The sequence below is a fragment of the Lepisma saccharinum genome, chromosome 1 (genome assembly GCF_977018435.1).
Source record: "Lepisma saccharinum chromosome 1, izLepSacc3.1, whole genome shotgun sequence".
In the NCBI taxonomy this organism is placed as follows: domain Eukaryota; kingdom Metazoa; phylum Arthropoda; class Insecta; order Zygentoma; family Lepismatidae; genus Lepisma; species Lepisma saccharinum.
Genome location: NC_139229.1, coordinates 174244382 through 174366277, shown reverse-complemented (window position 1 = coordinate 174366277; position 121896 = coordinate 174244382). Strand labels below are relative to the sequence as shown.

The 121896-nt window shown below is 39.4% G+C and overlaps 6 protein-coding genes across 7 annotated transcripts; 4 read left to right on the top strand and 2 right to left on the bottom strand.

Moving 5' to 3' along the window:
* Positions 1 to 1292: 1292 nt before the first annotated feature.
* LOC146004265 (venom protease-like) lies at positions 1293 to 10918 on the bottom strand. Its single transcript, XM_083142965.1, has 7 exons — positions 10780 to 10918; positions 7157 to 7330; positions 6597 to 6739; positions 6025 to 6134; positions 5576 to 5835; positions 1733 to 1899; positions 1293 to 1517 (listed from the first exon to the last, which is right to left on the bottom strand). The coding sequence occupies exons 1-7, from the start codon at positions 10832 to 10834 to the stop codon at positions 1350 to 1352; spliced, it is 1077 nt and encodes a 358-aa protein (XP_082999091.1). The 5' UTR covers positions 10835 to 10918; the 3' UTR covers positions 1293 to 1349.
* A 678-nt stretch (positions 10919 to 11596) lies between these two features.
* LOC145987252 (uncharacterized) lies at positions 11597 to 38425 on the top strand. Its single transcript, XM_083121772.1, has 8 exons — positions 11597 to 11723; positions 12948 to 13025; positions 14189 to 14827; positions 15390 to 15481; positions 16067 to 16176; positions 17051 to 17310; positions 36104 to 36267; positions 37980 to 38425. The coding sequence occupies exons 1-8, from the start codon at positions 11597 to 11599 to the stop codon at positions 38142 to 38144; spliced, it is 1635 nt and encodes a 544-aa protein (XP_082977898.1). The 3' UTR covers positions 38145 to 38425.
* Positions 38426 to 48892: 10467 nt separating this feature from the next.
* LOC145990216 (venom protease-like) lies at positions 48893 to 60343 on the top strand. The gene is made up of 7 exons (XM_083125892.1): positions 48893 to 49258; positions 51243 to 51473; positions 52650 to 52741; positions 54562 to 54671; positions 55855 to 56114; positions 57260 to 57423; positions 59166 to 60343. The coding sequence occupies exons 1-7, from the start codon at positions 49168 to 49170 to the stop codon at positions 59334 to 59336; spliced, it is 1119 nt and encodes a 372-aa protein (XP_082982018.1). The 5' UTR covers positions 48893 to 49167; the 3' UTR covers positions 59337 to 60343.
* Positions 60344 to 62676: 2333 nt separating this feature from the next.
* On the top strand, positions 62677 to 78476 carry LOC145987241 (venom protease-like). Its single transcript, XM_083121763.1, has 7 exons — positions 62677 to 62815; positions 66522 to 66776; positions 68861 to 68955; positions 69840 to 69949; positions 71562 to 71821; positions 76799 to 76962; positions 78312 to 78476. Exons 1-7 carry the CDS (start codon positions 62677 to 62679, stop codon positions 78474 to 78476), a joined length of 1188 nt encoding a protein of 395 aa, XP_082977889.1.
* Positions 78477 to 80947: 2471 nt separating this feature from the next.
* On the top strand, positions 80948 to 101768 carry LOC145990203 (venom protease-like). 2 transcript variants are annotated; one of them, XM_083125871.1, is made up of 8 exons: positions 80948 to 81122; positions 87886 to 88134; positions 90671 to 90762; positions 92331 to 92440; positions 94334 to 94372; positions 98862 to 99121; positions 100356 to 100519; positions 101346 to 101768. In XM_083125871.1, exons 1-8 carry the CDS (start codon positions 81038 to 81040, stop codon positions 101511 to 101513), a joined length of 1167 nt encoding a protein of 388 aa, XP_082981997.1. In that variant the 5' UTR covers positions 80948 to 81037; the 3' UTR covers positions 101514 to 101768. The 2 variants fall into 2 exon arrangements, with proteins under 2 accessions (XP_082981997.1, XP_082982006.1); XM_083125880.1 differs by lacking the exon at positions 94334 to 94372.
* Positions 101769 to 102582: 814 nt separating this feature from the next.
* Positions 102583 to 117784, bottom strand: LOC146004252 (melanization protease 1-like). The gene is made up of 7 exons (XM_083142938.1): positions 117641 to 117784; positions 115498 to 116289; positions 113710 to 113870; positions 107847 to 107953; positions 105785 to 106044; positions 104880 to 105040; positions 102583 to 102890 (listed from the first exon to the last, which is right to left on the bottom strand). Exons 1-7 carry the CDS (start codon positions 117780 to 117782, stop codon positions 102726 to 102728), a joined length of 1788 nt encoding a protein of 595 aa, XP_082999064.1. The 5' UTR covers positions 117783 to 117784; the 3' UTR covers positions 102583 to 102725.
* Between the last annotated feature and the right edge of the window lie 4112 nt (positions 117785 to 121896).

Genomic DNA, 121896 nt, shown 5'->3' with positions numbered 1-121896 from the left:
TTTTTTCATTTTTACTTTGGTGTAGTTATGTAATGTACTACACAATGTTTCTTCTTTTTTGTTATGATGTACTTAACTAATTATTATTTCATTATGTATCTTGACGTTTTCCATGCCCTTTTAAACAAGGGTCAACGGAAGAAAAATAAAATTCAAATTCAATCTTAGCATTCCATGCATGTAGGTCGGCCAGAGTTTCTAGGAAATAAACGCGACCATCAAAATTTCACCTTTACCACTTTTTTTAAAAAAAAAATAGAATTGATGTTTAAATCTGGCGTGGGACGGACAAGTTGTTTAACTTTCAATTGGATATCGTATAGTACCTTGGAAAACTGTGTATGTAATCATGCTCTAATCTGACTCATCTTCACTCACTACCCTTCCTTTCACACACCATCGGACACTTTCACTTCACTAAAAGGAAAAACACTGAACAATTAGAGACACTGAGTTGAACATGGTATGTTCGCCTTGCTTTGTTTGCAACCTCAGCACGGTAGACGGTACATCAACAATCGGTGTAACTAACAACTAAAATATGATTATCTGCTAAATGAACTGTGGGTCTACAATTTTAAAAATTCAATACAATAAATTGCATTATATCTCCAAGTGAAACTCTTATACTGATAGATTTCTGTAAAAAATCCCCTGGTGATGTGAATTCCCTTTGATATTTAGACAATTCCTTTTTACAGAAAATGTATTCAATATTGTCCATGTCAGTTGCAACACGTGTGTGTCTGTGGGCGTGAGAGCAAGGGATCTTAAGGAAGAAATCGATAACAAAAAAGTCTGGATGGCTCTTTAGACGCATCTATCTAAATGGTGATATAAATTTGGGAAGATATTATGTTCATTCTTTCCAAGTAGGCAGGATAGTATCTTTCTCGCAAATTACTTCTCTCTGAAGTTCGCATCTATGACAACACAATCCAAAAGCTCTCGCATTGTGCCAGCCAAAAATGGGCACGGCTAGTTGTCTTATGGCTACCACCTCCTTTCCCATTTCCTACAGAGACTTTTTCATGCCTCCGCGCAAGCCTCTGCTAATGGGCCACACTGTGTTGGCTCGGATAGCTCGGAGCAAGTGAGAGAACAGCTGGAGATGTGGCACAGGGATTGAGGTGACCATAAGCTTGATGCGAGATTTGAATCTTCTTGTTCGTAAATGTATTAATTTAACTATATTTTGGCGAAGCAAGTGCTTTTTCTGAGTGTAGAGCCATGGCACGGCGGCTGGACTAAATCAAAAGTGGATGGAAAATATTTTTCAGGTAATAACTACAGATGCATTAGAATGTGTTTATTTCCAGTAAAAGATACATTCATAGGTGACCTTCAGATTATCCCCATACAATGTTTTCTATCCAAGGAAGGTAATTGGACACTCGAGTGTAAATTGCTGGGGAGTTCTTGAAGCCGCAGAACTTTCCAAAAGATGTCACGCCAATGATACTGTACATACAGTATGGCTCTCTGAGAACATATTGTAGAGGGCCTCCTGAGTCACCCTAAGAAAAATTAAACAAATATTGAATTTTCTCTAAATATTACAATCAAATATAGTGAAAACAAAAAAAATTGAAATGCTAATACTGATCTTGGAGATGTAATTTATTTAATATGTATATTTCAACAAAATTTTGGATTTGCAGTTGTTGATAGATGATCAAAATTATAGTTGTGTTCTACTAATGCAGATTACTTGGAACCGTTGTTATCTTACCTGACATGTGTCTTTTCCTCCTGATAATTCCCCAGCACACAACATAGTAGGCTCTATTCCTTTTGGGAGTCTGGATGTCTCCTGGTCATCCTTGTATGCTTCGCTACATTGATCAGGAGGAATGTGGCTCAGTTGAACCTTCAGCAAATGTTCACTGGTATCACTTGCTGGAAGAAATAAATTGACACTGTAACGAGTGCACTCACGGTCCCCGAAATGACGTGTCAATCATACCCCGGCACGGGGCCAAACGTCGTTATGTGTACGGGAGACCGGTCGTGACTCTCGGTCCAGGTTTTCAAGTTCGGTACTGAGACGGTCGTTTATTGTCATACTATTGCGAGGCGGAGATTAATACCTTGAAATGTTACACTGTTTTGTTTACCTTTGATATGTAGATTCGAACAATCATAAAACACTAATAGCATAATATCTGGTACCTGAAAAACGTCAAATAACAACACTGACGAACAGTAAAAAAGTGAATATATATTGTAACAACAAAAAAATATTGCGATCAACAACTGTTTACAAAGCCTCATCACTCTCACAACATTCACTCTATCTCTCTTTCACACACATGAGGTATTTTTACATGTGAAGTATGGATACAAATCATGGATCTCAGTAACATATCATTCCGTTTAATTTTTAAACCTTTATGTGAATTTAGGGCATTTGTCTGCCAGCTCCTGTGCTCTTTTAAATTAACTTAAGTGCCAGCCCTCGGAAAGCGGTTAACTAAGACAATTGGGTCGGCGTGGTTAAATCTTTCGTTCGAATGAACGTATGCATCGAGTCGTAAGCACAACATTATACAAGTTTCTCGGACGGGGGTATTACACACAAGCCTCTCTCGTCCAATGAGAACAACTACTCAATTACATAGTGATGCAAAATCTTAATTGGCTCCAGCTGCCGGAATACACTAATCAATCGTCGGCGCAAGCAAAAATTACCTTAAAAACCACTATGCAACAAATAATACTATTTCACGCACACGACCTTGAAATAAAAACAACTACGCTTTCCACAATTAAAAAGGACTCATCAGTCAAACTATCGACAAATTAAATGGCGCGACGGGGCGGTCGGTTACACAAGAAATGGAGCACACTTTGACAATTTATACTAAATATTAAAGAAATGAAATGGAGCTTGTAACGCTGAATGCAGACAATTAAATTAGAATATCTGAACATGAAATTACCCCTTTTTTACAACAATACCAAAAATTATCAGACGCGGAAATTAGTTTCGGGGTTTCCTAAGTGACTTTGCTAATAAGTGAGACTTCGGCGTTAACGGTACGGTGTTGATACTGACGACGCACGTTTACATGGACATGAGACCCTCTGAAGTATACTGTACCAGACTCTGCTACATGGCGTGGTCCTTCATCTCTCCTGGACGCGGGACTTGCACACGGTTCCTTTGTGGCGAAATTGTCCTCCGAGGTCGATCGCGAAGAAGAATAATTGCGACGATTTGGTGTACTTGCACCTCCTTAGTACTTCGGGCGTTCCTCTTGCCACTAGCGTCGGATGTACGTGGTCACGCGCCGGTTCGGAATCTCTCTGGTGACGGGTTTCGATTCGGCGTCGTTCTGGAAGCGTCGTTCTGGAGTCGTCCTTCAATCTCTCCCTCTGGCTTCGATCGGCGTCGTTCTGGAGTCGTCCTTCAATCTCTCTCTCGGGCTTCGATCGGCGTCGTTCTGAAAACGTCCTTCGGGCTTTGGGCAGTGTTTGGCTTTGGTGTCGTCTTTGGCGTTGGCTGACTGGCTTCATCGGAAGATGGCGATGCATCGTTGCGGGGTCAGGGAAGTCAACAGACTCCCTTCTCAATCTTCTTTAGCCCTCCATCCTTATGTAGTCCACGCTTGGCAAAAACAAATCACTGCGTAATCTTCACCAAAATAAGGCGCACACTGGTAACTCCCTATCTGCGAGTCGCTCACAGTACGTAAGGAAACCAAGTTCACGGACACAAAGCAATGATCACGCGAGAGTGTAGCACGGAGATGCTCTCTCTGTGAAATCCGGGTAAAAACTGTGTCTGGGATGGTAGCACCGTATATTTATAAGAGAATCAAATTCGTCCATTGAAACCCACGCTCAGGTAGCTTGGCTTCGCTTTTGGAGGAGATGCGAATGACCTGTGTCCATTGTCTTGAAACTCGGTCACCGAGGCATCTTCGATACTTGCAGGCGTGGGGTCCAGCTGATATCTCTGGTCATCCGTGAACATGGGTTAGCCCGCCCGCTGCGACTCAAGCCTGGTAGCGACGAAAATAATCTTTCCTTATCTCCGCGTTGGTGCAAATATGTCATGTTCTAAGCGGCGGCTGTCACTCAAGAAAAACCCCATCTCTCAACTCCCGACGTCTGGCTCGGATACAAGTTTATTCACAAAAATAAACAACCTCACACTTTCAAGTTGGTGCATATAATGAATCAATAAACAAAAAATAATTTTTATCGAACTGCGTTTTACATGTCACTAGATACCGTGACAACACAGTCGGATCAATTAGTAAATATAGCAGTCTTCAAATAGTTACAGTCCCGCACCGTGGTCATGCAGTCTAAGGCATCATGCTTTGGACTCATGATATGGAACATGCACAGGTCATTAACACTTCCTCCCTCCTGGTGGGAAGTGTAACAACTTTTCTCCTGAGATTTCGGCCTGTGTTTGGGACTGGTGGCCAGTCACCATTGTGAGGAAATTGGAAAGCTACGAATGAGTAGCATAACCCAGTTGTGCCACGGGTTATTTTATTTATTCAAATAGTTATAATGGATTTGAGATATTAACAAATACAAATAATTGCATGTGGTATTCTGCATTTGAACCCTTAGCACAAAGATTCTGGAGCAGAAATACATTTTATTAAAACAGGTAACAGTATGGAAAACATAACATTCTTCAACTCATATTCTACCTGTGTTGATCTTTGCTAATGAGTAAGTTCTTGGGAATTTGAAATTAATTTGGATAGCAACTGCACTAAATTATTTTTGCCAGTTTCAAAATAAGGTTGCATAAAACTTTTCTTGTTAGCCACATGAACTACACAAAATTTCAAACCTATTAAAATTGTTTTGAGAGTTTATTATAGCATACTTAAAAATTATTCACAGATTTGAAATACAAATAAGAATATTAAACTTATTTTAAAACCAAATTGTAAAAATATTATCATAATATTACAATTTCCAATGTTTCAATGGGTTCTTCTTCTCGAAAGCTTTCATATTTCTACATTAACACCCAAGCACAGTGATGGTGCTAGAAAACATTAGTGAGTAGGTATATTTTCTGAGGACAGAGGCAGATTTAATGTACCACTACATACCTTACAAAATGCATACTAATATAATAAAAATAATAACCCATGGCTCGACAGCGCTTGAAAGGGCCTGGGCCTATCTCCTGACTGCCAGTCTCCCTCCCACGATCCTACCAAGAGGTGTGGAGTTCTTCAACCGGTTATAGGTTGATGTGGATACGAAATGCATATTTGGGCTAAAAGATCATTTATTTATCCAGTTTTTCTTGTTGGCTAGAAGAATATAGAAGGAGGAATATAGGTCGACTAGTGGGCATTTGCCCCTTTTGCCCCCATCTGGTGTCTGCATCCCCCCCAAGCTAAAAAATGTACCATAGGACATATTAGAAACTCAAGTATTAAGCATGTTAGTTTGCAAGTATTAAAACCCACAGCCATTACATTGCATATCTAATGATAAATAATTTTCATTACATATTTATCTTTAATTTTTTTTAAAAAAGTTAAGCTAACTGTACATAATTAAGATGGAAAAAGTTAATATCACTTACAGTATGCAACTCTTCCCCAGCCTGTAGCTATTAACTTTCCATTTGGCACAGTGGTCTTCACTTCAAGACAAGCTGGTCTGACATAAGCTGTGAACTTCACATCCCTGTCTAACTTGAAGAGTGCAATATCATTGTATCGTGCTGGTGGCTTGTAGTTAGGATGCTTGATTTTCTCCACAATGCTAAATTCCTGAGGACCAGTGTCGTCGGTATCCTTCTTCAAGTTAAGATCACCAATTCTCGCCCATTTAGCTTCTCCTCTGAAATTAAATAAAACATTTATTTTATTCGGATCTTATGTCACACACTGCTAAAATTCAAACTTTCCTCTTAAAAGAAAAATATAAAAGGAAATATATATTAATTGAAAAATTTGAAGTGTATTATAGTCATGAATAATGTCCGTAACATGAAAGTGTTAATTTATGTGAAATATATTGAAAACGTACTTAGCTTTGCTGCTCATGCAATGGGCTGCTGTCAAAATATATCTCTCACTAATAAGGGAGCCACCACAATCCCAAGATATCGAACCTTTTTCACCAAATCCAATTGCTGTCTGAAAGACAAAACTACCACTGTATTAATTGTTTGGTATTCAACAAAATCAAATTTGAATCAAGTTGGAATTGAAAGAACATTAAAAATTTGAACAATCATAAAAGTACATCAGCACTAAGCATTGGTATTTTCCTCTCAGATTTATATTACTGCCACAAAATGAATTGCAAAAGAGATGAAATAATTGTCACATAGGAAGAATATGCACAGCAATTGTTGTTCAAATTCTGGAGTGCAATTGAAATTAAAGTGTTTTCCTTTGTTTCTTTTGTAAAGTTTTAAAATTCTAATTACAGCATTTAAAAAAATATCGCATCTTCCATATGAATTTAGCTAGTCTAGACATAGCAATGCAACACAATGTCAAGCCACTGTCTACCTGTACATCTTGCCCTTCAAATCATTATCTCAGTTGCTAAGATCAATTACAGTCAACTTTATCATAACAATCAACTCTTACCATATGTGGATATTCCTTTGGCTTCGCTTCTTCTCCTCCAACTACTAAAGGAGTATGTACTATAGCACACTGTGATACTTCCTGTTCGTCTCCAGTTGGCGATGCCTCAATGGCATACACAGCTTTTGCATATTTTTGGCACACTGCAAGTAAGGAAAATACTAACATGTGGAGAATTATACCGGAACTTTTGCTGAAAATTTTGGATTATTTATAAAATGTAGCTCAAATCTTGTACTCTTTAAAAGATGGCAAACATGCTTTTGTACTTGCTGGGTCAATTTCAGTGATGAGGAATGATGATCTGATTGGACATCCAGGCTTTATCAATGGTTCGAACATGGAATCCCTGGCTTCAAAACACTGACCACTTGACCATAGAAGCCGGCACCTTGCATTAATACAAAACTTCTCTTAACAATTGAAAGTCATCCTAAAATAATTTGTGTCAACAAAACTGTTTTCATGTGCCTTCAAAGTTAGGCTGGCTTGGTGATAAGTCGTTCATTTCATTTTCCAAATTCTTAACAAAAATAGGAAAAATCAAATGACATACTTACTTTGTTGGCTTTTACCTCCTGTTGCAGCACTTGGACAACACACAATAATCTGTGCCCCATCAGGATCACAGCGTTTTGGCTGCTTCCCTGATTTTATGACAGCTTGAGCAGCTGGGCATTTTGACAGTGGCTTACATTCGCCAGTTTCACCACTCTCCAGGGTACATGCTGAACCTGATGAAGCAATTGTCACATTCTTTAAAAATTTGTATTTAAAAGCACCTCATAGAATTGAACTTCAGTTGATTACAGTCTCCTTTCTAAAGCTTCTTAGTGGCAAGCTTTCCTCACAGGGCAGCCTGTGCAATGGCATCCTCACTCTTTGTGAGAGTTCAAAACCACCGAGATACATTCCACTAATTATATAAAATGAAAAAATAGCAATATATAAACTTTGTAACTGTTTCTTCTTGCCTTCCATACAGCAGGGTAGTGAAAACAAGAACTGACATAAATTTTGCATTTCCAAATATGCGATACTAGGAGAAATGTAATCCACATCTTGGCCTGGCTACCCTGTGTAAACATATAATCTTGGTTAGGAAGAAGGAGAGAAGTCTTAACACCATCTACTGATGCCAATCCAATGCTATGACATTCATCTCAAATCAAAATTCTTTGTTGAAATAAGGATATACATTGCCTTTAGAGCTGTTATGCCATTTGCAAGAAAATCTCTTTCTCCAAAATTGTGAGTAGCATTATTAATATTGGTTCATGCTCCAAAGTTATTATACTTGTATTTGAACCACACCAATTTATTTCAAATCTATATAATCACTTAAAATTTTAAAAATATTACATTAAAAAATGCTTGAGATGAAGCACAGCATTTCTTATCTGTTAAATGTAATGATATTTTAATAATAATAATCTCATAGTGATTGTAATAGTGACCATGGACGTTTGGAAGGGAGTCACATAAATCCTGGAAAATGAATGTCCACCTAAAAAGAATGTATTTCAGCGGGAGTAAAGTTTTCTGGATCTCCTAATGCTGTTAATTTATGACAGTAATTGGTAAACGATGTAAGTGCCACAATAATTCAAACACCGTTTTCCACCTTAAACTGTGAAATGTGCCATGCTTTATAATGTGGTAAATGTGAAAAGTGGCTGGTAGCCCTCTAAGTAGTTCAAAGGGCGTGTAAAGAGGTCACTAGCATGAACATTCTTACGGGCTGATGTGCTGAACGATGCGATTTCCCAACACTTTTGTTTTTGGCACTTACACTTTTAGTCCTCAATTTATATTAATTATTATAAGGGCGTTGAAGGAACATGATAATTTCAGACTGAAGCAATGTTCTTTTGAAGGGGCCTCACTATTATGGGGGAAAATATCCCTCTTTTGCCCTCCCTCTGGGAAAAAATGCCTTGCTTCCCCCTCTCTGGAAAGAATCCTCCGGACGCCCATGATAGTGAATAGACTTGACAAAATATTAGAAGTAATCTTTGTGATATTTTTTACCTTTTACAGGTGTATGCGTAGCAAGGACATATTTAGAGAGTGTCCAGAGGGTCTGGACCCCTCGAAAGACTTACCAACAAAAAATAAATAATGAAACTATACTTGTAACAGCATTTGTTGTATAATCGACGGTTATTTATTTTCCCCGAACTTACTGGAAGGTATGGATTGTATTTGGACAGTGGCGGCGATTGATTCGGTTCCAAAGCTGGGGGGAGGGGGCAGAACAGTTTACTTTCCCTTTGTAGACAAGGTTTAGCATAGTGTGGGGACGAAAGTAGCAAAAAGTGGGGAGGCAACTGCCTCATGCCCCCCTAATCGCTGCCACTGTATTTGGATCATGCGGCTTTGAATGGCAATACCAAATATTTATGCACATACTTAAAATAATATGCATGATACATTAATCAAGAGCTTTGGTTCTCATCAAATGGATCTAATATCCTTTTTGTTATTCGGTCAATATTCAATTCTTTATTTTTTTGACATTAAATTTCCTGGCCAGGACAGTTGTTTTTGATAATGAATACTTATTTTTACGTATTTACATAATAATAAAAATGCAACATTAATTTATTTACGTATTATGAATATACTTTTAATTATATTAACGCATTTATTTAAAACTTATAGCTTATATTATTATTTATGAGACATTTACGGACCTCTACCCCACGAAATATATTTCTAGATATGTGACTTATGCGTAGAGTAGCTCTATTATAATCTATCCGCAGAGTCTGTGAAGCAAGACCGTGCAATGCGACAGAGAAGCAGGGGATCGAGTGTGCAGAGCGAGGCTAATACACGCTGTTGCGAAGCCTGGTATACTGTGTCCCGGGGATCTCTGGAGCGAAGGAACAAAAGCAAGTCTCTATACAGCACAGGTAGTGACTCGATCAATGAACACGTGCGAGGGACCGGGCTTGCTTGGTGAGGGGGGCAATTGCAGTTACCAGACTTTGCAGCAGCGTGTACTGCTTCGCTCCGGTTTTCTCCCGGTATGCACCGCCTTGCTCCAGAGATTTCCGGGATAATGCAGTCGCTCCCCCTCCTCCACGTAATGCCGTTTCCTCTCACGTGTTCGTTGGTAGAGCCGTTTTCGTTAACTTGTTCCAGAGATACCCGAGACAGTATATATAGTTGGGGCGTGTTAGATCCCGAAATGTCGATACCGGGATCTGGAGGAAAATAATCCACCTCCATAGGTGTTTGCCCCCACCCCCCAAATTTTCAGTTTATGAAAATGTACAAGTTAATGGTACTTTTGTCAATTTCCTGAAACCTGAGGAGCAAAGTAATGAGTAATTTTCATGATTTTGCAAATGACAGTTATTTATCAAAATATTCCTGGACGATATTTGCGTGGGACTGAAAACTTTTTGATTCTGTCCTCACAAAGTTAAGTAGCAAGTTATTCTGCCACCCCCACAAAGTTAAAGTTAGCTCTCAAGTTACGTCTATGACACATCAATCTGGCCTCTAACACTATAAGTGTCGTAAATTTCTGGGAAATTGCAATTTTCATTCCAGAAATGCGAGAAAAATCACCTTAATGAGAAGTAATGTGTAGAATTCGAGATTTTCAGTGTCTCCCGTCATGAATGTTCGGATTTTCTCTTAAATTTCCGTTGCGACCCAAAAATCTCTGTTCTGCACACCCCTATTATGAAATAAAAATTTCTTAATAAACGAAAAATCAAGAGAATTTGCATTAAATGGTTATAATTATTATTACAAAGCGTACTCAATAACAGTCGAAGGACACGATTGGGGCGTATAAGCAATATCTCTTTCAAAAGACTGGAAACTCTCTTGAAATCAGTTTTCTGTTTTAGGAGTAGGAATGATTGTGTTCTGATTTTTGGAAAGATTTGTCACGCCATCTTTGAGTTCTTGTTCGCTTTTTTCTAATAATATCGAATTTCATAAAGGATTTGGCACCGACAATCGACAGATTGGATTAATTTTAGAAGAAAATACCGCTGTCTTGGTTTTCAACCTTGGGAAAGGGAACATAGAAATGCTTAGAATAAGATCTTCATGTACTACGTACAAAGCCATCAATACAGTCACAATAGCAATAAATAGGCGGTAGGATAAGCAAGCACATTCAGTGGCAGCTCTTTCCACAACGTCCTTTTCAACTTACCCAGTCCAGAATAACAACAGGAGATAATGCATATCAATATCAAAGTGAATGTCATAACTAGCGATAGTGGCTACTGAAGCTGCCCGAGCACTAAAGAAAGCACTCGTGGAATAATGGACATTCCAGTCCATTTGCATCTTCCTTTCATCGCTTTCTGCCATTTGTGACGCTTTGCCATAGAAACTGTATGACATGAGTTGTCGGCGCGTAGTAAAGACAAAGCAATCCTTCCGGTTCGTTTGCGCCGCAAGAACTGGATAATTGCTTCTCTACACTAGAGTTTTCTTAGCCAGTGTTACCGAATCGTTCCATGAAAAAAGAACCAAATCCAGTGGCAGAACAACTAGATGACAGTCAAAGATTTGTGTGGGACACTTTGTTATTGCAAGTATTTTCGAGATTAGACAAAAGTAACAGAAAAGCAAAGTAAAATATAACAAACCAATCAACCAATGAACCAAACAAGTATTTATCATCTAATAATTGAAAGTTCACACATATCAAAGTAAAAAAATAGATATAAAAACTTAATGTTACATTGAAAGTGTGCAAAATTTTATGTTCACACCTCCTTGATCAAGGGGTTAGTAGAGCAGGGCCCGAAACCAGAGATCATGGGTTCGAATCTTCTAAGGTTTCTCATCATATTCATTATTATTTTATGTCATTTTATTCTTATCGCTAAAGTTGCTTGTTACACTTTGACGACGAGAGCCAGGTTGATTTTGAGTTGGCCATGGCCCACGCCGGGAAAATCGCACTTAAAATGTTTTAAAATCAGTTGCAAGAAGTATATAGGATTTATGAAGGCGCAATAATGTCTCCGCGTCCTAACAATGACCATAGACTCAGTGACGGCGAAAAGGTATTCGCAGGCTCCACGGGGAGGGGGTCAAAGGGGTTCCTACCCAACATTTGGTCTCGTACCACAGTCATTATAAGAAGTATTTGTTTTAACCAGACTCGGATATAGAGACCCCGGGTTTCTACTGGGAAAAATATTATTTAAGAAGGACCACAAAATTAAAATAAAAATATATTTGAAATATGGTGCAAGTGTTAAAAGAACATAACTGGCAATCTAGCATAACTTGACCAAAAAGTTATAACCGAAATTGTATATAGGTACCCTAACGATGATGTTAGCCCAGGAATCTCTACATATATAATTATGGATCTTTGGAAATTTTGCATGTTTAAAAGATATGAATTTTTCACATGGTGGAGTTGGAAAGTCATGAAACTCGATTTATATAGGTTATCTTACTCAGTTCTGCGTGGAGGGACAAAGCCAGAATTGTTGCCACTGCAGAGAAGAGCGAATACCTTCAACTTGAAATCCTGGGTTCCAATACCAGACAAAGGAGCTTTAACAATGAAGAAGAGATAAATCAGTATGTACTGTAATATAGATTTGTATTTGTACTTTTCTTATTTCTCGACGATTTTCTGCCTCTTTGTGCTGATTGTGACCAGGTTAATCCTCCCCTCAGTACGTGAGTAACGGTAATAAATTAAAGGGAATTTGTATCCCAATTATGCATTTTTAATGTTGATTGATTGATTGATTTAATTTATTTTACTTCGCGTTTTGTGCCTCTTGGCTAATTTGCGAAGATGGGGATGAGTGATGAAATGATGAAATTGATGAATGGACATTCACAAACAACCAAGCCCGACCAGGATTCGAACCCGGGACCCTTGGCGTCGCAGCGCGATGTGCTAACCACTCGGCCACAGGGTCGGGCTCATTTTTAATGTGATTAAACCCGAAAAAACATTTTATTCTCTCTGCCACTTACTCCATTCCCTGGCGATTAGAAGGCAAGTAAGTGGTTTCTCAAAATTGTCCAGAATGATACATGCAGTATTTGATACATATACACTAAGAGAGTTGGACCTTCTCTCGCAGCGGTAAAAAGCTCGTTAGAGAATTTCTTGAGGGAACAAAAACGGTCAGATCTAGTTCCAAAGGAGCAAAGCTTGCAACAGCAGTTTCAACTCGCTCTTCTAGTCACGATGAAATTCGAAACATCGTTCATCATTTGTTGACTGTGACGCTCTCTGTCGGGCCGCCATTCTCCACAGTTTGACTTAAAATCAGATTATGGCTTCTCCTATCTTTCAACGTGGAAGTTGCTAGACTTTTCACATATGTTTTCTGCTAGGCTTTCGGACAACTCATCCATTTCGATTGCACAATACTAGCCACAACGCACCACTACATATAATCGCAATACTTAACGGTAAACATAGTAGTGGTGAATAGGCTATTATTCACAATTTTACTATTCACTGGTGCTTGTGTTGCACGATGTTCTGTGAAAAATACACACAGGGCAAAATATATTTCAAGTGACAGGTGGTAGTGACAGCGAAGATAATAGCAGTCGTTGTTAGTTCTGAAGAATAATGTAATCGTTTTAGAATTTAAATATAAAATACGGATATTTAAAAGGAAAATCTGAAGGTTCTACTTTCAATATTTTTAAGTAAATGCAAAACAAACTATAACCAAGTTAACAGAAAATTATTTTTTATCTAGGATTAGAACATACAATATTTTGCTTGAACCCTCATTTAGAAAACTTAAAGATAATAACTGTTTATGTTTATTAATTTATTTAGGTAGATTTATTTGGGAAAATAACTTCCAGCGTAGTTTAGTGGTTCACACTCTCGCGTTTGGTGCACGTGGTCCAGGATTGTATTCTCGATAAGCACTCTAATTGTAATTGTTCACCCGGTATAGTGTAGTCAATTGAGGAACTGCTTAAAAATAAATATTAGTGAGCGGAATGTGATCTAGGAAGACAGAAAACAGTGATGACTGATGACTCGATAAACAGATCACGTGTCTCGTCATCCAACCTTCTTAGCATGTTTTGGCTCTAAAAGAACCTGGTCTTGGAAAGTTTGTCAGAAACAACTATTATTATGCTAAGAAAAGAGAATGACAATCTTTTTTTTATTCTTAGGATGTGGTGAACATCTTCCGTTTCATTATCAACCACGTCACGTGTAGCATTCTATCGAAGGTCAAACACAGTACTTCCCTCCATTTTTTGCTCTTCACTTTCGCATTTGCCAATGCGTTTTTTTGTTCTTGGATTTTGTGTAGTATGTCATGGCTACACCTTCTAGTAGCGCTTTTTAGCTGCTGTGCTGTCAACTTATGTTGGGCTCGCATCTTTTCTGTCAACTTGCATAGTAAGCACATTTATTTATACTAAACATTAAAAATTGAGTGTAATAGTAATCTTTTCCCTTAGGTAAGAGAGCTTACAACAATTTAGTGTATAAAAGTCAACTTGATCCTTGCAATGTTACTACTCAATCTGCATCATTGAAATATCAAACAAGTCCTTAGTATTGTATTACTAAATGTTTGTTTTGTTTCTGTTCACAGTTGGCAGCCCTTGTGCTCTTAGGAACATTGGTGCAACTGGAAAGTGTAGCCTCATCACAGACTGCTGGACAGCACAGAGGAAGTTGCATCACTACAACGAGAAACCACAAAGATGCGGGTTTATAAAATCACTAGAAGTTGTTTGTTGTGAAGATAACTTGTTAAACGGCGGTGATGCATCAACTAAACGAATAGAACGCCCACCATTCTTCTTTCCGGAACAAAATGGGTACGATTTAGACCCATTTAGGGAAACAAATCTACTAGAAGATCCAAGCTTAGTTAACGATTTAGACAACGAAATTCAAGATGAAGATCCTCATTCTGCTTGGAAGGTTTTCTATCAAACGAACCTTTATCCGACGAGATTGGGGAACGACATACCACAGCTCTATCCAGGAAGGCTTCCCGAAGATTACTCACCGGGGAATGAGTACGAACGTCCTTACAATAGTGTCATTTACCCTTCATTGCATGGACCTAGCAATGATTACCCAGGAAGGCACAAGGGTGGTGGTAAACAGGATGAACCTGGGGGTAAGAGGAATGTTACTGAAACTCCTTACGGTGTTGGAGATCACGACAAGAGTGACGGAAATCGAAATGAAATTGCTGAACCAGGAAGTAAAAGCGAGAAAGGTGAGTGTTAATTTGCTATAACTTTATCACTGGAACGGGGTAATGAATTAGAATCCCGTGTCTCTGGATTTATCCGATTATGACTACGAATTTCCTCAGATGTATGCGAGATTGTAGTACAGGTGTGATAAAAAATTGACTTTCAAAGCGACTTCTTTCTTATTTCAAAAGAACGAGGAAAGTATTTGTGGATTGGGTTGTTCTTCATCACCTTGCAGGTGAAACTTGACATGCATATAGGCATACTACAATATCTGAGCGTTTCTTGTTTATATTCATCGGCGTAACTTGGGGACAAACTTTTTGGGTGGACAGAATTCAAAATTTTACCATTACATAAAACTAGCATCCAATATTAGTTTGCGATACTGACACATTTGAGGAATCATAAGTATTACTATTCATTTCTTCGTTCTTCAGCTCTCAGGAGGTTAACAAAATATCCGTAACATCTAAATAAACCCTTTGTGCCCGTCAAGTTATGCCTATGTTTACACTGATATAATTCTTGATTAAAATTGATTCAATCTATGTATATTAATGTACAGTGACTTTCTTCCAGCGTGTGAAGAATATGCAGAGAGCTGCCCCTTAACACCAACTCCGTACATAGAGAATGGACAACGGGCGAGGCTAGGAGAGTTCCCTCATATGGTAAGTTGTTTCCTGGTTGATTGTTGAGGTTTGTCTCTCAAACAAATTATTCACATTACTTAAATCAGTAACGTCAAATAGGAAAAAATAAGGTTGACAGACGTGCTATCAGACTGTTGGATTGACATTCCATATTCGTTGTCTACCAAACTAATGTCAGGTTCTCCCGTACTGAAAAACCACTGCATGGGTAAAATATAAAACTATGTACGTTTTAAACGAAGGGAATGTTCATGCTTGATCTTCAAAAAATAACATGTAACACTATATGGAAACAATACATCGTGAGTTCCATCGAACCCTTCCCTCAGGAAGTTTCTCAAAATTCACTAGTTTAAGGAAGAGTGAAAGTAGACAACTTGCAACAATTGTAACTTATTCAAATATTTGTACAATATCGTGAATACCGTTCCGAAAATCTCCCGATTCAAATCCAAAGATGCCAAAATACAAAGCACGTGAATATAAACATACTTAAGTCACTTTTGACAGTCATTCTTAACATCGTGTAATGACGAACTTACTATCAGTAGTGATTTACTCTTTAGCTACTCTTCTCTAACATTTCAGTGATTTCTTCCGCAGGCTGTTCTTGGTTACGAAACCGAAAATGGAACAGACTGGGACTGCGGAGGGACTCTCATCAGCCACCAGCATATTCTCACAGCCGCCCACTGCATCTTTAATTCTCAGGGGTAAGTTTGTAAGGATTTTTCAAATGCTTCTTGTAGCTTTGGAAGCAAGTAGAAGCAATTTAACTAACTATATATTGTTGATGGACATAGGCAAGACAACGGAAGTTTAAACACTGCTAAGAAACAGTAAGGTTGTTTACTATCAACCTGCCACATTATCGAATCTGCAAGAAGCTGAATAATATGCACATCTCACATAATGTTATATACTCGTAAAGTATACTCAACTTACTCGTTTGTTGTTTTGCACCAATTCGAAGCAAAGAAGCAATATATATTCTACTTGCATCAACAATACACGAGATGGGACATGGTAGGTTTGCTTACTAGTAGAATACGTATCTCAATAACAACAGCTCTTTATAAATGTTAACCACACTGTGTGAAACAACGATGAAAAAGTATGACAAAGATACTATAGAATGTTTATTTTCACCTCACGCATACACTGTCTGTATATGTATGTATGGGGTGTAAGGGGGTAACCTTTTGAGAAGGCATCCTAAACTCAACCTCACTTCCTCGTAGTACACCTCTGTTGCAAGCCATCGAGGCTCTGTGTGAATATGTGCACTTCATAACTTATTACATTAGTAAGGACTTATATTAAAAGATAAGGATTAATGCCGGAAAAAAGAGCAACGATTGTCTCCAAGGAATTATCAACCATGGGTTAGTCCAGCAGCCCTACATACCATGAAAACAAAGGTACTCATATGCAATTTAATAATCTTCCTTTTCTCATAAGTTAATATACGAGTAATTGTTGTATATTTGCCTGCCTATACAACCAACCCAAAGAGTATGAAACTCACTCAAGGACCTGTTCGAGGTATAATATATTGTATGTTAACTAACACCACATATGTTCCAGGAAGGAGCCTGTAGTGGTACGCTTGGGAGACCTCAATCTCAAAGACGACGACGATGGAGCAACCCCTGTCGATGTGGAAATAGCAGAGTTCTTCCCTCACCCACGCTACAAACCCCCCAGACTCTACCACGACTTGGCAGTCATCAGTCTGAAGGAGCCGGTGAAGTTCAACTACAACATCCACCCTGCTTGCCTGCATATGAAGGATTCGGTGCCCAAGGAGACGTTGACGGCCACTGGCTGGGGACAAACGTCTTTTGGTGAGAGTCTTGATTGTATTTGAGAAACTATGTGGCTAGGTTATAGGCTAAACTAGGCCTGGGCAACTCATCTTTTCTTGTAGAATATCGTTCTCGTATGGACGCTTGGAACTCATTGTAAATAAGGTTACAATAGTTATAACAGGGGTGGAGAGCGTGAAGAGTGAGAGAGGCAAGAGGTCTTTAGGCAGGCAACAGAGCGCTCACCAGCCTTCACTTGTGAACGCGAGTTGTGCTTGCCTGTTATAAGCCATTCACGTGCATGGCAGGTGACTAGCATGTTGCGAAAGTATGGAACCTCCATCGATAAGCACAGACATTGGATTTTATTTTGATTGAGCACACTTTATGCTCAGATAGGTGCCACGTCCCGGAGAGGCTAGCACCACTCCGGCTTAGGCCAGGGTAAAACATGAGATACTCAGGGCAACTAAAACTGAATGATAACAAGGAATTAAAGGAAACAACTCGTTTATCCCACTACAGAAGGTATGAACCGACATATATTCTGAAAACGTTGACATAATACATTTCAGATACTTGATTAAGTTTCTTTATACAATTTCAGATTAAGAATGTTTGCCTTTTTAATTCTTCAACTTTCTTCTTCTATGGAAATTCTTCTGTAGGAGTAGTACAGGTGGCCCGGTTCTAAATCCTCATTTGGGGCTCGAATCATCATGTGGGGCTCGCAGTGGTGCCAACTCACCCCCCGAAAATTTCACCAACTGATATTTTGAAGCCTTTCACGGTGTATGTTAACCTCACAAGCAGTGTTGCTAACTCGGCGTAGCCTTTTATGGTGTATGTTAACCTCACCAGCAGTATTTCCAACTCGGCGTAGCCTTTCACGGTGTATAATTTTTTTAGCTTTTTTTTTGTGTGTGAGTGTACATGTGTTTGGGCGAGGCGTAGCCTTTTACGGTGTATGTTAACCTCACAAGCAGTATTTCCAACTCGGCGTAGCCTTTTATGGTGTATGTTAACCTCACAAGCAGTGTTTCCAACTCGGCGTAGCCTTTTATGGTGTATGTTAACCTCACCAGCAGTGTTGCCAACTCGGCGTAGCCTTTCACGGTGTATAATTTTTTTAGCTTTTTTTTGTGTGTGAGTGTACATGTGTTCGGGCGAGGCGTAGCCTTTCACGGTGTATGTTAACCTCACAAGCAGTGTTGCCAACTCGCTTTACAAAAACACTCGCTGAAATGGCGCTCGCTGAAATAGCGCTCGCTAAAAATGGGCGCTCGGGGTCAGTTCTCGGAGAGAGGTTAATTTAACCTAATTTTTTTTTACCTCTGTCTTCCACATGTATGTAATGCGATTTGAGGAGAAGAGGGTGAATTAACCTTATGGCTGACAATGTTCTATAAAATAACAATTCCTATGAACTCTGTAAATTTCCGAACATATGTTGTATTCACACTTTTACATATCTTCGAGTGTACATTACAAATCTGCAAACAGATTGTGGCTAACTCGTACTGTTTAAGAGATGAACCTACTTCCGGTTGCTATTTTGGATTTCCGAGCATAGGTTGTATTCATACTTTTACTTATTTTCGAGTGTACATTACAAATCTGCAAACAGATTTTGGCTATCTCGTACCGTTTAAGAGATAAACCTACTTCCGGTCGCCATTTTGGATTTCCGAGCATAGGTTGTATTCACACTTTTACTTATTTTCAAGTGTACATTACAAATCTGCAAACAGATTTTGGCTATCTCGTACCGTTTAAGAGATAAACCTACTTCCGGTCGCCATTTTGGATTTCCGAGCATAGGTTGTATTCACACTTTTACTTATCTTCGAGTGTACATTACAAATCTGCAAACAGATTTTGGCTATCTCGTACCGTTTAAGAGATGAACCTACTTCCGGTCGCCATTTTGGATTTCCGAGCATAGGTTGTATTCACACTTTTACTTATCTTCGAGTGTACATTACAAATCTGCAAACAGATTTTGGCTATCTCGTACCGTTTAAGAGATGAACCTACTTCCGGTCGCCATTTTGGATTTCCGAGCATAGGTTGTATTCACACTTTTACTTATCTTCGAGTGTACATTACAAATCTGCAAACAGATTTTGGCTATCTCGTACCGTTTAAGAGATGAACCTACTTCCGGTCGCCATTTTGGATTTCCGAGCATAGGTTGTATTCACACTTTTACTTATCTTCGAGTGTACATTACAAATCTGCAAACAGATTTTGGCTATCTCGTACCGTTTAAGAGATGAACCTACTTCCGGTCGCCATTTTGGATTTCCGAGCATAGGTTGTATTCACACTTTTACTTATCTTCGAGTGTACATTACAAATCTGCAAACAGATTTTGGCTATCTCGTACCGTTTAAGAGATATTCCAAAATTATATATATATTTGATAAGCGACAACAACAGAGCCATCTCTGTACAAATGTTGGAACTCGATGAATGCTTGAGTGGGACAAGTTATTTTTTTTCAGTACGTCAACATTTTTAATTTTTTTTGCCAGTGAATGGGTTAGGTGACTTGCAACGACGAAGGCCTTCTAGCAATACGAACTTAGCTTATGCCGGCGTAATTCGCTAAAATATCTTTAAATTTGCATATTTCTCATACCGCCGTATCTTGTTCTATTAGACCTCTTCAAGAAAATCGCCAATTAGTGAAAACTAATTGAGCACAACAGCAAAAGAGGTGCTAATAGGGCAAGCATACAATGATATGGGGATATGTGAATTGTCGGTTTCTTCGATTCAGATAAATGGATCGAATTGAAACTGGGATATTTTGCATTTTTTTTATATGATAGCTAAAATAACAGAGATTTTGATTGGCTAATAATTTATACGTGGTGTTTTCTGATTGGTTTAAGTAAGCAAAATTTCTATTGGCTGTCTAAAGCCGGAGCACAGCGCTGATTTCTCACCTTTGCTGGATTGGCAGAGGAACCCACATGGCGGGGGATAGAACCTGAACGGGCTCCACCAAAGTATAGGAGACTAGAAGCATATAATTTGGCGAAAAAACCTAAGTAAGGTCATAGAGAATATTTCAAAAAAAGATTTTTTTTAAAAAAAAAAGTTAACAATTATATTTTGCATTGCACAGCATTGGATATTAAATAACATACCCCCAAAAAATCTCTGCATTATGCGTTCTGTAAAAAATTGCCCTACGTGCCAAACTGCTGTGTCAAGTAAACATTTTCAAAGGCACTGTCGTACTTGTGTGCCGGGAAAACAAATATGTGCGACCAAACTGTGCTCTAAGTGTGGAAAAAATATTTCTATTCCCAACTTCAAGCGACACCAGCTTACTTGCAAGAGCACTGGAACATCTCTACCGCAACCTTCCAAGCGAAAGGTAGAAGTAACCTCTCTCGATGCATCGCCACCTGCCAAACGCGTCAAGCTGGCGAAGAAAGCAGACCGGTTTGCGTTTGAGCATTTATTAGAAGACTTTGACATAACATCAGACAGCTTCTGCGATGTGCGTAGTTTTCTGGGGAGCGAGCGAGCTAAGATAATATCCATCCTCAACGATGCATTGGCCACACACTCCACTAAATTCTATGCTGTGCTATGCTGCAAGTATAAGAAACCGTCTGATAAAATATATAAATTCTTCCATGCCACAAAAGCAAAAACACTGCATCAGGCAGATGTCACTGACCTCGACAGCATCTACGACAAGTTTGTCGAGGAGCTTGTGGCAAAGCACGAGGAGCATCAGGCTGAAGGCTCGGGCGGTTCGCTGTGTGGCGACCCCCACAAACTTTGTTTGAAACTTAACAAATTCCTGCCACTGGCAGGGTCTAGCTATATTGCCCTGCCACCCGAGGTTAAAGCAAAAAAAGCTATTCTCAATATTCAGAACAAAGACACCAAATGCTTCCTCTGGTCGGTGCTGGCAGCATTGCACCCTATACCTTGGGAAAAGAGTCCACGCCGTGTTGCACACTACAAGCAGTATGAGCTGGAACTGGAGGATGCAATGGCGGGGATTGCCTACCCTGTAGAAGTCTCGCATATTCGCAAGTTTGAGGTTCGTGCTCGTGACTTGTTGGGCCTGCAATTAGCCATCAATGTTTACGGTCTCGAGAACAAACATGAGGTCTACCCCATTCGCGTGAGCAACGTGAGCAACAACAACGAGGCACGAGAAATCAACCTCCTGCTCATCAAGGACGAAACCCATCACCATTACACCCTCATTCGCTCGCTCTCTCGGCTTGTTTCGAGCCAACGGAGCAGTGATAGTCACCACGTCGAGGTGTGTCGCAGGTGCTTGTCTACATTTCGCAATCGAGAACAGCAGGATTACCGGCGCATCAGAGGTCCCAACATTGCTGCTGAGAAGCTAGCTCGCCACATGCTCTACTGTGGTACCAACAAGCCTGCACGAACTATCCTGCCCGAACCTGGTGCAGTAGAGTGCTTTCGCAGGCACAGTGCTATGGTGAAGCATCCTGCCTATATTGTAGCAGACTTCGAGGCCTTTCTTCAACCTCTGTCTAACTGCGAGCCCAACCCCGAAACATCCTCTACCATTCCTTTCCAAATCCACGAGGCCTCGAGTTACTCCTATGTTGTGGTGTGGCGAGACCAACATATTGCCTCCGAGCCCTATGTGTATCGCGGTCCCGACCCGGTCAAACACTTCCTGGAGAGAATGCAACAGGAAGCCATCAAGATAGGGAAGGTGCTGTTGGCCCCCAAGCCCATGCTGCCTCTGTCTCCCAAAGACAAGCATCAGCACGAAATAGCTCTAAATTGTCCTGTTTGCAACTCGGTCTTCACTGACGATAACAAAAAGGTCCACCACCATGACCATTATGGGACCGGAAGCTACATTGGCCCGTGGTGCAGCAGGTGTAACTTGAGAGCCAGGGACCCGCGCTTCATACCGGTCTTTTTTCACAATGGCTCGGGATATGATTTCCATCACTTGGTCACACATCTAGGGTACGACAATGCAAGAATCAATGTCCTGGCACAAAACGAGGAGCGTTATATTAGCGTCAGCAAGTGGGTGCCGATCCCCGGCGACTCAAAAAACAGGAGCATCGAGCTTCGGTTCCTCGACTCTCTGAGGTTCCTCCAGGCAAGCCTGGATGCTCTTGCTGGGAAGCTCAGAGACGACCAACTAGCCATTACCACATCAAGTTTCCCGAACTTAGATGTCGCACTCATCAGACGTAAAGGGGTCTACCCCTACGAATACGTCACCGACCCTTCCAAGTTCGAAGAAGAGTTGCTGCCTCCCCAGGATAAATTCTACAGCCAGCTGAGAGGTTCAGGTATTACCGACGAGGAGTACAAGCATGCTCAGTCTATGTGGGTCAAGTTGGGTTGCCGAACTTTTGGTGATTACCACGATGCATACCTGAAGCTTGATGTGACGCTTCTTGGCGATGTGTTCCAGGCGTTCCGGGCGACTGCGATAAACATTTACAACCTGGACCCTGTATATTTTTACAGCCTTCCTGGACTGGCATGGTCGGCCATGCTCCTGCTGACTAAAGTTAAACTTTCCCTTATCTCCGATATTGATATCATGCTTTTCATCGAGAGAGCTATCCGGGGCGGCATGGTCCAAGTGTCGCAACGCTTCGCACACGCCAACAATCAGCACATGGCCACTGGTTACGACCGCTCCCAACCATCAAGCTACATCATGTACACTGATGTGAATAATCTTTACGGGCACTCCATGATGCAGCCACTCCCAACAGGACAGTTTGAGTGGGTTGATCCTTTATACCACGACATCGAAAAAGAGTGCGACGAGTTTGGGTTTTTTGCCGAGGTGGACCTTGACTTCCCCGAGAAGCTGCAGGATACATTCTGTGACCTTTCGCCTGCTCCGGAATTCAAGTGTCCACCTGGCTCAGATCAACCAAAGCTCGTCATGGACTTGGAGCCCAAAAAGCGTTATGTGCTACACTACCGGAACCTCCAGTGGTTAATGCAGCAAGGGGTCTCGGTCAAAGCAGTTCACCGCGTGCTCTTGTTCAGGCAGTCTCCATGGTTGAAGCCGTACATCGAACTGAACACCGAACATCGCACTGCTGCCACTTCGGAACTTGATCGCGATTTTTTCAAATTAATGAACAATGCGGTATTTGGGAAGACCATGGAGAATGTGCGAAATCGCGTTGATGTGAGGTTGGTGACGAAGAAAACACAGTGTCGTCGACTTGTTGCAAGCTCGCTGTTCAGATCTCGAACAATTTACAACGAACAGATGTCTCTGATTCACATGAACCGGGGCGAGGTGCTACTCAACAAGCCCATCTATGTGGGAGCTGCAGTTTTGGATCTGAGCAAGTTGTGCATGTTCGAGACATATTACGACATACTACGTGCACACTACAACCACAATATCTCACTCCTCTACACAGACACAGACAGCTTGGTGTACCATGTTCGCACGGCCGATGCGTATGGTGATATAGCCAAAGTTCCAGCTCTTGTCAAGCTCTTCGACACATCGGGCTATCCCCAGCCAAACCGGTATGGAATTCTGCCCCGAAACAAAAAAATACCCGGCAAACTCAAGGACGAGAAAGACGGGGATGTGATTGTGGACTTTGCTGGACTTCGTGCCAAAGCCTATGCGATCCGGGCTGAGGGTTCTGTAACAAAAAAGGCAAAGGGTGTAAGCAGGCAAGTGGTTCGGGAGCACCTCAAGTTTGAGGATTACCTCGAGTGCCTCAGAACAAAATCGCCCATTCTACAAAAAGAGCATCGTATCCAAAGCGTCGATCATGTGCTTACAACTAATATTGTCAGGAAAGTTGCTCTGGATGCACACGACGACAAGAGGTGTATTCTTGAATGTGGGGTCCATACACTTCCGTGGGGCCACTATCGCCTGCAAACTAGTAAGGCCTGCCCAGAGTGCAACAAAAAGTAATAGGCAATGCAAAATGAAAAAAAAATCAATTTTAATTTACTTCAACTTCCTCGATTACATGCATGGCACAGCAAAATTAAACTTCTGGGAAACTGCTTATTGTAGTTTGTACTTGTGTATATAAAATTCCACATTTCTTATTGTGTGCTATTTTTTTAATTTTTTTTTTTGTATCTAAAACTGTTCAGTTACTCTTTCATTCTTGACGTCATACACAAATGTTTTCTCTGCAATAAGAATGACACTGCACAGAGTATCTGCAGGCAAGGCGTCGTGGAACTCGCATACAATCTTGATGTTGGTACGATCGTTAACAACCACCTGTTTTCTTTTAGATGTGTTGATGACAAACATGGGTCTGCGAGCTATGAACTCGTCGGGGTTGTAGTACACGTCCACATTGCCGGAGGTCACTCTCTTGTAAGCTGTGTACGCCTCGTAAAGTTTCAGGTAATCATCGTTTGTAATGTTTAAGTTATAATTCTCGCGTGGAAAAACTTCATTCCTTCCATTTTTGAGGTAAACATTCTTAATTTTGCAATTATCGAACTGGCTAGAATCTTTCTCTTGGTTATTATCTTTCCCCGTCTGGAAGAGCACGACGGTAAACTCTGGCATATCGTACCGGATGCTGTTGAACTGCGTAGTAACATCAAATTCAAAATGGCTGCCAGAAGCAGGTTTCTGCACGCACTGGTAGCCGTAAAATTGGATGGGTACTTGGGGGTTCTTCAAAATATCGGCTTTGTACTTGAGACCGTAGTTAGATTCGTATTCTACCACAGGCATGCGCAGCTCCATGAACTGGATGACGCACTTGGCTGCGTCGGGTAGTGTGTTGGCAAGTGCTGCACCGTCTGCACCCAAGGTGCTGTAACGCATCAGCACATCGTTGTCATTGGCGCTTCTGCGAAAAGTGACGCGCAAGCCACCCTTCCACATAATCTCCGTGTAGTCGGAGAAGAAGCCTGGAAGCAAGCGCATGGGAAACAGTACTGTGTGGCTTCGAGTTTTGATTTTTGTATCTGCTTCGAATCCCCCTGCCTGGTAATATGCCGCATCGCTCTTGGAGAGTTTCAGTGTTCCCACAGCTGTAGAAGTAATCCCGGGGTAGTCAACCCTATCGATGACGGTGCCATGCTTTCTAACTTCCACTTGCGAGAACAGATGCGGCACAAAATTGTCCACAAGTTTTAAATTTGCATTGGCGTTAAATGCTTCCCCGTTGTCTCTCTTCACCACATCAAACTTGATATACAAATCAGCTCTGTGAGGGTGAATGAACCCATCCCCGACGTCCACATCGTATTCGATCTCCCTGTTCGGTTCGTTCAAATTGGCGAACGTGCGACGATTGGGTGGGAAAGATTGCAACTCGTAACTTTCGATTTGCTCCATGATTGTTATTTATTATACGTTAATCTCCACGACGGCGGTGGTAGTAGCTCCGGCAAAATTCACCACCTCATCTTTTTCGTTTGTCACTGCCAATTCTATGTTGTCTATGCGATTACGAGATATAGGGAAGTATATCGGTGGTGAGGGTGTGTATATAATCGGTTCCATGAATTCAGAGTTTGGTTTGAACGTAGCGATGATACCTGTCTGCTTGTGGCTGCCTGGGATGCCATCCGAGGATTTGGTGATCATGCCTTCTGCCACGTTGCAATGTATGTTCAGAGTTTCGATGGCTAGAAATTTAGGAATGTTGGCACCGATGTGCTTGATGCCAGGTTCGAGCTTTGTGTTGTTCTCGAATCCCAGAAGCTCTCCAACAGTGCCTAGGTCTACTGTTTCCGTAGCAGACACAATTTCAACTCTGTGAGTTACAGAATTTTGAGATAGCAGTATATTTCTTGGCAATTGGGCTTGCAAGGTAGACAGATTGTACTGTCCTGGCGTGATAACTATTTTTTCATTTCCAACAGTAATTTTGTTATTGTGCTCCGTGACATTGGGTATCAGGTACATGCTGTAGAATGCACGAAGAGCAATAGATTTAGGATAAATGATGTCGTCATGCAACGCGAGTTTCAAGACCGAAGTCTCGCTGGTGAGATGGAACACTCCCATGGTGTTTTAGGTACCACAATGCTTTCTGAAAATGCTCCACTGAGGGGTTATTTATTTTAGACATGTATGCGAGAACGGAAAGGCATAGGTGGCCGCAGTTAACATCGGTGAAACCCTGGATGCGTTTGTCATTGTAGTAGAGGTTGGCAACACTGAGATACTTCACCAACCTGGCAGGCGGTGTGCCACCGAACGAATCGAAAACAAATGCATTGTTATCGTCAATTTTGAGGTAGCATATCCAATGTGTACCAGGATTTTTGTAACTGTCCAGGTTGACCACGCCATACTCCTTTTTCTTCACAGCAGAGGGTAGAGAATCGGACATGAAAACACCCCTGAAGTTCCTTATTCCCAACAGTTCGATCAGAGATTCAATATCGAAGTTGGACAGGGCTTCTTCTTTTTTTTATATTTCTTCAAAGCATCGAGGTTGCTTTTTCGCTTTTTGGTCACACCTTTCCCCTTCTTTTCCATAGCCAGGTTGTGACGTTTCTGTTCTTCCAGCTCGGCCTTGTTCTTTTTTGCATCGATGACGGTTTTGGCAATGGCAGCACTGCCTCCTGCCAAGCTGCCCACTGCACCCAAAGCTGCCAAGATGGCCGGAATGCTGAATATGAAACCTCCAATCTTCTGCTGCTTCCGCGAATGTTGCAACTTTTTCAATTGTGGAGTGCTGAGCAGCAATTTCATTCCGTGTCCTTTAGACAAGCATGAACGTTTCTTCTCGCGTTGTTTCTTGGTGAGTAACCCATCGAGGGCACCCAGCGTTTTCAGATTCGAATATGGTATCTGGTACACGACGCCCTTGGGCTTCATGATGTAATTTTTTTTTTACGGTATGTTATTTTATATATGTTCAGAGATTTTTTGTTTTCCCTCCCGTGTAATTTTTTTTACGGTATGTTATTTATATATACTTTGCAGCTATTAAACAAATTCTATTATGTGCTTTGTTTTCTTACCAAGAAGTTCTTTTGTCCCCTTGTACACGATTCGAGTTGTACTCTCGATTAAAATAGATAGCTTCTCGTCGGATAACATGCTAGCGTATCGATCTGGTAAAAATAGACTGTATTGTCCGTTGAGCAACAGACGTACTTTGGGACCATACTGGGTTGCAACAATTGAACCGGAAGTTATTGCGTAAGGTTTGTCCACTTCCAATTCCTGAATTTTTACATACTCGACTGACAAATTTAGCATTTGTTTTAATGCCTGGACGTCACTAATTTTTTCACTCATATCGAAGAAATATTTTTTTGGTCTCGTAGATTTTTTACAGTGTGTTATTTATAGAAAAAAGTTTCGGCATTGCCTAATGCGATGAGGTGATCGATGATCCTACTGGTTTCAGCATTTGAAGCATACCAGTCGTCTGTATATCGTCTCCTCCCCTGTCTCCACTCGTGAAGTTCGTCCATCTTATCAGCCAATTTTTCATCAGCAGCCCGAAAAAGAGCATAGGGAGAAGAAGAAGATTTTACATCGCTTATTTTTCTCAGATGATCCAGAAGTAGCATTTCACAGGGCAAGCGAAATTGTGGTGTTATTATAACTAAATCAATAAGCTTTTTAACATCCTCGTGACTATCGTCGAAAATAAATGTAAATATTTTGTATAACACTTCTGTTGGTAAGTCTGTTATATGCGTAGACATTTTTTACTGTATGTTATTTAATTACAGCCCCCACCCCAATTTTCGTTTTGTATTCATGGCAATGGTCGTGCCCAATGCTGCAACCCGTTCACCCAGCGAGGCGTCTCTGCTGACGAGTCTCCCGAACGCGGCATGCTCCAATTTTTTATCAGCATCGTGACGCGCATCTAAATTCGTATATGTGTTGTAAGCAATGTCGTGATCCTTGCATGCAGCATCCAGCAGATTTACCCCCTTGTCACCTCTCTCCAGTCGCCGTTCCAGTTTAGTACCCGGTCCGCAGTATTGGTAACCTGGTAGGTGCATCTCGAAGGGTAGCTTGTTGATGATGTCGTTCACGAGACCTCGACCCTCGGCCACATTCCAGAATTTGGGAGGCAGGGTGTTGATGATTTTGATAAGGTAACCTATACCTTTGTTGTCGTTGACAATAAAGTTGCTAAGCTTGGTGCTAATCATGTCCATGATGCCCACTTTCTCGTTGTGGAAGTTGCGATTGCCTGCATTTTCCTCGCCTGCGATAACCAGCAATCGATCTACAAGCTTCCTTACGTCGTCTACCCAAACAAACTCTTTAGGTAGGGTATTGTAGAGTTTGACACCGCTGCCAGTCTTGAGCTGGTTCCATATTGGCTTGATGAGGTTCCTGTATTTTTCTCCACTGCTTGATTTTACGCGATTCTGTGTTGCATCGTTGTTTTGGTACAGGGCATCCGTCATGATTAAAATTTCTGTGTAACTTTGGTAATCCTCGTCTGTGTAATCTTTAGGTTGCTTTTTGGTGATAAGTTCCCACAGGCCCACAGTGCCAGGATACCTAGTCCAGCTGTTCTTCTCGCCCAAATTAATTTTCACGTCGTCACCTTCGAACGTAACTTTTGACTTTCCAATTTTCCAAACCACACCCTCGTTAAGTTCCACAGAGGGGTACAATCCAAACACCTCGTCCTTTTCAAATTTCCCAGTGCTCAGGTAATCTCTCGCCAACGGACCTAATTCAACTACCTTGTCCGAAGAGGTACTGCCTAGAACCTGACGTCTCAGAGGTGCAGCTCCAAGTTCGAACGGGGTAGTGTGAATACTGGATATCGGTGTAGGCACAGCATAATTTCGAGCAGCAAGTGGCACGAGCTCGTTGATTAAATCTTTATTTTGCTCGGTAACATCTTTGATGTCTTTACCTAGTCCACTTATAGCATCAATAATAGGTTGGTCCTGTCGCTTTTTCTCTTCGTAAATTCCGCGATTCTCTGATTTCCAACCCCTGAAGCGTTTGGCCAGGTAGTCGCGCAGCTTCAAGTTGTCGTCTGCGAGTTTGCGTTTCATCATTTGTTATTTATAATACGTCAAGACGTTTCTTGTAACGTCGCAACGTTTAGAAAGTTGTTTATTTTGTTTCTGTATTTTCCGTCATTGGGTTTCCTCGTCATGTCTATCGTGGCGAATCCGAAATCATCTTGATTCCAGCATGAAGAGCAAAATTTGGAAAACTGATTGTAGTTCATGTCCCCGCCTACATAATCATCGTAAGCATGTTTTAAATTGGTGTGGTCTTGACGAAACAAGCAAATAAAATTAGCGTTGTCTCGGAGAAGCTGCTTGGGAATTTTAGAAAAAGTCTGAGCAAGGTAGAAGCAGTCCATGCCTCTGTGCCGCCCCTGTGTAAAAAAATTGCGAATTTCGTTATGGTTCTCCAGGATGACATCGTCGAAGACCACCACCGAATTTTCATGGCAGCAGTCTAGTGGCATTACTTCGGAGGCAAAAGTAGCTATGCTCAGCCCTTCGTACAGTTTTGTCAGCTGTTGATATTTTGCTTGCTCCAAACTTTTGGAAAAAACATACAAGTGCCTGTTCTTCCAATCTAACCAGTCGGGAGCAAGAAGAAAATTATCAATAAGTAAAGTTGTTTTCCCACACCCTGAAGGTCCGACAATAAGGCAGCGAATGTTGTCCGGCAACAGTTCGCCGTTTTTCCTAGCCTGACGCTCCGGGGGAAAATCTGGTAGTCGCCTCACCACATCCCAAGCACCCGTTACACAATCACCTCGTTTGCATCGATCCAACTTTTTTCCTCGAGTCCCAGCCATTTCACCAACAGTTTGTCACCTTTTCTACGTAATACTTTTTCGATAAGATACGTATTGGGGTATTTTGTTTTAGAGAGTTCCTCCTCGTAGAATCGCCCTTTCAAAATTTCGTCGCGATTATCTTTTATTATATACGTGTGACGGTTACCGGGTAACAATCGAGCAACAGTGAAAAGTTCCGTACTCCAGTTTTTGGTAAAGCCTTTTTCAAACATGCGCTTAAATTTACTAATTCTTACTTGGTCTCCAATTTTGAATTTCGGTTTTTTGTTAGTGGGCCGGTACTTGGGGCAATAAACAGTAGAGATCAGTCGTGCCTCATCAGACTTGCTGACATCGGCAGGCTTCATGCGTATCGTGCTATGCAAACTGTGATTATAGTCGTTTACGAGTTCCGGAAGCACATTGACCCACTTGTGGTTACCTTGAAGCGTGAATCGTTTCCACATGCGTGTTTTGAGAGTACGGTTAAAACGTTCCACTACGCTGGCTTTGATGTGACTGAAAGTCGAGTAATGTTGAATATTTTGTTTCTGAACAAACTGTTGAAATATCGAGTTGTAAAATTCCTTTCCGTTATCCGTTTGAAGAAATCGAGGTCGCCTGCCACTTTCATTGAAAATAGTTTTGAATGCTTCCATTACGCACACACCTGTTTTAGCCTTGAGGGGCAAAGCCCACGCAAATTTTGAAAATGTATCTATAACAGTAAGAAGATACTTGTATCCTTTGTTGATTTTATGTAAATTTTTCAGGTTGCCGCTACTCATTTCCACAAGGTCAGCCTGCCAAAGGTCATCCACGCCTTTGGTCACCACCGCCAGTCGTTTGTAGTTTCGTCGTGCAGGTTTATGCAGCTCGTTCACGCAACCCTGCCTAGACATGGCGCGAAAATAAGAATATAGCCTGGATGGGATTTCTGGCTGCAGACAATGCTGGGTTTTCTATATACAGCTTGTCACCTATTTCTATGTCGATAATTTGAGTGGCATCTTCGGCATAGGCAGTCTCGCGACTTTCGGGGTGTGTGAAATCGACCAGCTCAACTCCTCTTATTTTAGGCTCATCGCCAATGTTCGTCACGGTCATGATTGGGTAGTGGGTTGCGTGAGGCAAAGACCAGTAGGAAACCTTGACGAACTGAAGTGTGCCAGCGAGGAAAAATTGATGATAAGCTTTTGCAGGAGTCAACATGTAGAGTTTGTAACCTGGATTGAAAGGGGAGGAGAACTCTCTGTTTGGTATGCTGTACAGTTCGATGACAATCGTAGACTTGAGATTGTCGATGCTGGCATTTAAAGTGTTTACGTTGGTTCGAACCTCGGTCTCTATATCCTCCAATCTGCCATTCACCGATTCCAGGTGTTCCTCGATAGCGTGAACAACAGTGTCGTAGTTTGGTTTGATCTTTACATCGACAATAAGGCTCTTGAATTTTTCATTTAAGTCATGTAGTTGGGTGCTGAAATTAGCTATAGTCGATTCCTGACTTGCCTCGATACTCCCAATTTGCTCTTTCACGCTGGCAATAATCTGCTGCAGGCTTTCTACAAGCGTCAACTTGGAGCTCTGTATTACAAGGTCGTGGACCTGGGTTCTAATTTCCGCAAACAATTCATGCAGCTCGGTGATGTTCTGGTTGGTAGGTAAAGTCGCGACAGACCCCCGTATCGATTCAATTTCGGATTGGATGTTTTTGATGTCGTCGGATTTGAGTATTCGGTTGAGAGTTCTCTTCACGCTTTTCAATTCCTGAGAGGTAGGCAGGGTGGCCACCGTGTTTTGGAGCGATTCCAAAGCTTTTTTCACCGCGTCCAACTCGGAGGCATCGGCAGCAGCACGTATGCCTTCTTGCAGTTGTGTTATGTCATCCTGGGTGGGAGTAGATTGTTGCAGGGTTTCCAACTTAGTCTGTATGTCGTCGATCAAGTGATGGAAATGAGACAACTCGGATTCTGCATTCAGATTTTCCAGTTTGGCGATTTGCTGTTGAACGTTGGCCAGTGTATCCCTGATGCCCGGCAGTTTGGTTTCCAGCTCATCGTGAACGTTCGCCAGATCATTTCTAATGACAGCAAGTGCATCCTCAATATGGGTTATGGTGCCTTGCAGCTTCCCGAAATCCTCGTAGGTCTCAAGTTGGACTTTGATGTTGGCCACGCTACGGGCAATGGCGTTCAGTTCGCTAGACGACGGTAGATTGTTGATAAAATCCTCCAGTGTTTGGAGTTTAGTTTTTACTTCGTTGATGGCCGCATGCAAAGCGTCCGTTTGTAGCTCAGCCTTGATGCTTTCCAACGTAGGGATTTTGAAAGATTGAAACTGTTCGCGCAATTTAGCAATACTAGCGTTCACGCGATCGTAGTCGTCTTGTGTTTTAATGCTCTGGATGATAGTTTGCAGTTCGGTCTGGATGTTGCTTGTTTGGTCCTGCAAGCGTTGTTTCAGCTGTTCAACGTCTGAGGTTTGCGTTTGTTGCAGCTTCAGAAGTTCGTTCTGCAGATTGCCCACACTCAGTGCCAGCTTGTCGAGATTGTCTATCGACGCAAGGTCGGTGTATTTTTGCAGCAGCGATTTTAGCTCTGCATCAATCTTGAGTACAGGGTCCAAGCACTGAGACTGCAAGCTAGCTATCTCGGACTGGAGGCTGGAGTTGAGCGTGGACTGGAGGGCCTGCAGATCGCTTCGCAACTTCTTGACCCTGACGTCGAGCATGAGAAGCTCGTCGCCATGGTCGTCGCGTTTCGTATGGCCAAAAATATCGTTAGGCATTATTGTTATTTATTATAGGATAGCTAATTTTCATTTCTATGAAAAAAGGGATGAGTTTGTCGTAGTCGTCCAAGAGCTCTATGTACAGGCGATCGCCAGCAGATACATCGTACGTGGTGGTACTGTTCATCCTATCGTGTTTGATGCGATAGATGTTCTTGCCGGAGGAAATTTTGGCCTCTCCTTTATTCTCGGGATTCATGTCAAACTGCAGTTTGCCGGAGATGGGGAATTGGTAATAATTCAAGTTGTTGTTGAATATGTAGAAAGTTTTGCCCACATCCTCGTCGTACTGGGTCAGGATGCTATTCAAGTGTATAATCAACAAACCGTTGAGTTTAGATAATAGGGAGGGTAACAGGTCCAAGCTCGCAGGTGGCGACGGTGCACTTTGGGCGAATGCCTCCATAGCCTGCTTCCTAAAGCCAAACAGGTTCATAGGCATTGTTATTTTATTTTATATTTAGCGATTTGTTTCAAGCGTCAAATAATAATTCGAGCCTCGTCAGTGCTGCCAATTCCTATTTGTAGGTTAGCTTAGCCAGTAAAAAATTATATAGTAGAATTTTCTTTGAATAAATTGGCAAAAAAACCCAAGCCTCAAAGAAGGCTACGCCGAGTTGGAAACACTGCTGGTGAGGTTAACATACACCGTGAAAGGCTACGCCGAGTTGGCAACACTGCTTGTGAGGTTAACATACACCATAAAAGGCTACGCCGAGTTGGAAACACTGCTGGTGAGGTTAACATACACCATAAAAGGCTACGCCGAGTTGGCAACACTGCTTGTGAGGTTAACATACACCATAAAAGGCTACGCCGAGTTGGAAATACTGCTGGTGAGGTTAACATACACCGTAAAAGGCTACGCCTCGCCCAAACACATGTACACTCACACACAAAAAAAAAGCTAAAAAAATTATACACCGTGAAAGGCTACGCCGAGTTGGAAATACTGCTGGTGAGGTTAACATACACCATAAAAGGCTACGCCGAGTTGGCAACACTGCTTGTGAGGTTAACATACACCGTGAAAGGCTTCAAAATATCAGTTGGTGAAATTTTCGGGGGGTGAGTTGGCACCACTGCGAGCCCCACATGATGATTCGAGCCCCAAATGAGGATTTAGAACCGGGCCACCTGTACTACTTGTAGGTCACCGTCTTTTATCTATATTTCTACAGGCTTCTTCTTCTATGGAATGGACTGATGGGCTTCTTCTTCTATGCGAAATTCCACCTGCTTCTACTTCTAGGGCTTAATCAGCTTCTTCTTCTATGCGAAATTCCACAGGCTTCTACTTCTATGAATTAATCAGCTTCTTCTTCTATAAGGAATCCTACATACTTCTACTTCTATGGATCAATCAGCTTCTTCTTCTATACGAAATTCTACAGGCTTCTACTTATATGGATTAATCAACTTCTTCTATGTTCTTCTTCTATGTAATAATAGGTTTCATCTTCTTATATGAAATTCCCCAGACTTCTTGTTTTATGGACTTCTCGGCTTCTTCTTCTATACGGAATTCCCCAAGCTTCTACTTCTATGGACTACTAGGCTTCTTCTTCTAGAGCTTCTTCTTCTTCTATGGACTACTGCTTCTTCTTCTGAAGATTTTGTGCTTACATCTGCATGCGTGTATTCTTCTCAGATTACAACCCTTTATCTGCATGTACTTCTGGGATTACAACCCTTTATCTGCATACATTAATTCTTCTGGGATTACAACCCTTTATCTGCATGCGTTAATTCTTCTGGGATTACAACCCTTTATCTGCATACATTAATTCTTCTTGGGTTACAACCATCTATCTGCGTACATGTATTCTTCTTGGGTTACAACCATTTGCATGCGTTACTACCTCGAAAGCTATATGTCTTCCATAGGGTCGCTACCTAGCTTTCAGTGCCACCGCCTAATGCGAGCAGAGAAATGGGGTAATCAAGGGGCGCCGCCTGTCCCGCGCTCACCTGATCCGGGTCTGCAATATATGCGCCTATACGGAAGTGCTTGGGGGCTGCCTATAACTTGGTGCCACACCGGGGAAACAACCAAAAAGTCCTGTAGGAAATCTCATTCCTGCTACAACAATAGAGAAAGTCGACAAAATGGACAATAAACCTTTTCAGAGCAAGGCCTCATCTCCAGGAAGCTATCAACTCGCGGCAAGCCATGGCACCTAGCGACCTGTTGAGTGAGATGAGTCAAGACAAAATGGATAATAAACCTTTTCCTGCTCCCACAAAAATAGGCAATAATTAGGCTGCAGAGTTCAATGAACTAACCGATCTCTAACTACGCACTGGTAATGATCAGGCTGGAAACTTTATACGAACTAACCCGATCGTATTGTAGTGAAAGAAAGTCGACAAAATCATTTCACTTTCAGACTTCTTTAACTTCTACATATTATCATATACGCTATATGCTACATGGCGATCATTTGTTTTTATAGCCTTAATCCTATTTTATTTTTATTCTTGGTTCATAAATTAAGATAAACATAATCAATTCCACTATTTACGAACAGTTTCATTCAATCTCCATACTCCTTGTTTCTTTAATCAACGTTCCTAATATATTCCTCGCGTGCTGCCATCTATCGGTCATTATATCAAACATCCGCTCACTGTTCTCGCCATGTGGGCACATGACATAGGCTAATCGGCACTGGATCTACAGTTTAAAGTAGGACTCGAACCACTGTGGAATGCACCTCCACGAATCATCGAACATGCGACCCAGTGATTTATCTAACATCCCTAACACCCCCCCCCCCAAATGTAATCAACATCCCCCTAAAATGTTTCACATGTCACCCCTACATTCCCCTAAATACGAACTTACTTCCCCGCCCCCTCAGATGGGAAATTCTGGATAAATCCCTGCTGGAACCTCTTGAAACTTGAAAGAAAATATTCTCTGTCGTTGGTGTTCACAATTCGACATGAAAACTTAACCCAAGGTTTGTCAACCACAAAGATATTTGCCCAGAAATGGTCCAGTACTGAGACGTGATTATTTCGTGGACCATACTTTTGGAACATTTTCTTCTGTTGTCCGAACGGATCTATGGTTAGTTAATCCGCATCAAATGAGTACCAGACAGGTAAAACATGATGGCGTCTACGTCAATCCTACATTATACTTACTTAGATGAAAGACGTATGGAGCCTTAGTACCACCCACGTCAGCTATAGCTATGTGCTTTCATGGAGGTCGTTCTCTTCTTTACTCTATCTTAATTGTAAAAATGTGATTATTAACGATAATGTTTTCTTCTCAGGTGGTGAAAAGAGCGACATCTTAATGAAAGTCCAATTGAAGCACGTCCCCCTTCGTTTATGCAACACTTCGTTCAGCTCCAGGCTGGGAAGGCGGTTGCCATCAGGGCTTCAGAAGTCAATGCTGTGCGCTGGCGACCCCGAAGGAAAGAAGGACGCTTGCTTGGTACGTTCCGTATTGTGGAGTGGTTGTCATGTCGGGGATACAATGAAATGTCATCATCGCGGATGAAATAACAAAGTCACGTCCAACGAAATAATTTTGCAAGGTTTCCTTTAAGTTCACTGCATGCACAGATAAAGTTTGAAGTTAGGCCCTCACTGGGAATCGAACTTAGGTACCTGTGATTACAAGACAAAGCGATAAATAGCTTTGAATTTGAATTTGAATTTAAAATTTTGGGAGCGTCAGCACTTAGGCTATTTTGCTCCCGTCACATTATACAGGGTCCAGCCCCTTACCATTGCAAATAACAACTCTAACGTTGCATAACTAAAAATTTTAAAACCTTAAAATGTTCTGACTTCTGTTAAAAGCTGAGGCTGTAAACGCGCACTCAGCACACACAAGGACATATAACAGGACAACACACACAAAATTATACTGGCCATAGTGCCAGTCGCCAGAGCCTCGTTAGTCTCTTGTCCAGGGTGCACTACGTGGAAGTGAGGTTGACTTTTGGGCGCCTACGTGGAAGGTACCCCTTACATCCCGCGATAAATAGCTCTATGTTGTCAAAGAAATCAAGAAATAAATACTGGTAGGTAGTCATTTATGCACCAAGCTTATGGGAGTTTTAGACTTAAGGCAAGAACGTTTGGCTGGACAAGAATGTAAAGAGAATGGGCAGAAAGCAAGGCCACCCGCAAGTTTATTTGTCAGGGGAGGCAGCAGTATTCAAAGTGGGGGGATGTGGGATGATGCTATTTCCCCAGTTAAGAGAGTTCTCATAATGCACACCCACTAGGATAATTTGCATTCGCGTACCCCCACCCACTCCATTTTCTCCTTGTTGATCCATACAAGCATCTCCCAACCTTTCTTCGAACTGGGCAAAGCATCCCCCTAGCTAGGAATTTTGACTTCGAGCACTGAGGACAAAGTAAGATTTCATATCTTGCCCTCAGTCATAAAAAATCATATTTTACCTTTTAATGGTATTATTATTGTTTTACAAATCATAAAAGTTAAATTAAATTGCTAATACCGTGACGTTGTTATCAAGTTCGGACTTGAGTCCACTATTGAAATAGAATTATGTGCAGATATTTCAAGACGCACAAATTACCCCCTGGCCACCTCTGCGGGCGCCCTTGTTAGAGGGTGACATTTTCTAGCGAAAAAAAAATCGTACTAGACATTAAGAAATGTAATACATAATTAATGACTTCATTGTTTGTAAACGTCGTCCTAGTTGGTAAAATGCTAATAATGTGTGCGAATGTGTGGTTAGAAGCCGTCACTGATTGCATTTTGTGCTTTACTCTTTGCGCGTTCCAAGCTTTGCTCATTGTTTACATTTCCGAGAGGTGACATTATAATCAAACAGGATGGATACACTCAGTACACAGTCTAATCGTACTGTGGGAGTCACGTCAGTTGTGCTGTACTGCGTAGTGAAAATTGAATCTTACAGCAACGAAGAGTGCATTTTACCAACTAGGACGACGTTTACAAACAACGAAGTCAGTGGCGGCTTGTAACCACACATTCGCAATTATCTCGAAAACGGCTCGTTTGCAGACCCATGTTTACTGAGACTCTTTTGCTTCTATTATCGTGTACTTTCAACCGTGTCCGTTTGCGCTATTACTTATGATGCACCCTGTATGTTTAATAGTACACATTATTATTATATCTATAATATTTCCTCACAGGGCGACTCAGGAGGGCCGTTGCAGTACCACCTGCCGGATTCTAAGTGCATGTATTCTGTTCTTGGAGTGATATCCACTGGAATAGCCTGTGCCTCGAAAACACCTGGTGTCTATGCAAAGGTCTCCGAACACATCTCGTGGATTGAAAGTGTGGTGTGGAGATGATGGAAGAAGTACTTGGACAGTTGTCACAGAATGAAACTCCATTGTGGAATAATACTTTTTATATTTGTACAAGTGTTTCATTTATATTGTGCATCTGTATTCCACGTCGAGGATATCAGAAAATGCAGTTTAAGTTAACCAAGATTTGGGTGTTTACTATTCCCAGCACATTTGTTCTCATTGTGGCCACCCCAGGCAGTGGCGGCACCAGGATTAATCATGGAGTGCTAAGGGGTTGCATAGAATAAAATGTAGGGGTGCGATGTTGAAAATAAAGAACAAATGAAACACGCATGCAACCTTTAGCCACTACATCATTAGTAGACATGGACATCTATGATAATATGGCAATTAAATTTAAGAATATTAGAGACTTGCTTTATTTTTAGTGGATTCTAGAACAACAACGACAAGTTTGGGAAATTGAAAGTAACAGATTGATCAAGGGAGGACAATGGCATACATGAACGTCCGGAGGATATTTCAGGGAGAGAAAAGCAATGTACGAAGCACCCCCCCCTCCTAATAGTGTGGCCCCAAAAATACTAATTTAGGGAGATTTCAGACCGAAGCGACAGGCGACACATGACCCTTGGGAACGAGCCAATCAACAGCAACGGTACACACCTTAGGGGCACAAGCTTATGTTCGATTGGTGAAATCCTCAAACGACATGTGTTGCTAAGTTTGAAGTTATAACGTTCTTGCAACGCTCTAATAATAATTAACATAAGTAACTGACAAATGAAATTTTATGTGTCAAATATATAATTTTAGATTAATATCCATTCGACGCTCAATATGCCTACATGCAGTGGCGGCAATTTGGTCCCAAAACCAGGGGGGCAAGGTCAGTTTACTTTACCTTGTTAGATAAGGTTTAGCATAGTGCGGGGCAAAAGTGGCAAAAAGTGGGGGCAAATGCCATCGAGATTTTTTGGGGGGATTTTTTCCCTTCAAATAATATAAAATTCAACATTTATATATTTTCCAAAATATATGTAAAAATTTTACACCTTAAATGCACCATATTTAATCCATTAGATGAAGAAATGATAGTGTTTAGGGCATTATCAAAAGGAAGTTGGGGTGGAGGGGTAATATCGAACTCGTACATATTAGGCCTTAATTGACACGTGGGTTCTGAGGGGGGATACTGAATTAAACTTTGTGGGGGGGGGGGAGTATCCAACTATAGGTCTTACATTTTGGAGACTGTATTTAGAGATAAGGCATCCACACGTTTTCGACCCCGAATGTGCCAAAGGAAAAGACTAAATATCTCGGGATCTTAAGAAAATATTAAATTAATATTCTTTAAAACCTGCAAAGTAATGTATGCAAAAAATTTCTTGCTCGCTTCGCTCGCAATGATATCTTGCTACGATGTATGCTTGGCGCTTTAACGAGATGAATATGAAGTTTTTGTACCAAATTTGCATTACAAGACAAACGATATTCTCGATTGTTTGATTGATTGATTGATTTTGTGTTTTCAGTCCAATTTATGCACACTAAGGCTAATCGGGACTGAACAAGTTTAAAGTGGGATCCACGCGATTTTCTCGATTATGATGAACGATTTTAGGGGTGGGGCATCCCTGTACAGGGAGGAGGGGCAGATCAATTACAATGTTCAGTAAAGCTAAGAAATAGTTACTTTCGGTAGACACGCTGTCGTAATTAAATATTTTGTGGGGATTACGATATGGTTTAAGGGCGCGAATGATATGATTTGGGGGTGACGCATAACATGATTTGGGGGGGGATGCGTCATTGGCCTTGGGGGCGATGGGCACCCCTGGTGATTCGGACGCGGTAACAGACTTCAGGATGTCCGGGTTGAAAACTATGATTCGATCGAAAGGACCACTTCATTGTACTGTTAGATCGAGCAGGAACCTGACATTTGCTCGAGAAAAAAGATCACAGAGCTTTAGGCGAGGGCGTTAAATAAGCCTTGGCTCGCAACATGAGTCAACATTTTGCAACCAGGATCCCATTTTTTTATTACTGCAAAAATGGGTAGTTAATGTTTTATCATGCAGGGCGAAGTGATGGTTAAACGTGTTAAATCAAAATTAAAGATGACGTTTGGAATTTCACTGTAATCCATCTCCTAGTGTTGGGTGGGGAGAGAGGAAGGTGGACTCCAGAAACTGAATCATTGCAAGCAGGGGTTTATCCAGAATAGAGTACTGCGTGTGACAACTTTCGCTCGCTCGAGTCTCCAACCTCGAGCATGCTACGCTTGAGCGTATACAATGAAATATAATTTTAATGTGACAATAACCATAGACATATCAGCCTTGGAAGTTTCAGCCCACAATCATTTTCATGTATCACTGTGTATTGGTAAGATAAACTAAACTAAATTTGAACATGGTGATGATCCATATTTGAGGGTCAACTATCACAAACTGTTATACGTATAATGTTATACGTGTACTACTGGACTTGGAGGGTAAACAGCTCGTTTTGCCTGTTCGAGAGTTATGCGCCCCATGGAAGAAACTCCAAATTCAGTACGCTACGTCAGTTCGAAGTATTTGGTGCTAATGCTCTCCCTACAGCACCCTAATCCAGAATTTATCTCTGGTTTAATTTGTTTTTACGGTAGTAGAGTAAATTTACTGCCAAAATGAGCATAAATTGTTTTTTTTTTAATGAGGGATAAAGGATTTCTCTTTGGAGGAACGGTATGGAAGGTGTGTAGACAAATCGCGGATTGGAAGACATGTTGAATTTTAAGTTAACTTTATGCACAGATCAGCTAGTCGGAACTGGGCCTATAGTTTAAAGTTGGATCCGAATCTTTGTGTCCTTTGTCACGAGCCGAGCCGAGCTCTATCATCATCTTCATCATCATTATTTCTGGATTTTTGCATTCATTTGGAACGTAGTAGACGAGTAAAGTATAATTAATGACACCAAAAGTAATTTCTTGTTTCACAATTATTTTTGTTGTAATAAAATAGCTACATGAATACTTATGTACCAGAAAAAAATCATGGAAATATTCATGTATTTATTTTATTATAATTAATGATCAATGATTGTAGGTAATTTGTTGTGCAAGAAAATTTCCAGCAGATGATAACTAACTTACAGTTACTTTTCAAGTACCAGTAACTGTAACTCGGCTACTTTTTGAACCAAGTAACTGTAACTCGGCTACTTTTTGAACCAAGTAACTGTAACTCAGCTACCTTTTGAACCAAGTAACTGTAACTCAGCTACTTTTTGAACCAAGTAACTGTAACTCAGCTACGTTTTGAACCAAGTAACTGTAACTCAGCTACTTTTTGAACCAAGTAACTGTAACTCAGCTACTTTTTGAACCAAGTAACTGTAACTCAGCTACTTTTTTGAACCAAGTAACTGTAACTCAGCTACTTTTTGAACCAAGTAACTGTAACTCAGCTACTTTTTGAAACAAGTAACTGTAACTCAGCTAGTAACTGTAACTCAGCTACTTTTTGAACCAAGTAACTTTAACTCGGGTACTTTTAAAAAGTAAGTTCCCGAGCAATCACTTGTAGAACGTGTTGCATGCATGAAGTACGCGCGAACTGTTCCTTTTTTGACTCGTGACCATCTTAAAGTAACACCAATTTTCACTAAATTATATAATTCATGATAGACCCTATATGAAAGTATAGAAGGAAAATTCAAAGTAAATTCTCAATATTTAAAAAAAAAAAAAATGATGCAGACCATTTACTCTGATTTGTATATTTCTTATTATCACATTCCTTTCCTGCCATTTTTGGCTAATGGCCACGCTGAGGATGAGTGATGACTAGATGAAATTGATGAAGGGACACTCAAACCCAGACCGAGAATCGAACATGGAATCTTCGGTGGCCAGATCGAAAACCGCTAGGCCACCGACCCGACATCATTTACTCGAAACAAATTTGATTATGAAGATTAAAATATTAATGTTACATGTATCTTTCTTGACAAACCATAATTTTATTCAATCTGTTAAAATGTAAGTGATTTGTTGAGTGACTCCTCATTCCCAAGTACTGGTTTACATAGACCATAGAGACTTGACCGTGACAGACAATTGTAACTAATGACGAGACGAGGCTGTACCAATATCGCCTCGGTACCAATCTTTTCTTCGCCTCACCCACAGAGATATCTACAGAAAATAATAGAACTATGATGTAGCAAAAAAAAAAAAATCGGACATAAAATCCAACCTGAATCATCATCGTTAAATTTTGCACTTTCACTAGCATTATTATAACAATGATCAAGCGATGGGGGGGGGGGGGGAGGGCTCAGAGGCATCGTGAAATGGCCTTAGCAAGATGGTCTTGCCACATCCTAACTACCATCCAGATTTTCCAAAAAATAGTCTACACAATAAATTTTCAGAATCATTTCTAGTAGAACAAGAAGGACTTGCACACAGATGAATGTAGGCAGAGATAGAAATAATGAGGAAGAAATAGAGAGAGAGAGAGAGAGAGAGAGAGAGAGAGAGAAGAAGTAGACGAAGAACGAAAGAAAGAAAGTGATTTTAGAGAAACCGACAATAGAAGGAAATGTTGAAAGAGAAACGAAGCAAGAAAGATATCAAAAAAGAGAAGGAACATACACCTGGACACATTTTTCAAATATCCTCAATTCAAATTTAATTTAACCGACAAGATTACTACTTATAATAGGCTGAAGACATGGGCGTACCCAGATTATTATTTTTTTCCAAGGGGACCCAACAAACATTTCTTTTACAGAGGGAAAACAACACTTTTTCCAGGTAGGAGCAAACAATACAACAAACTCCCAGGAAGGGCAATAATTTATTTTGAATTATTTGATAAGGAAATAATATTTATATATAATTTCCACCTATAAAAGCGCAATAAACGGGAACGGAATTTTTCGCCTCCTTGATTCCCGCTGAATACGCCCATGGCTGTACGCACAGAGAGACCTATATACTTTTATATATATGTATATATATAAACTGTGTCGGATGACAGAGCCACATGCACAATATGCTTTCAAAAGTGAGATATATTAAAACAAATGCCGCCATCTTGCTATACTTCTCGAACAACTCGATCAAGAGGATAACCTTGGATATCTATCTCGTTCTTGTCTCGAGTAAGCCTCGTACGCGTCTCGCTATAACATATGTGATTCGGCATTGACCTTCAAGGATGTAACCAAGTTTACGCAAACTCGTTTCGCGAAGTCAAGGTCGAAGGCAACGCTGGGACGGGTAATGAAGAACTGTAATGACAAGTGATGTGCGAGAGGAAGGCACGGCGTCCTGCGGGGCGATGAAGAATCGCAATTTATCTCGACGGGACCCTCCCGGGCAGCGCCAAGGTCAGCTGAACCTACTTGTGATAAACAAGAAATGCATTGTCGGTGCTGGAAAGTTCAAGTACGCATAGCACTGCGTTGACTGTGTTGCTCCGGAATTCGAACTTTGCGGACTTGGACGCATTGTGCGTGGGTTGAACAAGGCGTGTGTGGTAATGGTACTCCGAAGCGAGCCCACTTCATCTTCAGGGTACCAGTAATTTTAGTTCCGGAAAGAAAAACCTTAAAATACCGCACAGAAAACCAATGATGTGACGTCAGGTGCATGCATGCATGCCGAATAAAGCCGGATTCGTTTTTCGAATTCTCTGATACCGTCACGTGTTTCTAGGTAGAGTGTTATAACGTTACGTGGAAGCATTAAACACAAAAAGAATTAGCATTCTTCACAAGGGCGCCCGCGGGATTTTTTTCTCAGGGGGGGCAGAGTCATAGATACGTTTTATTATTATTATTATTATTATTATTATTATTATTAGTTACTACTACTACTACTTTACAAACCATAAAATTCAAATTGAATTGAAAATATTTTGGTGTTGTATACAGGTTCAGACTCGAGTATATTATTTAGATAGAAACAGGATTCACATTTCTTCCTTTCAAGAAACATCTAGCCTATCACTTTGTTGATGAACAGTTCTTTTTTATTTTTGTACTTTTTCAAAATGCACAGATGTCAATCAGAGTCAGAGACCACTTAATCTACTGTCATTCATTGTTCCTCTTGTTCTGACCCATGTTTTTACGTGCCGAAGGGTAGGCTACTGTAAAATAAGGACTTGCACACAGATGAATGTAGGCAGAGATAGAAAGAATGAGAGACAAATAGAGGGAGAAAGTGATAGAGAAACAGAGGAAAGGAGAAAAAGAGAAAGAATTACATTAACTCTTTCCAGAAATCTCAGGGGGCCAGTGCTCCTCCTTGCGGGCGCCCTTGATTCTTTAAAGAATTTAACATTATTTTAGTCCAGTGATAACATTTCTGCTACCTGTTATTCCACAACATATTCTCTTTCCCTGAACATTAATTTACAATTAGTGTTGGCTTTGGCCCCCTACAGAAGTGAATAAGGGGCTCTACACATAAAGTTTATGTAATTTCCAATGGTGCTTACATGTGAAGAAATTGACTTGAATGTGACTATCAAAAGGATACCATTAATATACCAGAGAAATCGAATTAATTAAATCAAAAGCTTCCGATAAAATTAACCATAATAATCTTCATAAATTATAATCCAGAATTAACACCCATGACAAATTTCTATCTATGCTGTGTGCACGAGAGCAGCGTATTGTGCTTTCCGACCCCCCTTCAACCTTTCTATCGGTTTTGCCTGGAGTTTCCCAGGGGAGAGTCTTAGGCCCAGTCAGACTTTACTCCTTGTTACCAATGACTGTAAACTATTCAAAGTTATTTCATTCGGACGGGATTCAATAATTCTACAAAATGATATTACAGAACTACTTGTGCGGCATACTCAATTGAATTGAATCCTCCGAAATGTTCCTGCATCACAATTTCACTAAAAAGAACAAAGTTTACTCTGTATATTCTCTTGAAAACCTTCCTATAAAAGAAAAAGTCCTCTCTAAAAGATTTTGGTGTTATCGTCAATCGAAAAACTAAACTTTATTGAACGCATTACTGATACTACTGTATTTGGTCTTCTCTAATAAAGGTTTACTGAAATCTATATTTGAATATTGCTTGCTCCCTTATATGGACTACCGCTTCTAAAACGGAAATCTCCAAGACTGAATCTGTCCTCAGTTCTTTTCTCACCATTACTCACCACAGACAACATTCTCTGAGTATCTTCTGAAAAAACAGATATTACGTCTGCTATGAATATATCTATCATTGAAAACCGTTACCACGGTAAATGGAGCCCACTAATGTTAGCCGACTACTGCTGGACTCTCAAGAGAGATTTTCCTCAAGCTAAAGACAGCAGAAAATCCTCAATAATTACATTTTAGGTCAGTGTGCAGAATATGCAACATATTAGTTTCAATAAAGGAAATTTATTTCATTACAACCAAAAATGTGTATTACATAGGAAAAGATTTGAAATCAGTGGAAAAATACCAGAAGAATCCCCTTTTCCATTTGGCAGAGGTATCCATTGATACAAAGCTAGGTGAGCTCAGAGCTGCGCAGAAACAGGGAAATGACTGGAAAAAATTTAAAATATCAAACATTTTAGACAATATATACATACATTACGCAGAGTGGTGTAACCTGATGCCAACTTAAGTCCTACCTGTGGTTGCACAAGGTGAATCATCTTCAAAAGAAGCTGAGAAGGAAGCAGCACAAAAGAGATGATGAAAGGGTGATGCAAGGAGCTCAATTAACGGCACCCCACTTCACGTTCAAAGTGTTGATGCTACAAAAGAAACCGGGGATTTTTAAGAACTTAATAACGACCTTTTCATTTCTAGCTTCAGGCTATGTCTCGAATCCTGTCATGTAGTTTCCTGGCTTATTGTCCTTTTGATGCCGAAGAAGCATACAAAAAAGGTAATATTGCTTCCTTACGCAGAAGATATACGTTTAATTTCTCGAAATATGACTGTTGTTAAAGTTCTCGAAATTTTCCAGTATGCTTTATAATGACTACATCAGAAATCCCCGAATATTGCATAATTTTATATGTAATGAAAATATCTTAGCATTCTGTCAAATTTGCCAATTTCAATCAACGTTCGATGGTAAGTAGTGTGCCTCTATAGAGGTTGGTGGTGGTTATAACTCTCTTTTTGCCCATGGGTGTTCTTTGTGAATGTCCCTTTGGTAATTTCATGTCATCACTCATCCTCATCGCGATTAGTCGAAGTGGAAGAAAAGCGAAGTAAAATAAACCAAACCAAGTCAATCAATTTCTTTTGGATCAAAATCAGAAACTAGAAATGTATCAGCACTATGTTTGTTATCTTAAGTCGCTTTCTATCCTATGTAAGTTAATCACGACGATGATCATGTTAAGATGTAATAATTAAATAAATGAAAAAACAAATCCAATGAAACGTTTTACTGAGGAATCGAATCTAAGACTTCTATCTTTGTAGCGGCTAGGCACGACACACACATATATACACCGAAGTCAGCCATTTCAGACATGTGAAATATGGTACAATAAAGATGAGTACTAAAAAAAAAGAAGACTATCTACGTTGGATTGATGGATGTTTGGTGTTATCCCGATAGGTAGGATTGGTAGAACAGAAGTAAAGTTTGTAAAGCTACTATAAACAGGACTTAAACTGATTCATAGACGTCCCAAATGAGCAAGGATGTGCCGAGATGAGGCAGGTTTAGGAGTTCAAAATTGCAGCGAGTTGCCAGAATTTAGTTTCATATCACATTTAACTTCATTCACTTTTGTCACTTTTATTTTCTAATTTACTGGTCTTATTGTTTCTGTTCTAATCATTTTACTCTTGCTATATCCTCTCTTCCAATAATTTCTTTGTAATTTTAAATTTTATTATGATTAATTTGTTTTGGGGTTAGGTGGTACACCAGCACCAGATAAGTTTTGTACAGCAATAAAGTCAATTCAATAAGTGTTCTGTGTTCTTGAATTTGTCTTATTTTGAGTCGCTTTTCTGCCAGTTTTTGGCCAATCACCACGACGAGGTTAAATAACTAACAGACGAAATTGAAGAAAGGACGTTCAGATGCCGAGACTCGAACCCTGAACCTTGGATAGCGAGATCGTGAGTAGATCAATCATCAAAGTCGGGCGTGAAAGGATAGACCTTGTGGGTCACATGAACATGCTGGCAATGCTGAGAATATGTTGTTTCTCTGTTTCCATTAGGGATTTCTGGAACTCGAAATCCCTAATGAGAACTTTAAACCATGGTATTGTTAAGTGTGCATAATATCTGAATCGATATTCAATTGTTTGTAAAGTGGTTATTGATGAGAATCGTGTGTTCAGCCATCTTAGAAATGGTTATTGTAAGTTTAGTATTAAATCATTGTTATTTTGTATCCTCGTTTTAATCTTTATATTGTGAAGTACCTACGTGTGCGAACCAATTAACCTCTGCGTGTGAATACACGACAGGTATCAGTGGCATCTCCAGAACCCTTGTAAAGAGAGGGGCAATGGCGTTTCTTAATAGTCGATGCTATCTTTGCATGTAATCTACTCTGGAAAATGTTGGCCAAAGGGGGGGGGACTACAACAACCAACTCCACGTGGGTATACCACTACATACTGTTATGGCCCGTTCACTCAATGCAGAGAATGTTATTGAGAGACTATTCAGATGTTTTAATCGGGGGAGGGACGGTGTTTTTAGGGGAAGCGTAAAATAAAATGTATCACTAAATTGATCATAATTAAAAAACTGAATAAAATTTGCGTAGGTATCGTCTAACAATAAAGACGACTTGTCGAAAGAAGGTGGCGTGAGGATGTACAGTCACCGGCAATGATATGGATCCTGAAATACTCGCTTCCCTGCACGGCGTTATATTTATTGCGGTGGTAAAAGTTGCCATTGAAAATTTGCTACAAAAATCCACTTATCGCCGTAGAGTTAGGCAACACACATAACGCCTTGCAGAAAAGCGAGTATTTCAGGATCAACTTGTCCCATTTTTATAGCCGGTGATTGTACATGCCACTGATTTCGTTGTCATGTTCTCACGTAAACCTAAGGGTTTAAGTAGTGGCCTTCACTGAAGGCACTCGAACGTCAACCGCTCTTCCACGTAGTACACCCTGGGCTGCATTTTGGAGGCTAACTAGGCTCTGGTGTCTGGACCCAAAACCAGTAGAATCCTCTGTGGGTGTTTTGTCTTGTGCCGTCCATGTGTATTTGCCCCATTATCCAGCTAATCTTATCGCCACATCGTCGCGTTTAGCCAAAAATGGAAGAAAAGCGATAAAATATCAACATCTTAACCTTTTCGGTAATTTTGGATATTACAGGACCAACTTGCAATTTGTGCTTGCATCATGACGAGTCCTGCATCTACACATGGTTCGATTTTGAAAAAGGGAATTCCTTCAGCTGTTCTCCCACGTTGTCAAATCACGCATTTAGATATGCAGTTATTCTATTTACATCGGTCAACGACGTACACAATCCCTTCCTTCCCTCACTCATCTTGACATGCATAAAAAACAACCTGAGGAGCAAGACTGAGTCGCCAGTCACGCTCCATGAGGCAGTAAAAAAAAGTTAAAGTATAAATAAGCGAAGGTAGTTCCCCTTCTTCTCTCTCTCTCTCTCTCTCTCACGTGGGTAACATGTTTGAAGGAAACCTCAATGCTGATTGGTGGGAATGTGAGTCACATGCCTTTAAGGTACACGCGCGGGGATTTAGCGGCAAAACGAGCAGGAGACCGTCATTTGTTATAAATATGTTCTTTAAGGAAGATAACATAAAGCCGGTATCGGGTTCTCAGTTAAAGTGTATTGCCGACTGCAGCTTTTATTGACAAAAACCTCTGTGACGTTTGCTCAGGAAGTGGCCAGGAAACCGGTGAACTACGTAATCGTGAATAATTTGGAAGCATTGCAACATTCTTCGAAAGTACCGCAGTCATATTATACATATATACCCAAAGGATAAACCTAGCCGTGTCACTTACAGCGAAGAAAGTGTCATCCAGCAGTTGATGTAATAGAGAATTCAGACATGCAGCTTGTGGCTTTCGTTGTTGTTGTTCTGTTGTGCACCGGATGGCTAGATCTTGGTTTGGCCTTCACCTTTCCCGGGAACCGGCAAGGTAAGTTCTCATAGAAGGCGAACATCTCCTTGAAGTGGAAAGAATTTAGTGGACAATAACAGTGTTAACAAACTAATTGCAAGTTTTATTTGGCCCAGAGAGGCAAGGAGCGAATTAACTGGAACAGGGATGTCGGAATATCCCTTCTAGAAAGAACGTGTTCCTGATAAACAAAGGTTTAATTTAATCACTTTTGACAATATATAACAGAACCGTTTTGTTTAGATTTTCAAATTTACAATTGCAAAGCTGTTCAAGGGCCCTCAGGGAGGGACAAGGGTCGAGAGGGTAACTTGCCCATAATGAAATAAGTATTTGTGCCTCTATCCTGTTTTTTGTTCTCTTTATATTCTTTTACAAACTTTGATCGTCTTTTCTCAGTCTTATTATGTCTTTGTTCGTGCTTACTTCTCTTCTTGATCATTTGCTTTCTTTTACTTTCGGCCCTTCCCGATGGCGCAGTGGTAGCCGTCGCCTTGTAATCAAGGGGTCCCGGATTCCATACCCGGTGGAGGCACATAGTGGTTCGGATCCCACTTTAAACTGTAGGTCTAGTCCCGATTAGCCATACTGTGCATAAAGTGGACTTAAAACACCAACTCAATCAATCAAAAATCTTTTGCTTTCGTTTTCTGCTCCCACTTCGCTCCCACTTCTCTTCTCATACTCATCTCTCTCTCTCTCTCTCTCTGCTGGCAGACGCAGAAATTATAAATTGCTTATGTGAATACATGTATGTTTATCACATAGTAGTTATGTTTATCTTTCAAATTTATTTGTAATACCCATTAATAATGTAAACAATATAGATGGAGAATGTGGGTTAAAATCGTCGAGTGGAAACTGAATAATAAAGAATTAAAGAAATGAAAAAATCAAATATAATCCGCTCTTATGTAATAACCAGAACATCATTAACGCTATAAAATTTACAAGTTCAAAATTTTGACCGTCATCCTACACCAATCATAGAGTATCTTCTTATGATAGATCCAGTGTTCAAACTGAACAAAATGCGGGCTTTGGAAATTTCCTTTCCCACATTTACTTATTTTCGTGTGTCATATCTTGCCTAATAGAGATCAATCTGGATCGTGTTATTAATATAACTATGTTAAAGTATTCTACTTAAGATATATTTACTACAGTAAGTATACTACAGTATTTGTATTTTTTTAAAAAAATACATTTTTTGTACAGTAAAGTTTATTTGGAGTATTTCCATTCTTTTCCACAAAGATTTCATATACTAGTAGTACGATTATAATTATACTACCTTAAAAGTAAGTTCTAATCCTGCAAATTAAAAATAAACATCATTATGATAGTAAAAATTAGGTCCGAGCCGATACCGATGCCGATACTCTCAGATTCCGATACTTGAAAATTGCAAAAATTAAAATTTCATCAAAATATTGATCAATATTGGTGTGTAAATATTCTTCTCCAATTATATGCGTCAATTTACCAAGAAATTTGATTTAGAATATTCAAGAATTGCATGTAGTCACAAAATACAGTTTTCCGTGCAAAATTGGTGCAAAGTAAAAAAGAAAGTTTGAATTTTGCATAACTTCCAGGATAATTAAACTCCGCGAAAGTGTTGCACGGCATTTTAACTGACTCCGTGAAATACCAAAATGCGCGAAAGGATCGGCTGGTATCGGTAGATGAATTCGAACCGATAGTTTCCAATACCGATACCACTGGTATCGGTCGATACAGATACATCGGCATCGACTCAGCCCTAGTAAAAATATTTTCAACGAAGAGAAAATTTTATTTCTCTGGGTGGGAACAAATTTAGAAATTTAGAACTTTGAAAAAAAAAACAGAGTTGGAGGAATTTCCTGTCTCCCTACCTCCTTAATTAGAAAAATGGGCATTTGTAGTGTGGATACATGATCAGCTTATACTTATTTTCCAAAACTTGAGAGTGTCAGCATGTAGCAGAAGAGATTGTTACTTTCTCAATTCTTTGTAGATGGCAGTGAATGCAGACTGCGAGAGACAGGTGCCAAAGGAGTGTGCCGGCTGCTCACGAATTGCTCCTCGGCCTTGTCAAGGTTCATCCTGTTGAGAGAAAGGCCTCAGCACTGTGGATTTTCTGGAGCCACAGAAGTCGTTTGCTGCGGCGATGACGTCACGACTGGGAAACCACAAGTGTCAACACCAGAGCCTCAAGTTCGAGTCACGGAGAGAAAGAGCGTAGAAGGTAAGTGCTCGGGTAACTAATCCAGATTGTTAGATAAATATTTAGAATTCATTTAAGAGGGCATTTATCCGTTTGCAGTGGGTGTGTCTAGGGGAGTGGTTACTATCATCTCCTCTTCGGCCCAAGTTTCCTTTTTTTGTTTAAAAGAAAATAACGTTGATATGTGAAGAGATGGTTGGAATTTAGCATTAGCTATGAAAAACACAAGTAATAATCTCGTGTACTCTTTCCTGGGAATCCTGTTGGTTAGTAGGAGTTAACGCATCCTTTCTTGAGAAATGCATATTGCATCTATGTAAAAGACGTAATGCGGTACAAAATAAACGTACACCGAAATCAAACGAAGACCCTGAACCAATGAAATTGATTCCAACACTCAACTAGATACAATGAAATTATTATTCGAGTTCCCTACCTGCCTGTCTTTGACTATGTTTATTTATTGAAAGTGATAGCTCAGTCGTTAGGGCGTCCGACTAACATGCGAGAGACCTGGGTTCGATCCCCGCGGGGAAAAACCGTAATTTTCCTACCTGTTCAACCGGTGCATGAAGTGCGTACCTGGAGGAAAATCCGGAGGGTAAGGGCGGCCAGGGGCGTGGTGCTGATCACATCACCCGCACCTTCGGCCGTGATCAAGAAAGTATGGGGCCCTAACTCCACACCGCCAATACGCCTTCGTGGCTTGGTGCAAATCACAGTGTATCACAATAACATAGTCCAAAAATCCTTTCAATGTTCTGCGATTGTCATATGAGTGGTTGCATACATATAGGATAAAGTACCGTATTCGAGGGCTCGTAGCATCGAAACGAGGCTTCAATATGCAAAACGTTATGAAGAGATGTTCTTCGCTTTCATGTTCTCTTATGTGTGTGCGTGCATAATTCTCGTGTTTACTTCTACGTTTTGATGGAAACAGTCACTATTATAGCTAGGTATATAGCCGGGGAGGGCGGGGTGGGGGGGGGATTGCCGTTGTTGGGAATTTTCTGAAACCCACGCCGAAATCCCTACAGCTTACACCTTTCTATATTACACATACACACACACACGCACCCCTTTTTTATATATATATATATATATAGATGTGTGTGGCAATTTTCTCCTGACTGTACACGATACAATAATTCATTCCATGATATGCTTTTTCATTTTACCTTTTTTCCTCCACAGCATGCAAGAAATATGCACAGCAGTGCCCTACATCGTTTGCCTTCCACATAGAAAATGGAGAACCAGCAAGCCTGGGAGAATTCCCACATATGGTGAGTACAACAGCACGATTTAAACCTTTAGAGTGCGATGTTAATGAATGACTGAATGGATGTTTAGTGCATATTATGTGTGCGCTTGATGTTCCAGTATCTGAACCCTCTTTTATGCCTGTATAAGATACGAAACTAGTGAAGTTCGTAGTTTATCGATCGACTTGATGATCGGCAAAAGTCAGTCTGCTAGCATTATTTCTGTTAGAATTCTTGACAGCTTCTCCGGTTTCATCTGACTTTGCTACATTGGGAGAGTATAATATGCATTGTAGCTTGATTAAAACTCCGTATTTGAACCTGAAAAATTACCAATATTCATCTTGCAATTTGGCAGTATGATTAATTTCAGTTTTAAGACCTGACAATCAAACGTGTACAATTAAGAAGAAAATTCTCAACTTAACAAAATACTGTATTTGTTGAAAAATTATACAATATCAGTAGTTCGCCATCAAGGTAACAATATTTAAAACCATATGTTGCAATCCGTTGAATATTTAATTGTCAGAAGGCAGTGTAAGCATGAACATATTTGTGTCCAAGTAGCTCTGTGATGTAACTTTGAATCAAGAATTTGCGAAAAGGACACTTCTAAAACACATACAATTCATGCGCAATATTAGAGTTCTATAAAAATTAATCACCAGCTGATCACGTGACTGTTTTCCTTCACCTTGTACCTTATTCGAGGTTACATGCGAGCTGACATGCATTCTGCGTTTCATACTTGTCAGAAATTCCCAGGACATTTAATACCATGGCCTCCGCTCCGCAACAGTGCTTTTAACATCTGGAGTGTTCTTCGGAAGCTACACATTCCTAAATGACTTGTTTTTTTTGTTTTGTTTCCGCTCTCTGAGTACACTAACATTGGTGGACCATTTAACAACCGGGGTTAGATATTTGCAGGTGTGTTTTTTTAAGTTGGGTTTTCCCATCCCAAAACTCTTAAAGGTCTTTTTCTCCTTTTGCCTTTTAGCTGTCCTTCTCCCACGGGAATATATACAGAAAGGTCACATTTGTTTGCGTGTTGGCTTGAGTTAGTCATTCTCACCTTGGGGTATGCTTTTCCTGAGGGTACACTGAGTGGAGATACATTACAACGAATAAGAATCTTTGACTTATTATATACATCAAAAACCTTGGATTTTATTATGGTTCATTTTATATGTACACATAAAGAAAAAATCAACTGTACACTGTTTCCGCGCATTTGAATGATTAGCGTCCTCGCCTGTGGAGCGAGAGAACTCGGGTTCGATCTCTGGTAATAACTTCATAATTTTGGCATTGACACTGTGAGAATAATTGGAGAGCTACTTGCAAAGATGTAGAGGAGCCGGTCAACTATGCCATAAACTATTTTGTGTCAACATAAAATAGAAATCATTCTAGGAGCTTCACATCCTAATCACTATGCAATTATACATATATTGACACAAATAAGTGCGGCTATAGAAATCAATGCACTGACCACGTGATACCTAACCAAAAAGCCTATTGGCAAGCAGTTTAGTTTAATTTAGCTTGAATGTCTCAGTTGTTAGTTGTCACCTCTAACCCAAGTTCAATTCGATCATCAAATATAGTAGTTATCTCTATAGCTTGGTTATTTACTGCATATATTTACATAAAAATATTAAATTTTAGCTTGAAGGGAAATTAATGTATACAACTTTGAAAAATGAAAACATCGTGTTTTCATGATTCATGAAAGAGAAGACTAAATAATGAACTTCCATTAATGGTGTTTCTATACATTGACTCCGATGATTTTGTTCAAGTTGTTTCCAAAATGTCATTTCTCTCTTTCACAGGTGCTACTTGGGTTCAAATCTGGTTCCTCTGTCAGCTTTGATTGTGGAGGAACTTTGATTTCTGACCAACACGTGTTGACGGCGGCTCACTGTGTTTTCAACTCACTCAGGTAAGTTCTATTGTTCCGTGACTATGAAATGACCAAATTACTCGTTCTTAATGGCAAACTTGAGTTGATGATATGTATTTTGGTCACATTAATTTGCATACAATTAATGTTTACCTAGACTTATGTCCGTGTAGGTTAATCAGGATAAGATAAAATGTATAGTAGTAATTGAATGACAGTAGCGTTAACCCATTGTGTCACACGGAAGACCTTGATGTGTGAGGTATCATCCCCATGTTTCATTACTTAGAATGACAATATTTGATTATCAAGAATCTCACTCAAGAAGCCTTATGTTTGACAATTCTATTCCTAAATATGCTAAACCTTTTTAAAATAAAGAATGCTTGATTGGTTGATTTGATGCTTTAAGTCCACTTTATGCACAGTAAGGCTAATCAATCGGTACTGGACCTACAATTTAAAGTGGGATCCGAACCACTATGTGCCTCCACCGGGTATCAAACCCGGAACCCTTTCATTACAAGGCGACGACGTTACAACTGCAAAATAAATAATGCAAACTACGAATATTTAAATATAGGTTATATTTAAACTTCGTAATTTACATTTAAAATTTTAAATGAGTTTTTCTTTGTTTCCTCATTTGAAAATTTGTAGGATATAAATATCCATACCATGGCATAAGAAGAAAATATCGAAAGACGCACATAAAATATCGGTGCTTGGTAGTGGGGCGTCAAATTACAATTCAGCCAATGGCGCTAAAATATATAGGTACGGTGCTGTTTCAGAATCCCACCATTAGTCTATTAAGAAGCTCTATATTTTACTATTCGTTTACATTCTTTTATTAAGGAGCCCTATATTTGACTATTCAGAATCCAACCATTCGTCTATTAAGAAGCCTTATATTTGAATATTCAGAATACTTGCATTCGTCTATTAAGAAGCCCTATATTTAACTATTCAGAATCCCACCATTCGTTTATTAAGAAACCTATATTTGACTATTCAGATCCCACACCTTCGTCTATTAAGAATCCCTACATTCGTCTATTTGACTATTCACAATTCCAACACTCTTCTATTAAGAATCCCTTTATTTGCCTGTTTAGAATCCCACATTCAAAGCAGAGAGAGATAGAGAGAGAACACATTCAATATCTAATGTATAAATATAACCATCTCCTGAGTTGAAGATTATCTTTGGACATTGCAGACCAGCGCCCGTGGTTGTTAGGGTTGGAGAGTTGGATCTGAGCCGAGATGACGAAGGAGCCACACCGGAGGACATCAACATAGCAGAGGCCATTCCTCACCCGAACTACAAGCCTCCCAGGAGCTACCACGATGTAGCCATAATTCGGCTGGCGAGGAAGGTCTCCTTCAGCAGAAACATCTTCCCTGCTTGCCTCCACGCTACCAACGACATTCCGAGGGAGATGCTCATCGCAACCGGATGGGGGCAGACGGAATACAGTAAGTGGAAAATCCAATAATTCAAAATGTGATAACTTCAAGTCGGTGCTCGTTGGTGAATGGACATCTCTGGATACTTGAATTCTCATTTCTGTAGATATACTGTTGCATAGCTATATTCATCCCGTGAAAGCTGTGGCTTTGTTCATACACTTGGGATCTTCCATTGGCTGCTATATGATAATTGCATACTATCTGACATTCTAAAATTTCCCACATTTTATAATTCAGTTTCAAGTGATGCACTAGAGTGAGACGTGTTATCAAAAACTTTTTTGCTAATGAAGTTAACGAGTTCCTTCAACGATCTGTACCAGCCTTACTTATGATATCAATAATTAATAATAATGAACATAAATCGCTCTGACTGAAATTAAATTGTATGTGTGAAATATGTAATTTTAGGCTGACATTAATTTTCAAGGAGGAGAAGGACCCCCCTCCCCAGTTGGGCTTTCATGAACCTAAACGGAAATACATTATCTACGTAAAATAAAGATGAGGATGAGTAATAATATGATAAAATTGGTAAGGGACAATCACGAAGAACACCTATGCTAACCACTCCGCCACGGAGGTCGGCTGTTTGACAAGCTTAGAGCTTAGATATTGTTGCTGTTTACGAATGAAAAATTATAATGATTTGAACAAAAACAACACCTTGCAATCATGGAGAGTTTAGTTTTGTTGAAATACTCCTATGGACAGTGTCTCACGAAAATAACAAACACATTCTCATTCTACATACAAGGAGTCCCTGGACCGATACCCGGTGAAGGTAAGCAGTGGTTCAGATCCAACTTTACACTATAGACCCAGTTCCGATTAGAATTCTGTGCATAAAGTGGACTTAAACAAAACTGTATAATTCATTCTGCATACATCTTTCGCGATTATACAACTTTCTGTTTTGAAACATCAAGTCTCTTACTGATTCATTGAAGTCGCATTCAGTGAAATGCCACTCGTGTCCTTGCTGTATCAACTGAATCAATTAAATATTCTGCAACATAGAGTAATTACAAGTTTCCTATAATTAATATAAGCAGAATTATAAGCGATATTTATAAGTTTACTGATATTGCACATTTATAGTGTATACAGAGTGAATATAATGCCTGTATGTATTTTTTATTCGATTCCAGTGGGCGAGAAGAGTAATGTCCTGATGAAAGTGCAGCTACAATATGTTCCTCTGAACCGATGCAATGAGTCCTACAGCAACAGAATCGGAAGAATGCTCCCGAATGGCGTCCACAAGTCAATGATCTGCGCTGGAGATCCCGAGGGCAGGAAGGACGCGTGTTTGGTAAGTACACTGTGTTCTTTGCAATATGTTTTACTGTGACATATATATTCTCGATATCTCAACGATGATACTGTATGGAACTTGACTTTAAACCACTGTTGTAGTTTTATTCTGACGTTTCGGACATAGGCGTGCGCACGGGGGGCAATGGAGGGCAGCTGCCCCTCCTAATACTCCCACTTGGAAAGTTGGTTTTTGGAAATCTTATTACCGTTATTAAACAATATCATTCTCTTTAAAAGGTTAAGCATTTTCAAGCCGACGAAAGTTTCAAGCAACTACGGCGAGTTTATTTCCTATGTATTTGGACTATCTCACTTCGTTCTTCAGGAAATTACTTGTTATTAAGACGCACCCATTTCATTCGTTAGCCTATAGTTGTGTTACGCCTATGTGGTCACAGAATAAATTGATCACACGTTGGAAATGAATAAATTGTGTGTAGTTGTTTTGAATCTGCTGTACGAAATCCTGTTTACATGTAAATAAGTCCGAACCACAGAGAAGGAAAATAAAGGGGGAGGGAAACAAGATAATTTTTGTTCTACGGAAGCTGAAATTATTCCAATGGTGATTTTCGGTGTGTTCGGACACATTATATACGCTCCCTGTTTAGTACCCATCAATACAATAAAACAGTGCTCCATCTCAAGATGGAATCAGGCTTTTCTTTCTCCGACTGAACTATCATCAAGGCTTTTGCCCCCATAATCATAGGGTCTGCGCATGCCTATGGTTTCGGAGACTTTCCTGTGTACATGTTCAGGGATTCTTTATTTACGTATACACCAATCTTTATATTTGTGGATTGTATAAGGCAGTGGCGTATGCAAAGTCTAACATCTGGACTATCTCACTATGACACGTGGTCCTAAGCTATGGAGGAAAGAGGACCTGATCACCGTGTGTAAGTGGATACACACATCTATTTTGCTAGTTCTGGGCGTCTTCAAGGAAGTCTCGTTGCCATACTAACGTCGACTAGGTTGCCAACTCCTGAGAAATCAGGTTGCAAACTCCTGAGAAATCAGGTTGCCAACTTCTGAGAAATCAGGTTGCCAACTCCTGAGAAATCAGGTTGCCAACTCCTGAGAAATCATGTTGCTAACTCCATAATCACCATCGTACCTTTGAAATGAGTAATTGTATTCATAATTTATAATCGATTTTTCTTCTGTATTCCACTCGCTAGTTTTCTGGCTTCGCAGATAGCCTAGCTAGCTTTGAATATACGCGCCTGGTATAAGGAGACATTCTAGGGAAATTATTTAATAGTGGTCAAGGTTTTACAGCAGGAGACCTAATTAAATCCGCAGTATTGGTTCGGGTAAAATTCTAGAGAGATTGTCTGGGAGGATTGACTTGACAGTATCCAGAGTTGAAAGAGGAGTTAACTGGTTGACCGAAAGAACATTTAACACCAACAGTGGCTAGAAGTTCAACTCCACACAGTATTAACCAGGCAACACTGATCATCTACTCGGAGCAACTCGACAAAAAAAATCATGGTAAAACTTATACAGTAATATTTTAACATTGCGAGTGCGAAGTTATGGAGGAAACGCCATGGCAGAATTAATCCTGTCGTACTGTGACGATTATAATATTAATATACGAGTATGTAGCAAAATAATGTGCAAACAAAATTTTAATTCACAACCGGATTACAACAAAACAATAAAACAATGTAAACAGTACAGTTGTCAATGTCATTTATTAATATTTGTTCGTTTCTTTAACAGGGAGACTCCGGAGGACCGTTGCAGTACGCTCTTCCAAATCAGAACAGCTGCTCCCTGTATTCGGTGCTTGGAGTGATCTCCACAGGAGTTACATGTGCCTCAAGCATCCCCGGCATCAACATCAAAGTGTCCGACTATGTGGGTTGGATTGAAAGTGTGGTGTGGCCATGAACACTAGATTTTCTGATTGCGTAAAGCGCAAATTGATTTTTTTCTTTTGTGCCAAACAAGACCCTAGTGTGCTACAGCTCAAATTACTTGCTCAAGGTTAAGATAGACGCGCAATGTTGCAATATGCAAGACTCTACTGCTAGCGGCAGTAATTTGTCATTGCATCATGATTTCTTGCAAAAACTGGAGAATTTTCTAATACATGCAAACCATAATAAATGTGAATTACGAAAAATGAGGATTTTTACTTGACGCTTAGGAACAGCAGCGTAACTTGAGGTCTAACTTTGGGGGGAGGGGCAGAATGTGAATCTCTGATCTCAGGTGATGAACGAAAATATTTTTAAATGTTAATATGCTTGAAAATTTGGGGGATGCGAGTGCACCCCCTTACCTCCCAAGTTAAACCTGTCCTTGGAGCTAGTTTCCTGACTGCAGAACTGAAGTTTTTCTTCATATCAAATTCCTGGCAAATAGTCAATAGAACTGAATATTATGGTGAAAAACCTGAAATCAGCACAAAATGCTATTCAGAGGAAATAATGCATTACGCTAGTATCATTCCAAACTAGATACAAATCAGTTTATAAAACTATTTTTCATCATATGCATTACACTCTTCAATTCTCAAAACGGGGAAAAGGGAAATTAACACGTTTTACTGTCTCAGAGATACTACAATAAGACGAGTTACAAATGCAGCAGATCAGTTCTTTGCAAAATGCTTTCCAAAGGATGCAGCCGTCCCTTTTTGCATTCCTCTTCGCGAAAGTGAAAAATCTCAATTCAAGCTTGTAAAGCATGAAAATAAGTGAATAAGTATAACCTTTATAAATCACATGCTACGAAACTGATTGAATAAGGAATACGTTAATCTGCTACAGAATATGCACAATTCGATTTAGTAACATACAAGACGAAAGAATATGAAACCAAGTATTGGAAACATTCATTTGTGTAAATAAAGCTGTGAAGATTATAATTGCATGCCGAACGAAGATAATCACACTAGACGATAATAAATATACGTGAAACATTTTACGGCATGACAAATATTTTGAAAGGTAGCTTCCATGAAATGAGTCGCATAAATGTTATTAATACCATGACAATTGTTATTAGCGTAAGCAGTAGTGTCTTACTAAACCATGACAGTTATTTCGTTTTCATAATCTAGATTCATATAATGTGTAACTAGTGCTTTAATTGACGAATGTAATTTTTATATTTGTATGTTATTTATGTACTTATTTATTTTTGCAGAAATAAATCATTTTTCTAAAAAAATTAGTATACTGCCGTAATTTAACTTCATTACATGCTTTGTAAAAGTTTTTATACACTCCTCACAAAAAGTTTGAATATTGTTACGTTAGACAATAGGTGATAGACACGGCCTTGGAATGCAACAACACGTTGTATCTGGTGGACTTTCTCGTCTTTTCGCCGACATATGACATCGTGCTTATCATCTATTGACTAATATAATAATATTTCCAAACTTTTTTGTGCCTATTATAACAATATTCCAAACATTTTGTGAGGAGTGTATTTTTTTGTTGTTGCAAAGCAGTTGTCAGACCATAAGTACTTAAGTAGCAAATGCAAACTTGTCGACAGGAATGATCAATACTTGACGATATAACGTTGCCACTTACAAAGACTTCGTAGATCCAGTCTTATTTGGAGGTAAAAAAAGGTAAAGGTAAAGTGTTCCCCTGTGCATAGCACCACGCCGTGAAGGCGTATAGGGGGTGTGGGGGTAACGCCCCACACTTTCTTGATCCGGTCGTGAGTGGAGGTGATGTGATCAGCATCACGCCCCTGACCGCCTTTACCCCCCAGGGTTTCCCCCAGGTACCCATGTTATTCGACGCTGGGTGGGCGCCGGGGCCGCTTTCACCGTTAGAAAAGTTCCCGGATTTGAACCGGCCGGGGATCGAACCCGGGACCTTGAGCATGGTAGTCAGACGCGTTACCGACTGAGCCACCGCGGCCACCCTTATTTGGAGGATACTTTAATATTACAAATCCATTCCGTTTTCATTGCATCTCGAATTAATATTTTTATTCCGGTATTTAAGACTTGGTATATCTTAAGTTGTGTGACTTATCAATCGTCGCTCCTTGGTGATATTAATTTAACCGCGACGAGGTGAGCGGATGAATGAAAAAAAAAGGGTCAAGGAATAGAGTAGCAGTGGTCCTTTACAAGTTTTTTTTATCCCAGCAATTGAGAAAAAAAACAAGGGAAATCCACAGGGTGGCTTCGTTGAGGAATGTGATCTCTCGGAACATATGTGTGAGTAAGTACAAAGATATACAGGGTGGGCCAAAAGTCCCTTACCACCCCTTGTAAAAATTATTTTAGTGGAAATTGATGAATAACAACCATGTGTGACCATATTAGGCCTAGGGGGAATTCATAAGGTGGGGGTGCCCTTGACGGCGGCCATCTTGAAAGCCGCCATCTTGGATACAAGTCCAGTTTTGTAAATGGGAAGGTAGGCATGCGATACATGATTTTAGGCTAGAATTTGATAAGGAAAACAATGGTGAAGTCGTAATGTTGAAATCTTCATTTGTTAAAAAGTTACAGGCATTCAAATGTTGGAATCACACTTTTACATATGGTGCTCTACGTGCTCTACGTGAGCGCCCTCCAGCGCCACGCACGTGTGTAGTCGTTCACCCCAATTGTCCATGACCCTGCTAAGTGTGTCAGGTAAAATATCAGCACAGGCTGCAAAGATCCTTTCTTCCAGGTGAGCAACCTTCCTGATCTTCTCGGCGTATACCTTGGCCTTTAAATGACCCCACAAATAAAAATCCAATGGAGTCAGATCGGGTGAACGTGCCGGCCACTCAATGGGACCACGACGCCCGATCCACCGTCCAGGAAATTGTTCATGCAGATAATCACGGACGTTTAATCCATAAGGGAAATGTGCCATCCTCGGACAACACGGACGGCAGGATGAGATCACGCAACATTGACAAATAATGATCAGCATTAAGGTTACCAGGAATGACGAATGGACCAATTAGTTTGGTTCCCCATAGGTCGCACCACACCATAACTTTACCAACTCCTACCAATTTACAGGGGTCAACCCAGTGAAGATTGGTAGCGGACCAATAGCGACAGTTTTGTTTGTTGACCTCTCCTTGCACATAAAAATTCGCTTCGTCGGAAAACAGGATTTTTGAGGCGAATGTGGGATCTGCTTCAAGTTGGGCAACTGCCCAGTCACAGAATTCCAAGCGTCGATCTGGGTCGTCTTCTGATAAATAATGTTGAAGTTGCAATTTGTACGGATGCCAATTGTTTTTCTTTAGGATGCGTCTGATGGATGTACTGCTGACACAACATGCCACTGAGAGGCGACGAGTACTGCGGTGTGGTGATGTTGCAACAGATGCCAACACTGCTATGGTTGTGCCTTCGTCTGTTGCAGTAGTGGGTCTTCCAGACCTGGGTTTGTCCGCTACTGAACCAGTATCCATGAATTTCTGGAAGAGGTTGGCAACACTCACATGAGACACAGGATGTCGATCTGGGTGCTGTTCATTAAATTCAGCTGCTACAACCCTTGCACTCCTTCCACCCCATGCCCTTATTAACTCTTTCCTCTCCTCTGTGGTTAGTGGCATGATTTAGGCACCTGCAACAAATAAAAAATGAAGGTGTGATTCCAACATTTGAATGCCTGTAACTTTTAAACAAATGATGATTTCAACATTACGACTTCACCATTGTTTTCCTTATCAAATTCTAGCCTAAAATCATGTATCGCATGCCTACCTTCCCATTTACAAAACTGGACTTGTATCCAAGATGGCGGCTTTCAAGATGGCCGCCGTCAAGGGCACCCCCACCTTATGAATTCCCCCTAGGCCTAATATGGTCACACATGGTTGTTATTCATCAATTTCCACTAAAACGATTTTTACAAGGGGTGGTAGGGACTTTTGGCCCACCCTGTAGTAGTAAAAACAAAAAAAAGAGAGGGGAGGGTTCTGCGAATGCTAGGAAATAAAAAATCATGCCGTTTATTCCTAGTTACATGGCAACTTTAGTCAGACTACTAATCATAGCACATACGTTCACATAACAAAATTAAAACAAACTTAACATTCACTCAAGAAAGCTCGTTTGTAAGGTGTGACTAAGGACAATCGCTCATGGGAATTTCCGGAAATAGCATTTCCTGTAGAATGAATACGGTACCTCACAAGCGAGCATTTCCTCTCAAATTGTCTTCTTTTTCGTTTGGGAATCTCGTGCTCTTTGCTTTCGCTTCTTCACGATCAGCCAAAAGTGGAAGAAAGCGACTTCAAATACCCAACCAATCTTCCGGTTCCAATCTTTCTTTCACCACATACAAAAACTTTACTTTTTTTTCTTTTTCAGTCGAGATAAAAATCTTTTATGGACACCTGCATCACCTAAAATATATCAACTGAGCATTCTTCAGGAAAAACCTATTGAATATTGAAGGGTCATTGGCCACAGCAGGAGGAAATGACTTACTACTTTTCAAGTAGTTTTCCAAGGCGTTAACACCACCTACGCTTATCAAAATCAAGTGGACTGTGGTCGATATTTTTCCACTGAAAACATTTCCGGTTTCAAAAGAGATGGAGGAAAACTGCCCAAACTGTAGATGCAAACGACAAAACAGCTAGAAAAGATTTGTTTGTTAACTTCATTCCCAGAAAAAATGTTTCCGTTTACTTCCGTCACGCGCGCCACCTAGCACTTTCTCTACGTCACAACAGTAGAACCACGGAATCGGAAGTAAATTAAACAAACTGATAGTGTCAGTTCCGGAGTGTGAATTCCCTGCTTCAGATGAAAACAAAATGCATGACGTAATCGGTCTATGAATTATGCATTATAAAAATACAGGTAACTTGTATATGAGAATAGTTTGGAGTTGTGTGTGTGCGCGCGTGTGTGTGTGTAAAAATTATCTGCCATTTCATTCAACATGGTTTACTGTGCGGTTGTAGTATGTGGATTAGTGTTACTTATTGTACCAGATTTTTCAAAGGGGCAAACGCCTCTATTTGGTAAGTTCAAATGATTATGGTAAGAATAGGCGCAGGTAGCCATAAACATATAGTGATACGTGCCACCTAATATATGTCTACAATATATACTGATTGTGCAAATTGTTTTATGTTATTTAAATTATCGCTACTTTAAATTTTCTAATATTTTCACACTAAAGGCGGCAAGGCTCATTACAATGTAATGAAAATTATTACAAATTTGGATAGTTATCTGTAAAATAACAGCACGCTTTCAATTCACGAGTTTTACCTAAGTACCTAGATACAACTGAATTTGCCTAAAAAGAATAGCTATTTTTAGACATTAATTATAAATTTGATGGGATTTTCACAGAACAGACTGCATTTCGAGCGAAGCAAGCAAGACATTTTTAAAATCTACTTATTTGCAAATTGACAATAATGTGAATTTCACAGGAGCCAATACTTTCACGTGGCACCTGGACTCCACGACTTTCATTCCTTTGCAGCTTTGTTCTCTTTTTTCTCCTTCGACATTCACTTTGTCTCGAGGACCGACCCCTCGCTCCCCTGGTTGTGATTGTATAGTAAAATATTGGACACGTGGAATTCAAATTCCACTCAAACAATAATTTCTCTCTCTGAAAAACACTTACATCATGGCACCTCCTGTGTGCATGCCTAAAATTAATTTAATTACATTAAATATAACAATATATATATATATATATATATATAAAGCAATCATAAAATCCTATTTATTTCCTATAATGTAATGCATGGCTTCCAAATCAAATTTTTGAAATGAAGGTTGCAAATGCAGAAAACTATTTCTGTATCATGATTTTAAATCATTTTTAATCTCTACCAAAGCTGACCTAAACACACGGCCATGAAATTAGGCGGGTGGCAGAAGTTCGCGCTGTTGCCACGTCGGAGCACAACCCCGTGTGTTTGGACGTTTAAGAGAATTAAAGATCTCGTCGTAGGGTTGGTCTTTGAAACCCATGAGATACAAACTGACAATATTTGCTCGAAAGGTCAGGGGTGACAACTGTATGTCCAGGAGAGAGGTTGGTCTGGGACTCAAACTAGGCAACGCAGCCCGGTTGGCGTTGCCACACAGTGGGCGGGAACCAGCTACTTTTGTCCCGCTCTCGCTTGGCTTTCCTTATATGTGGCACCAGCGCAATTCTGCCCAGCCGCCTATTTTCATGGCCGTGCGTTTATGTTAACATTTACCACAGATAAACGTATTATATATAATAACTATAATATGTTTGTCTGTGCTTTTAAACTTGGAACATCGATGAAGAGTTACGTCTTGTGGTTATATCTGAAAGGAATTTCAGTAATGTGACATTTATTTTTTTCCCAAGCATCTTCGAGTATGCATTGGAGAGACAGCAGCTATCGATGTGATAATATATAATTGGTACTTACGTAACATAGAAGTATAGAGATTAACATAACCTAACCTCTTGAATATGCAACTTTAGATAAGAGCTTAAATGTTACTAGCAAAAGGTAAAATAAACAAAAAAGAAAAAGAAAGTAACTTAGTAAGCTAAAGGAAAGATGGATTAAGCTTTTACTGATTTTTCTAATGAAAACTGTTCTATTAGCTTCATAGAATTTGGAAAGCTTAACAAAAAGCGAACATGGATAAGTAGTGTGTAAAGCAGCAATCTAGGACACTAATAAGTATATCTCATCGAAATGCAAACTTGAAAAATACAATTAGGCTGAAATATCCTTTTGGAACGAGATACGGAGTAACGAAATATTACCACTTGTCACGAAACAACGCAAATTAAATAATTTTATGGCAAACTGGAATTTCGTGTATTTTTATGAAAATATGGATTGTGTATATAAGGTCTCCTTACATTAACTCAATACATATTTTAACAGAAGTTGCTAAATAATCGTGGTTGAAAGCGGTGAAGTACCCATGAATATGACTATTCCGCAAAATCTTTTTCAATTTTCCGTGTATAGTCAGTCATTTTTAGACAAAGTTTAGTTGGTGGGAGATATAGAGTAACAGACTTTTCAAACAACCCTCGTATATTTCTACATTAAAGTTCAGTATCGATTGAACAACGCGTTTGCTTCTACGTGTGATTCTCTTGTTATTTTTAGAAGGCTGCAAGTGCAAGTTGAGCGGAAGTGGTTACACAGCTATTTGTCGATTGATTACCGATTGTCCGTCAGCTCTACAGAGGTTAAAGTCCAAGAAGGAGAAACCGCAGAACTGCGGCTTCAGGGGGTTTACTGAAATCGTCTGCTGTGAAGATGACATCATCATCGATGGAACCAAGCCACAGAACACAACAACGGAAATTCCAGAAACGAATACCGGCAGGAGGGCAATGTCAAGGCGAAAAAGCGAGATAGGTAAATAACAAGGTTAACCTTCAAATTTCTGAAGTTAAAAACAAAGTTCGTGCATTTTCCGCTTTCAGGATCAAGTTCTGATAGAGGCTTGTTAGAGGCCGAAAGACGATTTTTGTGTGTTGCATTCTTTGTTACAACCAGCGGGTCGACATAGAATTTCGTTCAGTCGGGCTCAAAGATAGGCAAAATACTTTCAGGTGAGCTTTACATCCATCGGTGGTCATGTTTGCTAATTTAGGATGCTCTCTCTCTCTTTCTAGTGTCTCATTCTCATTCTCTCTTACTCTGTTTCGATCTCTTACTTCTATTTCTCTATGCCTTTCCTTCTTTCTTCATTTTTGCTTGTCTTTCCTCGCCCTCTATCGCTCTTTCTTCCCCCACCCATCTCTTTCCATCTTTCTTTCTCTGTTTCTCCTTGGTTTTTAACCTCCATCATATTTTTCTTTCTTCCTCTCTCTCTTCCTTGCTTTCTCTGCATATCGCTCGGTTTTTGTCTCTCGATCTCTCCAGTCCATTCCTTCTATCTGTGTGTATGTGGATCATTACCCAACGCCGAAAATATGGGACCATGTTTCTAAAATTCTTAAAAATGTATTTTTCATGCTTACGAAATCCATGTCATGACTAGACTTCGAATTTTTAGGTTCTAAAAAGCATGCTTTTAGGTTCCTAAAATAGGATCGAAAAATCTTAAAATGGGTTCGAAAAACTTAAAATAGGTTCTAAAAATCCTAAAATAGGTCCTAAAAAATCTTTAGTTAGGCTCGAAAAATCCTGAAGTAGGTTAAAAAAAACTTAAAATAGTTCCAAATTCCTGAAAAATGCTGATTAGGTCTAGTCACCGGCAATGAAAATGGGACACTTATATCCTGAAATACGCACTATTTTGCATAACGTTGTGTGTGTTGCCTAACCCTACGGCGATGGCAGAAGTTACCATTGGAAATTTGCTATTAGACTCCACTCTTCGTCGTATAGTGAGGCAACAATCTTTTTTAATGTTATCCACAGTCAAACTCCGCAATTTTGTTTGTGAGGATCATCTTATAGGCTATGCTGAAAATAATCTTTCAACAAAAACATAGTCAGTGGTGCAAACTTCAATGCTGCAATGTTAGTTTGCAAGGCGTGAATGTCACAAAGCACCGCAGTGACGCGAAAGTGAGCAAGACCACACAGATCAGACCACTTTGGATTGTACAGGTAACAGGCACCAGACATTTAGCTTTGCTTAGAGCTTTGAAAAATCACCAAGGACTTGGAGGAAGGGAAATCAACAGAGAGTTTGTTTCAAACAAGTTCGTCATTGAATTTTTTCCTGACCAAACAAAGCAAATGCCTCTGTGTAACATAAAAATTCTGTAAAACCTTTAAAAATATATAAAAGCCTAAAAAAGGCTTGATTTAGGCACATAAATCTATAATAGGTTCTAACAAGCAAAATAGTTTTTTTAGGCACTATAAAACTTCATCAGTTGTTGCGTTTTTTTAACGAGACGCGGACATAACTTATTATTTCTTACATACCTGTAAAGGAAAAAATAGGTTAAAAAACTAAAATACGAGGTCTAGTCATGATATTGGTCCACTGGCCAATTACCTTTAAAAAAGAAAAATGTTCAGTTCACACTAATTAGCAGTTCACACTTAGTACTTTAAAAGGGATGAATGAAAAATAAGTCAAACACACAGTTTAAATATACAGGTTCATGTGATAAGAGTGTTACTCTTAAGGACAAAAATAAATTGTTTATTCGTTGCTATAGAATGCGAATGTAGATGTATAATTTGACTTTTTTTGTCCTTTCTTTTTTCACGCCATTCTCTACTTCCTTTGATAAATCGCAACTGAGGAGAGTGAAAGATGAGACGAAAGTGTTGAAGGGTTAAACACTGCCAGTCCAGGATTCGAACCTAAAACATGTGGCTAGATCAGGGTGAATACACTCGAACCGAAAATAGTTAGATTCGGAAGATAGCTAGTACGCAAGATGCTTAAATGATTTCCAAAATACAAATTGAATGAGTAAATTATCTTTTTTAGTAGTTCAGTTACATGCTTTTAACGCTCTTTTTTTATGTAGCCTGTGAGGAGTATAGTAGCAGCAAATGCCCTGAGATCGTCGTGCCTCTGATAGAAAATGGAGAAGATGCAGCACTTGGAGAATTTCGACACATGGTGAGTGCACGATTGAATTTTCAATTTCGAGTATCAACATTTTAGAGTGCGATATCTAGGCCTAGTGGTAATATCACAATCCAAAGAGAAAATTCAATGTAAAATTTGATTTTTTTGTGATAATTTTCAGACACTCGTAAACACACACACACACCGCGAAAGAAACTCCTTATTTAACATGATTCAATTGAAGGAAAAGGCAGCGTTGGTCACCTAAGTTTCAGGTAACTTTAGTACAGTCACCGGCAATAAGAATGGGACACCTAGATCCTGAAATACTCGCTTCCCTGTAAGGCGATGTGTGTTGCCTAACTATACGGCGGTGGTAGAACTTTTAATTGAAATTTTGCTATTAAAATCCATTTAACACCGTAGAGTTAGGCAATACACACGACGCCAGGGAAGTGAATGTTTCAGGATCTATGATGTTCCATTTATTATTGCCGGTGAGTGTACAAATAGGAGAAACTCAAATGTGGTGCATGATATACGTAGAACAATTAATTATCCTTTATGTTTCACCAAGTTGTAAGTCTTAGTTTTCACTCTCATTTTGTTAATTTGCCCGTTCAATTAACGTTCAAGGCCCATCGGTGTCATTCGTTCTTGTAGTGCTTAGTTTAGTTGTAAAGATCTCTCTCTCTCTCTCTCTCTCTCCCTCCGTGTGTGTGTGTGTGTGTGTCTGTATATCCGTCCCTCCGTCAGCTCGTCCCCCTTTTAGGGACAAACCACCAATGAGTTTATCGACAAAGTTTATAAGCTGATGAACTTTATCAAGAGTGATATTGGAAATGTTTTATTATTATTATTATTATTATTATTTTATAAGCATTACGCAATGGTAAACACTTTATAATAGTATAAATTATTACTTTTCTTCTCAGGTTCTTTTGGGTTACGAAGGAGAATCTGATGTTTCGTGGGATTGTGGAGGAACGTTGATCAGCGACCAGCATGTGCTTACGGCCGCTCATTGTGCCTACAATTCGCAAGGGTATGTAAACTAACAAGAGGATGTGCTATTCATTATTATAATGGTACAGTACCTGTTTGAGTAAATGCATTTCTGCTATTGGGGGAAGTTTGCAGCACATTTTACATCGATGGCAATAAGTGAGGAAAATGAAATCAAATTTTTCCATACTTAACTCACAAGAAAAAAAAAATACAATTGTCAATCAACATTGACCTGCAGTGCACCATGATATCATAACAACAAAAATAATAAATATAAGAAAAACCATAAGGAGGATTTCCGTAACAATATTTTTCGCACAGAACCAACTAAAACTACTCGCTTTAAGGATATGAGGAACAGTTTCCATGTCCAGCCAGTCGCGAGGACCCGAAACTACTACTCCCCACGGACCTTTCCTCGCGACGAGCTGGAGAAAGAGAGGTCTGTGCAGTGGATGGTTGTAGGAGGGGGTGAAAACTTAGCATTACGCTTATGGGAGTATTATTTTAGTTGTTCTCTTGGGAATACCAAACTTCCGATGGTGTAACTTGTTTATGTTATTTATCTGAGTTATTTAACCCCCCAAAAAGTCAAAATTCCATGAACGGCCATGTTTGAACCGATGATGTAAAAAAGGGGGTGCATTTCTAACCACTGATATTTTATTTACAGACACCCTGCAGGTCTACACATTAAAAAATAATTCAAGCCTTAAACTAAACTCCTTCATTAAAAATATCGGGCTTAAAAATCCAAATTTTTAACTATTGTTACCCAAATTTCCACCATAATTTTCGCACTTAGGATGAAATTTTTAGCAAAACTTACTTGAATATCACAGAAAGTATGCTTTGTTTGCTGCAATAGGAATTTTGTTTGAAATCTCTAGCTCTAACGGTTTTTGAGATGTTAAGATTTCCATAAACTGCTACGTGAGCAAAAAAAGCCATGCGCCATGTTGGAAAAATTGTTGCCTCAGGAGAACTAAAGGCAATAATTTTTGTTTCTGATATCTAGAAACATGTACAAATGTACGTGTATACACTAACAATGATTTTTCTCTAAAATGGTCATGCAACCAATTATTTCAAAATTGGTTGATTTGATATGGAATGACCCTGAAGTTGTTTGTCCATTAAGGAATAAATGGGATTCTATAAATAATTATTCATCATATTGTTTACAGATCGTATCTAGCTTAATAATCAACTTAGAAACCCGCTTCCACTTGTAGCACGGGGAGAAATTCATACTCTCTCATACTGTTTAAGTTTTCTAAGTAGGACTGCAAATTAAAATAAATGCATATCTGGTGCGAACTGTCACTCTTCGACTTAAATGTGATGTAGATACTTACGTAGACAAAGACGTAGATTATTGTCCAGTGTTACAATTTACTACAAAACAACATTTTTTTAGAGTTTATATTGCTAATTTTGTCATAACTTAAGGGAGGAAACCAGTTGCTCCCTCTCACTTCGCGATTAGCGAAAAATGGCATAAAAACTAAGTAAAATAAAGCAAAATGAAATCAATTTTTTACAAAAACCTCTCGCACTATAAAATTGATAGTAAAAATTCCACTTTTTTCTGTGTTATCTTTTTAATTTATTTTATAAATTTATAAAATGTGGTTCGATTTCTACAGGAAGTCGCCAGTAGTAATTCGCATGGGGGACCTCGACGTCACAACAGAAACTGACGGTGCTACGTCACTGGAGCTGCGAGTGGCTGACATCACCCCTCACCCGGAATACGACCCTCCGAAATCTTACCACGATTTGGCAATCCTCAAGCTTACAGAGAAAGTGACATGGAATCGAAACATCTACCCAGCTTGCTTGCACGGAGAAAATGAGATACCTCAGGAAACATTGTTAGCTATTGGATGGGGACAGACATCTTTCTGTGAGTATTTATTATTGTTACTAGGAATTTAAAAGATATAATATTGTTGCTTTCTTTTACTGTCTGTAAAATTAGGCTTTATTGTCTGTAATAGAATTGCTCCAGATCAGGTACGTACCAGATATAGCATAACTACCTAGGTACGTATATAAGCAGAAAGCTGTGATGTAATTTTTTAACAGTCCTCTGAGTGTCATCATGTTAAAGCACAAAAGTTAACCTCAGTGCCCCCAAGGTTCTACACATAGAAAGTAAAGCCCGCATCACACGGAACTGGATACCCAGTAGGTATGCCCTAGTTGGCGCTGGACTGGGTACCAATTTGATAGTTTTCGCCTCACACGATACTTATCAGCGTACTTGTCGATAGCCTTTTGTTCTCATACGAGGGAAGTTGTAATGGCTGTATGTAAACAATGTATCACTTCAAATTTTTAAAAGCCGATAACTATTCAACCGAGAGGAATAACGTTCCGTATAACACGTTATTAGATACAAAACAATGGCGCTGCTTAAATACATACTTTACAACGTTTACTGTACACGTATGGAAGAATATTTTAATTGTTTCAAACGTAAACACCGTACACTCAGCATAGATGGTGGCCTTTCATGCTGTATACGTTATACATTGCTGGAGTAACACTCGGAAACCACAGACAAAAGCGCTCCTTTGCACACTCACAGATTATCTTAACATGGCGAAACTTTGCTCTGATTGGCTGTTCCACATAATCCAGTCGAGGAAAGCAAGTAGCAATTAGAACATGTCCTATTCCTCCAAGCCAGTCAAGCAGTTAGCCAGACGGCCATGATTGCTACCTAGAAAGTTAGTTCAGCGCCAACTAGGGCATTCCTACTAGAAATCCAGTTCCGTGTGATAGGGGCTTTAAAGGCATGAAAATTTAATCTATTTGATGCATCAGAATCACATCGATTGATACATTAATGTGTCGTTTTTTGCCTTTGCCAAGAATCAGGTTTACAGTTTGATGCATTTTGTATATCATTTGCAATAGGATCGCCAAAGTGTATCATAATGCAACCGGGTATTTTTTCTGTCGGGTTATACTTGAATGTATCAAATTCATGCATTTTTATGCACCTTCCTGCAGTTTTCTCGGTTTCGCACTTAAACAATTGGTCTGAGCTACAGAGTGAATGCATTATTTGTTTCAGTTGACAAACCAAAGTTTACTGTGTGTAGCAAATCCACCAAACAGGGACATGGTAATATAATACTATTTAGACCTTCAAGGTATTATGAGCAGTGCTCGAAGTGAGGGGGGATGCGGGGGTATGGTATACCCCAGCTAGCAGACTTTTTGCAAGGCAAAATGTTTGTCTCATTGCTACCATGTTAAAACTTAGGAGCACCCCCCCCCCCCCCCCAGCTAGACCGAAGCCTCACCAAAACAACCTCCAGCTAGAAATTTCCACTTCAGGCGCTAATTATGAGGTATAACTTTGTTAGCTATGCATTTTCCCAAATATCAAAACTTTAAAATTTTGAAAAATGTTAGTAAAGTTCCTGTTCATGAATTCTTGTATTACCGATAAGCTAAGAACTATACACTGCAATTTCATCGTAAAGCTATTATTTGTGTTTCGCAACATGCCATAATGGTACATCACGGACACTGCCGGCTTATAATGAATACATTGACTTTCAATGGAATCTTTACAAGCCGGCAGTGTCCGTGACTGTACATAGGGGGGTCTGGTTGTAGTGCTCCACATATTCTCGATCCTGAGCAAGCATTTCGTTGACAGTTCCATTATAATGGTTACTATAAATGATTCATAGAATTTCAAAGCACTGTATTCTCAAAATCATTACACATACAATAATGATTGATAGGTACCCTTCACCCTCTGTACCCCCTCGAGAAATTGAGAATTATTTTGCATGGTTTATGAAGATGATGTTTCTAGCTCGCCGAAATGTGTTATTGTGAAGTAAAGTATGTCTGTTACCTTAGCGTGAAGCAGAACAGCCCGAAGGCTTCGCGCAAGTGAATATAGCAACCAACACGACATTCCACAACAGCAACTATAATTTTACGTCGTTAGGTTATGTGCTGATAGCAATTTCCGACGTGTTCTTTCGCTACTTTAATGTGCATAAAAAAGTTTTTTAGTAATAGAGATCGACGAAAGTTCTCCGAGATTGCAGGTTTTGCATAAGGTGGGCCATACTTTGGGATAAAATATCTCGGTTATTTGTGTTTCCCAAGAGATGGAACCAATTTTAAATTATGTAAAACATCGAAATCTGTCGATTTAAAAAAATCAACGGGGCGAACGGCCCCTGATTGATTTATGAGGTCCGGCAACTAAACCTGACGGATTTTAATTACAAATAAAAACAAAACTCATTCGTGCAACGAAGTCAATTTAATACATGTTGCACTCCATCTCAAAGCTAGCGTTGTTGCCTTGTAATCAAGGTGTCCCGGGTTCGATACCCGGTGGAGGCACAAGTGGTTCGGATCCCACTTTAAACTGTAGGTCCAGTCCCGATTAGCCTTACTGTGCATAAAGTGGACTTAAAACAACAAATCAACAATCCATCTCAAAGCATTTTAGGAAAATAGCATGAGTGGCAGTTTCATGTAGTTTCTTGACAAGGACACTTCATTTTTTGAATGACTCCTCAAAACAGACCCGAACGTATTCGATGTTCTCGGGATTTTGAACCTTACAATGTTCTTTTCATTGCTGATCCCCTCTTCTTGAAGTTCCTTACCCACAGTAAAATGGTACTCCGAATGGGAACATGCAGATTACGGTGAATGTCGTTACCTCGAGCAACTTTCGTTGTGTTGATTTAAAAACCGTGAGATTCAGTTGCCACGCCTCACAGGTGTGCTATTCAAAAAATGAAATGTCTTTGTCAAGAAACTGCATGAAACTGCCCATCATGCTATTTTCCAAAAATGTTTTGAGGTGTTGAACATGTATTAAATTGACTTCGTTGCACGAAAGACTTTTGTATTTATTTGTAATTTAAAGCCGTCAGGTTCAGTAAATTTTTCACCTTGAAAGTTAGTTGTACAGAAAGAATCGACGGTATTTCATTATTTCAGATTCAGGCTCAATTTCGTCTTAATCCGGCCCTGGAAAAGAGCCGGAAACTCACCAAGTTTTCCTGACACACTACAAATGATCTGTGCCCCGTTGGTGACACAACATATGTCCAAGCGGTAGTCGAGTTTGCTCGGTATAGTCGACGCGTTAGCTACGTTAACGAGCGGCTGGCTTTGAAGTCGATGGAGCTCGCCCACCAGCTCCAACAATACATTCACCGCACGGTTGAGACTCCACATGGACTTGACGAGCAAAATAACAGCTGCGCCCGTTGGCTCAAGGACTCCACGTGGAGTAGACGAGCAGAATGACAGCTGCGCCGATTGGCTGAAGGTTGAGTGTGATTGGACGAAAACAACCCGCCCGCTGTTTATCCCCACCCACGTTCGTGGCGGCATCTCCCTTCAGATCTTACACGTTAACCAAGTAAACGCGTCAACTATACTGGATTATCAACACGCTACAGGAAAATATAGTATTCACAATATTCGTACGCCAGATGGACAGAAGTTACAAAGGCTGTCGCAACACTGCCTATGGTTTCGGCACTAGTCACGTCGTGAAGGATGACTCATTCTGTTTCCGTAGCAAGTTGTCACATGTTGCGAAACCTAGTTAGTGAGCAGCTGTGTTGATTTACGTAGAACGTGTTTCGTTTATCCCTCCAGGTTTTTGTGCAAAACATTGCTTGTCGCGATGTGTATTCAAGATGAACGGCTACATGCCATAAAATTTTGTTGGCGTTTAGGGAAAAGTGCTGCGGAAACATATGCAATGTTTCAACAGGCATATGCCGATCAAGACAGAGCCACAGTATTACCAAGGAGTCATTGAGACTCTGGGCCAGCACGTAGCAAAAAAGAGGCCGCATTTGAAGAACTCCTTCATATTGCACCACGATAACGCACGCCCGCATACCGCGCGGGCTTTTCAGGATTACGCGACGAAGAGAAAAATTCAAATTTTCCCGCATTCAGCATACAGCCCGGACCTTGCACCCTGCGACTTTTGGCTATTTCCACTTTTAAAGACCGCTTTACGTGGTCGTCATTTCATGACGAACAAAGAAGTGATCACCGGAGCGCAAGTTTTCTTCAGTTCGCTACCTGACGGCGAATTTTCAAAGACATTCACAAAGTGGCAGGAGCGTATGGACGCTTCCTTAGCTGTCAATGATGCTATTTTGAAAAAGATGTACGTCTACTCGATATGGCTGATTCTGAATAAAAATTTTGTGGTTTGTAATATTTTTGTTTCATTTTTATGATTCTTGGAGGGGTCCATGTACATGCTTGTCTTTTAACTGCTACGCAGTCACGACTTTTTGACCTATTGCGCTCATTTTGATCTCAATCGGCAGATAATGAACCAAATTTGCACCCTAGTACATTTGCTAGCCAATGGAGGTCGCCGTTTACCTATACAGGAATTAGTCTCACCTTCTCTGCGACAGCCTTTGTATATTAAACTATTCACTACTTGCATCTCGCTTCATATTTTGTTCTCGACCCACAAAAGGACAAACTTAATCTATCTATCTATCTATCTATCTATATATCTCTCTCTCACCCAGACCTTCAAATTTAAAGTATACGTTTCAGAGGGATGACGGATGCTAGAAGACACCCAGCTACCTCACAATTTTCCACATAAATAACAACTTCTATACGTATATCGTTTGCAATTGTTCTCGAGAATATACACCTCGGCGGCGAGTGCATTGACCAGCCAATCCTTACATGTTAAGAAAATATTCAATACCAGCTAACCACCTACCCCTGGGTATTAGGAGTGTTATGTTTGCGTGTGTATCTATAATGCACATTTAAAAATTGATAAGATTTTTTTACAAATGCCATTAACAAAGTACTTATCTTTTTACTGCAGTCGGACAGAAAAGTAACATCTTACAGAAGGTGAAGTTGGAACATGTCCCACTGAACCAATGCAACGAGTCTTACAGCAGCAGGCTTGGCAAAGAACTTCCTAACGGAATTCACAGTCAAATGCTTTGTGCAGGGGATCCAGAAGGAGTGAGAGACGCTTGCCTCGTAAGTAATTATAACCACAAAAGCTAAACAGTTCGAACAGCAGTTTATATTTAAGTTCTGTGTGTATATTATTAAACGAACAATTATTAAACTATCACGTCCACATGAAAAGAACAGGGAAAAAATTCTCAAACACTGGCACACACTGTCGTCAATCTTCTTCGTAACTGAATCAACAAATGAAGACAATGTAGCCAGTTCATACAGGAAGCTGATCGAGTTAAGAACAAAAATAACTCTGCCTTGAAATCTTCAATATTCAGAAGTGGTGCGTATTAATCTCTGTTTGTGATCGTGAGTTTATTTTTATGTCGCGTATTTCTCCAAACCATGGCAATATAAACACATTATGAAACGGACACAATTAAGTAAGTTTAAGCCTTCATTTTATCACAACACAGGCATGTGCAGGGATGGTGGGATCTAGCCCAGTATTGAACCCTACTGATGGCGTGCTGCTAATGCTCTTGCTTTGTAACAAAGGGGTCCCAGATTCGATCACTGGTGGAGGTATATTGCACGGTTCAGAAAGGGTAAAGACAAATATAGATAGAGAAAAAGAGCAAGAAAGAGAGAGGAAATCAGAGAAAGAATGAAAGGCAAAGAGAAAGAGTAGAGAGAGAAAGACAGATAGATTCTTATTGGCAATAACCAGTGAAATACCCGTGAACAAAGCTACAAAATTCTCGTGTAGCGTCACCGCAACACACGTTCTACTGCATTCTATATTACACTAATCTTCTTCTTCGAAGAAATACAGTATTTAAAAATGTATCAGTAGAATGCATTGATTTATTAAATAATATCACGGTATGAAAATATAAATTTAATCCAGAGTTTTAGGTAAAAATAATTTCACCAGTTTTTGTTACAAGCCCCTTGAATGCCACAGGTACCACACACACACCCAGCTCAGACTCATCTTGCTTCTACACACACACACATAGACGTCGAAATGCATCAAATCATGATTGATGAACTTTTGGTGTACGAATTGACTCAGTGTAACTTGTAATTGAGGTTTCTTTAAAATGATAGTGTCTGATCTTCTTAAATGATGCATTTCAGTGCATCAAACTGAGCAGTGGATGATAAAAAAGTACCCTTTGTGCATTTTGACGCACTAAAAGTGCACCCTTAGGAGTTTATGTACTTTAATGTGTTACTGGAGTCAACATACTTGTGTGGATTGACACATTTTGTCTTGTGTGTATTGGTTGATAGTTGCAAAGTATACGTGTATTAAGAATGAATAGTCTTCCAGAAACCTTTAACAGATCTTAAAAAGGATTGCTATTTTATTGTTAAACGTCTTGCAATTTTTTAACATACAAATCCTTTCGTTTCAGGGAGATTCTGGTGGTCCCCTTCAGTATCGTCTCCCTAATTCCAGATGCTCTTACAGCATTGTAGGGGTAATCTCCAGTGGCGCTGGATGTGCTTCCAGTCTTCCAGGCATCTACATAAGGGTCTCCGAGTATCTGGACTGGATAGAGAGCGTCGTGTGGCCCTGAGGTGGGAGAAGTATGGAGGTCCTTGAAGATATCTGAATTGACAGAGATTCCATCTCTGTGCAATATCACATCGATTGCCATCCGCAGAGTGAGGCAAATGCTCGATGGAAGAAATGTTCTTGATAGCATCAGTCAAGATAGCAGTACCTTTTCTTTGCCGCGAGTGTGTTTACAAGAAGTTCTTTTAGACAGATAATTTCCCTAACGTCTCTGGTTGTTCTGCATTTGCAGCTTGAGTGCGAGTCATAACTCTCGAAGCCACCAGTCAGCAATGAGCCGATGACGTCATCTCAAGACAACACCTATCGCTGACCCTGTTGCTCAGGCTTTAAGCTGTCGGCAGGCTCGTTAACTAGATCCGGGCAGTCAACTAGAGACGCTAAAAAATAATATGACCTATTATGTGAACAATCGATCCATGGAGGTCACAACCATCAAGTCACAGTCTGTAGATGTCCTTGCGTTCGTTTTCTCCAAGCAAGTTTGAAGTAATTATTGAAAATGTACTACAAGAAAAATGACATTTATGTAATACGTAGTATAAAAGTGATTATATTAATATATTTACATTCATTTGTGAACGCACAATTAATTATAAAAAAAAAAATATTCATTTGTAATCAATCTAACTTTATTCAATAATGTTCATGGGAGCAACAAATCCAGTGGGATTAAATCCAACGACGAATTTGTCTTGGGAGGTTTTCGGTGATCTTCAAATTGTAAATATCTGTTAATCATGACTCCGATGAACAGCGGAATGATAAAAGAGATGAAGGAACAAAACACATTGAAACATTATGCCTTACAAAGGATTTTAACCTAGGATCAGGCTACGCAACAGAGAAGAAATGGATTTGTTTGAATGTTTGATTAAGCTTTTTACTTAGTAACCGCAATCGAACACCTAAAAGTTTGGTAGCCTTTACTAAATTGGATAATTTTGATTATTTTTCTTTTACTAAAAGTATTCGGACTTTTTTTTCTCTCTGAGTAATCGCTCTGCAGAGGCGAAGGTGAAAATAAAATGTCGTTCAAAGATTAAGGGAGCTCTCAGACCCTGTGACAGTGCCACTTGGAAACTAACTTCAGATATAAAAGCAAACTTTCGTGCCGGACAGACCCGGCGTGTCGCCCGGAATGGGTCATTCGTGTAGCTTTATCACAAACCCATGCCTCTGGAGTGGAAGACCTTATTGTCTTCCATAAGGTGATTCGAAGCGGTTGGTTGAAAAATGACACTCACTGACGATAAACAATGCTGTATTGATTAAATCAAAGATTAAATGTATGTACAAACTTGCTGCAATGCAACGCGGTGGACGGAATGAAATCACCGCACACACTCCACCATATTGTCTCGCGAACTGTCTGAGCGTCACTCCCTTGGGTTTGAGAGTGCGCATAAAAACAAAACTGAAAGCCACTGACATCTATTGTTAACAATATCAAACATATTAATTAGGTAGTGTCTGCTGCCACATTGTTTTTCTGCTGGAACCTCAAAAAAGATGCACCTGGCAGTAGACTCTGTCTTTGTTTTATCGTGATTTCATCATGCTATGTATGCAATTACGTCTGTAACACATACTGTGAAGTTGTAGCGATTACTTTCACAAAAATGTTTTAAGATTAGGTCCCTTAGCATTCTTATAATAATAAACCTAAATGCTCTCGTAGTTAGGTTAGTTCTGTTAGCATTATAAAAATATCACTAAATGCTTTCTAAAGAAAAAGGTTCTAAATTACCTGTACATTCATTCCCACTAATCATAAACTTCCATTTCTCTCGTCTAAATCTGTTCTTAAGAATTGTAACATCCTCTTAGCAGACAAATTACGTGGCAGGAGCAAATTTGACGCTTATTCTTCCTTCTGCCACGTGCGTGGCAGCAGACTCGGCCTATTAATTATGATCTGAGACAACGTTCACTCGTGTTGTGACGTCATTGCGGTATGCTTTCGTTGTTAGGTTAGGCTTGTTAGGTTTAGTTCTCTTAGCAAAAATCATAACTTTTTGGTCAATTCCCGATGAGTAAAACCCATTCCTCAATATTTCTGGAGCAGGCGAACGAAAACAAGTCTCTGCGCAAGTTGTGGCGTGAGACGGCTCCAGCAATGAACACGTGAGTGCCGTTATGCGCAGCCTTGCTCCAGAGATATCTGGGACAGGGTATAGTAAAACATTAGCACATATAACAAGGCCACTAATCCCTTACTCTTTACTCTAATGTTAAATTAAACCTAAGATAAACTAGCTTAGGCATCTCACAGGAAAAGTACAATTAAACCCTACTCGTCATATAGTTGTGGAAAATTGCTTCGGAACGCTTCCGCTATGTGGCACCACCAGACGTTTTCCGTACGTCACAGCGAATAAGGTAAAGACATTACTTTTCAAAGGAACTCGGAAATGGTTCCCCACAACAAATGATTGCGTAAGTTCCTTTATTTGAGTTTCCTCCTTTAGAAATAGTAAGAAGCCATTTGACGTAACATGTCATGTCAAATTTTTATACTGAATTGTTGGAGGAAACAATTAAGACGATTTGTGCAGTGAGATGGTTTACAGTTGTGTTGTGGCGTGCGGAGTAATCCTGTTGTTTGTGATGCCAGATACACCAAGGGCGTACGGGCCTCTATATGGTAAGTTGGATAAGAAAAACAAATCTTGAGGCTCGACACGAATAGAAGACGTAGAGTGGAGGAAAAGTTCAAATCGATCATATTTTGTCAGCGCAAATCGAAAGCGAAATCTTGTCTCCCTATTGTCTCTGGTGGCTGGATAGACGGGGCAATCCCAACTTGCTGCGTAGGCAGGCCACGTGGTTACTAACCCCTCCTCCAATAGTCTGTGCCTTTACGGCTGATAGTAAGTCAGGTGGAAAAATTTCTCAACTATTCTAGAAGTTCTACCTCATTTGTGCGGATGCATCTGTAATAGTAAGGTAGGTGAGCCAAAGGTGGCCATAGTTAAGCTTCTAGGGCAATTTATAAATCTCCAATGAGAGAACTTTAATTCGAACTTGGATAATTCGAATTATTGGATAATTCGAACAAAAGCACATTCCCCTTGAAACCCCTATCTAAAACAATGTTAAAAATGACTACTTAATTCGAATTTTGAAGGTTAAATTTGGATAATTCAAAGTCAGGTTTCCAATAATTTAACATAAATATTTCCAAGAAAAAACAAAGTGGTTGCTACGTAAGAAATTCCAACAGATGACTCGTGCCCCTTTTCTTCTTGAAAAGGTTGTTTTTATGGTTAACAGATGTTCGGATGCAGGAGCGGCGCCAGAAATTTTCGACCGGGTGGGCAGAAGCTCCATATTGATACATTAGGGTGGGCAGTATGAATTTAAGACCATATATATGTCCATGTAAGACGTACAGTATATGTATCCCCCTCTCTCTTACACGCCCGATTTCCTTCTTGCTTCTTTTCCCTTTCATTTCCTTGTTTTCCTCTTTATTCTTTTCTAATATATTCTCGCAACTTGTTCCATTTCCTTTCGCATTATCTCTGATGGACACAATTATTTCAACGAAGTGTTTATCCAAGCCATACATTCACAGTCACATTCTTTCATGCATGTTAATGTAATGAAATAAATGCGAATTAGCTTTAAGCTTGTGTTGCATCACCACATTTTGCTCTTCGAAAGAAAAAAAAAGAAAGAAAGTACAGCACATACTTGATTTTATGTATTCGGCGACAGTGATAGAAAGTGCGATGGTAGACAGTCGTGATGTTTCTCGTAATTTAAATGCATGTTCCTGAGCATAGTATTTTCATCGTATGAGTTTTTGACTGAAAGAGTTATCTTACTCTTTGGGGGTCACTTTTCTTAGCTTACAAGGTTTGTACAACTGACAACCTATCTGAATGTTTGCAGTAGGGGCGATTAGGTTCCAACATTTGAGGGGCAAGGGCAATATATTTTTTTTTGGTAGAAAAGGCTTAGCGGGGGCAAAAAAGTGGCAAAATGTGGGAGGGGGATGCACTTCCCCTCCCGCTGTCCCTAATCGCCGCCACTGAATGTTTGGATTAAAATGAACCTCATTAGGAATTATTTAAAACACAGACGGAAAACAAATTCTTTGTTCATTGTCCATGAAGAATTCCTAGGCTTATGAAAGGCTATTTTGACAAAATATCACTCATAAATAATAAACAAGTAAGATTGAAAAATCTGTTCAGAATTGAAGAGATTATTAGCTAAGTTGATATTCGTTTTCTGAACTAAGCCAGAATAAAACTTTAATTTAAATTAAAAAGAGAGGTGCATATTATTACATAAGATGAATTATATTAAATTACATTATAATTAGGAACAATACGACAAAAATCCCCCCCAATAATTTTCCTTATATATAAGGGTTAAAAAGAATTGTTTATTATATTTTTGTTTTTATGTTTAACTAGAAATGCTGGAAATAATACATAGGAAAGTCATGTGGATTTTATAAATGTTGATATTGTTAGGCAGGCAATAATAGTTTGTATAATTAGTATATTTCCTATAGATAGAGGATGTTTCATTTGTAACAATGGTACTCATGCGGGAGAAGCAATACATGTATGGTTACATGAATATATTTTTTGAGGTAACAAAATTATTTAGGACACTAGGAATTCATCGAAGTTGTTCATCGTACCAGGAATAATTCATCTAACTTATATTTTTTATAGATGACTTGGCTTGTATGGCATGATCATTTTGAACACACTAGAATGTCAACCTCTGTCCTGTACAGAATACCCTGCAAACTTTATTCTTGCAGCTCAACGAGTCCCTGGCACCTGGAACCACAGTCGAAGAAATAATTTATAGGGATTTGTATTTTGAGTGTCCGCGTGTGTTTGTTTTCGCTCCTTCGTCACTTTCATCTAATCACCATTGAACCCTTTCGTCGTCATTATCCAAATTAGCAGAAAAATGACTTAAAATAATACAAATCATCCACAACTTACTCTTCCAAATATGTAGTTTCATTAGTACATACCACTTCGAAAGTTGAGGTGGTAGTTTCTACTAATGAAACACATTGCACAGTGTTCATTAGTAGATCAAGGCAGCTATTTCTGTGAACAATGACGTTGTTTTCCAAAAGTCTAAAATATTTGTCTCAGGCAATACACCCTCTTAAAATGGACGCATCTTCTGTGGTGGTAAAATGACATGTTGACATAATGACATAAAATGTTGCGAGTTCTTTCTGTATATTTTTTTCTGCAATGGCATAACGCAGTCGCATTATAATGAAGAGATCCTGTGTTCAACTCCCCTCCTCTGGTGATCCATACATACATAACTGGTTTATCAAAATTTATTCAGTTCGGTATTGTTGTGATTATTGTGATCCTTTCTTATTAGTAGAACGAATATAAAGTTGATATTTCACATACCATATTGGTATTTGAAGATGGCAGGTATGTAAAAATTGTAATGAAATAAAGAAAGGGGCACTTCTGAAATTTCAATGCGGAGCTAATTAGAACTATGCTACACTGCGTAGAATACTTAATCCCGAAAGTTTATGACTGCAGCAACACAAGCCTTCCATCTGTCCCTATCCGGAGCAAGATCTATCAATTTTTTCGCATCCTTACCGATTTCCTTTAGGTCCATCTCAATGTTATCCCTCCATCTTCGTCTTGGCCTTCCTACTGGTCTCTTACCACCAGGTTTCCCAACAAGAATCCTGTAAACTATTCTTTCCTCTGCCATTCGTGTTACATGGTCTGCACATCTAAGTCTTCTTGATCAAATTATTATAATAATAATTAAAATGTCGAAATAATTTATTGTGCTGCTGGAGGAAGTAACGCTAAGATGTTTTTATTTGCTTATTTGGAGATTATTTCAACCATACCCAGGCCGGGATTTATATACGTATGTGGAGGCCTGGAGCTTACAGCACCAAGACCTCGCTCCAATCTCCTCTACACAGTTTCTGTTAACTTCTCGCCAAGTTACATGGTGTGGTTTGTTATTATTTTTTTTTTTTTACCACATCCGAAGTATATAATATTTTAATTATGTGGTACTTTCCAAAGCAGTCTTTCCCAGTGAAGGCTTGGAGCTGCAGTCCTCAAGTTCACTCTAAAGTCTGATCTAATCTTGATTATACCCTGCATAATTTTATCCTCCTAAGCGTACTAGCTGCTTTTAATCATAGAAGTATTAATTTGACAGGTTTTTTTTGTTTCAATACCTCTATTAATTACTTTCACTTTCTAATGAAAAAATAGCTTTTTATGGGTTGATAATATGTGAACATTTCTAGCATAAATAATATTCACAAGTAAAATATACATGTTATGAACACCAGAATACACTTATTTATTGAGCGATTTACATATCACTAAGCATATGTACTTATTGAATTTGATTGGGTAGGCAATCGGGTGGGCACAGAAATTTTTGGGTGGGCGCTTGCCCACCCGTGCCCACCCCTGTCGCCGTCCCTGTTCGGATGGCAGATAAGAGAGGGCAGCGGGAATCTCCAGACCTTTTGTTTGTAGGAATGTGACCTTCACCCTCTCAGAAACAAGTTGAGAGGGAAGCGGATAGCTTACAGAAGGAGTCATTTGTCTGTGTGTTTTAGTGGAGTCACAATGTCGAAACGTGGTGCGTACAGTAGCTTAACATTAGATAAGAAAGTTGAAGTGCGTGCGAAAGAGAAAGCGTGTTAGAGGCGGCAACTTACCGATATTGACGCGTGTGTTTTAAAGTCGTTCAAACAATCACGTGATTCCAATATTCCAATAAATGTACTGTTCCTGGATGGAGATATGGATAAAACATAGCAGTTGTAAGGTAAGGTGTACTGTTTGCGTATTAATGCTGTTTTATGTTTAATACAGTGTGTTATTTCATTGGTGTTTATTTTATTATATTCTGGTTAATTCGAATTTTGGAAAATTCGATTTTTTTCGTAGCCCCTTGGAGTACGAATTAAAAAGAGTCCGCTGCATACCTCATTAACAACATGTACCATATGAATATTTTGTAAAATTGCTTGTAAGTTAAAAAAATAAGAAAGAAATACAAAACCGTTACATCTGTTCCCAAGGTGGCCCATGGGTACCAAAGGTGGCCGCCCCACTGCTAATAGTTTCGTTGAAAGTATTGCTTGTGCTCAAGAAAACATATTTATTCATTTTTTTATATAATTTATTAGAGAAATTGTTAATGTCAAACTTTTGATTGGAATGGTGACATGCATTATGTAAAGTAACGACGCATAACCGGCTCCCGTGGCGGAGTGTTTACTTATTGATGGACCCTCGTATGTAGAATGATTTCCCCAAGCTTCCATCTCTTGGCATTTCGAATTTGAGTTGTCCTAATATTGGGGAACATTCTTGGAAAAATATTTTCTGTAGTATTTAATTCTGGGTTGGAGCAAAATTTTAGCTAATTCCATCCTACTAATTGTCTTAGAAATAAATAAAAAAAAACACTTCTGCAAAGAAATTTATCACTGAAAGATTTAATACATAAACCCAACATATTAATAACATTTAGTGCTTCGTGAAAGTCTATGCAAATTTAACATTATTAGGAAATCTTTAATAAAATAATAAAACGTATTTTAATGTGAAAAAAGGTAAATTCCAGAGACGAGTGTAACCTGTTCCCAACCACTTTAGGAACTCACCTCTGGACAAAGTTTTTCAACAAAAATAGGTATCGTTCCTTTGACACAAAAAACATTCTTACAATGGTACTATGTGATCAGAAATATAATTAAACGAGCTTTCAAAATATGTATAAAATATTAACATTCGTTAATTTCAAGGGCGTATACACACCACATTTCTTACTTACCTTAAAATAACAACGACAACTAATCTGCTCGATCCCTGGGCGGAGCCAAACAGTACACACTGATGCAAACAGCTGGTAAATGCATTCCCTCCCCCCTTCAAGCAATCCTGTTTTCTCGCAAGTTTTCATTGGTCGAACCCTCTCGAGTTACTACGTGCGCAGAGACTTACTTTCGTTCGCTTACTCCATAGATTCCAGGGACAGATTATGGCACCTCGTGATTGGTTATAATGTACTTGAGCGTGAAAAGCCCACTGCAGATTTCACAGAGATTTTAAGTATAACGAGAAGAGAGATTCTCCGGATAGAGTATAGGTGTTTGGTGTTGAATGGGAAGTCTTGCTTGTACTACTACATTATCCAAATGTAGGATTTGAATTGAAGACCTGATCCAAAAGGGAACCGATATAATGAGAAATTAATATTAACATATTTTGTAAAACAAATTTCAATATTTTCGTATCATCAATTACAATGAATATGTGTTTTTCTTTCAAATAATAAAACAATTTACTACTGTATAAATTTCAATAACTCCTACTTTAAGAAATCAAATTGGGTTGTATATAAATTGTATTTCTCTTTAAAATGTTATTAAATACAAATTTATAAATATAAAAAATCATATATTAAGGGTTCAGTTCGTCTAAAGTCTTCAAACAAACATCTCGTAATCTTACAAGATATAAAATACTATAGTTTAGTTCGAGAATTATTAAGACTTTCAACTTGCCGTTATTCACATTATAAATAGTGAGTTTCTCTACAAAACTATAAATAAATATATAATAAAATAACCCGTGGCTCGACCGCCCTTGACAGCGATGGCTACTAGACTGAACATATCTTAAGTGGTACAACAATTGATTCTACCAAGTCTCTTGCTTTTATTAACAAGTCAATGATTCCGGACTTAACCGCCGGACTGTGAGACACTTTTTTGGTACTATCCTCCATTTGGAGACATTTTATGGTGTACCCTTAATCAAAATACATTGAAACTTATATCGTTTTAAAGCTTATAAAATAGGCTACTATTTTATAACTAACTTTTATTGGAAACAATTTCTTGTCATTTAATTTGTTCAAAACTTGAGGCAAAAACTTTAAAAAGTACTATAAAAATTTCAATTTTTGAAAATTATTTTTTATATTACGTCAAAACCACCGACATTATTGAAAAATTAAACAGAATCTTTTTTGTAGCCCATCTAATGAGGATTAAGACTAAAAAAGAATACCTGACTACGACGATTGGTTACGGAGATATAGGTCAATAACTGAGAGTCTGCGAAATTGATGATGGGGGACGCTGGGGGGAAGCACTACGAGGAGGGGCGGGGACTTTTGGGATTTTGCACTACTAGTAGTGTTCTAACAACTGACCAAAATTCAGATTTTACGGAATTATTGGCCTTTTTTGACTGGGCTAAGGGCAGAATTATCCTTTACTCTCTTTTCTTGAATTAAATATTGTCCAAGTTTTAATAGATTAGCTGTTAACTCAAGATATATTGGAGAGAGGCATGATTTGTTTTGATACACGTTATGTTTGTTCTACGTGTAAGGTTTCAGATGTAAGTTGAGGAAGAGAGGTCACACGGGCGTGTGCCGATCCATTACCGATTGTCCCTCCGCCCTCTACAGACTGTGGTTCAACAAGGAGAGACCAGAGATCTGCAGCTCCACAGGATATAAGACAATCATCTGCTGCGACGATTATGTCATCAATGATGGAAGGAAACCGCAAGTCACAACGGAAGTTTCTGAAATGCGCTCAGACGGGAATGCAACAGCTCCGAGAAGAAGCTCAATAGGTATTTGCGTTTAACTTATTTTTACGTCGTTTTTAGGTGGGTTAGGTTAGGATACTTTATGTTTCTTTTTTATTCTCTCTAGGTTAATCGGGATGACGAAGAAACGTCTAAGATTCGAACTTTGAAATTTTGGAAGTCCAGCATGTCCTTTACAAAGTTATCAACCACTCAGCAGCATACTTTAAACTATATTTTTATTTATTTACTATTATTTGGGATTACAGCTTCTTGCAGTTTTATCCATATATATGTACTGATGTTTAGAACATAAACTTACATATTTTTTCTTTACTTTGTGTACATTATTATTAAAATAAGAATCCACTATTGATAGAAATTATATATATATATATATATGTATATACATGTATATATATATATCCATCTGTGAGGTTAGGTACACAGATCAAAGATTCCAGACACTGTGGAAGAGGAATTGCCCACTTTATAAGTGTTTCGTAGAGAGTCTCTCTTTCTTGTATGTACGTACATATTACACTCAAATATAATATGGTGTATATCCACTGCGAATTAAACTTCTTGCTTTTGGGGGGGGGGGGTTTGCCCACTCCAAGGCCGCCCGCAGATTTTTCTCTCAGGGGGTACATAGTAAGATTTCATGACTTGCCCTTCAGTCATAGAAATTTTTATTGTTATTGTTTTTGTTATTAGCATCAAACAGATACATCAAAACATCACACAGACATCAAACAGATACATCAAAACATCACACAGACATCAAACAGATACCACTTAATCTACTGTCCTTCATGCTACCTTTGATCAATGTTTTTACATGCCGATGGGTAATGTAAAAGAAGTAATAATTGAACATGACTGGGTGTGAATTGTCGAGGTCAGATCCCTACTTTTCGTAATCCCGAACAGCCGAGAAATTCCAAAGATCTTATTTAAAAGAGGCTAAATATAATGATTGATTGATATGTTCTGCAGGATAAGTGTCTGAAATTTCTTGAAATTAACAATTCTTATTCAAGATGTGCAAAAATAATCACTTGGAGAGGAAATACTGTGTACAATTAGAGATTTAAACTGCATTGGGAAATTTCGAAAATTTTCCGACCTGATCGGGAAATGGAAAATTTTTTCAGTCCCGAACGTCAGAATTATTAATATATTTTGCTCAATCTCGTGCCGACCAAAATTTTTCGTCCTGCACAACGGCAGAAAACATGATTCTAATGTCTTGTGAAAACGTGTTCTCGTTATTTTGTTGGACATGGCAGTTAATTGCTTCAACTGACAGCCTGTAAATCACAGAAAACAATATTATTTGTAATAAAATGTCGCTACAATTTCACCATTCGAATTACCTGAACATTTTTCAAATATCTTGGGAAGAACCGTTGGTCTAATCAGGGGCGTATTTGTGATTTCATTTCGGGAAGTAGTTTTTTTTGGGGAGTATGCAAATTTGCATATATGTTACCAGTCAGTAAATTAAACTATTGCCTTCCGATTCAAGGAACCTTGGAACATTGGTTGTAACCTAGGCCATTAAATCTTACTTAATACATTTATGACGTAATTTAGAAACAGTGTATGTAGGGCAAAATACTGTCTTAATAGTTACCGAATCAAAGTAACCTGTAAACGTAAGTGTAACCCTACTTCAAAAAAATAAATAATAACAATAATTAATAATTTACATTCTAAGGAAACCCAAACTCGTACACGAAAACGGATATCTAACTAGTAACACCGAAAACTTATCCAAATTGCCATTACCAGGGTCAAGCTTAATGTCCATTTAACCACCTACAAGTTTCTTGTGAACACTTGAATACATATTCGGTTGGTCAGTTACAGAATTGTCATCCTTTAATCCACAAGGCTGCATACTTTTCGGCATGGAAATTTTTGATGACTAGACAATTAATGGACATGAATGATTTTTCAATTGTGTTTGTAACATTTAAGAAATGGTATACTGCATGCTTTCAATTCAATTTTCTTTGAGGAGGATAAAAACATCCCTGGCAGGGATAAAAATAATTTTCTTTTGGTGAGCATAAAATGTTTTGTGTGTGTGGGGGGGGGGGGTGTATATCTTCCTTATTGCCACACATACAATTTCGGTTTTGTACAATCCGAATCTATTGAATGACTTTTAGAAGTTGTATGTCCTGACGTAATACGATTTAGTAATACTATCACATTCATTGAACCCTTAACTTTTGCAAACCAGGGCCTGATTCTATGGAAATTATATATCCTATGCTTTAAACTATCAATCGCAAAGTTTTCATGTCCACTCATTACTGCAGCGACGAATACGAGCAATCATATTGTTTCTTTGAGATCCACAATGAATGTAGCTCTCCCTGGTATCTCTCGTCGCATCTCAATAGCAGACGTTACAGATGCCAGCTGAGGCTGAGTTAAGAGCATAAGAACAATGAGACAAACCTACTGCAAATCGTTTGGGATTCTAAAATAATACGCTAAAGTGGACCATTCTATTTTGCTGTTTACTTCACATAGGTTTATAATGAATTTTCATTTTCTTCCGCAGCCTGCATGGAGTATAGTCGCAGCTGTCCGACGGTCCTTGTTCCTTTAATAGAAAATGGAGAGAATGCTACAATGGGGGAATTTGGACACATGGTAAGTTCAAAAACAGTTTTGGAAAAGATGATACAAAAAGCACACAAACGTATGTTGATTTGACACATAGTGACGTCTAGATTTTTTCCAACTACAGGCTTGGTAGTTACAACTTCAAGGATTTTTTAATCTTTTAACTGTGTCTGTCTTTGTTTTTGCCTGCCTATTTCGATTTATATGCATGAATATAATACACATATAGTGCTCCAGGTAGAAATTATTAGCTGGGGGATGCTTATATGGATCAACATCAGCAGGACAATACAGTAGGTGGGGGATGCTTACGCAAAATATCCTACCTGTGTGTGATGTTCTTTGATTTTGTTTAAAACTGGGGCATTGCATCCTCCATGTTCCCTCCACTTCGAGCAATGTACGTACGTATATCTTAGCTGTGCCCTGCAAATTGCGACGTGTCGTGTGTGTGTGTGGAGGTAGGGTCCCACATACAGGATATCGGCCATTTGTAGAGGTGATGTGATCAGCACCACGATCCGATATACAGGGTGCGGCAAAAATAGTTATCTGATGTGAAGGATGAATATGTTTGAAATCAGTGTCCAGACAGACACGTTTGGTACACCAATGGAAACTCCAATCCTTGGAGAAAAGAAAACAAAAATCACATTTTGAATACAACATCTGCAAGATGGCCACCATCATTTTGAATACACTGATGTAAGAAGAGTTGAAAATCACCAATGACCTTGCGTAATGTATCCGGTTGGATACCGTTTTTTTCCGCCCTGATGTGATTTCTGAGTTCCTCTAAGGTTGTTGGTCGTCGATGGACCCCCCCCCCCCCTTTTCAGGTAACCGCAGAGGAAAGAATCAGGGACACTGAGATCTGAAGAGCAAGATGAACGGGGAAATAGACTGCCTGGAAACAAGTTTCGCAGAGCAGTCATGAAAACTGCCGCCGTATGCGCAGTTGCGCCATCCTGTTGAAACCAGAGATCCCCACGATCTTGATCTTGAATCGCAGACATGAGAAAAGTGTCAATCATGTGCCTGTAGCGATTAGCGTTGACAGTGCACGTTGCTCCAAATTAATCTTCGAAGAAATATGGACCGACAACATTGCTAGCAGATACAGCACACCAGACTGTCACTTTGGCATCATACAGCGGACGCTGATCGAGACAACATTTTTATGTTAAGTATTTTGCATATTTTGCATATAAAATAGGAAAGTTCAAAATCGCATCCACTGCATACCTTGCCCAAACTCATGTCAGTAGAGGATTGATGGGTGACTTTCTCATGGCAAAGAGGGAGGTGAGGGGAAAGCTATAATTTATTTTAATTACTACCTACGATGTTGTTTTTTAAGGGACGATTATGGTAATTCAAGATTTATTGGTAATTGATTGCTTGACTTGTTTTATTTTACTTCGCTTTTCTGACACTTTTGGCTAATCGCATAGATAAGGATGACACAACACGATCACGATCCTCACAGAGGATTATACTGGTGGCTATGAGTCCAGCTGTTAAGGATTGCCTGAATGAATTTTTGCTCGAAATACATTTCCGATGTTTCTAAAGTTTTGTATTTTTCTTTCCAGGTTCTTCTGGGTTACGAGAATGGGTCTGGGATTAACTGGGGATGTGGTGGATCTTTGATAAGTGACATGCACGTGCTCACGGCTGGTCATTGTGCCTACAATGCACAAGGGTAAGTTTCATTACAGAGTATTTCGCCTCTTAAGCAGTGGCGGCTCATGGTCTGGCTCTATGGTTGTGCACTTCAGTCTATCGTCCAGAAGTATTATACCACCACTGTGAAATACTCACACCCGTTTTTGCGTACATAATGAAGCTTAATATATTGGCAACCCAAGTTTTGATCACCTTTCACTGAAAATGGGGCTATGACAGAGTTATATGTATTTCATGTTTTTCTTTAACACGAATTTTTTTACAAATTTCAAATATTTCGGAAATTATCCAGCCAATCACGAGAAGAGCGATGTTATTGTGGAGTTGTAATTCAGCATTCGATAACCTGACAAAATCACTCAAAACATAGAAATACCGATCTACAATATCAATACAATTGTCGATTTGCAAAATATTTCGTAAAGACTTTCTCCCCGGCACTGCTGATTTTAATGAACAAGGAGAATAATAACATTGGCGTACACCAAAGAAGCCGATCCAATTACCACATGGAGGAAATCAGTTGTTTATTTATTGTTGTTTATTTCTAATGACAGACTGATCAAACCAAGCAAATCAAGCGAAATGAAGAGAATAATAAATGTTAAAGCAAATAACACTACTCGCTACGTTCACACTGCCCTGCTTCGTAATCGTACTTCAGAATTTCCCTTCTCTTCCGCCGTATCCATATATTGCTGCAATTGCTACAGGCTTTGTAGCTAACTTCCCTCCAAAAATTCAATAACGTTAAGTCTGCTTTCGCTATGTACAGTTTCCCTATTCATCATGAAATCAAACACTTTACTGAAACAGGAACGACCTTTTGACAGCGTTAAATAATTTTGTAACGCAGTAACAGCCACACAATGCAAAACAGCTGACTATTTGATGCATGCTCCCTCCCTGCGGGTTGATAATTCGGCTACTGCACCACAGAGGCAGTTTATTTTGACCAAGATGCACGTAGCAAAGGCATGCTTAAAACACCCGTTTTGGTTTCAGTTCCCCCTCCCTTCTCCTTTTCTTCCCCTGTTATGCTCGGGACAATAAACCATCGAAATTTCCCTTAAAAAAAAATCCCTCAATTTGCGATGATGTATGGGTTGCATCGACTGCGTCACACGATCTCCAATGGAATGGGTTTGCAACACTACATTTGGTCTCTCACAGATCGCTGCGTTCACAGCCTTCCTAAATTATGCAACCTCCCCTCACACGGCGCTCAAGCCAAAACACCCAATCAGTGTCCTCTACGCGACTGCAGCAACAGCGTCATAGTGAGCGAAACTACCATTGTGTTCAACTTCAAGCCCTGATCGCGACCTGGTCTACGCGGTTTGATATCACGGATCGCAGACTTCTCCACCATCTCTCTTGGTGGAGCGGCGTGGGAACACTTGATGTTTCGAAGGAGATAGAGTTCAATCAATAAGTATAATAATAATGATTTGCATTATAATTTTATTTTGGTGTGCACGTGCGAATGTGCGAATAGGCAGAAGCCGCTACTGCTCTTAAGTTAAAAAGAGAAGTACGTGCGTGCAATGGTTACATGAAAACGATTCCGTGCTCGTAAAGAACACCGGAAGGAAAGGATTTTGTAGGTGCGTACTGTTAGCGAACACACAAACTTGCCCTGTCTTGTTTGTCCTTGAAAGTGGTCAACATGCAAGTGTTGCCAGTGATATCTTATAATCATTTTGTGTTTGAAATTAGCTAAATGAAGGATCCTCAACAATTTAGATTAACTACATGAAAGTTTTTATTAAAATATTCATATAAGTATTTCATCTTCCTTAAAAATCAAATTTTACATAGGAAATGTAAATGTTAATCAACCTAGGTTACTTTTTTGTACAAAGGACAGCTTCCTAAGACATTTGTAAATGTTATTATCAATTTTCAGTTGTTCCAAAGCTGTTTTCATCCGGGTGTCGATGTTCATGTAAGTCTTCTTTCTTTTACCGCTAGAAACTCCAAGTTCTCCCTGCCTAATTTGAAACATGGATGAATGCCTATGTTATTAGGTTAGGCTAGCTATGTTTAGTTCTCTTAGACTAAATAATATTTTTTAGTTGTATTTATGCTAATGGATCCTAACCTAACCTCGTAGGCATTCCTCGTCTGACATCAGAACACAAGGTAGCAAAACTGTTGTACGACAAGGAAGACCCGATTGAAGAATGATCAGAGGTGAGTCAGGTCAGGTCAAGAGGCACCAGCCACTGAGGTGTTTCTCCACGGAAGTTGGCTTATCACTGGCAACGCTTGCATGCTGACCAATTTGAAGGACAAATAAGACAGGACAAGTTTGCGTGTTCGCTAACAGCACGCACCTGCAAATCCTTCCGTAACTGTGTTCGCTGAGAGCACGTGTTCCATACGAGCACGTTCGCTAACAGCACGGCACCCATGAAAACAATGACACTCTGTATTGTGTTGTTTCTTTATTTTTTACGTCGCTTCGGCATGACGAAGAGTTGATGTAATCAGGGAAAATCCACAGAAACTCAACAACTAAAAAGAATTGGAACGTAGTATTTCTGCATCATGCGTCCTAGACTCGAATCGACGATAATAGATTACTTGGGTATAGAGGGGTGGGAAGTTGAGGCAAATTGAAGGGGGAATCGTTCATACTAGGGTAGGCCAATCCGGGATAAAATTTTATCAGGATATCGGATAATTTTCTATCCGGATTTCAAATATCCAGATATCCGATATTCTGAAATCAGAATTATCCGGATATCCGAATGTCCGCATTATCCGGACAGTTTTATCGTTTATCCGTTTCACGGGCTATCCACATATTCTTTAATTCGTCATGTTCGTATTTCATTGTACGGATTTTCTAACGAATCCTTCATCAAATCAGTACTATCTGGATATACGGATTATTCGGATTATCCACATATCCGTATTATTAGGATTATCCGTTGAATCCGAAACGAATAGCAGATAATTTGAAAACAGAATATCCGTTATATAATATACAGCGTGTCCGAAAAGTAACTGTGCAGTGGAAATGTTGAAGTGAATTTGAAATTGTACTTACGGGAGTGCAGTTTTCTTTACAGGAGATTCTGGAAATGTCTTCCTCCGACTTGAAGACTTTCCTGCACACGATGCTGCATATTGTTAAACACTTTATGGCGGGTTGCTGGAGTTATCTGTCCAATGTGCTGGGTGTAATGACTCTCTGCAGCTCGGCCAGTGTGTGAGGATTGTTTTCGTATACCCGTCCGTTGAGTGAGCCCCACAGAAAAAAGTCCGGGAGAGTGAGATCTGGAGACCTAGCAGGCCAGAGTACACGGGAGATTATGCCATCACCAAAAAATTCTTCGAAAAAACGGAGTGATGCCCCAGCCGTGTGTGCAGTAGCCCCGTCTTGTTGGAACCAACCCTCTTGAATCTCACGCTCAGTTGCTTTGAAGATGTCATCAGCTCGTGCTCGGGGAATTATAATTTGGAGGACATTTCCAGTATCTTTTGTAGAGAAAACAGAACTGCCGTAAGTACAACTTCAAATTCACTTCAACATTTCCACTGCACATACTTTTCGGACACGCTGTACATACATATATACATACATAAGGTGAAAAAAGTAGAAAGAATGGGACAGAAATTGATATAAAGAGAGAAAGAAAGTGACATGAAAAAGACAGAAGAAGAACGAAAGATGAAAAGAAAGAGAGAAAGAAGGAAGAGAGACGGGGATAGTAAGAAAGACATTAAGATACAAAAAGAAGAAAGAGAGTAGGGTCAAAATTTGACTCAGAGGAAAAGGGAAAGTAAGGAGAAAAAGAAAGAAGGAGGGAGAGGGGACATATGGGGAAGAAAAAAGGAAGAAAGATGGGAAGATAGAAAGAGCAACAAAAGAAGAATGAGAAAAATGTAGAAAGAGAGATAGAGAAACAGAGGAAGAAAATTAGGAAAAGAAACGAGGTGAAAGAAAGAAGAGGCCATGCAACCTAAATTCTGTAGCTACGTCACTGCAACCAGTCTTTTGAGGTTATGTGTTGCACTGTGTCTTATGTGGTAAGCGATCCTCAACAGCTTCAGCTTTTATTATAGACACATATGTAAATCTCAGCCTCGGACATAAAAGTACCAGTGTGTATGTCAGTGGCGTATGCTGGTTCTAAAGAGTGGGTAATCTCCGACCCTTGATCCTCAAACTCCAAAAGTTTCCGTACAATTTATGTCAGGATCCATATTGGATTTAGGAATATTGTGTCGGAATGTTTGTCTTATTGCTACGACCACAATCAATTAATTCTCGTTATTGCAGTTTAATATACGTGCAGAATTTCAAATAATAAAACAAGACAGTATTATAAAGCTATAAAAAAACAACCTGTGAAATATAAAATGAAAGACGTGCACTAGGGAAATAAAAACCCGCAATATTAATTTAAGTGCAAATTTCAACTTACTCCAGGACCCGATTACTTGTGATGTACCACGTCCAAAGCACGCTGTTTGTCCAGTTGCACGTCAATACGTGTCTGTGCGAAAGATTGCAGCTTACCGAAAAAAGTTATGTGACTTTTGGATTTTTCATGTTTGACACAAGCGTTGCAAAGATTACAGTATCTGCCACGCGTCCATACATTCAGTCCATACATTTTCAGCCCCGAAAAGTAAGCACGGCCAACAAAAAAGCAAAGCTTATTAACACTTACACTTCCTGTCAACCATGGTGTTTTGTCATAATTTGCTTGCGAAAATGCCTCACATATTCCCGATTTTTGTCTTTGTGTGTAGAAATAAGTTCAAGCGATGACACTGGCCTACCTGTATTAACAAGTTGCAACTTCTCCTGAAAAGATCTTGTTCCAAAAGGTTTCACCAGCAAATCTTGTATCACATCCATTACCCTTTAACACAGCACTATCACGACAAACACTAACATCTAAATAAATAATAAACACGAAGCCAACGACTAAACGCATTCAGTTTCACGCGCAAAACTTCTGTTGTTGTGTTCCTGGCTGAGAATGAAATTCCCTATGAATGATAAAAAAATCCCTTTCCGAGCTCGAAATGACAGGTTTTAAAAGTTCGAATCATTGCAGGCCAGAGCCAGAATTTTATTTCGGGATGGGGATCATCCCTTATTAGCAGCCGCCACATAAAGTTGAAACAGTGGGGTTAGAAGTCCTGAAGATGAACCTCAGATTATTACAACGTATTATGCAAGGTGTTTAATCCTGCTAATGAAGTAAAATTAATTACCACTATACACTTTTTTTAATTAGATATTTGTAGGATTTCGGGGAGGGGGGTTTCAGCCCCCCGAGTCCTCCACCTGGCTGCGTGCCTGATGTGTTTTTTTTTCTCGTTTTATGTTTAATTCGTTCATCTTCATCACTATTAATCTAAAGAGGTGGAATTTAGCAACTTAAATTAAGTATATATAATTTATTTTTGATATCTTTCCCTTTAAAAAATATTCAGTTCTGTGAAAGAAGTATTCTCGCTGCTTTTGAAGATTAGAGAGGAGAAACAATCACTATTTTTGTAAATACAAGGATGGGGGAGTCAGCATATAGGTGCATTAATTGCTTAAGCTTTGAATTTTAATTTAGTTTGCTTCATCTTCAATATTTAAGCTTTTTCCCTTTGATAAATTTATGTTCAAGTAACAGAAATCAGCAAGACAGAAGCAAATGTAAAGTGAAAATTAGCGTAGAATTGGTTTACCCATGTTTTTCAATTTTCCTGTTCGCACTCTACCGGGTATGTTTTCCCTAGTTTAGCGAAGGGAACGGTAAAGGCTCTGAAGGTTGAGAGTGCGACCGGTGCGGTGGACTCTCACAAGAAGGAGCTTACCCTGGCCACGGAATCACCACGCCTGAGAAGCCGTGTTTCCTCCCCCTCTTTCTTTCTCCTCCCTCCTCGCCAAGGGTTGTAAGGAAAGCGGGAGGAATGACGTCAGGGTGAGATTCCCTGAAGTCATTCTACCGACTGGAGAAAGGTTCCCGGACATTCAGCGGCAAACGGTTGGAAGCATTCGTGCGCTGGAAGCAAAGAAATGTATGCATCGAAATTGGTTTGGAAGAATATTGCGAAGAAATGTGTGTGTATATATATATATATATATATATATATATATATATATATATATATATATATATATATATTTACAAAAAAGAAATACAGCCGGGTCATCTGCGATTACCTAGATGACCCAGAGTATACGCCGCTGGTGTATGTTTGGATTGAACGTGTTTGTTTTAGTCCTGGCAAAGAGTTGACTTCCGCAGAACGAGTTTTAATCCAGATAGCTTCTCCTTTTATTCCACAAGATCTGCCTCCTCAACTTTTTCCTTATACATTTTATGACTCCATACATCGAAGAGCGGAACTTGTGTCCTAAATTGGTGTGAAATGGAAAACGTATTCTCTATTCATTCGTGCATTTCTTTTAGGAAAACGCCTGTCCTGGTTCGGGCTGGCGATCTTGATATCAGCACAGACGAGGATGGTGCCACGCCAGTTGATATAATGATAGAAGACATCGTCCCCCACCCGGAGTACGAACCCCCGACATTATATCATGATTTGGCCATCTTCAAGCTTAAAGAGAAGGTGACATGGAACAAGAATGTTTTCCCCGCCTGCCTACACACGGAGAATGAAATACCAAGAATGCCATTGCTGGCAACCGGGTGGGGACAGACTTCCTTCTGTGAGTATGATTATCATTTTCTGTTTCTCTGGTTTGTCTCTGTTCAAAGTTTTGTAAAATTGATCATGCCTATTTGACCATTAGTCAAGTCTGGAATACATGAAACCAATGGTGGACTATAAAACTAAAACATCAAAGAAAAAGTTTACGTTTCCCTGGAACAGTATACTAAACGTCAACCAAGAATTCAGTTCTAAGAATGATCATAATGTATTCTAATGAAGTATTGGAACTACTTTCGTTAGTTTATTTCTTTCTGCTTCTTTCAAATCCTCTGCGAGGATCAAAAATGTACAGTATGTGAATTCGACGAGTAAGGTTGTCTCAGCCATTGCAAATCAACCAACCACCTTCCTAATAAACGGATCCATGGGGCGGACAAAGGGAAATCATCCCTCAATAGTGGAAAAATTCTGCCTGTGTAACTACGAGTAATAGTTTTGGCGACTCAAATATTGTTACTGTTGTTGTTGTTGTTTTACAGAGAAGATACGATTCTCGAGAACAGATTCTTATTTCTTTGTTTATTCATTTTACGCCCCATGTACAGTCATCGAAAAAAAATACTTCCCCCCATAAGACTATTGATATTAAGCCTATGTTGGGCGAATATTCTTTTTTCCATGCTGTACATTCAGTTTACAGAGGCAATGGAAGAAATCATGATGATAAATAAATACAATCATAAACATCTATTCGATCCATAACTCTTAAGTGAGGAAACCGTTATGCTTTTGTTTTTTTAGTATGTTGATTGATAAAGGAAATCCAAGATGCAAGTTGTAAAGTGAAGTGTTTGACATTAGAGTCATATCGTGTTTTCAATGGTTGCTATTTATGTTTCAAGTATGCCTAGTATAATACACGTTAATATTAGACGTGCACGCACGATCCACTACCGTACTATTTCGTTTTGAAACGATACGTTAATCTTTATATCACCGAGGTCAACTTGCCTCTTGTTTTTAGATTATTGTTTATGTGCAAATGAAGTTTAGAGAAGATTCTGTACTCGGTGAGTCGCCTTTCTCAAGTATTATTAACGGATCTGCCTCTACTTATACAAATGTATCCCATAACAACTAACATTAACCAAGAAATCTCAACAATTGATATTAACATTCTTTATACCTATTGGTAGCAATCTAAATGCTCGAAATAAGTCTCCTAACTTTCAACGTACACTCTGTAGTTACTTGCTCTACATAAAAACGTGCTTACTTCTTTGTTTCAGTTGGAGAAAAAAGCACTATCTTGCAGAAGGTTATGTTGGAATATGTCCCTTTGCAGAGTTGCAATGAGAGTTACAGGAACAGATTGGGCAGAGAACTTCCGAATGGTCTTCAGAGTTCAATGCTTTGTGCGGGGGACCCAGAAGGGCTTAGGGATGCCTGCTACGTAAGTTCATTCTTACTGAAACATCTAGTGTAGAGCTTTCTCATAAATTTGCATGAATTCTTGAGATATATATGGGGAAAGTTAAGAAACATAGACAGAGTTTTTAGAATTTAACAGCATGAAGTTACATCATAACTGAAAAGTAATGTGTGATCAAGTCAAAATAAAATCAAGGATAATGTAATAAACGACCCTTCTTCCTGCGATAGGACACGAACCCAAATGTTCGAAATATATTTATTTAATCATTATTTTTATTTTATTTTTTAACATTGGCCATTGATATTGGACGGAAATTTTCCATACCTTTTTTTTTAAAAAAAATAACGAGTATATTATGTGTGTTTTAATGTTTGTGTGTTTTCTGTATCACGTATATCATTAAATCAAAATAAAGAAACATGGCATTTTAATGTTTGCACTGTTACTAGCCGATTTGTAAAATCTACAGCGATATGTAGAGTCAGTCATGTATAGAAGGTAATCATGCTGTTTCCGGCCCCCGTGGTGGAGTACTTAGTAATTCGCGCTACGACGCCATGGTTCCCGGGTTCGAATCCTGGCCGGGGCATGGATGTTTGTGAGTGTCCATTCATCAATTTCATCATATCATCACTCATCCCCATCTTCGCAAATGCAATCGAATGTTGTATTAATTAATACGTTAAATGTTTTAAGATCACATTTCATAGCTTAATTTTAGTTTGATTAATGACTTTCTTAGTCTGTATTTTTTGGAGGGAAAGATGCTTTCTGAGAACAAGGGCTTGCATTCTTTTTAGTTTTGCCTACTATGGACAAATGTACATATGCACTCTAATTCCAGGGAGATTCTGGTGGCCCTCTCCAGTATCGCGTTCCCTACTCCAGCTGCTCCTACAGCATTGTGGGGGTGATCTCCAGCGGTGCTACTGGATGTGCTTCCAGTCTACCAGGCATCTACATAAGGGTCTCCGAGCACTTGGACTGGATAGAGAGTGTCGTGTGGCACTGAGTTGGGAGAGGTATGGATCCCTCTGAGAGTGGCTGAATAGAGTTTCCGTTGCTCCACTGGACCACAGTTTGTGGATCACTGTAGAGCAAACAAGAGCGTTACACGATGTTTGCAGAAGAAATAGCAGGCAACTGACGACGGGAAGATTGAGATACTAGGACCAAATTTCACGCCTTGTTCTGCAGATCTCTTCTGGCTGTTACATATTTATAAGCAGTTCTTGGATAGTGTTAATACAGAAAATATCTTTTGCGGGTGAGGGGAATATTGTAAATATATAATTGTAATGTATTGTGTAAATAAATATTTATACTCGAATATAATTATATGCAAGCTAATAATCGAATCTTGCTACTATTTATGCATATTTTTTGTATTTCTGTCCGAAACCATATGATACAATGTGCATAAAGATTTAGGAAACCTTATACGAGTAGGTTATGATTTATAACAACAATGGTCAAAGTACATATTGCTGTGTGGTTTTTAACGCACACAACTGTAAAATGGAAAAAATCTTTGTATAAAAGTTTATATGTGTGTTAATGCTCTTACCAAGGTTGCTTCTTGCTTGGTAGCCAGGAATTCTAACGTTGATTTCCCTCAACGGCTTTCTGGTTTAAAATGTAACAAAGGAACCTTCGCCCCATTCAGTTTTCTGGAATGCATAAATACTCGGGTTCGACTCGTTCGGGAGAACAGATATACACAACAGAGGTTCTTTGAGATTGAGATGACGTCGAGTTGAAGTCCATTCCAGCATACTGTTGAAGAGCGCCGAGTGGCTAGTTTGCACTTACGAGCGCCGCATGTAGGGACTCCTGCGTGATAAACTGCGGGGGCGGGTTCACAAAGCAATATCTAGTTATATCTACATATCTAAATAGCCTTTCCGCCTTTTGAGCTTGGATGAAGTGCAAGTGTTTGGTAACCTACTGTTGGGTAGAAGGGACTTAAATTCGTTTAGGAGCTAATGGACCGTAAAATGAGCGCTTACATTTAGCAAAAATACAAATTTTAATTTATCATACAATATAACTGCAAAAATATTAATAAATACAAACTTCACACCAAACGCAATGCAGGTAATAACATTGTGCATGCGTTCTTTTTGTACTGACAAGTAAGGTGGATGCAGACACTGGCCTTCTTGAAAAGTGTTGACTAGTAGGAATGCTGTTCTGCCTCTTCTTTTCGGAGGAATTTCCATCGTCATGGCCAAACGATGCTTTCTATCCATGGCACGTAGTGAGACACTCGAGAATAAACTGCTGGAACACCCAGGGCACAGGATCTACCGAATGACGTAATGCCTATGACGTAGTAAAGGCAGGGATTATTTTGGTAAGAAACCTGAAGAGGTCCTCCTGAATCACCCTGCAGAGAAACAAAAGAATGTCAACGAATAATGATTTCGACTTTACAAAGCATTAACACTGAACATACTTTCTATGAAATCCACATTTATCGCGAGAAAATATTCGAGAAATTTACACTAAATTCACTCCAAGATGAAATGGATTAGCGCACGCAATTAAAGGTTTTCGTCCTTTGGAATTCTTCTTCTTTGATTTGTTGTTCACAATATCATTGTGATATTACGTTCTTCACAGTAATATTTTCCATATATTAACTGTATTAACGCAGATGCAACCAAAAGTAAAATAATTTACAGAAATAAGTTCTTTTAATGGAAAAATCAGCTTTGTTTAGTCATTCCTTCAGTTGGTATTGCCTGCCTCTTGCTTAGTTCTATTCTAATGATTCTTTCCCATGGGTAGCTACTAAAAGAATTGATTTAGAGAAAGACAGCTTAATATGTTTTGATATTTACTGTATTTCTCACAAACCATTAACATAGAATTTTTAACTGACAGTGCGCATTGGCCGGGGCGAAATGTACCCTACCCCACCCTTGGAGTTGCTTTCTGGAGGGGACAGAAAGTGTGTCCCCAGAATTCCATATAAACTACTACTATACGCTTATATCACTATACCAGCAATGATCTTTCATAATGCATTATGTTGCATCTCTCTAGCTTCGATAGAGCCTGAGACATCTAGCTATATCTACAGTAGATGCTGTCGTACCCGAATTCATTACGATTCGATACTCGAATCTGTCCTCCCCCCAAAATTTTATACTCGAAATTTCATGTCCATGTAATTCTTTCATGAATTTCTTTTCGTGTGCCTATGGACCCAATACACAATACAGACATCTTAACTGACAAGCCCTTACTTGAAATTCAATATCATCCTCACGTGTACTGAGTTACCACCCCATTCAATTTTTTTTTCTGTAAAGGCATGATTGTACCTCTCTGTCATTCCTCAGAATAAGAGAAAATTGGTAACTTATGCCTATTATGGCTCCCAAGCGGTACATTGCAGTTCCTATCTGAATACAAAGTGGCCATAAAGAACTTTTCCAAATTTTTCTCTTTCATCTATCTTTATTTTTTATATTGTGGAGATTGATGCTTTCAGTGTAGAATGGCCATTGAGCTGTATCCGCAGTTAAAGAGAGACAAGGTGGGTCATGCCCACCAAAACAGTGGCTGTCTTCCGACCCACTTTTTTAGAAAAATATTTTTTTAGTATTACTGTAACACGGTATTATTATTACTATATGTATGTAGTAATATTCTGTATTAACTTACGAATATCTGATAATTTTTTTGTCACTCCTCATTCCTTTACTGATCTGATACTAAAAAAATCGTTTTTCGTTTAGGGATCATTCGTGTTCTCCAACATGGATCCAATTAATATCTATTGTTTACTTAGACATAGAGACAGGTTATAATTTTTGATAGGCCCTTCCACCCAACAAGTTTCATCTTGTAGACCTCGTAGTTAGATTACATGTATGCATCATTGTCAAGTTTCTGTTATAATTTCACTAAATAATATTTCTTCCTACACGATAGCGTAACGCAACTCCCATGCTGCGTTTGGGATCGAACCAAGAACCTCTAGATTGAACTGGGTGATGTAGTTATTTCTCATTCATCTCTCAGATGGTTATCACTCGCTTGGCCTAAATGTGATAAATGCAAGAGGTTACATTTAAAGGAATGGCGATAGAAATTAACTTAGGTTAGATATGGGTTTTATACTCTCCATGACTGAACCGATACGGATTGGTTTAGAAAAGGATATTACTTGCCTTACAAATATATGAAGATTGTTCCTACACTTGTCCTCTCAAATGTCACTGTCTGACCTCCCTGTCAGACATCGAATCTATCACACACCATCGTCCAATAATCGTTCTCCACTTTGCTTCTCTCTCACAATCCGCAGAAGTAAACTCATATTTAGATGAAGTACATAAAGTAGAAGTAAATGAATATGACCTACCTGGCAAGTATCCTTAGCTTCATTTCTCTCCCCAGCACAAATCATGGATGGAACAATTCCTTTGCTAAACCTCATTCTCTCCGAAGCATAGTATCTGTTGCATTGAGCGTTGTCCATGATGTGAATGGCTACTTTCTGAAGAATATCGCTTTCGTCGCCCCCTGAAATATCAGGCACATATCAATTTGTTAATATTTCAATGATAAAGCAAGTGGCATACATATAACATAGTTTATTGAGGGTTATAAACCACCTTCTGCCCCCCAAATAATAATAAATAAGAAAACGCCAGTTCAATATACAAACATGGTAAAACAGGCCTGACTTCTAATGAAAATAAGTCATAGCCCTTCTTGTAAAATTCTTGAGCACGCACCGGTGTAACAACTAACCTATATACGTATCATACAGTACTTTGTATAAAAGGTTTCTAAATCAATTTACACTCTTAGAACTTAGCGTAACATTTACAATATTCTACCGTTAAAATTTAACAATCTGCTTATCAACTTACAAGAACGGGGCGCAACCGTTTCTTATTTCAATTTGAATATTTTATCATGCATAAAGATACATAATGGTTATAAATTACACTTGCGTGCACCATAAATATTAAAAAAAAACAACAACTGGATCATTAATTCGTTTAACTATGTAATGGCCTTTAATACTTTTAAAACGGTCATGGCTATTTTTAAGGTAGTTGAATGGCAGAGGAAATTGACAGTCTTAAATGCGCCTCCTACATAATAAATACAAATGCAACATCTATGCAAAAAAAAAAAAACTAGTATTCACGCAAGTTTTGCTCTTAGCTGCGCATCTCACCCCAGTGCTTGAATGAGAACACGAATCCCAATGTGAAAAATGAGCTAACTTGATATGTCCAGAGACAACGTACTCACCATACTCCAATTTCCCCCACCCTGTTGCCACGGCTTGATCGACTCTGAGGGCATCCTTGGTGTGAAGACAAGCAGGACGAACCCATTTGTTGAACTTCACTTTCTGGGCCAGGCGTACGAGGGCAATGTCATTGTACTTGATGGGGGACATGTAGTCTGGGTGAACGATGAGTTCTGCGATACCAACGTCCAGCGGTTGGCTTCCATCTGATCTGTCCTTCAGTGTAAGAACACCTAGCCTTACAGTTGTCGGTGGGCCCCTAGAGATGAGACGAAGTATTGAAATGACATTCAGGTCGAAAAATTGAAATAAGATTCAGGTATTACCAACAAATTATTGGTTAATATTTATTTTAAGTGAGAACCAGTTGATCAATTCTTATGTACAAATTATTTATGTATACAATATGTGAGAAAATAAAATCCATTATGCAGAGGACAATTTCCGGGCGGGGAGTGGGTCGGTTGTAAATCATGTAATGTCCCAACTCAGGAAGTGTCATTTGAGGAAGCGTGGCAAAAGTTCTCATTTCGGGAACTGATCATTTACGGTGGAATATTTCAGTGGAAGATATTCCCAACTCAGAAAGGTCCTCTAATTTCCTCAGGAGGACAGAGAGAATTGTATTTACCGATTTTGGAGAGGTTTTCATCCTTACTAACCCTAAAAAATAAATCCCTAAATATCACACCTTTTGAAATATATCATATTTCAAATTACAGAAAAGTAGGGTTGTAAGGGGGGGACCCTTTCTGTAGACACCAAAATGTCAACCTTACCTCCACGTTGTACAACCTGGACTAGCAAGGCTCTGGCGTCTGGACTCATGGCCTTGTGATTTTCCTTTTATCTATTTCATCCAATCACCATTCATCCTCATCTTCGCAATTAGCCAAAAGTGGCAGAAACTCGAAGTAAAATAAATCAAATCATTCATTACAGAAAAGTAGGTAGAATACTGTGATTTACAAGCCCGCTGATTTAGGGGTAGTTCAGGTTATATCGCCCATCAAAACAGACCTCCGTGACGAAGTGATTAGGTTCGAACCCTGAGTAAGACACGGACGTAAATTTGTGTTTGTACCATCAGTTACTTCATTAGTTCACTGTTCATTTTCATCGTCGCAGTTAACCCAAGAGGTAGAAAAGCAACGTAAAATAGCCGAAATAGGTAGAAAACCCTCCACCCAACATGCATAGATTTTCAGCGCCACTCATCCATCCCCCGGGTATGTTGGCGTGAACTTTGAAGTAGGAATCGTCTTTCGAATTCGTATCCGAATTCTCCAAATCCATCATAATTCAAACCCTGGATTAGATAACTGAGTTCCAAATTCTGAATCGTGTCCTTAAAATCACTACTTATTTATATGTAAAGATTGGAATTTAATTCTTTGTTCATGATTATGTGTAAAATACTCTTCTCGGAATATGCAAAGGGGCCACCAAGACTGGGGAACCCCGGTTACCCGACTTAATTCCCTATGGACTTAATCAAATACAATGTTTAAGAACGCAAGACCAATAATAATGAAGTGACGTAACCATATCAGGGCAAGAGCAGACCTAATCAGTCCACGTTTCGCTCCACCACTGAAAGGTGTAAGGTGTTCGAGGTGAATGAGGAGTCATGTGGAGTTATGTAGTCCTTGAATTCATTCATGTACATATGAGTATGAATACATTGTCGAATTACACAATAAATGCACTTTTTCAATTATTGTAATAGATTATGCCTACTTATGCTCTCCTCTCTCTCTATCTCTCTCTCTCTCACACACACACAACAAGAGAGAGAGAGAGAGGTTGGAGAATAGGAGCACACGCTTGTTATGAAGGCTCTTCAAATGTATTTAGCCTATGAATAATGCAAGATAAATTATAAATCAGTAAGTAAATTAATACTCCAAGCCTTTACATCTTTCTTCGAGACTACGATAATTTGCATATAAATACGTAAGCATTAAACATTCGAAGGCAAAGTGAATAAAATATTTATTATGGGCTATTCATACCAGTAGTGGTACATCTGCAAAGCTACCAATGGTGATATTGACTTACCAGTTAGAAATCGTGCAGTGGGCAGCAGTGAGAACATATTCGTCACTGATAAGAGTCCCTCCACATCTCCATTGCAGTCCATTATCTGTGTTGAAACCCAGGGCCACCTGTGGAAGAAGGTAGGTTTGTGATAAATTAATGCTCGTAGCATATACGTAGGCCTATATGTACCATCATTACTATTGGAGTACCTTTCTATAATTACCTTATTGGAAGCAGAAAGTTATATCGTAAAGTTAACGCATATATGTGAAATTTGCACGAGATAGTGTTTCTCCTCTTCATTTGGATAAGAATCAACTGACAATAATAAACATATATTTTACCTAAGGAACTTTCAGAAGTAGGTTACTACGTAAACTGGTTTTAAAGTCGTTACTCACACAAACACACACCTATCTACTTGGGCGAATAATATATGAAATATATATTTTCTTCCTACAGGTTTCAGATAGTACAATTTATAAGAGCACATTATCTCTCTTATTATGCATGCCTTTATGATTTCACATGTTACTCCACCCATTTCTTTATGAATGAGGGAACTACTAACGTAAGAGTCCCTGCATTGTAATTAATGAGAGTAGAATGCATAGTTGAGTTTCTCTTTATTTGCTTCATTTTACTTCCCTTTTGGCTAATCGCGAGCATGATTGTGTTATTTTTAAAATTCCCATTCAGCGGTGGCGATTAGAGGGGCAGTTCCTCCCCCTTTTGTCCCCCGCACCTTGGGAAATGTGGAGTGAAGCTTTCCCCCAGTTAAGATAATTCTCGTAAAAGATCCCCAGCACTAGGAAAATATGCATAAGCACTTAATCTGCTGACTTTCACGGCACCACTCGTCCATGTTTTCACGCTCCAATTTCACCATTTGAATTATATTGTATTTCCAGATATCTCAGAGGGGAAAAGTGCCACCCATGGCCCTCCTCTGTAGGTGCCCTTGTAACTAACTAGACGCGAAAGTGCAAAGAGAGTCAACAAGTGTAGCGGATTAGACGGGCTTGTATGTCAGCTTGAAACGCCATGCGCGCCATCTGCGTTTCACTCCCCTACAATGATACTGCTGTTATCCGTTACCTCTTTCCTTAACCAAATATTAAATCGCTTTGCACCCTCACCATAGAAACATCACAGTTCATATTAACGTTTCTATTTAGCAATAGCAGTGAAACACATTGAGCTAGTTTAGGCTAGACCTACAAACACTGTCGCTAATGCTGACATCGATAATTATCGATTATAATCGAATATCAACTATCGATTCGTATCCGAGAGCCAAGTAATGCTTCGTGGTGTTGTGTGTTGTGCTTAAGATGTTTTTTATTGCGGAGAATTTATTGACAAATGCGCGATGATATTGTATAACACGATGAATATAACAATATCATGATATATTCGCTGCTACTGGCTTCGGTAAGTGCTATATTTCTCCTTTTTTATTATTTGCTATGTATAAAAAAAAGTCCCATCTCAAAGTTTCCCCATGTGGCTTCGCCATGTTGTCGACAAGAATAATAATCAAACGATATAAGAAAGAAATTGCTGTTGAAATGAACAGTTATCTTGTAACAAAATACTATCACAACACTAAAGTCTAAAGGGAAGAATGTACTATGCAGAGCACGATGTTAGAAAAAGATTGATTAGAATATAGTGTTCGAAGTGTTACCGAGAAGGGAGGGAAGAGTGTAGCAAGATATCTCCGTTAGAGTGCAGCCTGTTGCGAGCATAGAGGGGAAGGGCAAGGTTATTAGAAGTATAGGGGAAGGGTGCGTACATGCAGTTGTTACGTGTTAGATGGGGCTAAGACAGTAGAAAGTAACGGATCAGGAATGACTGGTTCTCAAGTATGTAAATGCGATTATTTTGAAAGTCGACTGAATCCAGGAAGCGTGTACGGTGACATAACCTAACTTATCTAATCTAACCTAACTCAGTACATCCTATATCCAATTCGTTTAATCAAACGTAACACAAATGAACCAAACCTAAACTAAGCTAACCAATTATAACTTAACAGACAAAAACGTAGTTGATAACTAAACTCAATCCATCCCCAAGCGTGGAATCAGTCAATCAACGAAATCAACAAAAGATAATACGCAATATACGTATATTGTCTTACAACCTGGTAAATAATATGCTTCAAAGAAATGGCACGCACAGAAAAATATCGCATGAAAGTTGATATTCAGTAGCAATACAAGGCGTGACAGTAAAGTTTCCGGACTGGTGCTACAAAAACTCACAAACAACTGAGATAGGGGAATATTTTATTTCATTTTTCAAAGTGATTGCCTATGACACATTCACCCCATACACAGTGACGGCCATTAGGATGGGGGGGCGTTGGCCCCAACTTTTTGCAACTTTTGCTCCTACACTACGCTAAACCTTATCTACCAAGGGAAAGTAAACTGTCCTTGCCCCCCCCCCCAGTTTTGGCACCTTGACCCCCTAGTTTTGGAACCCAATCGCCGCCACTGCTCATACATCTTTGATATAAATCACCAAAGCCTTTTCGATAGTCCTCTTCTGAAATGTTGCGTAGAGTCTTTGTCACCCACATTGGAAAACAGCATGAAGTCGACAAGGGCTAGATCTGGGGAATACGAGAGATCAGTAATCTCAACAACCTCTTTTGTAGCTATAAACTGCTTAACAATTGTGACGTGGGACATTGTCGTGTGAAGTGTCCAGCTACCCACCTCTCTGTACTGGCGTCTAACCGTCAGAATCGTTTCAAAAGGCGAGTAAGTATTTTTATGTAATACGCAGCATTGGCGGTAGTGTCAGGGGACACAAATTCTTTGCGAATGATGCCTGCTGAATCCAAAAAAATTGACTAACATTGTCTTCACTTTCATTTTTTGCAGGTGGGCCTTTTTTATTATTATTTTTATTATTATTTTTTGCTTTGGGGAATCTTTTGAGCTCGTTTGTGATAACACCACTGACAGTTTTTAATATTTCATACGTTTATGTTGCGGTTTTCCTGAGTTTTTACAGCAGAACTTGATGTTCACACATTGCACCATTCTAACCTTGTAACGATCAAAGTCGTGTTGGATTTGAAAACAGCTCTTATGTCGAACCAAACAATGTTACTATTCAACTAAGCACTTCACGAACTCAGTGAAGCATGTGAAAATGATGATGGGCCTAACAATTTTATTCTGTCAACCTTAAAACTGGACGTATAATCTCAGTCCGGAAACTTTATTGCCCCACCTTGCGGGAAAATACTGCGGCCGAAAGGGAAATGATTGAGAAGTGAACATAACGAAATAATTTGTTATTCAGTTTCTTCTTGCTTCGTGCTAAAACGACCCACTAAGTCGATTTCAATTGGAGACGCCGTCATTCCTGCTGTTATTAACTTCTCAAGCAGGACGGGTTTCTGATAGTTTTAGAAAAGCAACAGTACATAAAAGATAAGCACCGAACGACTGCTTCAAATGCCACAAAACGAGTAATAGGCCATCAAACAACTCAAGACACTATTATCTCTAAAGACCTAAGTACAAGGGCTATTGGTGTAGCTAGTGCATGAAAACAATGGGTTTTGATGATAATCAGAGCAACATTTTTTGGTGCTGTTCTTTTATTTGCATCTTATTAACAAAAGAAGATCACTTGGTTTATGACCATGTTAAAGAAGAGACTATCCATAAAAGTTGTTAAATGTTAGGAAATGCTAAGAAACTTAATTCATTGGTGATGGGTGCAGAAACGTAAAAATTATTTTACTAACCAGAAATATTTTTATAGTTTGCAAAATGGAAGGGAACGAACAACCACTGCCGGTTTAATTGACAATCAAAGGTTATCTGTTGCTACTTATCATAGTAAAATCAGGTAACGTTCTTTTTAATATTACGATGCCAGAGGTCCCAGGTTCAAACCTGGCTAAGGAGAGATGCATCATTGTCTTTGTCCCATCAACCATTTCAGCATTCGTTCTTATCCTCACGATTAAAACAAGAATGAGATAAGTGACATTTAATAACCTCAATAGAAAGAAGAAAGAATACAATAGTGTAGGTTTTTATAAATTAGAAATAAACAACACAGAGTAGCTTGAGTGGAAGTAGAAATGAGATCAGAAATGTTAGCGGGTAAAGCTTGAATTTTTTTTTTAAAATCCACTTTTAAGTCAATATAAGTTCATCAGGACTAGACCTACAGTTTAGAGAAGGTTTCGAGTCCCTTGATTTCTAGGTGACAACGTTATCCACTTGGCTATCGACAGCCAAGACTAACGTGTAAGCCTTGAACTACAAAAAATATTGTTTGTGTCAGCAAAATATGTTCGTGCTTACAATAAGTTACAGATCTCAGTCAGAATTATTATTTGTTGATTCCTTGCTATTTTTGAATGTTATTAAAAATACTTTTTTACGCGTATATAATCAATTAAAATTTCGCAGATTCCGAACCTACGTATAAACTGTAGACTCTGTCACTAAAAGTCTCCAAAAATGTCGAAAGGAAATTAGTGTGTGGGAAGGAAGGGGTGGCACGGGATTTGTGTGGATAGTCACTTTTTATATGCCTCTACATAACGCACAAACTGTGCATATTCTGGGTAAAATTTCGTTTAATTGCCAAGTTTCTCTTGATTGTCGGCGATAGTAAGTGGGTCGAAGTTGATGTCTGTGCTCTGGGGGCGTTCCCCTCTTTAGAGTCTATTTGTGTATGAAGTTGACTGGAAACAAATGTTTTGCTTTCTACCCAATTTCGCAAAGGAACAACCTATATCTTAGAGCTTATCGTCCACCGTGGCGCTCCGAAACTCCGTGTGAAACTTTCAAACTTTCGGAGAGGGTCCGTGAAACCCCAAACCGCCCTGTATTGGGAAACTACAGCGTTTGTCTTTTGTTTAGCTGAACAATGAATGCCAGAACCACACGAAGACATCCGGAACACATTCGTGGCTCCGGAAATATTTTTCCTCCAGTTACCTTCTGAATTTTTTTCTCCCATGGAAATTCCACATGTCGCTTCCGAGTTTTATCCAGCGAGACGTACCGCAGTGGTCGTTAAGGCATTGTGAACGGTCGGCACGGCACCGGACCAACTAGAAGCTGCAATGGAGAGCAGCTTATGTGGAGGAGGAAGGGTGGGAAGAAGAGGAACATAAACGTTGCAAAGGGAAACACGGATATTGGATGCACGTTATAATTTTGACGAGGAGAGAATATCATGGCAAATTTGATCGGAAGCGTCACGCAAGAATGGATACTTCTATAAAAAGTTCATCTACAATTTTTCTGCTCATTTTCTCACACAACGACACAAGAATGTGTACAGTAAACAAAAAAACATGCGCCAGCATGTTCTTGGTGCTCCGGAACGAGCGGCCAAGATCGGTTTTAATTCTCGGGTAGGAATCCGTTCTGCTCATGTGTCGAGCAGGACATATTCGAACTGGTCGCTCTGTGTTACTTCCCGTTCGGCTTCCTTTAAATCACTTTGCCAGTGTCTGTCTGTGCTGTGCAGAAAGTGGCACCATTCATACTGGGTTTCCTGTCTTAGGCAGGATATGTTTAAACGTGATAACTTCTGACGCTGCGGCTGCAGTATACATTGCATAACTAGCCATACGTAAGGACTATTCCTCCTACCCCAAAGGAAATAGAGTTAAAGCAGAAATACTGTCTATTTCCTTTCTAGAAGTGAGCATGTTAAGCTTTTCAGGAGGAAAAAAGTGTATTTTCGGAGTGGTAAATTTGTTCTAAGTCAAAGGGGTGGACACCTACCTCTATTTGTAATTTATAGCGAACCTCTCCCACGATAGGAACTCGCCTAAAGTCTTCTACTTCGATTTATTGTTTATATTAATCAATTGTGTGCTTACCATATGAGGGAACTCTCCTTTGCTGGCGTTTTTTCCACCGACCACCAGTGGATCGTCAGAATGTTCGCAAGTGACGACTTCCGCCCTCAGAAGCGATGGGTTCGGGAGGAAATTCATGGCTTCTACGCCTCTCGTTACAAGCTTTGAGTACTCCGTGCATTCTGGAAGAGAAATAGAAACTCAGTGCTTTTGGCCAACTACATACTGACTACTTCTACTGCTATTTGTATTAGTATATCACCTATTTATGTGCAACTTTTCAGTTTACCAATGACCATTGACTATTATTAACCTTCTGGAAAAATAGAATCAACTCATTTGAACAAGGCCACCTATTTCACTTGACATAGATACTCATAATACGTTTGACCATCATCAGTTTAGGATATGATTTTTTCAGAATTTCACCTGCACCAATATAGAATTAAAGTATTACGAATTCAGTACAAATCGACCTCCGTGGCTAGGTTAGCATAGTGCGCTACGACGCCAGGGGTCCCGGTTTCGAATCCCGGCCTGGGCATGGGTGTTCTTTGTGAGTGTCTTTTCATCAATTTCATCATATCATCACTCATCCCCCATCGTCGCAGTTAGCCAAAAGTTGAAGAAAAGCGACGCCAAATAACCAAAATCAAACGTGATCAAATTGAGCGCAAATCCATCTTTACAGATTTATTTTGCAGGGGGTGGCGCCAAGGTGGAGTAGTAACTTACCGAGTAGGAAACAACATGCCCACTTTTTCTAGTGAACAAATCAATGATATTGTGTTATTTAAGCATAGAATGTGCAATATCTTGATTTGGTTAATATCAGGAATCAAGTTTTATCATCAAAACAGAAATTTTTGGCTTACTTTTTAAAAAATTAGTTTTCGAAGAACATTACATGTAATACCCTTTTTTGGTCTCCAACCTAAATATTACTTCTGTATGTGTGCCACATTTTGCCATTTTGATTAAGCCTATGTATTTTCTCCTATTTATTTTTCATTTTAATGCTGCAATATTTCATGGAATGTGAGGAAAGAGATCATTTAAATTAATGCATTTACTTCTTACAAACAATTCCATACTTTACGCTCAAACTTATCTGTTATTGTTGCTGAATGTCGCACAATGTTGAGGAAAAGAGGGGACGAACCTGTGTTTAACGTGTAATGGTACCGTTGCCTTGAACTTGCGTAATTATCCCAACAAGGAAAATGTACTAATTTTGTGTGTCTAAATGATGGTAGTTAAATGTAATTAACTTCAGAAACTTAACTCCTTATTACCATATAACCTTGCTGTTGTTTAATATTTGAATCGTTGACACTTCTTCAATTTTTAAAAAATGTTATAAACACACAAAGAGCGAATGAAATAAAGATAAGAACATTAGTTTTACGGGAATAACCTTTTAAATCAATATTTCCTTCCTGCTTATCGATATATTATTTTAGTATAATGCTCTGCAAAGCCAACAGTGCAAGGTTCGAACTCTGAAGAAAGCACGAGGATTTCATTTGCATTCATCATTCTTCTTTGCCGCCGCAAGAATGTATTAAAGCAAGATAAAAGAACAAAAAAATAACAAAAATTAACCAACTTTCTTGGATTGGTGTTAGATTAATTATTATATTAATTCGAAGTTCTGTGTATATAACGTTTTGAGTTTAACAGAAAATTTTAGTCATTATTACCACACCTGTAAAGATATTCCATCGGTTCCATTGGTTTTCATAGCAAAACATTTTTGTTATAATATTAATCTGCACGGAGTTCCTGTAAATATAAAACAATACTTACTCAGTTCACTGACTGAAGGAGGGTTGCGTGGTGCCGTCGGCTTCTTTGTGGAGTAGCTAGGATGACCTATAGCCACCTGACCATTGTTAGCGGAGAAGCTGTTTCCATGAGAACCTAGAACGGTTCCTGAGGACATTTGGAGGTGGTGCAGTTGTGTCGTGAAGTATGAAGGCCTCGGTCGATTCTTGTCTGGAACGGAAAACGCTACGTGGGCAGAGAGTTGACCGGAGCCTGGCAGTACGGCACTTGCACCGGAACTTTGATGATGATATTGGGGATATGCCGCATTCCTGCTGCTTCCTCCTTGGGGACTTGTGGGAGTGCCTTGCGGACGATTGTTCGCAACAGGGTATCTGTGCGTCGGTTGCTGTGGCGCACTTGAGTGCGGGTACTGTTGGCGTCTCTGGTTGCTTCCGGAATGGCCGTTCTGGATACTGAAACTGAGGCTTGGTGGAAACAAGGAAACGGATCCTCCGACACTGAACAGAGGCGATCTTATGTGTCCGCTAAGTAGAGCACCGGAGTCGTGGTTTTGGTGCCAGTAAGATCCCGCGGACGTCCGTTGACCACCGATCCGTCCGCGACCGCCGTTAGCATGGGGGTCACGGTTTGGCTCCGTGACGCGAGGAGTGCCAGTGTCCACGTAGGTTGCCTGTCTTTCGCAGCACACCAGCGGAATGTTTCCTGCGAAACCGCACGATTGAAGATTCCTCGCGTTCCTCGAGGGACACTCGTGGATGGCCTTGCAGTCTCCTGGATAACCTCTTCCTGACGTGCATGGAGAAACACCACCTGCGTGACATGAATGAAAGAAAAAAATTAACATCTCGATCGTACCAACTTAATTACAGGAGATACAAGGTGTCGAAGGCAGGGAAAGGAGGGCAAGCCGTCTCAGCCCTCCCCATCAGAACTCGAAATGAAGAAGATATAACATCCCCACGTATATGGACTTCCGCAGGGAAGGGCAAGTAAAGTATTGCTTCCAAGAGGGGAAAAAGAGGCACATTTATCCCCACAATGCCCTCTTTAAAAAATCATTACATTTGATGTTCATTTGTTCCTGCAACGCCTTTATAATAACGTAAATTACTATGACTGAAATGAAATTACATGTGTGAAATATACACCTTCAGGTTGACATTCATTTTCCATGGGGGACGTGCCACCCTTTCGAATATCCATGCACACGTAACAAAATGTATCCGCACCCTTTCCACCATCTGAGCAAACTTCATAGGCTAAATAAATTCCAGGGCCAATATGAGGATCAGGGACATCGATAAGTAGGGAACCTGGAGGTACTGCCCCCGAAACTTTACGGTGCCCTCCTAAATTTTTCGTGGATTAGAATAAATTGTACTTTAAAATTTAAAAATAAAATTTCGATCACAATCGGTGTCGTTTTTCAAGATATTTGTTTGGATATAGACTATGTTATACATATTACAAATGACTACTTAATATGGCGCAGTGATTAATGTATTAAAAAGTAAAGTGCTCCCCTGTGTTTGCACCACGCCATGAATGCGTATAGGGGGGTGTGGAGTTAGGGTCCCACAATTTCTTGATCTCGGCTGCGCTGGGGGGGGATGATGTGATCAGCACCACGCCCCTGGCCGCCTTTACTCCCCAGAGTTTCATCCAGGTACCCACTTTATACGACACTGGGTGGACGCCGCAGCAGCTTGAACAGATTGAAAAAGTCCCAGTTCTCCCAGCCGGGGATCGAACCCGGGTCTCTCGCATGGTAGTCAGATGCCCTAACGACTGTGATTAAACAATGAATATTATTTATATACATAAAAGAGAATAAAATTTGGAGCCATTAAGTTATATAACTATGTATATATTCACAAACACATCAATCTAGCTATGACCCTGATGTGGAGTATTCCTTATAGAGTGCAAATCAGAATAATGCCAACAGACCTATTGGAATTATAATTTTGTTTTACATTTTACCGATCACTTTATAGCTCCTTTTATATTATTATTGTATATAATTCCATAAAACGCTATTCATACTTAAGAATCCAGATTTCAGAAAAATCTGGCCAAAATGCTTGGCCTAACCTCCTGCCATCATAACTTTATGGACAGAGGTACCATAATATTAAATAGGTAAGACAAAAAAACGAACCTGCGTATTGAGAAAGTGAAGAAGATTGGCAAGCGAAAAACACAATTATCCTCAACGTGCTGGTCGTAGACATCCATCCTTGCCTGGACCCTCCAACTATCTTCTGTCTTCCGAAACCTGGACACACTTGAGAGGTTGCCATTCCGTGTGGATTCTGAATCGCACTGTCTGTGTGCAACAACTAACTTATTCATTTTATCAACACGCGTGTGTGTTTGTTGCCAAAAAAGCAATCTACGTCAGAGGACCTCCTCCCTCTTCCAGGGATTCCCGCATGCGGAAAGTGACGTCAGATTTTTTCTCCCTTTTTTTCGTGAATTAACTAGACAGCATACTGTAGCTGTTCGCGGAAAATAATTGGCCCTTTCTGTTAACCGTGTAACTGCTTTTAGATTTACGTGTGATCTGCATGCGGCGTGAGCGGAAACCTTGACTGCCTTTTATTTCCTCCTCCAGGCAGTCAGTTGATATCAGCGCGAGGAGGTAATGGTTTTTGTGTTAGCACATCAGTGCCCCAAGTTAAAACGCCAGAAAAAAGGCAAGGAAAAAGAAAACATGATGCTCTTAAAGGAAAAAAGGAAGAAGGAAATTTCGTTGTCACCTCTCTAACCTTTCAAGATTCCAAGAAGCAAGTAGCAGACAACATGACAACTTGCAGCATATGAAATATGCTGCTGAATACATTGAATTTTTCTAAGACAGAATTTCATAACAATCAAGGCTATGTACGGTCATACTGCGTGTGACGTTGGTTAATACATTACCAACATATCTTTGCCATACCTCTCTAAGTCTGACCCTATATAGTGTTTTATATTAATGGTCAAATCAGTGTGCTTTTGCATTAACTAACACTCTGGCATGGCTAAACCCGAAGGTTTATTGCAGCAGGAACATAAGTCTTACATCTGTCTCTATCGTGGGCAAGATCAACCCACTCCTGACCATTCTTACCAATTTAATTGAGATCCATCTCAATATTGTCAATTAATATTCGTCTTCGCCTCCCTACAGGTTTCTGAACAACGTTCTTGTAAACATTTCTGTCATCTCTCATGTGTGCCACATGCCCTGCCGAACAAAGTCTTCGTGATTCAAATATTCTAATAATATCAAGGTTGGATAGATTATACAAATCAGCATTATGTAACTTTCTCCACTCCCCTGTTATTTTATTCCTTTTAGGATCAAATATATAACTAAAGATTTTATTTTCATAAACTTTTAATTTATGTCCATCTTTTAGTGTATGTTTCACATCCATATAAGACTACAGGAATAATTATATTACTGTCTTGTATATTCTAATCTTGACATTCTTTTATACAGTGACGTGCACTGAGGAGTAGCTAGTCTAGCAGAGATAGACCATACAATCTCACATTTCGAATTATATTCAAATCACAATATTTATTGTCTTGTTAAAGCCACCACAGTTCATATGCAACACTTTCTTTTCCACGCGCTTCTCATCCATCGGTGTGATCCGCGGGCAAAGCTGGTTAGATACCCTAGCTCGCTCTTCTTCCGCCTGACCAGTTTCTAGGTAGAAACGGCCGCCCGAAGGAAGAGGAAGATTTCTACCTCTACCTCCAGGCGCGGAGCGTCCATGTAAGCCGTGTAAGCCGGGCTTACACTTTATTAGTTCTAGTAAAATGTATGTATTTATATGGCAAAATTCGTAAAAACTTCAAAGTTCAACTCGGCCCGATACCAGTCTTCGAGATCCTGTTTGTTAGATTGCAGCACTTCAGCACCAGGGGCACTTGGGAACTCCCGCCTTCTGCTTGCGGAAAGTTGTAAGCCGTCTGAATGTTGTCTTACAAATTTCTGACCGCGAAGGAGCAGTGCCTACCGTATCTGGATGGAGAAGAGCAAGGAATATATGGAGAAGAGCGGGCCAAACCCTACGTTTGTAAACCTACGGCCACTGGCTTACAGCAGCGTGGCAAACCCCATGTTTAGAAAAAGTGTTATTCACGGACGTCCGCAGTATTTCTTTCCACCAGGGAGGATTAAGCAAAGTATTTTTTTTCCAGGGGTTGGGGTAAACTAGGTATATTTCCCTTCTCAAAATATACTAACTCAATTTGAAGTTAATATTTTTCTGCAACGCCCTTACAATAATTAACAATTTGATGTGACTGAAATGAAATTGTATGTGTGAAAATGGTTGACATTCATTTTTCAGGAAGTGTCTCCTTGCCTTTCCCCTTCTGGACATCCATGGTGTCGTTTAAACTCCGAAATTATGCTACATACTACTAAATTGTTCTGTGATTGTCATATTATTAATATTAATTTATAACAAAAACATAAATACAAATTCGAATGGTTCAACCAACGGCATGGGTTCGATGTTATACGTGAAAAGTTTGAGAAAATTCAACCAGAACGAAAAGTGGCCCTCTTGTTTTATTTATATCCACAACCTACAAACGACTTTTTAAACTTGTGCGAGATTTAGCACCATTATGCTTGGGTTGGCTTCACTGAATACGCGCCAGCGAGAGACAGGTCCTGCAAGAGGAGGGACTCCAGCGTTGTCGGTATGAATGGTTGACGGCAAAGGAAATTTGAGCCGGTGCTTCTTCAAGGAGGTTTTTTCCAAGAACAGGGAATTCTGAAGCAAAAATCTAACAGAAAGGGGAAAAAGGAGAAACCTAGAAATGAGCGGGATACGGGAAAACTAGATACACATTGATGTGCTAAATTCTTGTTTCTGTCTTTAGCTTGTAGGAGAGCATAAACATCAGAAATATTAAGATCTCTGTTTTATGTATGAACTCAGCTGGTAATAATTGAGCTAAAAAGTGCAAAAATAAATAAATAAATAAATGTTAATGAAAGCTGAAGATAGAACCAATTTTACAAATCTCATGTCAAATGTGAATCAAATATTATTAATTACATAGTCCGTGATTCAAACACTCTTCGAACAACGCTCACAAGCCTGTTTGTGATCTTTTAGGTGCTAGATTTGCTTTTACATTATCCTAAGAAAACACTTACATGTCCTTTGATAGAAATTTCTGGATATGCCCCTACAATTAGTGAGCATTTCTTTTATAATTAATATTGAATTTTTTTTTTACTAAATATAAGGAATTGTAAGGCAAGAGAGAGAATTTATTTATATCCGAAAGGGATATTGCCCTCACAGTCCGAAAGATCACTAAAGAAATGGGTAAAATGAGCTGTTATTTTCTGAAGCAAACAGCTTTCTCAAGATTCTGACACTCGAGAACAGGGAAAAAGAACTATGTTTATGGGGGGGCGTCGATGTGTGTGGATAAATCACTAACCATGTCAGCCCAAAAATAAGCACAACGGGAAATAACCTTCATCATGATAGGCTTACACTGTTGGAATGGTCACGCTCCGCCACTGTCTACCTCCCTTGACCCCTCGCCCCCCGCTGCAATGGTTGAAGGGTCAGGCTTTCAGGTCCCCCAGTCTATCTCCTATAAGACAGATAGGGGATTGGTTTCTCATGGGTTTTTTTGTAAATCCTATAAAGAACTCAGGGTAAAATTCTCTGTATTTACACATTTTACACGTTGTACAGTGTCTCTCAAAAGTTTTAGGACAACGACATTTTAAACTAGGCAACCCAATTTACACAAGGCGTCTACTTACTTTCAGGAGCGATAGCTTGTAGGGTAGTGTTACAGTTCAGGACTGTCAATCTGATGGTCGTAGGTTCAAACCCTTCCGGTGGCAGAAAATTTTCTTAAGTTTTAGACCAATCCCATTGTGTTCATTGCCTACGCGGTGTAAAACGGAATGTTTTATTTAAATATACTACTCTTGGCCTCTAACAGTCATAAATACGGATGTATTTATTTGGGCAAGAGAACGCGTGTTCATATTGTTTTTTGGTTTGGTTTATTTTGCTTCGCTTTTCTGCCACACTTGGTTATCGCGAAAATGAGGATGAGTGATGATATGATGAAATTGATGAAGGGACCTCATATGAACAATCCAGGCCAGGATTCGAACCCGTGATGAGTGCGAATTCTTGTCCTATGTGTTGTACTCTGCAGTAAATAATGAAATAATTTGGAATGAAAAATGTATCTCAGAACTCAAAAAGTCAAATGAATATTATTAAGAAAACTACAAAAGAGTGTGTTTTGTTACCTGTTTTGTTTCTGTGCATAAAGTGTGCTTAAAACACCAAATCAACCAACCGTGGGGGAGTGGTTATCACAGCGCTCTACGACACCAGGAGTTCCGGGTATGGGTGTTCTTTG

What these genes read in the sequence shown, in the direction of transcription:
- LOC146004265 (XM_083142965.1), bottom strand. Translation starts at nt 10,834, where the DNA reads ATGACATTCACTTTGATATTGATATGCATTATCTCCTGTTGTTATTCT. An exon ending in AGGAGGTAAAAGCCAACAAA is followed by an intron (nt 6,740 to 7,156) that starts GTAAGTATGTCA and finishes CCTTACTTGCAG; the next exon opens with TGTGCCAAAAATATGCAAAA. An exon ending in CTGGGGAAGAGTTGCATACT is followed by an intron (nt 1,900 to 5,575) that starts GTAAGTGATATT and finishes TATTTCTTCCAG; the next exon opens with CAAGTGATACCAGTGAACAT.
- LOC145987252 (XM_083121772.1), top strand. Translation starts at nt 11,597, where the DNA reads ATGTCTCCGCGTCCTAACAATGACCATAGACTCAGTGACGGCGAAAAG. An exon ending in TATAATCGCAATACTTAACG is followed by an intron (nt 13,026 to 14,188) that starts GTAAACATAGTA and finishes TTCTGTTCACAG; the next exon opens with TTGGCAGCCCTTGTGCTCTT. An exon ending in TGCATCTTTAATTCTCAGGG is followed by an intron (nt 16,177 to 17,050) that starts GTAAGTTTGTAA and finishes CATATGTTCCAG; the next exon opens with GAAGGAGCCTGTAGTGGTAC.
- LOC145990216 (XM_083125892.1), top strand. Translation starts at nt 49,168, where the DNA reads ATGCAGCTTGTGGCTTTCGTTGTTGTTGTTCTGTTGTGCACCGGATGG. An exon ending in TGGGAGAATTCCCACATATG is followed by an intron (nt 52,742 to 54,561) that starts GTGAGTACAACA and finishes TCTCTTTCACAG; the next exon opens with GTGCTACTTGGGTTCAAATC. An exon ending in TGTGTTTTCAACTCACTCAG is followed by an intron (nt 54,672 to 55,854) that starts GTAAGTTCTATT and finishes TGGACATTGCAG; the next exon opens with ACCAGCGCCCGTGGTTGTTA.
- LOC145987241 (XM_083121763.1), top strand. Translation starts at nt 62,677, where the DNA reads ATGCGTCTGATGGATGTACTGCTGACACAACATGCCACTGAGAGGCGA. An exon ending in AGTGGGTCTTCCAGACCTGG is followed by an intron (nt 62,816 to 66,521) that starts GTTTGTCCGCTA and finishes TGTTATTTTTAG; the next exon opens with AAGGCTGCAAGTGCAAGTTG. An exon ending in TGTGCCTACAATTCGCAAGG is followed by an intron (nt 69,950 to 71,561) that starts GTATGTAAACTA and finishes CGATTTCTACAG; the next exon opens with GAAGTCGCCAGTAGTAATTC.
- LOC145990203 (XM_083125871.1), top strand. Translation starts at nt 81,038, where the DNA reads ATGGTTTACAGTTGTGTTGTGGCGTGCGGAGTAATCCTGTTGTTTGTG. An exon ending in GGCGTACGGGCCTCTATATG is followed by an intron (nt 81,123 to 87,885) that starts GTAAGTTGGATA and finishes TCTACGTGTAAG; the next exon opens with GTTTCAGATGTAAGTTGAGG. An exon ending in TCCGAGAAGAAGCTCAATAG is followed by an intron (nt 88,135 to 90,670) that starts GTATTTGCGTTT and finishes TTTCTTCCGCAG; the next exon opens with CCTGCATGGAGTATAGTCGC.
- LOC146004252 (XM_083142938.1), bottom strand. Translation starts at nt 117,782, where the DNA reads ATGGCAACCTCTCAAGTGTGTCCAGGTTTCGGAAGACAGAAGATAGTT. An exon ending in TCCTTCAGTCAGTGAACTGA is followed by an intron (nt 113,871 to 115,497) that starts GTAAGTATTGTT and finishes TTTCTCTTCCAG; the next exon opens with AATGCACGGAGTACTCAAAG. An exon ending in GTGGGGGAAATTGGAGTATG is followed by an intron (nt 105,041 to 105,784) that starts GTGAGTACGTTG and finishes CTGATATTTCAG; the next exon opens with GGGGCGACGAAAGCGATATT.